This window comes from Aedes albopictus, chromosome 1 (genome assembly GCF_035046485.1).
Source record: "Aedes albopictus strain Foshan chromosome 1, AalbF5, whole genome shotgun sequence".
Taxonomy (NCBI): domain Eukaryota; kingdom Metazoa; phylum Arthropoda; class Insecta; order Diptera; family Culicidae; genus Aedes; species Aedes albopictus.
In genome coordinates, this window is record NC_085136.1 from 259,513,340 (window position 1) to 259,657,518 (window position 144,179).

The following is a 144,179-nucleotide window of genomic DNA, read 5'->3' on the forward strand; positions in this document are numbered from 1 at the left end:
GGAATTTTGAATTGTCGGCTATTTAATGCATTTGATTAGAGTCTAGCGCATTATGATTCGTTCAAACCAGTCTGAACCTAAATATGCTGCAGATTGCTTTATGCTGACGAAGAACATAACATAAAAGGAAGCAAGTCGAAAACAAAACTATAGCTGCGCCACCTGTCCGTCGTGGCAGAAAACATAAGATGGCACACAATGTGCTACGCAAGTTTCGATTATTTCACACCAACCGTTGGCGAACGGCTCAGTTTAGGGGTTATATAGAGGAACTTACGTATTTTCGGCAGTTTTGGTTTTTTCGTAATGGGGGGTTTTTTGAAACCTGTTGAACTCAGAGTTCGCATCAAAACCTTCCTAACCAAGCTGAGTTATATGATCAAATTTCAGGCAATTTAGCCCACAAAAACCCACCATGACGAAGAGAACAAACCTGCTGATAATACCCTTTGTCACCCTATGTTGAGGTCGTTTATTTTTTAATTAGCCCAGCCCAATCCCCATCTGAGAATCCTTCTAGAGTTTGCTCTCTTCCTCCAAGGCACAACATCAAATCGCTGGTTCCTATCAAATATCGAAGAACACGATTCACCTCCGTCCAGTCCGCAGATGTAGGTTTGCTGACTCGACGTCCGAGAATTGATGTGCTTACCGCAGTATCCGGTCTAGTTGTCACGGCTAAATACAGTAAACCGCCGATGAGGCCCTCAAATATCTCGTTGTTCGGTTGCCTGTCTCCCACCTTCTTTTGTTGGATATAGCCGGGATCCATTGGAATTCTTGAAGATTTTGCATCTTGCATTCCGAACCGTTGTGCCAGTTGCCGGATATATGTAGTTTGGTTTAGGTAGTTCTTGTTTCCACGCTTCTCGATCTCTACTTCTTGGTAACTGTTATTGGCTTATACGAGCGAAGTGAACCGTACCGGAGTAGTAAAAACACGTCTATCTTGATTTGTGGTTGGTTGTTATTGAGCTGCGTTGCAACTCCAATATTCCTCCTCAACGCTGCTATTCTAATCCGCATTTCTTACGTAGGGTCTCAACGCGAACTCAGGTAAGTGGTTTGGTCATCAAATCAGCAAGCATCAGTTCAGTGGGTCAATAAACGTTGTAATTATCGGGAAGTCGGTCGGAAGCAGTACTGAGACTTCCCGACTCAATAACCTCAGGGTCGGCACGCTCACGTCACGGAACTCGCGGGTAGGGAACTCTCGCACTTAAAATAGGGAACCACAACAGCAGTTCACGGACAATAACGCTTTATTCGGTCTAAATGGTCTGTATTTCTGGCACTTCCTTACACTTCCTCTATTTCCTACTTCCTTAATCTAGCCTGACCTTATAAATAGTTGGGCGCCCCTCTCTTGCAGCACTCCACCACTCCGTGTCTCCTTCCTACACTGCGTCCTAGGAATTGCGCACGATGGCGGCGCGCTGACACTTCGTTCTAATCATTCTGCTCCTTGGTGCTAGCGTACGTAATGGCGACGCACGGTATTTTTCCAAGTTACCAGCGATGGCGACGTCCTGCGGCTTAGGGTGGCTTGAGGATGCGACGCCCGGGTTGCTGGACCTACTACGTGTTCTGTCCTGCCGATGTGTTGAAGGATCGTCCGTCGGCGGGTTCTGTCCCGGAATTCGTCTAGACACGGGCACATGGACGACGTAAGGATCAGGTCGGCACTTTTTCACACAAAAACGGCGGGGTACTGTTATACAGAGAGGGCATTACAAACAGGTTTTGAAATCTGGAATTACTGGTATTACCTGTAGTCCACTTCACTTCCTCTCTATCCACTTCTCTAACTTCTTCTACTTTTCAAACTTCTCCAAAACTTTCAAATCTTTCTCTCGCTTCACTATTTAGCTTTCAGCTGTCTTGGTCGACGAACTCTGGGCAAGTGAACCGAGTCGTCGACCGCCTTGAGGTTCATGACCTCATTTCTCGGTCAACAGTCCCGTTTCTTAATTGGCAGCCGGATAACGTAGCTAACCTGCCGAGCTAAAGACCGTTTAATCAGGACGCTAGCACCCATCCACAACCGGGCCATTAGAACCATTTCCGGCCTGCTCCCCTCAACCCCCGCAGACGCAGCATGCGCCGAAGCTGGCGTCCTGCCCTTTCGGCACAAAGTCGCGCTGACCACCTGCGACCGAGCCATCGGTTTTTTGAAAAAAAAAACCGGGAGAACGGGCAAGGCTGCTTCCACGCCGAGCAAGCAAACCTGGCCCTCCAAACCACGGCCAACACCACGCTTCCCCCGGTGGCTGGTCTCCACCGGCTTGGGCCGAGAAGCTGGTCGGCCAGGGCACCCGAAGTTGACAACACGATCAAGAAACGTTTCAGACGGCAGGCTCAACCTCAGCAAGTTCAGGCACATTTCCACGAAAGGATTAGGAAACGGTACCACAATTGGGCGATCCGGTACAGCGACGGCTCCAAGGTGGGCGAACGAGTGGGAGTGGGAGTTCACGGTACCGAACCTGAACAACACCACCGACTCCCGGCGGAATGTTCGGTCTTCTCGGCTGAAGCTGCAGGGATTTTCCAAGCAATAACAGCCCCAAGAGACCGACCCGTACTTGTTGTGACTGACTCACAGAGCGCTATCTCAGCAATCGAGAGCCCAAAAGCGAAACACCCCTTCATTCAGGGCGTCCAGGCAGAATTAGATTCCGCCGAACACCTGACAGCTCTAATGTGGATCCCCGGGCACTGCGGAATTCGCGGAAACGAGCGAGCCGACGAGCTGGCTGGCATCGGCAGGAACAGCCCCCTCCTTACACGGAAAACCCCAGCAGACGACGTGAAAAAGTGGGTCAGGGACACCATATGGCGGTCCTGGTCCGACGAATGGAGGCGGGACAGGATTCTGTTCCTACGAAAATCTAAACCATCCACGGGGCCCGGCGAAGACCTGCCAAACCGGCGGAAACAAACTGTCCTCTCTCGGCTCAGAACGGGACACACTCGGGTGTCACATAGTATGACTACCAACAGCTCCGGCTTCCACCGACAATGCGAAATCTGTGTCACACCAAACACGGTCGAGCACTTCTTGTGCACCTGCCCAGTTTACGAGGCCCTCCGTCAGACGCACCAGGTGACAGACGTCCCCAGGTCACTGGCCAACGACAAAGTCAACGAGCGCCAAGTAATCAACTACCTCAAGGAAGCTGGCCGCTTTGACAACATTTGAGCGATCGGCGTAAGGACCCTGGTCGTGGGCAAATCGGACCTCTCGGACTCTCCGGGATCCGAGTGGTAAGTCCCACCCCAAACAACCCACCCCTCCACCACGACATCACGATGAATCCGGTCGTCAAGGAGGAAAGAATGCCCCCGTCACGGACACTCACACAACATACAACCGAAGGAGAACATCAATGGATAACCTCCTGCAAGAGTCGGGGCGCCGTCCGACCGGAAGCCGGAAGGGGACCGGCATGGACGGGCCGACCTCGGCGTTGTAGGGAAGAAACCGGCGAAACGGAGCATACCCTCCGGCAGTCGGGGGCGCCGTCCAACCGGAAGCCGGCAGGGGACCGGCATGGACGGGTCGACCTCGGCGCCGGTAGGACAATGGAAGCAGCAGAAACCGAAACCCGAAAACTACCGGAGGGCACCTCGGACCCCTCGGGCCGCCGAGATCCGAGCGGAAAGCCCCCCCCCCATCAAGCAACCACCAAAAACCACGACCAAGCCCGGTCGAACCCCCAAAGAAACCAGCTCTGGACTTTGGATCCCCACATTCAACCCGGTCGTGGGCACCTCGGGCCTCTCGGATTTCCGGGACCCGAGCAGGAAGACCTACCCCAAGCGACCACCCACCAACACCCCTCACAACCTCGACCAGCCCGGTCGAAAGAAGCTCAGCTTCGCACCCCCTGACACTGGACCTCTACATTCAACCCGGTCGTGGGCACCTCGGCCCTCTCGGATTCCCCGGGACCCGAGTGGTAAGCCCCACCCCAAGCGACCCCCACCAACACGCCCACAACCACGAACAGCCTGGTCGGAAGAGCCCGCACCTCGGACCCCCGAGCGGTAAGCCGCACCCCCCTCCAAACAAGCGAAGGAACAGACCCCCTGCGACCAACCCGACCGACAAGACGAGGCACGAAAGAAGCCGCAGGCCCCTGGACCCCGGACCCGAAAATTTAAAACGAATTTCAAAAAAAAAAATGAAATGTAAAAATTGACAGCTATTTATTGAAAGATATTGTAGCGTATATTGTATTTTCCCGGGTGAGCCCTGACGTAGTCTCGCTTTGAATGTGATAGGGTTAATTAAAACACTCTATGATTGTTGAATTGAAACTGACTGTATTCTCCGGACAAGCCGGTATTTATACCCCCCAAATATGTTGCACATCAATTATTACATACCGGGTCTTATGGAAGACTCCTGGAGTGACTTATGCTAGGTCAGCACGTGACAAAATCAATCGGTCCGAACTTTGCATGTCGCAAACGATCGAACTGTAAACAGAGCAAGCATGGAACCTTGATGAAGTTCAATCGTTTTGCGTCAGCATATAATTCTGTGACCGCCGTATTTTAATTTATTAACCATGGGCACGTCTTTTCATTTGTGCACCACAGCCCTTCTGGCTCACCTCTTGTTTAGGATAGAGACGAACCAGCCAAGGGCTGAAAGTCTCTTTAATAAAGACAAATCAATCAATCAATTAATCAACCCGTTTCTTAATGGCCTCTTAAGCCACCCGTCATGGCCGCCCAGTGGATGGTAACCAGTCCCTCTGGTGGTGGGTTTTTGCACTACGGAATGTAGCGTAATGATGAGTTCTTTTAGGGTGGTGGAGCCTGATCTTGTCCTATCTAACCTATCGGGAGCTTTTAGCTAGGTGGAACCTACACTAATTACGAGTATTACCTGCCATTTAACATTTCACGCAACACAAATCACGAAATTCTCGGTAACACTCACGACACACAAAAAACAACACTTACAACGTAATTGACTGTTCCAGTCTGCTTCACATCCTTAACAAACTGGACTCTTGTTGCTATGTGTTTGGTTCGATTGCTTAACTTATCGGAATCCAGCATTTTGAGACAGCTTTGGTTATCCTCAAGTATAGTAACGGTTCGTTGGTCTTCTCATAAGTCCTTCAGTAACCGCGGCAGCCAGATTGCTTCTTGTGAGGCTTCCGAAAGTGACACAAATTCCGCTTCAGCTATCGACAGTGACACACATATCTGCTTCTAGAGATGGTCGGGTTTCAGAATTTACAGACCCGAACCCGACCCGTACCCGAACAATTTTCAATTTCAAAACCCGGACCCGACCCGTACCCGAGAATTTTTTGTTCCGTCAAACCCGGACCCGACCCGAACCCGAAAAATTTTCGTCGATCAAACCCGAACCCGACCCGAACCCGAAAAAAAAATTGTCAATAAACCCAACCGAAACCCGAGTTAAATTATAATCATTAAATGTATCGGATACAACAAATAAAACATTTTTCTGAATACTGATTTATCTACATTGGTACCAAACCCGACTTGAACCCGACATTATTCAAACCCGACCCGACCCGTACCCGAGAATTTTGAAATTGTTTAAAACCGGACCCGACCCGTACCCGAGCTTTTTTCAAATTTCCAAGCCCGAACCCGACCCGTACCCGTCGGGTTCGGGTTCGGGTCGGGTTTCGGGTTTAAAAACCCGAAACCCGACCATCTCTACTGCTTACGGCATGCCCAAGATACAGTTCCTCCGTTAAACTTAAAGATGAATCCGCTATTCGATTTTCGGTCCTCGCGATTTTCCGCCCAGTCTGTATCCGCGTATCCTATCAGTCCTGAATGATCGTCCTTTTTGCTCAGTCTGAGCTTCAAGTTAATAGTTCCCTTAAGATACCGGACCATACGCTTCAACTCCGTTATCTTTCGGCTCATTATGGCGATTGCTGCAACTATATCAGGTCGAGTATTCACTGCGATGTACAAAAGTTGTCCTTCTAGCTTCTGGTACTGCCTGTTTTCTAGGAGAGGCATCTGCTTGTCATCATTCTTACAATAACCGGAATCTAACGGAATGTTGGACGATTTCGCATCATCTAGCCCGGCGGATTTCACAACTTCACTGATGTATTTTCGTTGACAAAGGTAGAAGTCTCCTGCTACATCTCGCTCCACTTCAAATCCCAGATACCACTGGATGTCACCGAGACTGCTGATTTCAAAATTCTTCCTCAAGGCCAGTTCCAGGGGTTTGATAATATGCTCATCTTCGCTTGCTACAACTAGATCATCGACGTAGACCAGTATGTAACACCATTTTCCTTTAACTTCTTTCTTGTATAAGCACGGATCCGAATCTACGAAATCCAGCTTCCACTAGCACTTCATGCAGTCTTTGGTTCCACGAACGTGCAGCCTGCTTCAAACCATATATGCTTTTCTTCAGTGGGCAAACTGTTCCCCATACCTGCTACAGCATATCCAGGCGGCAGCCTCATAAATATCTCCTCCTCAAGGTTGCCGTATAGAAACGCCGTCTTCACATCGTACTGCTTGACCACCATTCGTTTATTGGCCGCTATAGATATCAGGGTACGGAAGGTTGTTTGGCGGACTACGGGAACAAACACTTCGTCATAGTCGGCTCCATATCGCTGGCTAAAGCCTTGAGCTACTAACCTTGCCTTGTGCCGGATTACCTCGCCGTTCTTGTCACACTTCACCTTGAACACCCATTTGCAGCCGATAGCACGCCTTCCTCTGGGCAGGTCAACCAGGTCCCATGTTTCATTGCAGTCCATCGAATTGAGTTCATCTTCCATTGCCTTTCTCCACTGGATGCTTTCCGGACAGGATATTGCCTCTTCGAAAGTCTTCGGCTTCTCCTGAATCAATGGATCAGCTATGCACACGTATCTTTCCGGTAGTTTTCCTTGATTTATTCTTTCGGATCGTCGGGTTACAGGCTCGTCTTTTTCTACGTCATCCGGTGTCCCTTCGTTATTTTCAGGATCACCCCTTTCGTCATCATCATCGGATCGATAACTTAGTCATCCTGTCGAACGTCCTCAACACGCACGCTCGGTAATGGAATCACGAACTCTTCCAAGTCCACACCATCCGTTGGTAGGCAACTGTCCAGGAATTTGACATCGTGACTCATCGAGATTTTTCCGCTTCTTGGATCCACTAGCCGGAACGCCTTGGAGACTTCACTGTATTCAACAAACTTGAGCTTGATTGCTTTATTGTCCAGCTTTCCTCGTTTCTCGTTTGGAACATTGCAGAACGCATCCACTCCAAATCGTTGAATGTGTCCCAAATTCGGTATCTTGCCAAACTATTGCTCATATGGTGTATCAGAGATCGAGCGAGAAGGTAGACGATTCTGCAGGTTATTTGCTGTTAGGCAGCGTCCACGTCCACGTAACGCTGAATTCGACATTATTCGACCCCCCCTTCCCCCTCTATAACACTTTTTTGGATGAAAACCCGTTTTTTTTTATATGGGCCGTAACGCTTGGCCATCAACCCCCCCTCCTCCTAGAGCGTTACGTAATTTGTGGACGGCGCCTTACGGTGGCTTCCCCCCGAAACGATGATCCATCTTGGCATCTAACAGCATACATCGGGCCATTTCCACTAAGTGCCTATTTTTTCTTTCCGCAACTCCATTTTGTTGAGGGGTGTATGGCAGTAAACTGGCCAAGAATCTCGTTCCGCTTCAGAAATGACCTCACACGCTAGCCAGGGTACTCACCTCCATTATCAGATCGAATTACCTTCGGTTTCTTGCCGAACTGTGTTTTCGTCACTATCGTGTATCTGCTGCACTGCCGTTCTACGCCCAATTGACCCATGTTATATGGGAATCTCATATAATATGGGACAATTTTGCGTAGAACGGCAGTGCAGTTTCGCAAACGACTTCGCCAAAAGATTGTCCGACGGTTGAAAAAAAATCTTCAAACTTCACCGGTCCCGATTCGTGCGGTTGGACCCACAGCCTATTGGCTTATACGAGCGAAGTGAACCGGAATAGTAAAAACACGGCTATCTTGATTTGTGGTTGAACATAGAATGAGCTTTATTTCTAATGACACTTACTGACTCACAAAACTTTCAATGATTACTTTGACGATCATAGAGCTGCAACTCCAATAACTATGACCTTCGCCCAGTTCCGTCAGGTTGAATTCACCTTTTAACAACGTCAAAATTTGTCCGTACTCTTCCTGGTTCGAGCACACCACCAGCATATCATCCACGTACAGAATAATGAAAGCAGTCTTACCTTTTCTTGTACGAACATATAAACAGGTATCTGCATCTGACGGCTTGAATCCCATCTTCTTCAAAGTGCTGTCTATTCGCTGATTTCACATCCTCGCCGATTGTTTCAATCCGTAGATATTTCTCTTCAGCAGACATGCAGTTTTATTCCCAGTAGCTTTGGCTCCAGGCGGTAGTCGCATGAAAATCTGCTCGTCCAGCGTACCGTACAAATAGGCAGTCTTGATATCGATGTGGTTCATAGAGAGATTCTTTCTTGCAGCATACGTCAAAAGAACACGGAGCGATTGCTTGGCCACAGGCGCAAAAACTTCATCAAAATCCTGTTCGTATACATGAGTGTAGCCCTGTGCTACAGGACGGGCCTTCTATCGCGTAATGTTCCTGTTGCGTCTCGTTTCTTCTTGAAAATCCACCGGCAATCAACTGGCAGGTCAACTAACTCCCAGGTTCCATTTTCATTGTGAGAGCCCAGTTCGTCTTTGATAGCAGCCTTCCACTGCTCACGCTCCCGACCGCTGACAGCACCTCTTGATCCTCATTATCGTCAACTGGATTTTCAAACTGTTGTTCTATCCCATCCTGCACATCGCTGTTTCGGAACTCATACTCTACTGTATCTTCCTCCGACGAAACAAACATTCCCGGCTCATCTTCCGAAAGGAACCTCACATCTCGGCTTATCTTTATCTTGTTGGTCTTCGAATCAATCCTTCGGTATCCTTTGTGCTGAAGAGAGTACCCGACAAATGTCATCTTCTTCGCTTCAGGCTTCAGCTTTATACGTTGTTCCTTTGGAATGTGCACGTAAGCCTTGACACCGAACACATGCATCGCGGACAAGTCCGGTTTGAGTCCGTATACGGTTTCGTGTGGTGTGATCGCCTTGGCCCTTTTTTTACTCATTCGTTTATTTGGAAGGCTCTCCTTGGCCCTTGTCGGTAAAACGTTTCTGTAGAAAATTTGCTTTACTCACCGCTTCTGCCCAATACTGATATCTCAACTTGGCGTCCAATACCATACAACGTGCCATCTCTACCAGGTATCTGTTCCTTCGCTAGGCCACACCGTTTTGTTGGGGGGTGTTGGCTGTAGTAAACAGCTGCAGTATATCCAAACTCTTGCACGTATTCTCGATACTCTTGTTGCAGTATTCGTAACCTTGATCCGATCGCAGTATCTTCGGGGTTTTTCCATGCTGTGACCTAATCATCCGAACGAACTGGTCAAAACAATCAACAGCTTTTGATTTGTTCAGCAGGAAATAAATCCACGAATAACGGCTGAAGTAGCTTCTCCTTCCACCGAGCGTGTTCGGCCATCAGCAACCACCACTTCTTTTGGTGTTCCTGCCTTCCGCTCTCCCAGCTCCGCGAAGAAATTCCGGTTAGCGCAGATATGCCACGATACACCAGAGTCCACGATCAATTTTTCAACGGAATTCGTAACGATGAACGCGAATCCTTCGGCTTCTGGAGTTGTCACCTTGGCTTGTGCTGATCGGTGTTGCCTTCCTTCGTCTCGGGTTTCCCTTTTAGCCTTCATATTGCAATCCTTCTTCTTGTATCCAGGTCTTTTGCAGTTGTGGCACACAATAGAACTAACCTTCTTCTGCATCCGGTCTTCCACCTTTAAAACTTGATCGGATGAACCTTCGCGTCCACGCTTCAGAACTTGATCGATAACTTTTTTGCTTCACAGGCTCTAGCGTAACTTCTCTGCGACAGTCTAGCACCGACGAACCGACGTGACAGTGGTGTTTCAAAAGTGTCCCCCCTTAATTTAACGGTCCACCAGCGAAGCGAGCGAACGCTTCTGTCAAATCAGCGCAGACGCGAACCTTTTTCTATATGAACGCACGGGGGTTCGGGGTCAAGCTATCAAATCAACGCGAACCATTATAGAGGTGGCGGTAGTGTTCGGCTATTCTCCATCTAGCTGTCACGTCGGTTCGTCGATGAGTCTAGTGCGATGGTCATCGTGCTCAATGACTTCGATAAACTTCGTAGAACGATTAGCACCTCCAGTTCACGGCCGAGATTCATGCCAGCCTTGGAAAGTTCCTCGAACTAGCGCTCCATTTCATAAATATGCTGCTCGATATCTCTGCCGTCCCCGTAACGCATCTCGCACAGTTGATAGAACAGTCCAACCTTCGCAGAAAAAGTAATCCGTTAGTGGTGACGCTGCAGATTCTCCCAGGCATCTCTTGCAAAAATAGTATTCCGGATCGAAACGTATTGCTTCTGTTCCACTAGCAGTCTCATGGTCGCCACGCTTTTTGTTCTCCAGCCTTCCAAGCAGCAACTGCAGCAGTATTTCCTGGATTTCCTTTCGTTGGCACAATTTCTACTGGCGGTTGTCCTGGGTCCTGAGTCCTCCCTCACCAGCAACAGCTGGTTGCAACAGCTTTAAGCGCTCGACGTACCGCAACTTTTTGAAATCCACGCAGTGCCGCAGACGGTGGTCCGTAGATTGGCACATCTTGCACGGTGCTTTATCTTTATCTCTTCATTTGCGTTGTCGGCCGAACTGCTGACCTCGTAATGACAGTATAGTCCAGCCTCCTTCGGGCACTTTCTCCGGACTGGGAAACTGCTTCGGATGATGGCGGTGGATTGAACTCCCATGAACTCCCCGTCCACGTTGGCTTCGCAGGCGTCTGCCACGATATCCATAAAAAAATCCATCAGCGTCCTCAACGTTGTTTCCCCTCGACTTCGCCGGTAATTGACCCACTCATGCTTTTCCTGATCCGGCAGCTTGACGACCAGCAACTGCAGCGGGTTGACGGGATGTTACCGTAGATGGCCGCAGAGTTGTTCCACCGTGTTTACGAATGGAACAAAACTACTCAGATTGTCCGGTTGCGGGGGTACCAGCCGGTTCACCTTGTCCAGCAGGCTTTGGAGCAGTTGTTCCGGACGGCCGTAGTGCCGGCGCAGCTTTACGATGACATGCGAGATGGTTTCAGGAAGTAGTAACTGCCCAGACACCAGTTCGAGGGCATCGCCTTCCAGCGCTTCCTGAAATCGCATCCAGTTCTCGTAGTCCATGTAGTCGCAGACATCATTGGACGCTTTGTAGGCCGCGTAGAACAATGGCCACTGCGCTGGTTTACCGAAGCATTTTGGTGGTTAGTGTTCACTTCCTCGCGGCCAGCTGGGCCTATAACGGTACGGTCTGCCGTCTTGGCTGGTACTCACCACTTTCTTGGACGCTTTCCTTGGAACACTTTTCCTCGCCCTCGCTACAATAGATGAATCCGAACTCTGGCTTGACAGATCGGAATCGTCGGAGCTTCCGTCGGCATCGTCTTCTTCGTCGGTGCCTTCGTAGCCTCGCGTTAGCCTCCTCACGTTCTCCTTGCTCATCTTCAACACGTTCAGGTTGATTTTGCCGGACCCGCTCGCAAAACGTCCGTGACTACTTTCGACGCCGGCTTCGACTTTCGACCCGAAAGTTCCGCTAGCTCCTCAGCCATGGTCGTCATTTGCATCTCGAAGTACAACTCCCTGTTCGCCTTCAGCCACTGAATCTGCTCCTTCTTCTTTGGAGCATCTCTGCTTGCCATGCCCTTGGGTTTATTTCTTCTTAAGCGCACATCTACAGCTTCAACTCCATCTTTCGCTATCCGGATGCACGCTGCATCGCCCTTTCCTTCTTCCGCAGTTGAATTTCAGCCTCTAGGCCCTGCTTCTTTTCTAACGCTCACGCTTTTGCTTCCACGCTAGACGCAGCTAGTCTTAGCGTTTTCTTCCTTGGGCTTGATTTCCCCGCCCCTTGTGCGTTTTACAACCGACTTGGGAGCCTGGTTGCTCGCGCTGGCCGTCCCTTTCTTCCTCTTCGGCTTTCCGCCCGCCTCTGCCGAACGCTTCTTGGGTCGCGTCCCCTTGTCAGGTTTCGAGCCGTATGGCGCTTTGACCTCTCCGCTACGGCTTCGGCGAGCTGCATGGTTTCGTGCTGCATCGTCGCGTTGCCAGCAAAGAGGAAGCTGTCCGTTTCGGTGGACCGCCCCTCCCTGCTTGCATCAGCAGTACTTCGCTCTTCGAAAAGAAGTTCATCTCACTTCTTGGCCAGAGCCAGCGATTTGCGAGCTTCAGTTAGCCCTGTTTCAGGTCCTTGCTGATGATATTCCGCCTTTGGTAGTTCGCTCCTGTTGCGGTTCAGCGCCCTTGTGAGTATCGCGCCGGTTATCTGCGCTTCCTCGGCTGGTGCTGCGCCAACTCCTGTTGAAACTACTGCCGCTCAAGAATCTGGAGAGAATTCTCTTAGGATTCTGGAGAAGCTGATCAGATTCTGGAAAAAATCCTTTCAGGACTCCGGAGAGATTCTTGTCATGATTCCGAAGATTCTTGTTAGGATTCTGGAGAGTATCCACTCAGGATTCTGGAGAAACCCCACTCGGAATTCTGAGGAGAAACCTCTAGGATTCTAGAGAGAATTCTCTCAGGATTCTGGAGACTCTTGGGTTTTTGGAGAGAATCCTCTTAGGATTAGGATTCTGGAGAGAATAATCTCGGGTCTTTGGAGAGAATCCTCTCAGAATTCTGGAGATAATCTGTTCACGATTCTAGAGAGAATCCTTTCAGAATTCTGGAGGTAATCCTCTAAGGATTCTGGAGATAATTTACTCAAGATTCTGAAGAGAATCCTCTCAGGATTCTGGAGAGAACCCACTCATGTTTTTGGAGAGAATTCGCTCAGGATTCTGGAGATAATCCTCTCAGGATTCTGGAGAGAATCCGCTCAGGATTTTTTTTTCTTACCCATTCGTCAAATTTGGTGATTATATCATGTAATTCCGAAAGATTTATCGGATATATAATTACTTGATAATTACCCATAAGGGAATTATTGCCAATGGTTTTTTTTTTTCAAGTTTTTAAGTTGTTTCAAGTCGAACCTCCATGAGTCGATGTTCCTTGACTCGATATCAACTCATGGAGGTAATTTTTTCCACACTGAAAAATAATTTCTAGGTTATCATGATGGTCCCTTCAAACAACTTTCCAAAGGATTTCAGTTCCACTACTCGATATTTCCATTAGTCGATGATCCCTTCAATATCGACTAATGGAGGTTTGTATATGATACCTGCCTACGAAAAAAATGTCGTTGGATTTTGAAAACCTTGGTACCAATTTGTACGATAATTAAAAAAAAAATCCCCAGATGTGGAGTTTTGCATTCCATAATCATTATATATTATCATTATCATAATTTAATAAAAGACCAGAGGCTCGGTAGTCAGTTGTTTGTAGTCAATCGGTTGTAGTAGTACGTTATTAGTTGTTCGAACATCATCAAATTTTATTTATTATCGAATTTGAATGTAGGATTTTTTTAGAGTTCCCCGGAAATTTCAAAACGAATTCATCGGCAATTCCGGCAGGAGTTCCTCGGAAATTCCTTCCGGAGTTTCTCGGGAACTGCTCCAAGACTTCTCGGGAATTCTCCCAGCAGTTTCTCCCGGATTTTCTCGGGAATTCCTCCAGAAGTTGGTCGGAAATTCCTTCAGAAGTTTCTCGGAAATTTCTCCGAAAATATCCCCAGGAGTTCCTCATGCATTCCTACAAAATTAACTACGGAATTCCTCCAGGAGTTCCTCGAGAATTTCTCCAAGATCCTCGAGAATTATTCCAGAAGTTCTCAGGGAATTCATTTTGGAGTTCATCGGGAATTACTCCTTGGGAATTATTCCAGCAGTTTTTTCTCGGAGTTCCTAGGGAATTCCTCTACAAGTTCCCCGAGAATTCTGCCCGGAGTTCTTCGGGAATTCCTCCCGGAGTTCTTCGGGAATTCTCCTAGCAGTTCCTAAAGAATTCTCCCAGAAGTTCTTCGGTAATTTCTCCAGGAGTTCCTCAGGAATTCTTCCAGGAGTTTCTCGGAAATTTATCCCGGAATTACTCCAAGAGTTCTTCAGGAATTCTCCCAGCAGTTTTTTCCGGAGTCCCTCGGGAATTTCATCCGAAGTTTCTTTGGAACTACTCCAAGACTTCAGCGGGAACTCGTCCCAGTAGTTTTTTTTTTCGGATTTCCTCCGGTTTTTTTTTGCTTACGAAAAATGTGCAGGCCGAACACACTTATGAGCGTAGCCGTTTTTTGCGTGATGTGTACCACTCACCTTTGCCCAAGGATCGTTCGCGTCCAGCACCGCCGCCGCCGCCACCAGCACCCACCCGTCCACTCTTGGGAGTGTCCAGCGAGGTATCCTTCAGGTTCAGCGCAATCTCCGACATGGGAGATAGACCGAGCCCGGTCGAGCACCGTTGCAGCCGAAAAATCGACTGATTCACTGCTGCCGCACTACTAGCATCATCACTCGCGACGACCACGACCGGCGATTCTACGGTGCCCATCTCGCCCCCACCACCATCCAACAACAACGCGGGCAAACTTTCGACCGAACTGCACGCCGAAAGGGTCGCGTCCGATTCCGACGACGACAACGACGACGATGGGTCACTCTCCCCCCGAGAGGCGATTTTCTTCACCGAAACAACCGAAGAGGACATTGTTGATCGAATCTTCCGCCGCGTCGATTTTCGAGGTTAGGTTTAGAATTTTCGTTATTGAACTGCTGCGAGTGATCCGACAGCGACAACAAACAAACGCACTTTTTTATTGTTTCTTCACTGCAAAGCCATCGTCGCACTTATTTTCTTTTTTGCATGCACTCGCGTTGCAACACCACAAACTTCTCGCACTGGCTTCAAAACAGGTTGCAGAAAAATAGAAAAGGTAAAAACCTAAATAATCAAATAAAAAATTCAACACGAAGCAAATCCTTGCCTTTCTTTTTTTTTTTCTTTGGATTTGTCTTTCAGACAGGCTAAGACCATATGCCTTTCTCTGACCGACCACGCACGTGTTGGTCCTCTTCGACGAAAACAAACGATCTGCTGTGAACAAAAAAAAAATGTCAAAACAAGTTTTTTCGAAAGGCCTTTTCATTTGACAGGCATACCCGGATAAAAATGAATGTTTTTCCAGGATTTCCTCCAGGAGTTCCTCCAGGATTTCCTCCAGGAGTTCCTCCGGGAATTCCTCCAGGAGTTCCTCCGGGAATTCCTCCAGCACTGAGAAAAAAAGTATAGTACTGTAAACCACGGCAGTGTGTTTAATTCTACCATTCCCAAATATTGTGAATTCAACCAAAAATTGTTTCACATCAATCACAAATCAATGGAAAATACCATGTAACATGGTAATTGTTACATGGTGAGATTAATAATATACACATTCAGCATTACCATTCGATGTTCACCGTTCGTCGAGCAAACATAGTAATATTGACTCCAAACGTGTTTGCCAAAACTTCGAACCTTTTCAAGCTAATACCCCAGACAGACATGTGATACGAGTGTGATTCCTGTACAACGGTACGCAGTGTCATGAAAATTCTAACAAGACTGACTTGAACTGAGAGAATTTTCAGTATGGCACTCATTTCAAGCGCATTTGTACAGTGATTCTTGTATCACATGTGTGTCATAAGTATAACTATGCATCATAGTTGTTGTAAATATTTAGATATTATTTTCATTTTATTTAGCTTGCTGCGTCAGTTGCGTCGTTGTTCGCCATCTTAAAATCGAGTTCGGAATCATTTGTATTGGAAGCTTGAAAAACAGCGGATAATTTAGTTTTTGAGTAAGTTGCGCAAATGTTGATTCAGGGGATAATAGTCGACAAATGAATCCAGAATACTCAAAAGCCGGCCTGGCCTGGTGGAAGTGCCAAAAAAACTTCAGAGGCCAGTTGTGCGAGGAATATATTGAATCGGCTCGCTCGATCATGAGTTGGACAAGGATGTACCGGTCTGTTGGTCCTTACCCAGGTCTTTACTTTGGAATCCGTATTTAACAAGAGGTAAGTTGGATGATTTATTGATCACACCGCACAGCCAAAGTTTGAACCACCTGAACCATCCTTTCAGGTTTCCTTTGCTGCAATTTCAACACTTTGCGGGACGCAGCGCTAACACAAACGACGGCGTTCAATCGTTGGAGGAATCTGGTTCCACAGACGCTGCACGGATGTCCATCCGAGTTGATCATTTCGTGATTTCGACCGGCGGAAAAAGAGAGCAACCATAACATTTCTGTGATGGATCAAATTTATGCAGTAATGACGATTCACGCAGGGAGCAGGAGCTGCTGTTTGAAAGTAGTGTTTAACATGTTCAATAAATTGTAAATGAATAAAATAGGTATGGCATAAAATTTATGTGGTGTTTTGATTTTTGAATTGCATTTTGAAACCGAAACTACCGCTACCAGCATCTAACCACGTGAATAGTAAAAAACACTATTTGGATGTTTACACGTACTATGCTGCGTACCATGTTGTCTACCACGGCACATAGTAAAATTGACACAAAACATGGTTCGAAACACCAAAATATGTAAGTAATAAGTGACATGGTAAATTTTACCCCGTCCATGGTAGTTTCAAGCAGAAATTATGGTCTACCAAAATCAAGTGGTAAAAGTGTTTTAGCTTAACCCTCGGTACGGTCAAAATTACTATGTCCCTTTTTTCAGTGAGGAGTTCCTCCGGGAATTTCTCCAGGAGTTCCTCCGGGAATTCCTCCGGGAGTTCCTCCGGGAATTCCTCCAGGAGTTCCTCCGGGAATTTCTCCAGGAGTTCCTCCGGGAATTCCTCCAGGAGTTCCTCCGGTAATTCCTTTTTGGAGTTCCTCCCAGGAGTTCCTCCGGGAATTCCTCCAGGAGTTCCTCCGAAAATTCCTCCAGGAGTTCCTCCGGGAATTCCTCCAGGAGTTCCTCCGGGAATTCCTCCAGGAGTTCCTCCGGAAATTCCTCCAGGAGTTCCTTCGGAAATTCCTCCAGGAGTTCCTCCGGAAATTCCTCCAGGAGTTTCTCCGGGAATTCCTCCAGGAGTTTCTCCGGGAATTCCTCCAGGAGTTCCTCCGGGAATTCCTGCAGGAGTTCCTCCGGGAATTCCTCCAGGAGTTCCTCCGGGAATTCCTCCAGGAGTTCCCCCGGGAGTTCCTCCGGAAATTGCTCCAGGAGATCCTCCGGAAATTCCTCCAGAAGTTCCCCCGGGAATTCCACCAGGAGTTCCCACGGGAAGTCCACCAGGAGTTCCCCGGGAATTCCTCCAGAAATTCGTCCAGAGGTTTCTCCAAAAACTCTTCCACGATTTCCTCAAGCCATTCTTCCAGGAGTTCTTTGAATAGATCGTCTTCAAGGAATTCCTCCGAGAATTTTTTCAAAAGTTCATCCGAGAATTATTTCACGAATTCTTTGGAGAAATTTGGCCTTCTCGGTCTTGAAAATTAAACGATTTATTTTTTTCTGCCCAACGTTTCGGCCATGGGAAGTGGCATTTTTCAAGGAAAAAATGCTCTATAATATTTCCGTTCTAAATTGGCTGTTTTTGTAGTTGTCGGTTGGACAGAACTCCTGGGAACTCCTGGGATTAACTTTCCGAAAGGAACTGCTGGGGGAAATTCCTGGAAGAATTCCATAAAGAACGGAGGAACTCCTGAAAGCGATTCTAGAGGAACTCCCAGAGGAACTCCTTGGGGAACTCCTGAAATAACCCTCACAGGAACTCTTGGAATTATCACCAGAAGGATAATCTGGAAGAATTTCCCAAGTAACTCTTGGGAGAACTTAAGAATTTCCGAAGGAAATACTGAAAACATTTTCCTAGGAACTCCTGGACTCGCTGCTGGATAAACACGAGGGGGAATTCCCAGAAGAGCTATCTGGAAACATCATCATGATTATCATCATCATCATCGTTGTTTCATCCTTTGATCCCTTTGTAATCAAACAGGGTGAATCTGTAGGCATTATCATTTCCAGAGGGAATCACGTTGGTATATGTTTTGACTGAAATCGCATAGTAAACGTTACTATTTACTGGCGAAGTAAATAAACAACTACCTATATGTAAATACAGCATCGATTCTTGACTGATAATCGTAGCTCAAATGCACTCATCTAGATATTTACCAGGGGGATGACGAAGGGCCAGAATCATCTACCCAGCATTCAATTCAACATGGCGTCCAATGTTTTTGTTTTGATTGCTTAATTCATGGAAAAAATGCGCTGGAAACATCGACACTGCTTCGCTGCTACATATAATATCGTGCAAAGTGATAAGGAAAGAGAAACAATCATCAAAAACAACGATTTCGTTTGGAATGTGTAATTTCTGAAATAAGCACTAGCAACACACGAGCCACACACCCGAAAATCAGGAGCAAGTTAGGGTAAACCGACCAGAAAGTGGGTACCAAAACGCGCCGTACCAAAAATGATGTTGGGTGGAGCGGCGATGTACCGAGTTTGACAGCCGCGTCACCCCACTGATATTTACATAATTTCACTTTAATCAGTTGAATCTGCATCTGATAACCCAATCGCCGCCCTTGAGGAAATACCTAGCTGCTGATAACGCATAGAGGTACCGTAAAACGATTTAATTTGGATTCCTGAAGGCATTTTCTGACAAAATGTAATTGTGTCCTATGATTGACTATAGTGAACCTAGGGGCAAGACAGATACAGCGAGAGTTACTCTGTTATCGAAGTGTTGCTCAGAATTCCTCTGGGTCACTCTGGTTTTCCCGAAGTGTTCCCTGATACCAGTGAAAAATCGAGCAGTCTTGCCTGATTTTCCACTTTGTTGAGACGTTTCTGAATGGATTCGAACAAAAAAAGTTACTCAGGATTGCTCAGAGTTGCTCCGGATTTCACAGTGTCTTGCCCCTAGTAATGAACATACCTAATTGTTTTAATCAAGAGACTAGGTAGGGCTTTAGAACCCTTTTGCAATGGAGTTCATTAGATATGGACAAATATTTGTCATTGTAGTCCGACATTCATCCGAGCATTCATCCTAGGTTGCCACGACTCACGTTATGTTGGCCATTTGTTGGGCTTGATCGGCCAAATATTTGTAAACAAAGCAAACACACCTGACCTGACGGTACTTCATTACCGGACATCCAAAGATCCAAAGTATTCTCATGTGAGTATTTATGACCTGGTCAAGTAGTGGAATACGATGCATTCTACAGGCAACCTCGCAAGTGGCATCATCATTCGGATGAGCCGATCCCATTGGAATAAAATCAATCGAATGTTAGTTCGTGTTCACGTTCACGGTAACGTCTCTTATCGCGTTCGGAGTTCCCACGTTGAAAGTTTAAATGTCAAATAAATATTTACGACGGCATATCCCATGAGAAATTTGTGATTCGGTGCTGGATGATTTTAGAAAATGAAGTTCGATTTTTGGAACTTTGTCATAATCTCAACCAGTCTAGTGTTAGCAGGATTGGATGTCCAGGGAAACGAGCTGAAATGTGGCATGCGGCAACAAATATCCCAGTCGGAAACAGTCCCAACGATCATCAATGGAACGGAAACTACGGAAGGCCAATGGCCCTGGCACGTTGCAATATTTCACTCGTTCCAATATGTCTGCGGTGGATCCATTATTTCCAAAACTTACGTTCTGACCGCAGCACATTGTACGCTTCACCGTAAGAATCGACAAAAGCAGAACGTGAAAAACATTTTCGTTGATGCCGGAACACATGATTTGTTCACATTCTACAACAGACAGCGACATTCCGTCAAATCCGTTTCCATTTTTGACAACTATACGTGGCCAAGTCATCAATACGATATCGCTATTCTGGAGCTCGATACAGAATTAAAGTTCGATCAATATGTCCAACCAGTGTGTGTGTCCCTCGAGCAAAACCTAGTTGATAAGGTTGGAACGGTTGTTGGATGGGGATTGACTGAGTTCGATACAGCATCTACTGTTTTGAGAGAAGCGCGGTTACCAGTGGTAGATACCATTACCTGTCTGAATAGTGATCCTGAGGCTTTCGGGCCATCTTTGAAGAGAGAAATGTTCTGTGCTGGCTACACAAATGGCACAGGCGTGTGCAATGGTGACAGCGGTGGAGGGCTATTCTTTGAAATCGACGGTGTCTGGTATTTAGGAGGGATCGTATCGTTCACGAGAGCGCGAGATGAAAACAAAGCAATGTGCTACACGAAAGGTTATGGTGTTTTTGCCAAGATACATGACTTCCTTTCGTGGATAAGAGAACACACCCATCTTAAGCACCTCATCGGTGAAGGAGAACCCCGAAGCAAGAGGACCTGCGTTGCGATCAACGCAACTGCAACGAATACGGACGTACGTAAGCTTCCAAGGCAATGCGGAGTATACTATCCGAATCGAATGTTTAGGGGCCAGCGAACAAGAGTATTCGAGTTCCCCTGGATGGCGTTGTTGATCCATGCTAGTGGATATTGGCAAAAGGTTGGAACTCTTATCAACAATCGATATATCCTAACTGGAGCGTTACCTTTTCTACCTAGACACGTGTAAGTAATTGTTATGATATAGAGTTGAATGAGTAGTACGAACAGTACGAACCTGTAAAGCATCGTGAGGATATCGACGTACGCCATAACACTATCATTAACAATGAGCTTGCTTTAAACATTATTGACCAATGGGCATAGGGTGATCAATTGGAAAATCCTAGAGCGATCACCAGAGGAGAATTTCAAAGGAATATCCTGAAAGAAATCCTCAAAGGCTATTCATGTAGAGATCCCCAGTAGGGAATTCCTGAAGGAATCTCTACACGGAATTTTAGAAGGAATCCCCAGGAGGATTCGTGGATAATTTCTCAGATAGAACTTATGAAGGAAACCTTAAAGGGAGTTGCTGGAGGAATCTACACAGGGAATTATTCCAGGAGGAATCCCAAGAAGGAGAGAGAGGGCTTTGTAATTTTACTATACATAATCATTGACAAAATGTCTAAATTTCTGCTTCATACATGGATTTAGTTCACCAGATGGAAAGCTTCAGGATGTGATGTCGGATTGTCGACCAGCACCTAAATTTAAGTTATTCTGTATTCCAGGGTAGAGCATTTTTTCTCTGTTCGTACTTCCTATTCATCGATGAAAGAGATGATTTCTTAAATAGTCAGGCAAGGTTTTTTTTCAGCGTAAAGGCCAGATTGGGTGAGCACATGATCGGTCAAACAATTGACTGCAATGAGGACGAAGACTGTGCCCCTCCTGTACAAGACATTGACATCCAATGCATAATTTATCATCCACGAACTAGCCGATCTCGTTGGGCAAATGATATTGCACTCCTTAGATTGGCAGAACATGTTGAATTTAAAGGTATTGCGATTTGTAAATATACGAGAATTTTGGTCAAATATCTAACAGTTTAATCATTTCAGATCATATTCAGCCTATTTGTCTCCCAACAAAGCCTATATTGAGGAAAATGGAGCCACCTCGGTACATTCTCACCGGTTGGGGTGCAACAGAGGAGGAGGACGAATCTCCAGTTTTGCTGAAAGGCTTCATTTCAACAATAGGCTCCTAAAATCCTATCGGGATTCTTGTTTTAAACCACAATATATGGTTCAAGAGTACATATTTACTCAATTTTTGACGTTTTTATTAACCGTAGTTGAAAATATAAAATTTTTATTTTGTTGGCCTTTTGTCTCGTCCCTAGCTTATAACACATACTTTGAGTGATTTTTTTTTCACCGTGTATGTCAGATAGGAACATTTTTGAAATCCCAGTGCGAAAAATGTCGAGCTCAGTCACACAAGGTTGACCTCAAATGTCAAAGTAGAACTATTTACCATTTTACTTATTTCGAATTTTCTCAATATTCCTTTGTTTTTCAAGTTCGAGTAAAGTACAATTCTGATTAGAATGCCATGCTTGATCGTATTATTCAATATAAGCGAGATTTCGTCTTTAATTTTAGGACCCTATTACCATCTGGGCATAATTCGCATATGTAAACACATGTTTTTCGAAAATACCTTACATATGGTCTTAACTGTAAGGTCAACTGTTAGCTGTAAGCATAAATAAGCCGAATATAAATAAAGCGGATTGCATGAACCTATTGTGTCTCGAGTGCGCGAATTGGCGAATCCTTGTCGTTTTGACAGGTCTCCTGCTCGATTGGAACCAAGGGGAATTAAGTATGTGAGATTCTAACTGACGCCCCAACAACTGTTCCGGATATCCCGTATCCGGCCACTAATGGCTTCTGCCGTTACCGTGAACAATCCGCCAAATCTGTCTCCTTCTGTTCCTCACTCTTTGACTGGTCGTCACGGTCGTCACAACAACACTCTAATCTTGAATCATTCAATATATATAACTCACTACTCAACATCAAGATGTATACAACTAGGCTACTAGGTATGAACACCTACAAGGTACCACATCTCCCTTTTTCTATTGATTTGATTTTTTTAAGAATCTGTAGTTTATGCACCCCTGAATCTTGATTTCAAGTTCACAGCATCTTCAACCATCTCTTTCCAAAGCAATCCCTGAGCGAAATGTAATAAGTACTTTGTTCATTGTTGAAACCTGACATCCCATGTGCAGTATTATCCTGCTCTACCGTTTTCAGCCTCATAGTTCCTATCTAACCTCTATAGGTTAGAGCCATAAACGCACTCGTTTCATGCTCACTCCAATGCTACACAAAACTACTCTATTCCAATAATTCCTCCTCCAATTGGAATAGAGTGTGCTTATCAGACCAGCGTTATATGAACACCCTCAAAGTCATTTACTGTCAACTTTCCGTATGGTATGGCTGGCATAATGAGTCTCCATGCCCAAGGAAATCAAGAATTCTTCCACGAAAAGAGCTTGGGCCGACCAGAAGCTGAACACTTCATCCTCAGCATGATCATGATAATTACTCACGCTTTTACTGGTTCGCCAATGTCGGTAATATCGGACATTGTCCTTCTCGAAATGATCCCCTTTTCAACTCTTGCGAAATTCAACACATATCAACGTCAACACTTTACTCGACTCAACTCCACATCCCTATTTGACCGGTTTGCCCTTATTACTCTCCATCTTGAACCAACACATCTGTGTCTACTCATCTTCAACACCTTCACATTTGGGCTCATTTCCGAAGCTGTTCTTCATTTCTCCTGTTATATTTCATTCGTTAATCATATTGGAATCTCTATTGATGGGTACTTCTCTAGTCACAACTCCTTTTTCTTTTTCCACTACTTTTCTTTATCAGAAAAAAATTAATACTTCAATCAACCCTCGTTCACAGAATAGTAATTGTCTTAAGTCAAATGTTCGGCTCCAACCGAGTGCACATTATCTCTCGCAGTGCATTTCATATTCTAATTTCATCATCTCGAGCAGTTAATCTACAATTAAACACTACCTCCTCCGAGGAACATTCTCTGTTTTTACAAACTCTGCATACGCCATCTTGCAGCCACCCTTGATCGCCTTAATGAAGTGCGCTCTTTCCAGGAATCACCCTCTTCAATTTGACCAATCCAAATTCCTATGTGGTAGTGGTTTGTGTTCAGATTTCCCGTGTTTATCTATCTGTAAGAACTTTGTAAACATCTTTTGTTCTCACGTATATGGATAGGCTTGCATTAGGTTTCGTGAGACATTTTTTTGGACAACTCAATGGCAAAAACCATTCTGCACTCTTTTGTATGCGCAGCGAACACTTGATTTTTTCATTCATACATGCCACCAGCACAGAACCGAATCGGTTATGCGAGCAGCCAGCCTGGGGTAATGAAAGTATAATAGATTTCACAATTACAAGCAAAGCTAGTTTCCACAAGAACCCATGTCAAAATAGTGACATCACTACGTAGTGACAATGTTTACTTTTTCTCCTTATTAACACACAGCCATCCCTTCTTCCTCACCACCTGCAGTGTACCTCATTGCCTCACGGGCCCTTAATGCATGTCTACCACGAATAGCTGTACCGTAATCCTCGGTAGCCCCTTTAAATGTTTACGAGTTATAGTGCATCGCATTAATTATTTTTGTAAGATGACGTTACAAACGAACGTTTGGTTCATTCTCGTTTCTCGCGTCCTCTTCTCTTCCACACAAATTTCGAGTTTCCGTTGGTTTCGTTTAATGCCTTTTCGTTGCCGTTCTCTTCTCTCACAGGAAGAAAATTTAAGTTAACTTTCCATAAAAAAATATTTCTGTTTCTTCCTCCCATACCCGTTCAATCTGGTCTTTGAAAATCACCAATCATCCTCTTTTTATAACGCTCTCCGGGAGCAAACATGGCCTTCCAGCCGTATCAGTTCGGTCTCCGGGACCAAGATCCTTTTTCAATACGCTCTCCAGGAGCATTGCTGTGCTTTGCACCAGTGTCCTCAACACGGTCTCCAGGACCAACACTTCGCTCTCCGAGAGCAGTGCACCATATATTTCGGTCTCCGGGACCACTATACATTTCTGCAAAAATGCACAAATCACATCAGCTATCAAAAACATCGTTGTTCAATGTTGCAACCTTGCTTTCATTTACCATCCTCAAGAATTTCGGAAACCAGTCGTGTATTAATCCAGAGCCTCACACTTAATGCATCTTCTGCTTTTACCAGAAAGCACTAGTTTAAAAACCAAGCCTTTTTGCGAAACAGGATCCAACCTGTCCTTTCGATCTTCCGGCCGATCCATAATGTTAATTTCGATATCGTTGAAGCTGCCCATCCTAAACACTTGTTCCTTACCAATTTCAATCGCCCATCCTCGTTGCCACTGTGAGATTCTAACTGACGCCCCAACAACTGTTCCGGATATCCCGTATCCGGCCACTAATGGCTTCTGCCGTTACCGTGAACAATCCGCCAAATCTGTCTCCTTCTGTTCCTCACTCTTTGACTGGTCGTCACGGTCGTCACAACAACACTCTAATCTCGAATCATTCAATATATATAACTCACTACTCAACATCAAGATGTATACAACTAGGCTACTAGGTATGAACACCTACAAGGTACCACAAAGTATATCTAGGGCAAGACACTGTGCAACCGAGAGCAACTCTGAGAAATTGGGAGTTACTCTTTTTACTAATGTTCGAAGAAATGTGTCGAAAGACACCCCTGAAACTGCTCGAACAGCGGACTATAGGGCAACATTGTTTTGGTTTTGCGATAGTATCAGGTAACACTTGGGGAAAACCAGAGTGCTCCAGAGCTATCCAGAGGAATTCTGAGCAACACTTCGATAACAGAGTTACTCTCGTTGTATCTGTCTTGCCCCTAGAATTATATATCCTTTTCTAACCGGAAAATCCTTATTTACAGTAGACGTTCGCTCGGTGCAAACGCTTTAACTGCAATGCTTTTTAACTGCAAGTCCGCTAAGTGCAACAATTTTGCAGTTATCGCACCGCTATCCGTCAAAATGAAACGTCAACAGTGCAGCAACTGACAGTTATGTGACGTCTGTCAGTTGTTTCAGTTATCGAATTTCATTCGGTAAGTGAAACGTAAACATGTTGCACTTATCGAACGTCTACTGTATCTGTTATTAACCGTCGCTAACCATTGCTAACTGAGCAGCAGTTAGACGCGGTTAACAACTGTTAGCAACGGATAAATTCGGATTTTTTCGGTTAGCAAAGGAAGTGTCATTCCCCCTGATTGGAACTGTGGGGATCAGTGAAGAGAATTGTCAGACAAAGGAGGCACAAAACAAGCAACAAAGAAGGTGCGACGATTACTCTTTATCCCTACTGGTAACAGATAATGACATGATCTCGATTTTTTTTGTTACAGACAAAACGGAAGCTGAATTTGTTACGTACTTTTCAGCTCGTGAATAATCAATTATTACTAACCCAAAGTCGAAACTATTTGATGATAGAGCTTCTCCAGAGTTGCAGTGCTTACCGACTCGAAGTTACCGTTCGAAAATCGCAAGGCAAGGCTAAAAAATCTCTAAACTCGTGGTGTACGATGTTAATCCCATTATTTTCAAGTTGGGACAAACTTATGTCGTATGGGTTAGTTTGTCGCAACAAATACAGGTTGCAACATTGTCATTATTGTTTTCATGGATTCATGGTGAACCGGATGGGATTCACCAGTAGTCCGAACGATCCTTGCCTCTAAATTCGAAGGATCAGGACCGAGACTGTCATTGTCGTGTTGTACGTGGATGACGTCATTGTGGCTGGAGCATCCCTGAAGGCGGTACAGATTGTGAAGCGTTGCCTGTCCTCCGAATTCCAGATGACGGATCTGGGCGAGATCCACATTTTTCTGGGGATTCCGATTGATCGAGACTTCGAAGCAGGAGTATTGCGGATGAGTCAGCGACAGTACCTGGAAGATTTGCTTCGACGATTCAGAATGGATGAATGTAAACTGGTATCCACGCCTATGGAGTGTCGGTTGAAACTACCATGAGTTGAAGAGATGAAGCGTACAGAACAACCGTACCGCGAGCTCATCGGTTGCCTAACGTCCAGATCTATCGGCAGCCGTGAATTTCTTTAGCCAGTTTTAAAGCTGCCCGACTGATGAGCACTGATCGTACCTGAAACGTGTTCTGAGATACCAGGCCAAACATGTCTAAAGGTCCTATCTGCAAAAGAAAGGCTCTCTTTAATTTCCCTCTCTTTTGTTAATATCTCAGCTGTTTATTTGTATTATTATTGTCTCCTTGCATTGAACGATGGCCAAACCAATCGTCTTTTGATTTGTACTGCAAAAATAGTTGAAAAGTGTATCATTACATTGCAATAATTGAAAGAGAAAGTGAACAAAGAGAGCCTCTCAAATGCAGATAGGACCTATTGAAATGTTTGGCCTGATACGTCAAAGGAACACTGAACATCGGACTGGAGTATCGTGCTGATTCGGAGGAACTGTTAGTTCAGGTGTTCGCTGACGCGGACTGGGCCAACGATCCGGTGGACCGCCGGTCGGTTAGAAGATGCTTGTTCAAGGTAGCTGGCTGTTGTGTCAGCTGGATAACGCGAAAACAACAAGTACAGTAGACGTTCGCTCGGTGCAAACGCTTTAACTGCAATGCTTTTTAACTGCAAGTCCGCTAAGTGCAACAATTTTGCAGTTATCGCACCGCTATCAGTCAAACTGAAATGTCAACAGTGATGCGATGTTTTTCGCATGCACTTTTGATGCAATGCGATGTTTTCCGAATGCATATTGGCTGCATTCTGCAGCAACTGACAGTTCTTTGACGTCTGTCAGTTGTTGCAGTTATCGAATTTCATTCGTTAGGTGAAACGTAAACATGTTGCAGTTATCGAACGTCTACTGTAGTATCACTCTCATCGACTGAAGCCGAGCTCAACGCTCTATGTGCGGCGGCGTGTTTCGAGATTTGGCTGGTTCGACTGCTTAAGGATTTAGGGAAGGATGTCGAGTTGCCGGTGTGCTTCTATGAAGACAACCAGTCAACAATAAGGATCGTGGAGGACAGCAAGAATCATGGTCGACACAAGCACGTCGATGTAAAATATCACTTCCTACGTGACTTGGTGAAGGATGGCCGAATTCGATCCAGTACATTTCGACAACGGACCAAATGGCGGATATGATGACGAAGGGTCTCCCAGTGGCTGCACTTTGTCGTCATCGGACCAATGCGGGGTTGGTAAGTTGCTGCGATTGAGGAGGGCTGTTTGAATAGCAATCCTGGCAACCCTACCACTACTACCTAACTTGTGCTGATATGCACACCTTTGTGTTTATATTGTCTATCCGGTTGTAATCAAGACCGACATTCAATCAAAAATTGCAATTTTCTTGGTCCACAAGTGTCGCAACTGTTTCGCATCTAGTGCGCTGTGTTGCTGACAACAACGGGAAGGATGCGCACTACATTAGACATGATTAAAAAATGTCGCGAGTTGGGTCGCGTCGCGACTTGATTGTGCGAAGTCCGGTTTGGTGGCGGCCCGACAATATACACACTAAGATCAGCTCGGTATTTTCCCCATCTTTTTACTGAGTTCTTAACAGCAGATTTAACTCGGTACGCTCGGTTATTTATTTTGCGGATATTTTGTAAATGAGTTACCGAGCTCAGCTCACAAACTGTCAAAAGTTACTGAAGCACGGTGAATATCATTACTGGTGAACGGTAAATACGATTACCGAGTGTACCGAAATAAATCTGCTGTTGAAAACTCAGTAAAAAGATGGAAAAAATACTGAACTCAGTGAAAAAATTACTGAGCTGGAACATCTGAATCTTAGTGTGTACATTTTGATCCTTTTTATAACCCACTTTGTAAAGCATAATCAAACAAGACGCCATTGAATTAAAACATGTTTAAAAGTTATTCCGAGTTTTACCGTATTACTTTGTCTTCTGCCCATTCGAAACCACACTAGGAAATGCGCAATACCTGGGCCTCATAATCGTATCTCCTGCTTGGGGAAACCCCGAATCGCAAACCGTTCAACCGATCGCCACATTCACAACTTGACGGTGGTGGAAAAGCTTTTATTCTAGAGGCAACCTTGCAAGTGGCAGCATCAGCCGATCCCATTTCAATAAAACCAATCGAATGTGAGTTCGTGTTCACGGTGACGTCCCTTATCGCGTTCGGAGTTCCCGCATCGCTTGATTACTTTGTAGTGCTTAGTTTAATGCTCAGCGATTATTGAAAATGAAGGCTATTTTTTTGGACTGTGCCCTAATGTCGATCAGTATAGTGTTGGTAGGATCAAACGTGCAGGGAAACGAACTGAATTGTGGTAAGCGGCAACACATATCGAAGCCAGGAACGGTTCAAACGATCATCAATGGAGCGGAAACTACGCCAGGCCAATGGCCCTGGCACGTTGCAATATTGCACTACTCCTGGCCCAACTACCAATATGTCTGCGGTGGAACCATTATTTCCAAAACTTACGTTCTGACTGCAGCACATTGTACTATAAATCGTAAGACTAAATATAAGCAGAACGTGAACAACCTTCACGTTGAAGCCGGCGCACATGTTTTATTTCCTGTATACGACATACCGTCTAGACAGCGACATTCCGTCAAATCCGTTTCCAGCTTTGACAACTATACGTGGTCAAGTCATCAATACGATATCGCTATTCTGGAGCTTGATTCAGAAGTAAACTTCAATCAATATGTCCAACCAGCGTGTGTGCTCCTGGAGAAAAATCTAATTGATAAGGTTGGAACGGTTGTCGGATGGGGATTGACTGAGTTCAATGCAGAATCTAGTGTTTTGAGAGAAGCCCAATTACCAGTGGTAGATACCATCACCTGTCTGAATAGTGATCATGTAGCTTTCGGGCCAACTTTGAAAAGAGGAATGTTCTGTGCTGGTTACACAAATGGCACTGGCGTGTGTAATGGTGACAGTGGTGGAGGACTATTATTTGAAGTCAACGGAGTGTGGCATTTAGGAGGGATCATATCGTTTACAAGGGCACGAGATGAAGACAAAGCAAAGTGTCAAACGATAGGCTATGCTGTTTTTTCCAAGGTACATGACTATCTATCATGGATAAGAGAAAAAACTAATCTGAAACACCTCATCGGCGAAGGAGAGCCCATCAACTCGAAGATCTGCGCTGCGAACAATGCAAACGTAACGAATACGGACGTACGTAAGCTTCCAATAAGGCATTGTGGAGTCTACTATCCGAATCGAGTGTATATGGGTCAGCGCACAAGAGTTTTCGAGTTCCCCTGGATGGCATTGTTGATCCATGCCAGTGCATATTGGCAAAGGGTTGGAAGTCTTATCAACAATCGATATATTCTTACTGGAGCGTTGCCTTTTCTACCTAAAGACGTGTAAGTGAGAGTCTTGGGGCAAGACACTGTGCTGGAGAGTACATTTTCCTTCACAGAGTTGCTCAGATTATCTCCGGTTTACTTCCGTTTTGACTTATGTGTTGCCTGATTTATCGCAAAATCAAAACAATATTGCCCGATATCTCGCTTTTCTTGCAGTTTTAGGGGTGCTTTTCAACAAATTTCGTCGATCATTGGTGAAAAAGTTACTCAGAATTTCTCAGAGTTACTCTCGTTTGCACAGTGTCTTGCCCCTAGGTGAGAGTATTATGGATAGTACGGACATGGAAAGTACCGTGAAAACGTCATACGCCATAAAACTATCACGTTTTCATAGAGTCTGTCAAAAGGCGAAAGAGGGTTTACAAGGTTTTGTTAATATTGTATTTTTTCTATGATTTCTGGTAATGTGACACTTGTCCACAAAAACTTCTATTTTCCTGAATGGCTAACATTATCACTACACTTTCTTTTCCATAGTACTTTCCAGATCCGTCAGGTATTTATCTTTGTCCGCACTAGCCATTACTCGGTGATTAAATGAAAGAGATATTCTCTTATTGAGCCAAATCATCGTTTCAGAATAAGGGCACGCCTAGGCGAGCACACGATCCATCAAACAATTGACTGCAATGAAGACGAGGACTGCGCACCTCCTGTACGAGACGTTGACATCGAATGCATAATTTACCATCCGCAAGCTAGCCGAACACGCTATTCGAATGATATTGCACTCGTTAGATTGGCAAAACGTGTTGATTTCGACGGTATTGCAAGTTGGCAATATATGGCAATCCGGTTCATGGATCTAATGGTTTCATCGTTTCAGATCATATTCAGCCTATTTGTCTCCCAGTTAAGCCCATATTAAGGAATATGGAACTACCTCGATACATTCTTGCCGGTTGGGGTGCGACGGAGGAGGAAGAGGAATCTTCAGCTTTGCGGAAGGCAATCATTTCGACATTTGACCGGGCAGAATGTCAAATGATTGCTAGCAACATATCGTCTGCCAATAGAGAATTTATAACCGGTAATCAGTTTTGTAGTAAAAGCACAGATGAACCGACTGCAGCACTTGGCGACAACGGAGCACCCGTAGGATATACGATTAAACACAACGGAATACGTTTCATTCAGTTCGGTATCGTTTCATATCATCTTCAATATTACAATGGCAGTGAGTATCGTGTGTATACGAAGGTTAGCTCGTATATGGACTGGATTTTGGCGAACATCGTACCGTAAGTGTTTCGGAAACCATGTCTGGAGACATTTTCAGCATACAAGGCGCGATTAGTTTTAGTTATAAAATATATCAAGTTCAGATAGATCAGTGGGGACGTAAAGAAGAGGGGAATAGATCAGAACAGTAAGTCAGGCTGTCACTCTAAGAAAAACAGTATAATATATTGTTACATAAAGATCGGATGTAAATGTATAGTAGCTACCAATGTGCACAGCTTTTAGCGAACCATTCCATTACAATACACTATATTGTAGCTGGTACACTGTATGGTACAGGAATGGTTTTCACCAAATACCCTACGGTTAGTTTTTATCCGGGTGTACACGTTGGGTTGTTATGTGTCCACTGAAATAAATTTTGTTGTGGAAACTACCGATTCCATAGTAAAATTACTAACCGTACCTATGATTCTCAACCGACAGCAAAATCTGTTAAGGTAACTGAAATATGCTTGAAATTACAATGCATTGTAGTAAATTCAACTAAAAGCGTAGTCGTCTCAACAACAAAACATTGTTAATTTTTCCCGGACACGCATTTTACAACACAGTATGGTTAAAAATACAATGCTCATTTGTTAAATTAAGATTATTTTTAGTAATGTTAACTGCACTGCTAGTTAAGTTGACAGTGTTTTAGTAGAATTAACTGGAAATTGTTGTCGGTTGAGAATCATAGGTACGGTTAGTAATTTTACTATGGAATCGGTAGATTCCACAACAAAATTTATTTCAGTGTCTGGAACGAAAGTTCCACAAAAATTGGATGACCCGATCAAAAACTACCAATAAGGATATAATCTTTATAATAAATCGTGTTGGTCCTTAAAGAACACTCCACTCTCACTATCGAAGGCTGGTCCGGTTCCACAACAGACGGTTTCCATGCATGAACATATGCTGTTTACAAATAACCGACTGCAACATAATTCAAAGTCACTAAATATGTACCAATATTGGCTTATTTTCAGTTCACTATCTCAGGAATAGTTGGTCAACAATTTTGCAGTTATCGCACCGCTATCTGTCAAAAACAAAACGTCAACACGGTTGCGATGTTTTTCGGATGCACTACAGCTGCATTGCGATGTTTTGGAGTGCATTCTGGCTGCGTCCAACAGCATTTGACAACTGTTTGACGGCTGTCAGTCGTTGCAGTTAGCGAATTTCATTCGGTAACTGAAACGTAAACATGTTGCACTTATCGAACGTCTACTGTATTTCTATTTTTTTCAATTTCATCAGGAATCATGTGAGCAGTGCCTTAAGGTGAATATATAACGAAGCCACACCTCAAATTTTCAAAGGCACAAATCTGAAGAATCGAGGATTGCTTTGCGCTGAAAAGTTGATCGATTGGTCATCACCAGCGGGTCACCAATCGATCAAATTTTCAACGCAATCCGTCTTTTGGTTCCTCAGATTTGTGCTCTTGAAGGATAACTGGTGAAATCCCAAAAGGAATTCCTGGAGGAATCCGAGAAGAAATCGGCTGATGCTGTCACTTGCAAGGTTGCCCCTAGAATAAAAGCTTTTCCACCACCATCAAGTTCACAGACACTCTTGAGAATGTGGCAATCTTTAACGATTTGCGATGTGGGGTTTCCCCAAGCATGAGATACGATTATGAGGCTCAGGTTCGAGGATTAGTTTTCGCTCGTTGAATTATATGCTTAAAAATATTAAAAAAAATGGAGATGTGATACTGAGATGTTTACTCGGATGTGTATTATATTGGCTATTTGTATGTCTATTGTCTGTGACGCATTGGTCGTCTATTTCTCTATGGAAATACCATAACGGAGAAGCTCACAAATAAACAATAATGCCTGGTGTAGACAGTGAAAGTGACTTGATTCAAGTCAATGGAAAATGCCCAATTGAATGCGAATTGAACGTGTAAACACCACCATTCATTTCACATGAGCAACTCACTTGACTTGAACGAAAGTTGAACATGTTGAACTTTTTCATTCAAGTCAAACGAAATCGTCTCACTGGCCCCGTCTAAACCCGCGATTCATGTGAGCTGAATTGCCCATTGCACGGTGACGTCATCAAGAAATCGCTCTCTTTCTCTCCTACGGGAAATTAGAAAACAACAGGACCAACACCTGTCAAATTTGACAGGTACTGGTCCTGTTGTTTTTAAACTCTCTGAAGGAGCAAAAGAGATAGAATTTCGCCGTGAGGTGGTCTATTCAAGACATCTGTCAGTGAGATGAATTCAGTTCAGTTTGCTTACGCTCCGCACGAGTTGAACAATATAAACACTTGCTTCAACTGAGATGCATTCAAGAGCATTCAAGTGAACACTCAAGTCCGAGCTCAAGTCATTTGCTCAGTCTAAACACATCATATCATTGGATTGAACCTCTTTGAGAAGTTATGCCTGGTTTAGACGGTGCAAGTAACTTGATTCCAGTCAGTTGAAAATGCCTAATTGAATGCGAAATGAACGTGTAAACACCACATATCATGTCACTTGAGCAACTGACTTGACTTGAACTAAAGTTGAACATGTTGAACTTTTTCATTCAAGACAAACGAAATCATCTCACTTGCCTCGTCTAAACCGGTGATTCATGTGAGTTGAATTCAAGTCATCTGTCGAACGAGATGCATTCAATTCAGTTTGCTTACGCACCGCACGAGTTGAACAATGTACACACTTGCTTCAACTAAGATGCATTCATGATCATGAGAAATAAAGTGGACACTCAAGTAATTTTCTCAATCTAAACACATAATTCCATTGGATTGAACAAGTTTGAAAAGCTAGCAAGTGGAATGCTCGTTCCAATTGAACAGTCTAAACCAGGCATTAGCAGGTGGAATGTTCGTTTCAGTTGAACAATGTAAACCAGGCATAAGGCTATCTGACGTTTATCACCCCTAAACCAGGCATTAGCAGGTGGAATGTTCATTTCAGTTGAACAATGTAAACCAGGCATAATGCTATCTGACGTTTATCACCCCTCTCTCTCAAGCAGCAGCAGAAGATAGCAATTTTTTGTTTTTTGTTTTCATAGGGGAACGTTTTCCTATGAAAACAAACCTATCCCATCCGGGAGCCAAAAAGAGAAAGGTGATTAAACGTCAGAGAGCCTTATAATAAGGAGACCCGTTTGTTGAGTTAAAACTTTACTCCGAGGTTCTTTATACTTATGACACACATGTGATACAAGAATCACTGTACAATTGGCTTTCAAGGGCAAAACAAAACATACTGTTACCCATCTTTGTTTCGGTAGCGCAACTGCCGAACTGATGATGTTTACCTTTTTTACCTACCTATCAACATAATCTGTTGGGGGAATTATTTTATTTTTCCTACTTACAACCCACATCCGACAATGTTTTTAAGTGGGAATGGTAGAACTTTCAATTCCCTCGGTCGCACGTACATTAGTTTTGCATTTTGTTCCACCATTTCCGTGAAAAATGAGATCCGGCTTGTGCAAGTGAGGAGTTGAGGTTAGAATTGTAGGATATTCTAGGTTAGATTTGCTATCCACTTCGCCCGAACGATTTTCAGACCCAGAAATATCGTACTTCTAATTAGTTTTCACTGCCGTAAAAAATACTGTTATGCTCAGAATAAACAGTTATACCTTCGGATCACACTCATTTACTCGTAAATCTCAATCTGACTGTAAAAATAATGAATTTCTTTCCAATGTTTTGAAACCCCGAACGAATTTGACATTGCTTTCGGGAAGCATAATCACGACGACGACAACACTCCCAAGCGGTCGAATCGTCGTTTTGGGGGCGAATTGCGCTTGAAATGAGTGCCATACTGAAAATTCTCTCAGTTCAAGTCAGTCTTGTTAAAATTTTCTTGACACTGCGTACCGTTGTACAGGAATCACACTCGTATCACATGTCTGTCCGGGGTATTAGGGGTATACGGATTGTTTCATAATCGGAATCACCGCCCAAAAAATAGTCGGAATCCAAAATTTCATCATTTTTGGGGTCCAGGAACTATTTTGAAAATGCTTTTTAAGTTTGTATGGGGATTTTTTATTTGTTCGGGTTGAACTGTCATTTTATCGATTGAACTGTCATTCTATCCATAAAAATAAAACTGTTTTGTTACACGCAGAAAAAAACATTGTAAAATCAAAAATATTTCAGGTAAACTCAAATAAATTGTCAATTTGTTCTGGCAACAAAAATAAAACTGTTTGGAGCAAATCGAACGTCACATTTGAAGCAAATTCAATCCATTTTTGAAACAAACATGCATCTTCTGACAGGTTGACCCTACGGAAACATTTGTTTTCCAGTTAAATTTACAAAGTCATTTCCTTCTCTAGGAAAACCCACTTCCCGCGTGGCACTTTCAATGCTAACATCATGTAGATAACACACGCTCCCGAAATCAATCGGATTTCGTGGAAACTATTGGTGAAACTTGACTTTTTTTGTAAGAGGAAATCTTGTTTGGTGCTGCAGCTGGAACTTGAGAGTTTTGTTTATGTTCTCGACGGCGGAATGGGGGGCTCTTCAATGGGTATTGTAGAAATCAATATGTAATTGAGTTAGTTTTAAAAATTAATATTCTAGTTTTAAATATTTTATCAGTTTACCGAATAAACATGAATATTTTTGTTTCAAACGAACGAAATTTGTCTCCGTGTAATTTTACCATCAAAACGCAGGTATTGGAATGCAATCAAATTACGTTATATTCAAAAAATGAGCTCCTTCGATTGTGCTATAGAAAATAGCAATATTTTATTCACTACACAACCCAATTCGACAGCTATAATTGTCGAATTAGCGGGGTGATACGGTACACTGAAATAAATTTTGTTGTGGAAACTACACGGAGACAAATTTCGTTCGTTTGAAACAGAAATATTCATGTTTATTCGGTAAACTGATAAAATATTTAAAATTAAAATATTAATTTTTAAAACTAACTCAATTACATATTGATTTCTACAATACCTTTTGAAGAGCCCCCCGTTCCGCCGTCGAGATCATAAACAAAACAATCAAGTTCCAGCTGTGCAGCACCAAACAAGGTTTCCTCTTGCAAAAAAAGTCAAGTTTCACCAAAAGTTTCCCCGAATTCCCATTGATTTCGGGAGCGTGTTATCTGCATGATGTTAGCATTGAAAAGGCCACGCGGGAAGTGGGTTTTCCTAGAGAAGGAAATGACTTTGTAAATTTAATTGGAAAACAAATGTTTCCGTAGGGCCGACCTACCACAAAAAAAAAATTTACATTTGTTTCTAACATAAACTGTCAGAAGATGCATGTTTGTTTCAAAAATGGATTGAATTTGCTTAAAATGTCACGTTCGATGTGCTCCAAACAGTTTTTTTTGTTGCCAGAACAAATTGACAATTTATTTGAGTTTACCTGAAATATTTTTGATTTTACCATGCTTTTTTCTGCGTGTACCGATTCCATAGTAATATTACTAACCATACACTGAAATAAATTTTGTTGTCGTTTCCACCGAATCCATGGTAGAATTAAGAACTGTACCAACAATTTTCAACCGAATGCAAAATTCTGTTAATTGTACTGAAACATTGTCAATATTACCATGCGTGTATTACTGTTGACTAAAAACATTATTGGTTCTACTATTTGGGCATTGTAATTTCGACCATGTAGACTTGAATGTTGCGCGTCTTAGATAAACATGGTCAAAAATACAATGTCAAAATAGTAACATCAAGAATGTTTTTACTCAATGGTACTTCACGCATGGTAATATTGACAATGTTTCAGTACAATTAACAGAATTTTGCATTCGGTTGAAAATTGTTGGTACAGTTCTTAATTTCACCATGGATTCGGTGGAAACAACAACAAAATTTATTTCAGTGTTATTGAAACATAACTGCGCCAAACACCGTATGCAACCAAATTCATTTAAAATTCGGAGAAAATGGATGTTGAACGGAGGAGTAAACAAAGATGGTGCATCCAATTTAAAAAATGTATACGTTTTTCTGTTTCATTTTTGCATGATGTTCAATGAAATCATACTATTATTTCTCCATGTTTGAATAGTATTCATAACATATTCATATTCTTACATATTCCTCGCACAAAAATATGTACAGTGTACATTACTAAGAGTGATTAGTTAAATGACTCATCGTTGTCAGTATGAACATTTTTTTACAAACCGTAGCAACAAAAGTTGTTTTAGCTCGTAATGCGTGAAACCCATAATGTTATACATCCACCATAACCATACATACCTTGTTGAATGTTATGAGAATGATTTTTAAAATTAGGAGAAATTAATTAATATTTATAATTTTGTATTCGGTGTTCTTTGGTTTTAAGCAGTATGATTTGGATGCATGGTCAATATTCGTGTTTATTTACTCTTTTCGTTAAGGGATCTAGTTTTGCCCGACAAAGAAAAAAGCAGAACCTTTTAATCAGAATCCTTTTAGAAATTAAGTTGAATGTCATAAAACCTTAAACTTTCTAACTTGCACATGAATAACATGCACTGAACAAACGACCATATCAAACATTGATCACTTGATTTAAATCCCAAACCGAGAAAATACTATGTTTTCTTATACCTACACATATAATAATAAAATTATGCTGTAAAAAAACTTCGATTTGATGGAATACTATTTTATATGCAATGAAGCATGTTATTTTACATGGCGATCGATAGACAGTATGATATTTTTTTATTACGACTGGATCGTCAAAATGCAAGTCATTTGAGAAAGATTTGAGTTATGTTTAAAAACAACAACATATTAAAGCATTTTATATTACCTACTAGCGTTCCCAACACATTAAATCCGCATTGCTTTACATACACAACGAGCGCAATCATAAAATCCATACCCGACAAGCGTTCTCTTGCGTTCACATGCGTCGAAGCAGCTCCATCGCATCTCCGCACTCATCGCAACTCATCTACTATGTGTGGTTCATGCGTTCTGCATATAGTTTCCACAGAGTGTGCTTCGACGCTTATCCGATCTCTTATCTCTTTGCATCGCACCTTACCCACTATGCGCTCAACGTCAGGCATGAGCGAGGCAACAATTTTGCTCTGGTCTAGAACGCTAGCGTAGCTTGTTTTTTGTTGTGCTGATTTCAATCTGGCGTTGAGATCAGCCTTTTGTCCCTGTAGCTTTTTGTTTTGGACGCATGTGAGTCCCGGATGAGCCGGATTGGTACAATGTCTACAGTATTGCGGTTGATTTCGGTACGAAATTAGACTCTCTTCGCCGAGAATCGTTACGAATGACTTGATGTGCCGACGAAGGATCATCTTTGCCACTCGCACTCCTGACGAAACTCCCCTGAACGCAAAGTTGTCCCCCCAGATCACTTCCTTAATCGAAATAACTTCGCCGTACTGCCTGAGAAACTCGGCAATGTCTTCGTTCCGAATATTTTCGGAAAGGTCGTGGATCTTAACTTCGACGCCTCCGTCGTCCATCATCAAGCGTACCTTGATCTTCGTTTTGTTCACCTCCAACTCATGGCGGCCGTTGTGTTGGTCGACAGCATCCTGGGCGGTCTTCAAGTCGCAGCATTTCACATGCGCGCAATTTTGTGAGTGATTCATCTGCAGACGCAGCACTTGATTGACACTCAAACCAATGTTCTCGTGTATGAAGGAGTGGATTTCCTCGAAGGATGGTCGCTTCGGGAAGTTGGACAAGTCCACCTTGAACGTGTTTTCACGGGCGCGTACTGTAGCCATGGTTAGTGTATCCTAACAGCATGAGTAGTCGCCAGCGAAAGAACCGACGCGAATGATATTCTGCACAACGAGGTGCGAGAACAAGCGATAAACAAAAAGCGATACGGAGCGATTCGAATGTACGTCTGGTCACAGCGATAGCTTGAACCTAACTATCATTAAAACAAGTAGTTGACGGTTTGGTTTACCTCATGTGATTACAATCATGTTCTTAAAAACTATTGTATCATGTTCAACTACAGGTATTCTTCGATATAACGTAGGTACCCTTTATATAGCGTACCCTCGCAGGGTGTCTACTCAATTATGAAAATGAAATTCCCTGATATTTCCAGGATTTTTCCAGGGTTTTGAAAATAATTCCAGGTTTAAGAAACTTTAACAAATCAACTAAACTAAACATGATATCAGATTTCTAGAAATTTGTGGAGACGCAACTTTTTAGGAAATTTTCTAGTTTCAACTATAATTACATTTAAGGACAATATTCCACCAGCATTTAGGACGGAAGCACGATATGGTTTTCTGATGGAATTCTAAGAATTCAATTTTTAAAACAATCCTGGCTTTGAGAGAATATTCTGCATAATTTGATGAACATTTTGCCTATGAATTTCTGAAGAAATTTAGTAAGGAAAACAACAAGAAATTACACTATATTTTTATAAAAGTTAAGCTTGGCTGTTCCAGGTGAAAATCTTCCGAGTAGTTCCTGAGCAAACTTTCTTGAAAATTGTCGGAAATTCAAAAAAATGCAGCTAACGCTTTCAAAGAAATCCTCCAAGAAACCCGTCATGCATGTGTTCGATTTCTCGGGATTCCTTTCAAAATCCTGTTTAGAGATTTCTTTAGGAATTCCCTCTGGGAATCTCTCCATGGATTGCCTTTGAGGATTTCATCCAGGAATCTGGAGATCCCTTCAGAATTCTCCTCTGGTGATTCCTCCAGAATTTCACAATTAATCACCTCTTGCTCATTGATCAAGAAATGCTTATAGCAAGCTCATTAATTATGATAGCGTTATGGCGTACGTCGATTTCCAAAATGATGCTTTACAGATTCACACTGTTTGTACTACTTATTCAACTCTATTTCATATCAACCACTTACACGTCTCTAGGTAGAAAAGGTAACGCTGCAGTTAGGATATATCGATTGTTGATAAGAGTTCCAACCCTTTGCCAATATCCACTGGCATGGATCAACAACGCCATCCAGGGGAACTCGAAAACTCTTGTTCGCTGGCCCCTAAACATTCGATTCGGATAGTAGACTCCGCATTGCCTTGGAAGCTTACGTGCGTCCGTATTCGTTGCAGTTGCGTTGATCGCAACGCAGATCTTCTTGTTTAGGGGTTCCCCTTCACCGATGAGGTGCTTAAGATGGGTGTGTTCTCTTATCCACGAAAGGAAGTCATGTATCTTGGTAAAAACACCATAACCTTCCGTGTAGCACATTGCTTTGTTTTCATCTCGCGCTCTCGTGAACGATACGATCCCTCCTAAGTACCAGACTCCGTTGACTTCAAAGAATAGCCCTCCACCGCTGTCACCATTGCACACGCCTGTGCCATTTGTGTAGCCAGCACAGAACATTTGTCTCTTCAAAGTTGGCCCAAAAGCCTCATGATCACTATTCAGACAAGTCATAGTATCTACCACTGGTAACCGAGCTTCTCTCAAAATAGTAGATGCTGTATCGAACTCAGTCAATCCCCATCCGACAACCGTGCCAACCTTGTTAACTAGATTTTGTTCGAGGGACACACACACTGGTTGGACATATTGATCGAACTTTAATTCTGTATCGAGCTCCAGAATAGCGATATCGTACTGATGACTTGGCCACGTATAGTTGTCAAAAATGGAAACGGATTTGACGGAATGTCGCTGTCTGTTGTAGAATGTGAACAAATCATGTGTTCCGGCATCAACGAAAATGTTTTTCACGTTCTGCTTTTGTCGATTCTTACGGTGAAGCGTACAATGTGCTGCGGTCAGAACGTAAGTTTTGGAAATAATGGATCCACCGCAGACATATTGGAACGAGTGAAATATTGCAACGTGCCAGGGCCATTGGCCTTCCGTAGTTTCCGTTCCATTGATGATCGTTGGGACTGTTTCCGACTGGGATATTTGTTGCCGCCTGCCACATTTCAGCTCGTTTCCCTGGACATCCAATCCTGCTAACACTAGACTGGTTGAAAGTATGACAAAGTTCCAAAAATCTAACTTCATTTTCTAAAATCATCCAGCACCGAATCACAAATTTCTCATGGGATATGCCGTCGTTAATATTTATTTGAAATTTAAATTTTCAATGTGGGAACTCCGAACGCGATAAGAGACGTTACCGTGAACGTGAACACGAACTAACATTCGATTTATTTTATTCCAATGGGATCGGCTCATCCGAATGATGATGCCACTTGCGAGGTTGCCTGTAGAATGCATCGTATTCCTCTACTTGACCAGGTCATAAATACTCGCATGAGAATACTTTGAATCTTTGGATGGCCGGTAATGAAGTACCGTCAGGTCTGGTGGGTTTTCTTTGTTTACAAGTATTTGGCCTATCAAAACGTGAATCGTAGCAACCTTTGGTGGATGTCGGACTACAATGGCCAAGGCAATGGCAACTATTTGTCCATGTCTAATGAACTCCATTGTAAAAGGCTTCTAAAGCCCTACCCTTGGCCCTACCTAGTTTTTTGGTTAAAACAATTAGGTATGTTCACAGTATAGTCAATCATAGGACACATAATTACATTTTGTTAGAAAGTGCCTGCAAGAATCCAAATTAAATCGTTTTACGGTACCTCTATGCGTTATCAGCGGCTAGGTATTTCCTAAAGGGGGGCGATTGGGTTATCAGATGCAGATTCAACTGATTAAAGTGAAATTATGTAAATATCTAGATGAGTGCATTTGAGCTACACGCAGAAAAAAATATTTTAAACTCAAAAATAAAGTGCTTTGAATCAAAGAAAATAAACCATTGAACCACGGCTTAATACCATTTTTCTTTGAATCAAATACATTTGGTCTTTGTTTCAAAGCATTATTTTCATTGATTTAACAATCACGCCTCCGCGGCACTGATTGTAGTTTCAAATACTTGTTGACTTTGAATCTATCACATCATTGCTTTGAAAGTAAGTAATTTTGCAATTTCAAAGACTTTATTGTTTTGAAACAAATATTCACTGACTTAGATTCAAAAACAAAATATTTTTGTTTGAAAGTGGAAGCGAAATAAAAAAGGCGAGCGAGAATCGAACACGAATACTGCTATAATATGCTATATTGATAGCGAGTTATCGTTCACAACCAGATCTGCTCTTGAAAATCTGAAGGTAAAACTGAATCACCTTGCTCATATTGGCATTATCCATTCTCCAATATTGAAAACAAAGAAATATTTTTTGATTCGATAAACCTCGCGACTTAGGAACAAAGTCTCTTTATATTTGGTTCTAATATGTGTTATTTTTCTGCGTGTACGATTATCAATCAAGAATCGATAGAAAGTGGTGTTATATTTACATATAGGTATTTGTTTATTTACTTCGCCAGTAAATAGTAACGTATACTATACGTTTTCACTCAAAACATATACCAACGAGATTCCCTCTGGAAATGATAATGCCTACAGATTCACCCTGTTTGATTACAAGTGGATCAAAGGATGAAACAACGATGATGATGATGCTAGTTATGATGATGTTTCCAGAGAGCTCTGCTGGGAATTCCTCTATGAAATCATCCAGGAGCGAGTCCAGGAGTTCCTAGGAAAATATCTTCAGTATTTCCTTCGGGAATTCTTAAATTCCCCCATGAGTTACTTGGGAAATTCTTCCAGATTATTCTTCTGGTGATAATTTCAAGAGTTCCTGTGAGGGTTATTTCAGGAGTTTCTCAAGGAGTTCCTCTGGAAACGCTTCCAGGAGTTCCTCCGTTCTTTATGGAATTCTTCCAGGAATTTCCCCCAGCAGTTCCTTCGGAAGTTTTTCCAGGAGATTCTCCCAGGGGTTAATCCCAGGAGTTCCCAGGAGCTCTGTCCAACCAACAACAACAACAACAAAAACAGCCAAATTAGAACGAAAATAATAAATATAGAGCATCTTTTCCTTGAAAAAGGCCTCTTCCCGTGGCCGAAACGTTGGGCAGAATAAAATAAATCGTTTAATTTTCAAGACCGAGAAGGCCAAATTTCTCCGAAGAACTCGTGAAATAATTCTCAGAGGAACTTTTGGAAGAATTCTTGGAGGAATCCCTTGAAGACGATCTATTTGAAGAATACACGAAGAACTCCTGAAAGAATTGCTCGAGAAAATCCTGGAAGAGTTTTTGGAGGAACCTCTGGACGAATTTCTGGAGGAATTCCCGGGGGAACTCCTGGAGGAATTCCCGGGGGAACTCCTGGAGGAATTCCCGGGGGAACTCCTGGAGGAATTCCCGGGGGAACTCCTGGAGGAATTCCCGGAGGAACTCCTGGAGGAATTCCCGGGGGAACTCCTAGAGCAATTCCCGAAGGAACTCCTGGAGAAATTTCCGAAGAAACTCCTGGAGGAATTTCCAAAGGAACTCCTGGAGGAATTTCCGGAGGATTTCCTGTAGGAATTTCCGGTGGAACTCCTGGAGGAATTTTCGAAAGAACTCCTGGAGAAATTTCCGGTGGAACTCCTGGAGAAATTTCCGGAGGAACTCCTGGAGGAATTTTCGGAGGAACACCTGGAGGAAGTCCTTGAGAAATTTCCGGAGGTACTGCTGCAGGAATTCCCGGGGGAACTCCTGGAGGAATTCCCGGGGCAACTCCTGGAGGAATTTCCGAAGGAACTCCTGGAGGAATTCCCGGAGGAACTCCTTTAGGAATTCCCGGAGGAACTCCTGGAGGAATTCCCGGAGGAACTCCTGGAGGAATTCCCGGAGGAACTCCTGGAGGAATTCCCGGAGGAACTCCTGGAGGAATTCCCGGAGGAACTCCTGGAGGAATTCCCGGAGGAACTCCTGGAGGAATTCCCGGAGAAACTCCTGGAGGAATTCCCGGAGGAACTCCTGGAGGAATTCCCGGAGGAACTCCTGGAGGAATTCCCGGAGGAACTCCTGGAGGAATTCCCGGAGGAACTCCTGGAGGAATTCCCGGAGGAACTCCTGGAGGAATTCCCGGAGGAACTCCTGGAGGAATTCCCGGAGGAACTCCTGGAGGAATTCCCGGAGGAACTCCTGGAGGAATTCCCGGAGGAACTCCTGGAGGAATTCCCGGAGGAACTCCTGGAGGAATTCCCGGAGGAACTCCTGGAGGAATTCCCGGAGGAACTCCTGGAGGAATTCCCGGAGGAACTCCTGGAGGAATTCCCGGAGGAACTCCTGGAGGAATTCCCGGAGGAACTCCTGGAGGAATTCCCGGAGGAACTCCTGGAGGAATTCCCGGAGGAACTCCTGGAGGAATTCCCGGAGGAACTCCTGGAGGAATTCCCGGAGGAACTCCTGGAGGAATTCCCGGAGGAACTCCTGGAGGAATTCCCGGAGGAACTCCTGGAGGAATTCCCGGAGGAACTCCTGGAGGAATTCCCGGAGGAACTCCTGGAGGAATTCCCGGAGGAACTCCTGGAGGAATTCCCGGAGGAACTCCTGGAGGAATTCCCGGAGGAACTCCTGGAGGAATTCCCGGAGGAACTCCTGGAGGAATTCCCGGAGGAACTCCTGGAGGAATTCCCGGAGGAACTCCTGGAGGAATTCCCGGAGGAACTCCTGGAGGAATTCCCGGAGGAACTCCTGGAGGAATTCCCGGAGGAACTCCTGGAGGAATTCCCGGAGGAACTCCTGGAGGAATTCCCGGAGGAACTCCTGGAAGAATTCCCGGAGGAACTCCTGGAAGAATTCCCGGAGGAACTCCTGGAGGAATTCCCGGAGGAACTCCTGGAGGAATTCCCGGAGGAACTCCTGGAGGAATTCCCGGAGGAACTCCTGGAGAAACTCCTGGAGGAACTCCTGGAGAAACTCCTGGAGGAACTCCTGGAGAAACTCCTGGAGGAACTCCTGGAGGAATTCCCGGAGGAACTCCTGAAGGAATTCCCGGAGGAACTCCTGGAGGAATTCCCGGAGGAATTCCCGGAGGAACTCCTGAAGGAATTCACGGAGGAAAAAAACTTTTTTTGACATGTTATTGTTCACAGCAGATCGTTAACGATCCGTTTATCCGATATAATATATCGGATAAACGGATTATTGTATTGTATTGAACAAATAAATCAGTATCCTGTCTTTTTACTTGTTCATTTGTTTCTATAATGAATTATAATATAAAATTTCATCCAAATAAAAATAAAAAAAGTGAGTAACACCTACTCTCTTTTGCTATTTTTGAAATTAATCAACAGAGTTGAAAACTACACTCAGAAAAAAATCAAAACTAAATAGTATAAATCCCACGCTAAAAGCATATTCGCCTGGTTGACCCCAAGCATAGTTTAAATGCAGATCAGAATGCAGACACAGCAAACTCTCGACCCGAATCTTCCATGTGGCCCAATTCGTTCCATTGAGCTTTGGAATTGAAAACTTCGCGTCGGTCATGATCGCAATCAATTTTCACTTGCACGCGGTAGAAAACAAAATGGTTTCCACTCGAGTCTTTCGCGAATGTTCTTCCCCACACTTCGCACGCGGCGGGAGCCGACACACAGCAATGGCGTCGCACTGGGTCAAACACTTTTCACCAGATTTCGGTCCGATCTCGCTGGGCACATAACCTGACGGAATCGACGGTGGAGTCAGCGGAATATCAGCGTACGGATTCGGACCAGTTGCGGAAATCAGACACAAACGCGAGAAATAACTTTAAACTACTTTATTTAGAGAATGATACAACAATCAACCGAACGCGGTAGCAGTCGCTTTACTTATGATGATGGTGTTCGTTTTCTGCTCTCTCGCACTTCGTCGTCGTCGTCGAACACGTCGATGAGTGTATGCGCGCAGGTACGCACAACACCGAGGGGTGGCTGTAGTGGTAAACGTTGCACCGTTCCACAAATACTCAGGAAAACAATTAAAAATCCCACTTTAATAAGAATTCACAGAGTTCTGCAACACATTCATAGAAGACCAACTATTCTTGAGATAGTGAACTGAAAATAAGCCAATATTGGTACATATTTAGTGACTATGAATTATGTTGCAGTCGGTTATTTGTAAACAGCATATGTTCATGCATGGAAACCGTCTGTTGTGGAACCGGACCAGCCTTCGATAGTGAGAGTGGAGTGTTCTTTAAGGACCAACACGATTTATTATAAAGATTATATCCTTATTGGTAGTTTTTGATCGGGTCATCCAATTTTTGTGGAACTTTCGTTCCAGACACATAACAACCCAACGTGTACACCCGGATAAAAACTAACCGTAGGGTATTTGGTGAAAACCATTCCTGTACCATACAGTGTACCAGCTACAATATAGTGTATTGTAATGGAATGGTTCGCTAAAAGCTGTGCACATTGGTAGCTACTATACATTTACATCCGATCTTTATGTAACAATATATTATACTGTTTTTCTTAGAGTGACAGCCTGACTTACTGTTCTGATCTATTCCCCTCTTCTTTACGTCCCCACTGATCTATCTGAACTTGATATATTTTATAACTAAAACTAATCGCGCCTTGTATGCTGAAAATGTCTCCAGACATGGTTTCCGAAACACTTACGGTACGATGTTCGTCAAAATCCAGTCCATATACGAGCTAACCTTCGCAATACCGTCGAAATCAACACGTTTTGCCAATCTGACGAGTGCAATATCATTTGAATAGCGTATTCGGCTGGCTTGTGGATGGTAAATTATGCATTCGATGTCAACGTCTCGTACAGGAGGTGCGCAGTCTTCATCCTCATTACAGTCAATTGTTTGATGAATCGTGTGCTCACCTAGGCGTGCCTTTATTCTGAAACGAAAATTTGGCTGAATAAATTCGTCTAATCATCGAGTAATGGCTAGTGGGGACAAAGATAAATACCCGACGGATCTGGAAAGTAATATGAAAAAGAAAGTGTAGTGATAATGTTAGCCATTCAGGAAAATATAATAAAAGTTTTTGTGGACAAGTGTCACTTTACCAGAAATCATAGAAAAAATACAATATTAACAAATCTTTGTAAACCCTCTTTCGCCTTTTGACAAACTCTATGAAGACGTGATAGTTATATCGAGAGTTTTATGGCGTATGACATTTTTCACGGTACTTTCCATGTCCGCACTATCCATTATACTCTCACTTACACGTCTTTAGGTAGAAAAGGCAACGCTCCAGTAAGAATATATCGATTGTTGATAAGACTTCCAACCCTTTGCCAATATCCACTGGCATGGATCAACAATGCCATCCAGGGGAACTCGAAAACTCTTGTGCGCTGACCCATATACACTCGATTCGGATAGTAGACTCCACAATGCCTTATTGGAAGCTTACGTACGTCCGTATTCGTTACGTTTGCATTGTTCGCAGCGCAGATCTTCGAGTTGATGGGCTCTCCTTCGCCGATGAGGTGTTTCAGATTAGTTTTTTCTCTTATCCATGATAGATAGTCATGTACCTTGGAAAAAACAGCATAGCCTTTCGTTTGACACTTTGCTTTGTCTTCATCTCGTGCTCTTGTAAACGATATGATCCCTCCTAAATGCCACACTCCGTTGACTTCAAATAATAGTCCTCCACCACTGTCACCATTACACACGCCAGTGCCATTTGTGTAACCAGCACAGAACATTCCTCTTTTCAAAGTTGGCCCGAAAGCCACATGATCACTATTCAGACAGGTAATGGTATCTACCACTGGTAATTGGGCTTCTCTCAAAACACTAGATTCTGCATTGAACTCAGTCAATCCCCATCCGACAACCGTTCCAACCTTATCAATTAGATTTTTCTCCAGGAGCACACACGCTGGTTGGACATATTGATTGAAGTTTACTTCTGAATCGAGCTCCAGAATAGCGATATCGTATTGATGACTTGTCCACGTATAGTTGTCAAAACTGGAAACGGATTTGACGGAATGTCGCTGTCTAGACGGAATGTCGTATACAGGAAACAAAACATGTGCGCCGGCTTCAACGCGAAGGTTGTTCACGTTCTGCTTATATTGCTTTTTTCACTGAAAATTTTCCTTGCTTCGCTGAGCAACATGACGTTTCCTTCCAGCGAAGGCTTACGCGATACAGGAAATCACTGAATTTCACACTAACACAGCAGAAAATCTGTCAACAAGACCTCAATACACATGCATTTTCAGCGAAAAGCTCTATTTGCGTGACAACAATCCACTCCCATGACTAACGGGCGACCGCCGTCAAATATCAGGATTGCCAACTGCCCGGCGATTGCTGTCAGTTTTCTTTGTCGCCGAATCTGGCGCTGGGTCTTCGGCGCGGAAACCCAAAGGTGGGAATAAAATTTTGGGGTTTGCGCGCAATATCATCTAACCATTCTAGATTAGTATAAGTTTTTAGGCCTATACAGTATATATGTTAAACTAGGCTAAGTGTAAACTTCAAGTAATGTAAAATTGTATTGTTTTTAAACAATCAATGATTTATATTATTTCAGAGTGTACTCTAATTTTGCAAGATATTGCAGTTACTCAAAAGTGAGTAACTTGATTTTACTCTAAATAAATTGATCTGTTCCACTTTGTACCAAAGTGAGTCGAAAACTACTCATTTTAGAGTACATAGTTTCGAACGCGCGTGTATACAAAATATTTGAACTGACTGTTAAAAAGGGTAACGATGAGAAGTGAGTAGAGTCTCGAGTAGAGTGAGACGTCTATTTGTCTGTGGATTTAAATATCTTAACACCGCTAAAGACAAGGCTAAAGAATCCAATTGGGTTGTTTAGTGAATAAAATATTGCTATTTTCTAGCCTAATCCATAAATTACGTCACACAAAAACGGCCCATTTTTAACCCCCCTCCCCAGCCCTATATCACACTTTTTGTATGAGACCTCTGACGTCACACTTTGCTACACTGACAAAATTCCAATAATTTTTCATATGTGCCTAAACACATCATATTTTAAAAGCACACCACAAATAGGGTCCTAAAATTAAAGACGAAATCTCGCTTATATTGAATAATACGATCAAGCATGGTATTCTAATCGGAATTGTACTTTACTCGAACTTGAAAAACAAAGGAATAATGAGAAAATTCTAAATAAGTAAAATGGTAAATAGTTCTACTTTGACATTTGAGGTCAACCTTGTGTGACTGAGCTCGACATTTTTCGCACTGGGATTTCAAAAATGTTCCTATCTGACATACACGGTGAAAAAAGTTCACTCAAAGTATGTGTTATAAGCTAGGGACGAGACAAAAGGCTAAAAAAATAAAAATTATATATTTTCAACTATGGTTAATAAAAACGTCAAAAATTGAGTAAATATGTACTCTTGAACCATATATTGTGGTTTAAAACAAGAATCCCGATAGGACTTTAGGAGCCTATTAGGCCGGAACAAATCTCATTTTCTTCTTTTGCCCCCTATTTAGTCTAACGCATTCCCAGTCGTCCTAAAGCTATCCTTACATACATACATTTATTTGTTCTACATCATTAAGACAAGACATAATCAACAATAGTACGCCACAATACTCGGTTTGTGGCTGCCGCTCTCCATCCTCGGTCACGCCCAATGCTCGCCAAGTCACGCTCCACCTGGTCCGCCTATCGTGCTCTCTGCGCTCCACGCCTTCTTGTGCCAACCGGATCCGTTGCAAACACCAGCTTTGCAGGGTTGTTGTCCGGCATTCTTGCAACATGCCCTGCCCACCGTATCCTTCCGGCTTTGGCCACCTTCTGGATGCTGGGTTCGCCGTAAAGTGCAGCGAGCTCGTGGTTCATCCTTCTCCGCCACCACCGTTCTCCTGCACACCGCCGAAGATCGTTCTTAGCACGCGTCGCTCGAAAACTCCGAGTGCTTGTAGGTCCTCCTCGAGCATGGTCCATGTCTCGTGCCCGTAGAGGATTACCGGTCTTATTAACGTTTTGTACATGGTGCATTTGGTGCGTGGGTGAATCTTTTTCGACCGCAGTTTCTTCTGGAGCCCGTAGTAGGCCCGACTTCCGCTGATGATGCGCCTCCGAATTTCACGGCTCACGTTGTTGTCAGCCGTCAGTAAGGATCCGAGGTAGACGAATTCCTCCACCACCTCGAAAGTATCCCCGTCTATCGTAACATTACTACCCAGACGGATCCGGTCGTGTTCGGTTCCGCCTACCAGCATGTACTTTGTTTTTGAGGCATTCACCACCAGTCCGACCTTTGCTGCTTCGCGTTTCATGCGGGTGTACAGTTCTGCCACCGTTCCAAATGTTCTAGCGATAATGTCCATGTCGTCCGCAAAGCACACAAATTGACCGGATTTTGTGAAAATCGTTCCCCGGCTGTTGAGCCCGGCTCGTCGCATCACACCTTCCAGCGCGATGTTGAAGAGTAGACATGAGAGTCCGTCACCTTGTCGCAGTCCCCGGCGAGATACGAATGAACTGGATAGTTCACCCGAAACCCTTACGCAGTTTTGCACATCGTCCATCGTTGCTTTAATCAGTCTAGTCAGCTTCCCAGGAAAGCCGTTTTCGTCCATGATTCTCCATAGCTCTGCGCGGTCGATACTATCGTATGCCGCTTTGAAGTCGATGAACAGGTGGTGCGTTGGGACCTGGTATTCACGGCATTTCTGGAGGATTTGCCGTACGGTAAAGATCTGGTCCGTTGTCGACCGGCCGTCGATGAAGCCGGCTTGATAACTTCCCACGAACTCATTTGTTTTAGGTGACAGACGACGGAAGATGATCTGGGATAGCACTTTGTAGGCAGCATTCAAAATAGTGATCGCCCTGAAGTTCTCACATTCCAAATGGTCGCCTTTCTTGTGAATGGGGCAGATTACCCCTTCCTTCCACTCCTCCGGTAGCTGTTCGGTTTCCCAGATCCTGACTATCAGCCGATGCAGACAGGTGGCCAACTTTTCTGGGCCCATCTTGATGAGTTCAGCTGCGATACCATCCTTACCAGCTGCTTTGTTGGTTTTGAGCTGGTGAATGGCATCCTTAACTTCCCTCAGCGTGGGAGTTGGTTCATTTCCGTGCTCCGCTGCACTGGCGTCGTCGTTCCTTCCGTTGCCGTAGGCTCCCGTGCCTACGTTCTCCACGCCGTTCAGGTGCTGATCGAAGTGCTGCTTCCACCTTTCGATCACCTCACGTCCGTCCGTCAAGAGGCCTCCGTCTTTATCCCTGCATATTTCGGCTCGCGGCACGAAGCCGTTGCGGGATGCGTTGAGTTTCTGATAGAACTTCCGTGTTTCTTGGGAACGGCACAGCAGTTCCATTTCTTCACACTCCGCTTCTTCCAGGCGGCGCTTTTTCTCCCGAAAGAGGCGGGTCTGCTGTTTCCGCTTCTGTTTGTAACGTTCCACGTTCTGTCGAGTCCCTTGCTGCAGCATTACCGCCCTCGCTGCGTTCTTCTCCTCCAAAACCGTTCTGCACTCTTCGTCAAACCATTCGTTTCGTCGATTTCGTTCCACGTACCCGATGGTGCTCTCGGCTGCGTCGTTGATGGCTGCTTTCACTGTACTCCAGCAGTCCTCTAGAGGGGCCTCATCGAGCTCGCCCTCGTCTGGCAACGCGGCTTCGAGATTCTGCGCGTATGCTGAGGCGACATCCGGTTGCTTCAGTCGCTCTAGGTTGTACCGTGGCGGTCGCCGGTACCGTACATTGTTGATGACGGAGAGTTTTGGGCGCAGTTTGACCATCACCAGATAGTGGTCGGAGTCGATGTTGGCGCCACGATAGGTCCTGACGTCGATAATGTCGGAGAAGTGCCGTCCGTCAATCAGAACGTGGTCGATTTGAGATTCCGTCTGCTGTGGTGATCTCCAGGTGTAACGATAAGGGAGGCTGTGTTGGAAAAAGGTGCTACGTATGGCCATATTTTTGGAGGCGGCGAAATCAATGAGTCGTAGGCCGTTTTCGTTCGTTTGCTGGTGGGCGCTAAACTTACCAATCGTAGGTCTGAATTCCTCCTCCTGGCCTACCTGAGCGTTCAAATCTCCTATGATGATCTTGACGTCGTGGCTTGGGCAGCGGTCGTACTCGCGTTCGAGCTGCGCGTAAAATGTGTCCTTGTCATCATCAGTACTTCCGGAGTGTGGGCTGTGCACGTTTATTATGCTGAAGTTGAAGAATCGGCCCTTGATCCTCAACCTGCACATTCTTTCGTCGATCGGCCACCAAACGATCACGCGCCTCTGCATATCACCCATCACGATGAAAGCTGTTCCCAGCTCGCGTGTGTTGCCGCAGCTCTGGTAGATGGTATGATTACCTCTAAACGTTCGCACCATGGATCCTGTCCAACACACCTCCTGCAGCGCTACGATGCCGAACCCGCGGTCCTTCAGTAGATCGGCGAGTATGCGGGTGCTCCCAATGAAGTTGAGAGATCGGCAGTTCCACGTACCGAGTTTCCAATCGCAAGTCCTTTTTGTTCGCTGGGGTCGTTGCCGTTGGTCTCGGTTCGTATTATTCTGTTGCTGATTTTCCGTTACAATGGGTTTTTACGGCTGGCTCGTAGGGTCTGACACCAACCCCCTACTTTCCGGAGGACCATAGTGCACAGTTGAGCTTAGAGTCCTTCCCTGGCACTCGGACGTAGATCAGCCGCCCCTAACATGGGGATCAGACGCTGTTGTGAGCCGCTCCTCCTGGAGAACAGACGCTCAGGTTTGCCGAAGCAAACCCCCCCTTCCCTGTCAGCCTACGACCAAAGGTCCCACCGGGGTAGGTTACCCGATCTTCCCTAAGGTTGCTCATAGTTTCCGGCCGGTACCGCGTGGAGGTAGGGATAGGAGTTGCTGGGCAGAGGCTAGTGGATCACAATGGGATCTGAATTGCGCAGCATACCCAGCCTTTACCGTGCCCTAAAGCTATCCTGTCATGAGTTAATAAATATTGAAAAATAAGTACAATTGATTTATCTCCTCTCGCTCAAGAGATTACAATTGGGTTCTTTAGGGGTATCCGGTTTTTTTCATAATCGGATTCTCCGCCCAAAAATTAGTCGAAATCCAAAATTTCATAATTTTTGGAGTCCGGGAACTATTTTTAAAATGCATTTGAAGTTTGTATGAAGAAAATTTTTTGTTCGGGTCGAAATGTCACTTTATCGATTGAACTGTCATTCTATCCACGAAAATAAAAACTGTTTTGTTGATTTAACCATTAAAACAAAGGTGTTGGAATCCAATAAAATCACGTTATACTCAGAAAAGTGTGCTCTTTCGATTAGGCTATAGAAAATAGCAATATTTTATTCACTAAACAACCCAATTTGTATCAAGATTAATTAAATGCTTGATATTTGTTGTAATTGCTTGGGTGTTTATATTAATATTCAATATTTAATTTTGAATGCCCTGTAAACTCCACCGCCGTTTCCATTAAAAATGATAAAATTATCAATTACATATTATATTTAAAAGCATATAATGTGTATCTGATTCAGAATATGAATCAGAAACCCTGTGCTTCCAGTTTCTATATGCTCTTCCTGCAGTGAGATAGGTATAGTATCTACCCGTGTACAACATTTCAAGTCAATTGGTTCAAAATTGACTGAGTTATAGTGGAAAACAGACGAATATAGAAGCCACCGCCCAAGTGGCGCGATACCCTATAGTCCATTTTACGAGCCGATTTTATGAATGAATTTTGACAGGAGGTAGTGTCCAATAACCCGTAAAAACCAATATCATCATCAACATTGTTGTCACTTCGTAAAATGGCTCATTAAAGTTATCTGAGATTTGCAGTATGAACTGTTTTTTCCGTGTTCACGAACAACAAAAGGCCTTTTCGCTGCGGCAGCAGAAAAATCTCTGACGTCCTTCCCCTCAGTGTGGAAGTGGAACGCAAGGAAAAACGTCAAAATTGACAGAGAGCGGAAGCAACGAAAGTGGTACAAAAGGCAAACGAAATAAAAACAATCACACTCCGCACTGCACCACTCGAGGGTGCTTGTAGGGGGGGGGCGTAGAGTAGTTGTCTACACGTCTGACTGATAATCAGATGGTCATGGGTTTGATTCCCACCCCTTCCACCCTTTAGCTATTAAGGGAAGCCGTCTACGGACGTAAAAAGAATAGGAGTCCACGGACATAAAAACTGTAAAATTGAAAAATAAAGATAAAGCAGAACTGAAAAATTGTAAACCCCACCCGAGGTCGGTAAAACAGAACACAAAGTTTGGCATTGTAAACTCCACTGGAGTAGAAACAGAAATAGGTTGGACATATAGCCTCAGCTGCTGGTCCATTAGTAGGTGGTACACAAAAGAACAGTACCACCGACCAGATAGAAGAAGAAGAAGAAGAGGGTGCTTGCTAGCTTACAAAATCGCGTTCACTTGGCGGACTCCACGCTATTTTCCTCCAGCTGTAGGTAGGAGCGAGTCGGTTTAGATTCTGTGTCTAGAGGTTGAAGACTTTATAGATTTAAAACTTTCCACAAGTTGGTGACATTCAATTTCATTCTGTTCGTCATAAAACAGGAAAATCCTAACGTTGTGCCCAAATTGTTTACCTTTGAAAAAGGAAACAAGTGCAGTGCAAGTGCAAGCTGGACTCGATCTCAGTGCAGATTAGTCCGTGACGCGCGCGTGTGCGATAAACATACGGAAGAGAAAAGCAACTCGCGAAGGAACAAAGTGCTGCTGCGGTGGTGTGTCGCCCGAAAATCTCTTTGTTTTGATTCCCACCCACATTCCTAGCAGGCGAGGCGAGCCAGTAGAGTGACGTCTTCTCAGCAAAAGAGGACAAAGTTTTGTATTTTCTACGCGGTTTTTTTCTGGGGTGAATTCGTTTTTTTTTTCGGACAACAGGAAGAAAATTTACATTTTGCATAATCATCCTCTGCTGTTGTGTGCCTCGTTTGTTTGTTACGGCGTTGTAAAAAAAGAAAGGAAGCAGCTGGTGTGTGCGTTTTGTCGGCAAAACTGTAAGTAGCGTTAAAATTTAATAGTGTGTTAAGTTACCTATCTAAGAATTCTGTCCTTGTACAAGACGGTTGACCCTGTTCGATAAGAATCTTATACGGAAACTGTTCCTATAAATACAGACGGCCTTGTCTATCTATCCAGCTAGGTATATCCTGAAAAAAGGACAAACGAAACAGGTTGTGGCCTCTGCTACATCATTGAGTAACTCAAACTGTTTTCCGTAGCTCACTCCAGATTCACCCATTCGATCTCACGTCTTTCGAACCTATGTCAGTAGTTGCGATTTTTTTCTTTCTATTGACGACCACCAGTGTTGTTCTGGAGACACACTAACGCTAGAATAGCGCAAACACCCCTCTCAAGGCCATTCGATTTGTCCGTCCGGTGTAGAGGAAAAAAAAGAACCGGTTTGTGCTGTTATTCATCTTGCGTATCTCGTGATAGCTAGCCAAACGCGGGTTTGTTTACACCGGAACTGAGGAGACTGCTTCAGCAAAACAAAAACCATGATTGGTTTCGTTAAGCAGTATCAATCACGTCTGTGGTAATGGGTAATCTTTTCTTTGCAGCTATTACCTAAATAATTTACCATACCAAGCTGGTATTCTTTCACCAGATGAGAATAATTCTAGGGCCCATAAAACCACAGCTGTAAAGGCATGGGTATTTAGCTTGATTCCCGGTTGGTTCAAGAACTTTTCGCAAAAGAAGGAGTTTTCCTTGACTTCCTTGGGCATAGACTATCTTCGTACCTGTCACTAGAATTTCTAACTAAACAAACGCTGGATTACTGATATTAGACACATTGCAGCGTAACGGGACACCGCGAGGAACTAACTTTAGTGAACAAATGATGTCTGCAATCAAATATAATGTTCAAGACCATATGGTTTAACAGGTTTTATAACAAGCTTATTAGTTGTACTTCTTGATGCAATACTTGTTCTATGGGGTTTTGGTTCCAATTTACTTTATATAACATGTTACATTTCGTAACGGGACACCATCGCAGAAATCTACTTTTTAAAATTTTCAAACTGAAATGCGTATATCAGCTCTGTTATGAGCTTTTGAATAATAGAGTCTTCTAGACATTTCTTCTTTGGATTGATGTGAACAAGATTGCCGAAGTGTGTTTCACTGAGAAATGCATAGTTTAGAAAATATTCTTGATTTAGTTTTGGGAGCGCAGCGTTACGCTCGCGTGAAAACAGTGTTAAGGTACACCGGGGCAAGTTGAAACGGGTGGGGTAAGATGAAACAGCGGATTAACATGATGATTTCTAATAATGATAAACAATTTGATTGTCATAACACATAGTTTTTGATTCAAACAATCTTTTAGCGAAGGATAAATTTCCAAATTTCATTGAAATCTATTTCAAAACTTCGCGTTTCATCTTGCCCCACCCGTTTCAACTTGCCCCGGTGTACCTTATGCAAATGGTGTCCCGTTACGGCTAAAGACATCTAGTTGTAGATCAAATGCTATGCTAGTTAGAATGTTGGTGTCTTCGGCAATGTTTTTCAGGCAGATACGAATTGCCGCTTATGTCCATCGGTTTGCCAAGAACATCCGAGCCAAATTGCAGAAACGTCGACCAACAATCGGTGTTCTCAACCAGCCTGAACTAATCGAAGCGGAACGCTTTATCAGGGTGTCGCCTACCTGGAAAAACCTGGAAAGTCAGGGAAAGTCAGAGAATTTTGTTGATGGCCAGGGAAAATTTTTCATATTTGAGTTATACAAGTTTCTACAGTTATGGAATTCGAAAAACTAGATAAACCGTTAAATTCATGATTCTGATTTACGATCATATCAATGTATGATATTAATCCTGAGTTTTCTGGTATTCAGTTAAAGTCATGCCATTCTGAATTTTATCATCAAGTCATGTCCAGACAGTCCAGAGTCCAGAGCAGAGTCCAGAGCAAATAAGTTAAAAATTGAAAGTGCATTACACTGTAGAGCGATTCCAAGCAACAGCATCAAAATTTAGGACTTTTTTTAATTCATGATTTTCTATTGAGCTGAAACTTTGCACAGTTTTTCAGTTCCATCTAAATCACCATTTTTCGATATCATATCTTCATGTTGAGTCACGACTAACTTTTCAAAAGGGTGTATATGAAAATGGTTGAAAAATATTCAAAAAGCTGCACAGCAAAAACGGTTCGTTCGATTGTTATGATTTTTTCAGCAAAGTTAGATAACTAAATGGTGATTACTAAAAAAATATACACTGTAAAAAAAAATATTTTTTTTGCATTAAAAAATATATTTTTTGTCACAAAAACTTAAATATCTCAAAACCCTATCTTTTTACCAACGTCATTTTTTTAGGGAAAATGGTCCGTTATATTAGCTATCTACCATAAAAATTTGGTGATGGTAAACTAATAAACAAAAAAGTTATGACATTTCAAACATTTCACAATTTTTTACATTTAGTAGAAAAAAAATTTTTTACCGTGTAAATTATTTCGAGAATCACAGTTTGGTGCTGTTTTTTTTGTTAAGGGTCTTGCGGGAGTTAAACAAGTTGTTTTTACGATATTCAATATTTGTGTATTCATTTGTATTATGTATATTATATGTATAAATATTATATGTATTTATATTATATGTATATACATGTAATATATATACATATAATATATATACATATAATATTTATACATATAAATGAATTCTCAAATTACACAACAATAATCATAGATTTGACACAATAGGGGTAAGAGAGGGCTAAGAGTTTTGGGTTTGGATTTTATTATGGGTTATGAGATCATGAAAACAGTTTTACTTATTTTTTATTTGATTTTATTTATTTTTTTACAATATCGAACACTTTGGCATTATTGTCAGAACAGTTTGAGCACAGACAAACAGACGTAACACTCTTATAATTGACATCGTACACCGATTTAACGGTCTTTTTTCAAAATTTTATAGTTGGTCAACTGCCCAACCGTGGCGCTCGCATCGTTTTTGTTCGAGTTTGACGTTTGCTCGCTACCGCCACCTAGTTGGTGGTCGGCCAAACATAGGCCTTTTAGCATTGGGCGAATATGTTTTCGTGACTATGATTTGAATCGAAAAATGTTCGAAGTGTTACGTCTGTTTGTCTGTGGTTTGAGTATAGTTTTGCTTTAATTTTATTTTCTGACAATGGAATGAAACAATGGAATTTTTGGGTTCCTTCGATCGTTTTCGCGTTATTATATTGCTCGCTGAGCTCTGAAGCCTTTATTTCGTACTCTTCCGTAGTAGTAAAACAAAATGATAATTTGGTTAAATCTTCTTCTTTTCTACGATTCGCCCATTCAAAAAGTTCTTTCGCAGTTTTAATTGGATGCTCACGTTCTTTGGCTAAACTTGCTCTTGTGGCCATGCGCTTTATTGTTCCTCCAATAGCATCACAAGGACCTTTGCCATGTGACGTAGCAAAAAAATGCCATTCTGCATCAATTCCGTACATTGATTTAAATTGACATAGGCTCGACAAATTATTACGGTTTTTGTACTGCGACGCTGCTCCATCAGACATAAAATATATCTTTTTGACTTCTTTATGTTTATCAACGCGTAAAAAGTTAATCATTTTGGCAATGAACAAGTTTACGGATATTGAATCGTGCCTTAAATCTTCGGAAATTACAATGAAACTAAAGTGTTCAATTTGCGAACTTCCATTAAAATAAATAACGAATGGATGAATTGTAGCTTGTTGTACGTTCCAGTGATGGGACTGAACTTCATCTTGCAATACAAAACTGTAATTTTCAGAAAAATCACAAATGACTAAAAATTCACCATTTTGTAACGTATTTTTCGTATTTTTTAAAAAGCTGGATTGCTCTGTTTTAATGAAATCGTGAGGGATTAAACTTTCTAATTTCAAGCAAAAATATGACACAAACTCATCTACAGGTTTTACAATTGTTTCTAGGTCACACCTATCCGTGGTTACCCATTGCTCAAATGATAACTGATCAATATATTTTTCTTCAAACTCACCGAATAAAGTATTTTCCAATAATGAAGAATCTGGACAATCCGAACAAGATCGTAGATAGCAATTTGATGTTGTATTTTCACACAAAAGACTACCAGTTAACATTTTAATATCCTTTGTTAAATTTATTCTTTTCAAACTATGTAAAATAAGGTTAATATTCTCAAGGGGTTGTGCACACACAAACATTATGTGTTCCTGAATTGGAAAGAAGCTTGCATTGCCTTGGCCGAAGGCTTGCAAATGAGGAAAAACCTACTTTAATATTATTGTGAATTTCCTTGGAGCGTGTGTAAGCTTCTTTCAATGTCGTCATCATTAATCGTTTTTGGTTGCTTGACGCTTTCCACCTTGTTTTACTGATACATAATCTTTCTGGCCAGGCATAGCTCGACTTACTTCATCATCTTCAAAATATTGAACTACTATTTCTTTTGCCTCGTCTGTTAACGCATTACTAGACCTAGTATTTTTGGTTGAAAGACAGTTATTCTTAAATAGTTTTGCCTCTTTTACTGTATATCTATTGGTTTCGAACTCATCAATGGCATCTTGAATAGACCACGAACTTGGCAGCATCGACAAAATCAATAATTTTTCTTTCCTTGTCGTGGCTGGATTCGAGAACCTTTCCTTCATATTCATAATTACCTCATCGTAGTCTGTATTTTCCACATCCTCAGGTCCTAATTTGAAGAGGTTTCTACGTACAGCTTCGTTTATTTCACGGTATTTTTTCTCTGGATAATAAACGTAGTCCATCTTCGTCCATTTAATCGGAGTCACTTTTATCCCAGCTATGCCCTCGTTAAAGCGTTCGATGTTTACCTTTTGAATACACTCATCTTCCGATTGATTTGTTGAAACAGATGTCGCTGATGGTACGGTGGCAAGGCTCTCTGCACTTGGAACTTCTAGTAATTCCTCAGTTGTTGTCGTTTTCGAACTTCCTGCGCCCTGCTCTTCCGATGATATACAGATTGCTCGTTTGTCAACGTTTAGACGGCAGGACGTGCAAATGCGTAAATTTGTATTCAATGTGGACATTGGAGCATAACCTGTCGCTTTCAGTTTATCTATGGTGCTTTCGGTGAGATTTCGTAACTCTTTTGAGCACTTTTTTTCTGCAAACGGCCTACAACAGTTGAGAAAGCGACTACTCATGTTGTTCGTTAGATTTTAATAAACAAAATCACTTTCAAATTTTTACTGACTAGTTTGGTGTCGTTTACTTGACTGAAGAAAACTTTTACTTTACAATCCTTAATAACCATAGCGGTAGTAATTTTTTGCTTTTTCGTGAGCATTGTCATGGTACCTATCATGCATTTGTTGTTGTTGAAGTTACTCGCTTCCTCCCGATATTTATGATTCTATTCTCTGATAGGTAAATTTTTGCAGGTAAACTAGACGTCTAGAGCATTGTCGTGGTATGCACCTATTATGTATTTGTTGGTGTTGCAGTTACTCGCTTTCTCTCCATCATAAAATCTATTATCTAAGAGGTAAGTTTTTTGCAGGTAAACTAGACGCATTCGTCTATATAAAACTTTTGTTTTGCAGCTTTTATCTTAAAAATAATATTACTTATGTTTCTTATTATCAACAGGTTTTAACCCTATTAACAGAATTTTTCGCCAGTCACGTACAATAAAAATAATGACACTATCAATACTTTTGATCACTACACTGGATCGCGTCTAAGTTTCTAATAGATGCTATAATAGTTATGAATAATTAAATAAAAATATCATGAAAATAACTTGTTTAATTCATGCGGTAGCCTTAACAATAAAATCAGCATCATAATGCGATTCTCTGAATAATGTACACGGTAAAAAAAAACATATTTTTTTTACTAAATGTAAAAATTGTGAAATGTTTGAAATATCATAACTTTTTTGTTTATTAGTTTACCATCACCAAATTTTTATGGTAGATAGCTAATATAATGGACCGTTTTCCCTGAAAAAATCACGTTGGTAAAAAGATAGGGTTTTGAGATATTTGAGTTTGTGTGACAAAAATGATATTTTTTTAATGCAAAAAAAAATTTTTTACAGTGTATATTTTCTTAGCAATCCCCATTAAGTTATCTAACTTTGCTGAAAAAATCATAACAATCGAACGAACCGTTTTTGCTGTGCAGCTTTTTGAATATTTTTCAACCATTTTCACATACACCCTTTTGAAAAGTTAGACGTGACTCTATATGAAGATTTGATATCGAAAAATGACGTTTTAGATGAAATTGAAAAACTGTGCAAAGTTTCAGATATTTTTGAAATGGTCGCTCAGGATCGACTTGCGTGCCTCCGTGGAATCCCTCTGTACTCAATATAATGTTTTATGAATTTTCAGTCCACTCTTTGGTAATATCGTTTTGAGATGCCTCACTCCTGCATCTTGATGGGTTTATTGTAAATGTATTGGTGGATTCAGTCTTGGGATGCCCAGAAATTTGTTGTACAGACCAGTGTTGGTAAACTCACACTCAAAGCACACTCATGAGCCGCTCCTGCGTGAGCAAACTCGCACACGATTCTGAATCGTTTTCTCACGCGCGAGTTTTTCATGCAAAATCTCGCTCTCACGAGTCAAGCGCCAAAATCTCATTTGCTTGTAAAACGAATTCAAATCTATTTTAACCCTCTACTTCCCATGGTTGCTCTAGAGCACCATCAATTTTCGACGAACTCCGGACAAACGGAATTAGATGAATATGACGCAATAATTTTTAGAATATGGTTATAACCTCATAAAGTTAACCCAACTACTACCTACTTGTTTCAATAGTTGAACTATTGATAAACAATGAAAAATCTATTGATTTACAACCAAAATTTTTTTCATTGATTTCGAAAAATTTAGCCAATTTGCAATAACTTTTGTTCTACCACTTTTTTCGGAAACGCTTTTTTGGCATAGATATAGTCGTTCAAAGTCGTGGGAAGGAAAGGGTTAACGACATTCGATGTTGTTGTACGCTATATATGCTTTTGTTCTATCATGCAATCCTAAAAACTTCGATGTAAATAATAACAACACCAAGAAATAAAGCAATGAGTGAAATCACGAGTTAACTCATGCATGATTTTTTCGGCGGTGAGATTGGCGAGTCAAGAATCGCGCGTGAAACAACTCAACCATGAGATTTGAGAATTTGAGTTTTACCAACACTGGTACAGACCAATGTCATTGGTACACCGATGATTTTTTTTTTAATTCTAGAAAAATCTTAGTTGAATCTCTTGTAATAATCTTGGTAAATCTTCCTGAGATGATTATGCCTAGTTCTTCAACTGATTCATTCTAAATCTACACAAGGCTTCATGCAGTAGAGAATGTGATACGCAAGTTATGTCAAACGTTTTTAGTACAGTTTTGCAATTTTTAGCTTAGGGTTATATCTGAACCCAAAAAAAAAATACGAGTCTATTATATTTGACACATATCCTTGCAATATTCTTCCTTGACATAAAAAATGCTAGTTCTTTGAAACTTGGTGTATTAATGGCCTTGTCAGAAACTATAACTAAAAGGAACATTTTGCAAGATATGTACAAGATTCCTGGCGAGATTCTTAATTAATTTCCTAAAATAATTTAGTAAAATTTCCTTGCCAAATCCTCAGCAGACTTTTCGCATGTTTTTTTTTCTATCCAAGCGCCATCTTTAGTGATTTCCTGGCATAGTTCTTACAGAATTCAAGTGACATTCTTCTCCTATCGTAAAACCACGTTCTTTACAGTTTTTTCTTTTCAAGATTCATAACAGTTACAGTCTACAGTAAAAACAAAAACATCAAAAATTCCAATGAGGATATTGAAAGAATCTAATGATGAGCTTACCAATGATTTCAATACAATTGTTAATTGTTTGAGACTTAAGAAGATAAAAGCACAATAAAACAGAAAAGCCATTTTAGGATTCTACAGATTTTTAATCAATGCTAGAGGTATCAGGTAGAGTTTGACAGAAAATCCGAATTTTCAGAAGTGCTTGATGGAGCTTTTAAAAGTATTGTTGAATTATAATTTCTAGAAAAAATGTGGTGACATTTCGAGAAAAAAAAAATCTAAAGGAGTGTTCTAAGTCAGTTTGTCGGCATTTTGGCAGACCTTTTAGAGAATTTTCTATACAAAGTAATAGGATTCATGAAGGAATTTTGACAAACGAAGAAAGTTTATAAACTACATTCAGTTGTTTCCAATACATTCACTTTACTTATTTATATCAATATCAGAAATAATATTGCAGAACTTTTGGATGATTTTTTTGCTGAAGGATTTTTATAGAGCGGTCGGCGGGAATAAAAATTTTATTTTTGTGATTTTTTTTCATTAAATTTTATTATACATACAGTCATCTGAACATCATGAGTAGCTCATCAAGATGCCGTTCTAACGATGTTCTAGCAATGGCTATCGAATATCCTATTTGTAATTTTGGCATTTTTTTTAAGTATTGTTACCTAGTTGGTTTTCTGAATGGATTTTTATCAAAATTAAGGAGTTTTTGGTGGACATGTCAAGTTATTTTCAGCACAGCACAGAATAATTCTGAAGAAAAAATGTCAATATGCCTTAATCCTTCGCTACTCCTACAGAAAATTCTGAGAATTTAATTTTATCTCATGAGCAGACACCCTTAAGCTTATATTTACATGACCTGGAATTTTCAGTGAAATAGACTGGAAAGTCAGGGAAAGTCAGGGAATTTGATTTTCAATATTGAGTCGACACCCTGTTTATATATCGGACAAGTTCAGCTGGAGGTCTTTGGGGAGGAGATTTCGCTACTAAAACAACCTACGAATAAGGACGAGTAATTTTCGTCTGCAATTCCCAAGAGCAGTTCTCTCTATAAGCTATCATCTTTCCTGGACGATCATGGAGTCCTTCGCACGAGTGGGAGAATTGCCAGATGCCAATTCATCGACGACGACGCCGTCCATACCATTCTACTGCCGGTAGCAAAGCAAAGTACCACCACAGAGCAGGAGCACTGCCTCTCTGTGGTGCGCAATAAAACGTGAAGCAGTAGAAAGTAGTTCGTCGTTATTCTATCCTCCGGGATTACAAGACACAACGTGAGGCCTGATTCACCGCTGGACGAAACATTGGTTTTTTCTTCAATACCAATTGATTTTTTTTTCTTTAAGTCGTATTTTTTATCATTGTTCTGTAAGTAAAACTTGAAAAGAATATTGAAAAGAAGTTCTAGAAAAAAAACTGCAGTGTGCTTACTTTAATTTCAACCAAAAAAATGAGAGAAATTCAAAAAATGATGGGGTGGGCACTTTATTTTGCTTATCATAGCTAGAACAATTCATCCACGAGCGCTATCACCATCTGAACCATGAAACAATCGTCAACGAACAGCAACAAATGTATTGGATCCCACAGTTACGCAGAGTTTGCTATAAAGCTCGCCAACAGTGTCAATTCTACAAGAATGCCAGTGCACAACCGCAACCACCCATTATGGCCGACCTTCCATCATCACCATCATCACGTTTGGCAGCCTATTCTCGGCCGTTCTCATACACGGTCAGAAAATTCACTCATTTTGGAGCTAAAGTGGGACAACTCAAAAATGAGTAAATTTTATTTCCAGCGATAGCGCTGGCCCAAGTGCGAAAATCTCATCATTTTAAGTTGTATAATATTATTTGCTGATGTGAAGAACATTATACGGCTTAAACGGTTAGGATTTTTGCACTTGGGCCAGCGCTATCGCTGGAAATGCAATTTACTCATTTTTTGAGCTGTTCCAGTTTAGCTCAGTTTTGTGTGAATCTTACTCATTTTAGAGTAACTTTTTCTTAGCGTGTATGCTGGCATCGATTACTCTGGTCCAATGCAAGTTGTCGTGGGCAGGCGAACCGAGAAAAGATGGGGCGTGCTAATCGGGTCTGGTACGTTTGGCATAAAGGACGTTTGGCATAAAGAACGTTTAGTATAATGAACATTTGGCATAAAGGACGTTTGGCATAAAATGATTTCAGTTAAAAATGAACTACATACTTCACGTAGAAAAAGGAAAAGTATTCTAAAGAAAGATAACACATTATAATGCATTATTTTTTCTGGATATAATATGTACCGGAATCTAAATTGCTTGTATCGATAAAGAACAGTCTATATACAAAAGAAAGAACATTCCCCTTCCGAAAAAAAAAATAAATTCATGGAAGCAGAAGGTTATTTCGAAAATAAGAGATCCAATATAACGCACCAACAACAAGTTTGCCTTCTTTCCCTTGAAGGCTGTTCTTTATTTTTTCTCAAGAGGGAAAATATATTTCACATATTATTTATGCCAAATGTCCTTATGCCAAACGTACCAGACCCGCGCTAATCACATGTCTAGTGATACGGGCAATCCATATCGAAATAGCCCACTCCCTCAATACTAATTCGTGTATGGCATTACGGAACTTTATGGCCAGACGAGGAACCCCTCTAGAACTGTTTAGCGATCGTGGAACAAATTTTGTTGGGGCTAGTCGTGAACTGGCCGAAGCTTTCCATTGATCAGAATAAGTTGATGCGAGAGTTTGTGACACCCAACACCAAATGGAACTTTATTCCTCCAAGTAGTCCGCACATGGGTGGAAGATGGGAGAGATTGGTGCAGTCAACATGCATCTCCCTAGACTACCTACAGACGAAGTCCTTCGTAATAGTCTTCTGGAGTTGGAGAATATTATCAACTCGCGCCTCCTCATCTATATACCAATCGATCATGCATAAAATGAGGCGCTGGCACCCAACCATTTTTTGCTGGGTACTTCCAGCGGTACGAAGCCTTTAGTACCCTATGATAATGGCCCCGCTACGCTCGTTAATACCTGGAAAGCATCGCAAACATTCGGTAATTTGTTTTGGAAGCGATGGTTACATGAGTATCTGCCGACGATAAGCCGTCCGTCGGACAAAGTGGCACTATCCAGCGAAGCCGATACAGCTTGGCGACGTAGTAGTGATCAATGACCCAGACCTCCCAAGGAACTCATGGCAAAAAAAGCCTTTTTATTCATTTATTTTTTAATTTTTTTTTGTGTATAGTGTATTACACAACTTATGCTAATTCTACACTTCGAAAAAGCCTGTCTTGTCTATAGATAGAGGACGATGAAGAAAGGGAAAAACAAACCACTAGATAGGGTAGCGAACCACTTGGGCAGCGACCGGTATTTTGGGCACTCTTCGCTATAACTCATTCAATTTCTAATCAATTGACTTGAAATTTTGTACACTGCTAGATACTATACGTATCTCATCGCGTTCAAAAAATTGTGTCAATTGGGTCAGAATTGACTGAGCTATAGCAGAAAAGTGCCCAAAATAGGACCCCTGCCGAGATGGTTCCACTTCCCTATCTACTATTTATTCAATGATCATGAAGCGAATTACCGTCGTGCGGGGTTACTTTTGAAATGCGGGGCAACTTTGGACACTTTCGAAAATGATTTTTTTAAATTCAAAATATGGTTCAAATCTGTTTGATGTCCTTGAGACTATTATGACGCAATATTTTCCCCTTCATTTGGTTGAAATTGTTTTTCAAACAAACCCTTTATTGCTTGTCAGGAGGCGAAAAAAACATTGATTAAATCATAAAAATATACATAACCTATCAGAACCTTTGCTCTGTAAGCATTGTTTCCACAGTTCATAAATTTAAAAGGGTTGATCAATTCGTTCAAAAAGTATCAACGTAGCATATCCAATCGAATATTTTTATCGTTATACATTATTTATTTATTTATTTATTCATTTATTATTACACACTGTCTTCAGTTAAACTGTACAGTCTGTTTGAACTTAATTATATGTTTAGCCTAACACAAAACAGCAGAACTACAAAGAATACAAAACTCTCGTTACAACTGAAACATTCCCATTTAAACGTATAACAATATGGCATTAATAATCAAAGAAGAATAAATTGAAACGAACCAAATATTCAAATAAAAACATATGAATCATTATTGCAAATTACTCGATGTTATTTAACGAATGTGGGAGCCTTAAATAGTTGAGCGATTCCACGAACAAGTGGGAAATTTTTCCAGTTTTTATTTTTTGTATTTTTTGATTTGCATGGAACCTTGCATACAAGTTTTTGGGGAACAAAAACGCCGTTTTGCATACTTGGTTCGCCATTTTTAATCTAGCCTTACTTATGAGAAGGGCCTATGAAAAATGCACATGATATCTTCAAAAAATTGTATCTCGAAAACGGTTTGTCCGATCGGTTTGGTGTCTTCGGCGAAGTTTTAGACAATTGTTGGTGCTATATGGAGAAAATATGCACGGTAAAAAAATATGTTTGGTTTTTGTGATTTGAACTAAAATATAGTTTTTCCCTCAAAAGTGACATGTCAATATTTTTTTATTATCCTTATGTTATAGCTGACTGAAAATGCTACCTAGTGCACAGTGGGTTGTTCTGGAGAAAAATAGGTTACAATGAAAAAAAAATGTTTTAAAAAATTACGGTTTTCAAAAAAAGCTATTAAGTAAAGTCAAAAAAGTTTGTCGCCCTAATTTTATGAAAGTACATCAAATTTGCAAGAAAAAAGTACTTCGGTAACATTTTTCTAAGATGCACCGTTTAGAAGATATTACTAATTTAATATTGATTTTTTTGATAACTTAATAAGTTTTAGCCCTTTTCGAATGTACTCCGTGTTTCTCCAGTTTCAAAAGTATTTTTTTCGGAAAGATTGGAAAATTTTGAGTTAAAATGACACTGACAGCTTAAAGATTTGAGTGAAATTCTCTGCCTTAAAAGTATTTTGAAAAACAAGTTACAAAATCCCACTATCAGGAACAATGATTTCTTCCAGTGGTTTTTGGTGTATTGTGTTGAAAATGTGCATTCAACTCTTGCATATCGCAAGCTCCTCAATTAGCAAGATTCAAAAGGCTTATTTTTCAGGGGTGGTATTTGTGCGCAATAAAAAATAACATTATACTTTGTACATCAGTTTATTTTTATTCCTGTATTTTTATCAAATTATTGTTTACACAACTTTCTTAACAATATCGAATATTTTGGCATCATTGTCAGGGCAGTTTGAATAAAGCTTTGCCTTTATTGTATTTTCTGATAGAGGAAGAAATGAGTGGAATTTTTGAGTTCCTTGAATTGTTTTTGCATTATTATATTGATTATTTAGCTGCAAAGACATATTTTCGTATTCTTCTGTAGTAGAATAACAAAATGACAACTTTGTAAGTTCTTCTTCTTTTCGTTTGTTTGCCCAATTAAACAACTCTCTTGCAGTCTTTATCGGGTGTTCGCGTTCTTTGGCTAAACTTGCTCTGGTAGCCATGCGTTTTATCGTACCTCCAATAGCATCGCATGGACCTTTTCCGTGCGATGTTGCGAAGAAATGCCATTCAGCGTCAATACCATACTTTGACTTAAACTTACAAAGGCTAGAAAAGTTTTTTCGGTTTTTATACTGTGAAGCAGCACCATCTGACATAAAATAATTTTTTTTTCATGTTTTTATTTTGATCAATTTGTAAAAACTTCATCATTTTATCAATAAACAAATTAACAGCGACTGAATCATGTCTTAGTTCTTCTGAAATTATAATGAAGCTAAAATGTTTAATTTGCCTATTTTAAGTATAATATATTACGAAAGGATGGATTGTGGCCTGTTGCACGTTCCAATGGTGTGATTGAACTTCATCCTGCAAAACGAAGCTGTAATTTTCAGAAAAGTCACAAATAGCCAAAAATTCATTATCTTGCAAGTTTTGTTTTGTAGTTTTCAAAAAATTGGATTGTTCGGTTTTTACAAAATCATGCGGAATCAAACTTTCTAATTTTGAGCTGAAAAATGTAACAAAGTCATCGGTTTGCTTTACAATAGTTTCTAAATCACATCTGTCAGTGGTAACCCATTGTTCGAATGAAAGGTTTTCAACAAAGTTGTTTCAATAAACTGTCTTCTAAAACTGAGGTATCTGGGCAGTTTTTACATCTTCGTAGATGGCAATGAGTTGTCTTATTTTCGCAAAGTAATCTATTCGTTAATGTTTTTAGATCATTCAAGACATTGTATTTTTTTAAGCTATGTAGAATTAAATTGACATTTTCATGCGTAGTGCAAACGCAAACATTATGTGTTCCTGTGATAGTCAATAGTTTACATTGCCTTGGCCGGAGGCTTGCAAATGATGAAAACCCTATTTTTACATTGACGTACACTTAAAGCGATTAAAAGCTTCTCTTAATGTCATCATTAACAATCTTTTCTGAACAGCTAATCTCTTATTTCCTGTCTTTACGCTAACAAAATCTCTTTGGCCTGGCATTGCACGGCTTATATCATCGTCCTCAAAAAAATTCAAAACCAGTTCTTTTGTTTCATTACTCAAAGCTTTTCCAGAGCTTGAACCTTGAGATGAATCTAATGCATTATTTTTTTCCTTTCTTGCATCTGATGCCATATTTCTACTAGTTTTAAATTCGTCTACAATTTTTTGTACTGACCATGATTTTGGTAACAATGATAAAATTGATAGTTTTTCTTGCCTTGTGGCTGAATTTAAAAATTTAATTTTCATATTTTCTATGACTTCATTAAACTCGTTTGCTTTTTCTGTTTTAGCGTCTAATTTAAAAAGATTTCTTCGTACACCTTCGACGATTTCAGCGCACTTTTTTTCAGGATAGTGAACATTTTTAACCTTACCTAAATCTATAGGCGAAACACGAATAGCTGTTATTCCTCGGTTGAATATTTCGACGTCTACAGGCATCGTGAAGTCTTCATTTGATTGAATTGTGCTTAGCGTTGACGCTGATGGTATCGTGACCAAACTTCCATAGCTTTGCGAATCAGGTACAACAGGTATGGTCTGAACAGTTGGCATCCTTGAGCCACCGGCTACGCTTTGTTCTTCGTTTTGGGTGAGGTGAGCTCTTGAATCAATATGTAGACGGCAAGACGAACAAATACGAAAATCCTTGGTGTTCAGTGTGGATACCTTGGAAAATCCAATTGACTTTAGTTTTTGGATGATACCATCCGTGAGATATCGCAGCTCTTTCGAACACTGAATGTCTTTGAATGGACGAATACATCTGATTTTACTCATTTTGTAATCTGTAACATAGAAAATATTTTCCAATTGTTAGTTTTGAACGAAAATATCATAACACATATAATTAGAATGTGTATTTAAAACTTACCTTTGCACCAAAACGTGTTACACTTTCCTTTACAATTATTATGTTATCAAACAACACTGGATCTAGTTCAAAAACACTGGATTATTAGCTGAAATCACTATGCTTCTAGCAACCTTTCTGCATTTACTGTTTGGTTTTCCCTAGTAGATACTGGATGAATTCAGAACCGAGTCAGACATTATTATACAGCTCACGGGTATAAATCATAGAATGCTGGGTAAAGACTGCTGGAAGATAGGTAGAGTTGAACGCTCAGGCATCGTCAGGTACGAGTTTGGAGAGTTGGAGCGAGGTAGATTTGCTGGCGTAGGTATATTGTTATTGAAGAAGATTGTAAATTGTATATACCTGGAATTGTAGGATCTAACACTACGCATAGAAATGGAGATTGTAAAGATCATAGTAGGCATTGACACGATGGGGCAGTTAGGCTCGGTGGATGACAGTAAGTGGAACAATAATAAACACGGTGTGCGAGTTCATGAATATTATTTAAACTTTAGTTATTCTTAATTCATACGAACTCCGAATATCTCGTACTCTACAAATGGCGACGAGGATAAACAGTGAAAGACGTATAAATCAAAGTGATAATTTCATTCCCCTGCGCTGTCTGCGTCTTAGTGTTGTTCAAAGATGAGTGGCGATGCCGGACAGCGTGTTGACTTTTGAATCTGGTTCATAAGCAATTATGAATGCAAGTGCTCTTTATATTTTCAATGTTTAGACTGAATAATGATTGATTCCAAAGTGAAAGCAATGTATTAATGGAGGTAGGTGTATAGTTAGTATTTGAGAACAAATGTTAACGTGACAACGGGATTAGCAATAAATTCAAATCTGTAGTGTGCAGGCGTAACTGGAAAAGTGTGCTGATAGTGGTTCTTTTACATACTTGATATTGTTATATTTAAAGTAATTGAAAATAGTTGGGTTTTATTCAAACATTTTAAAAACGATAGTACTGCACTGGATACACACGGGTAAGCTTTACAAATGTTATTCTTTGCAATTAATTCTATTTGATAATTGGTGATTGAGGTAATGAGCAAATCTTGGAGCAAATTAATATGTTAGCTAGAGGGGTTTATATCGTTCAACTCCGAAGAACATTATTTCTTTACATTTTGGTAAATTATTTAGATTCTATTTACCCATGAGTGATTAGTGATAAGTCTCAATATCGGTATGAAAATAAGAAGAAGTTGTTTTAGTCTATGCTTAATGAAGGGGTCATTGCACTGATTATCTCTTATTTTCTATTGCAACCTGAAAAAGGCTGTAAATGAGCTTGGGATAATGGCAAGTTATATATAAGTTTTGACATGTTTTATGTAGGAATGAAGTTTATGGCAGCTGTAAATAAAAAAATGCCATAAACATGTCTACTGAAGAGCCTAAAAGTATCTTGGAAATTAATTAGGATTGTTCTTTTAATAATAGTTTTGTTACAAGACTAACAAATAAAATATGAGTATGATTTTGTTTTGCAGGAAGTGTTGAGCTCATGTTACTTTATTAACAATAATTTAAAATTATGAAAATAACTCGTGATGAAAATTATGTGACGGCCAATGACGGGTTCGATTCCTGATTGATCCAGAAACTTTTTATAAAGGAAATTTCCAAGATTTCCTGGGGCATACAGTATTTTAGTTTCTGCCACTCGATATACACATGGATATACACATGGAAAATGGTCATTAGCAGAGGAAGCTGTCAGTTAATAACTGTGGAAGTGCTCCTTTCTATTGAAAAAATAAATTAAAAAAAAACCTGTACAGGAGGCTTGCTTTAGTTGAATAAATCAGTAATCTTGGGTTACAATAAACTGATTTGCATGCATGAATTGGAATGAACCATGGTTTTGTAGTAACGTTTAAACGTTATTCAAGGATTGAAACTAGCCAGTACGATTAATAAGGATGAATGAGTAGTGTTCAAAGTTTTAGAAGAATGCATTATCGTTTACGGAAATAAAATAAATCATTTGAGAATTTGAGATGAAGTACGTGTACTGATTAGAATGAATCATTGCATTCGTGTATTAGAATGCATTAGTTGTGTTTACGGATTTATATGAATGAATGAGTGGCGAGCGTTCATAGATTGGAAAGAGTGAATATTTTTAATATCGTAACTTTCAGCCACTGGCTGGTTAGAAAGAGTGAATTGCGTTTATGATTTGATGTGTAATTTTTTTTTGTCTACAGATATGAATCCGCTATTTGAGTTTATTGATTTAAACTTATCCAGGTACGATCAAGTATGGGAATTGATTAGTGGTGTTTGTGGATTAATTTGGACGAGTAGTTTTCATGATCAGAAAGAATTATTGGAGTTCTTAATTGTTGAAATCGAACCAGTTGCGTTCGAAGGATTGGTGAAATCGAACCAGTAGCGTTCGAAGGATTGGTGAAATCGAACCAGTAGCGTTCGAAGGATTGGTGAAATCGAACCAGTAGCGTTCGAAGGATTGTTGAAATCGAACCAGTTGCGTTCAAAGGAATATTGAAATCGAACCAGTAGCGTTCGAAGGATTGCTGAAATCGAACCAGTTGCGTTCAAAGGAATATTGAAATCGAACCAGTTGCGTTCGAAGGATTGCTGAAATCGAACCAGTTGCGTTCGAAGGAATATTGAAATCGAACCAGTAGCGTTCGAAGGATTGTTTAAATCGAACCAGTTGCGTTCGAAGAAATATTGAAATCGAACCAGTTGCGTTCGACGGATTGCTGAAATCGAACCAGTTGCGTTCGAAGGAATATTGAAATCGAACCAGTAGCGTTCGAAGGATTGTTGAAATCGAACCAGTTGCGTTCGAAGGATTGCTGAAATCGAACCAGTTGCGTTCGAAGGAATATTGAAATCAAACCAATAACGTTCGAAGGATTGCTGAAATCGAACCAGTTGCGTTCGAAGGAATATTGAAATCGAACCAGTAGCGTTCGAAGGATTGTAGAAATCGAACCAGTTGCGTTCGAAAGAATATTGAAATCGAACCTGTAGCGTTCGAAGGATTGTTGAAATCGAACCAGTTGCGTTCGAAGGATTGTTGAAATCGAACCAGTTGCGTTCGAAGGATTGCTGAAATCGAACCAGTTGCGTTCGTAGGAATATTGAAATCGAACCAGTAGCGTTCGAAGGATTGTTGAAATCGAACCAGTTGCGTTCGAAGGAATATTAAAATCGAACCAGTTGCGTTCGACGGATTGCTGAAATCGAACCAGTTGCGTTCGAAGGAATATTGAAATCGAACCAGTTGCGTTCGAAGGATTGCTGAAATCGAACCAGTTGCGTTCGAAGGAATATTGAAATCGAACCAGTAGCGTTCGAAGGATTGTTGAAATCGAACCAGTTGCGTTCGAAGAAATATTGAAATCGAACCAGTAGCGTTCGAAGGATTGCTGAAATCGAACCAGTTGCGTTCGAAGGAATATTGAAATCGAACCTGTAGCGTTCGAAGAATTGTTGAAATCGAACCAGTTGCGTTCGAAGAAATATTGAAATCGAACCAGTAGCGTTCGAAGGATTGCTGAAATCGAACCAGTTGCGTTCGAAGGAATATTGAAATCGAACCAGTAGCGTTCGAAGGATTGTTGAAATCGAACCAGTTGCGTTCGAAGGATTGCTGAAATCGAACCAGTTGCGTTCGAAGGAATATTGAAATCAAACCAATAGCGTTCGAAGGATTGCTGAAATCGAACCAGTTGCGTTCGAAGGAATATTGAAATCGAACCAGTAGCGTTCGAAGGATTGTAGAAATCGAACCAGTTGCGTTCGAAAGAATATTGAAATCGAACCAGTAGCGTTCGAAGGATTGCTGAAATCGAACCAGTTGCGTTCGAAGGAATATTGAAATCGAACCAGTTGCGTTCGAAGGACTGTTGACATCAAACCAGTAGCGTTCGAAGGATTGTTGAAATCGAACCAGTAGCGTTGAAGGATCGTTGACATCGAACCAATTGCGTTCGAAGGATTATTGACATCGAACCAGTAGCGTTTGAAGGATCGTTGGAATCGAACCAGTTGCGTTCGAAGGATTTTTGAAATTGAACCAGTAGCGTTCGAAAGATTGTTGACATCGAACCAGTTGCGTTCAAAAAAATTGTTGAAACCGAACTAGCAGCAGTCTAAGGAATGTTGTAATCGAACCTCTAGCGTTCACAGCAGTTGTTGAAATCGAACCAGTATCGCTCAAAGGATTGTTGCGATTGAACTAGTAGCGTTTGAAGGAGTTGTGAAATTAAACCAGTAAGGTTAGAAGAAGTGTTGAAAACCAACTAGCGTTGTTCGCAAGATGTTTGAAATCAAATCAGCAGCAGTAGAAAAAATGCTGGTGTCAAACCAGTAGCGGTCGAAAGATTATTGTATTCAAATCAGTAGCTTTTAAGGATTGTAACTGAGACTATAGCATTAGGAGAATAGATGTTGAACCTGTAGCGTTAAAAGAACTACTGTTGAACAAATAGTGTTCATTGAATTGTGGAAATTGAACCAATAGTGTTACAAAAAGAAATGAGTTTATTTAAATTAGTATCATTTCAAACGAAAGTATTCCCTTGAGTATTTCATATTTTGAATCAATAGTTTGACCAAAGGCTTGTTGATGTATTGTTCAAGAGATTATTGTGATTAAACCAATTGTAGTTCGTTTATTGAATAAAGTGTTTTAGTGATTCTCCTAGCGACGTTCGAAGAAACATTTGGTGATTGTGACGATACAATTGTTTAGTATTCATCAGAAATGTTCAAGAAATTGTTCTTCAATTGGCAGAGATTATAATAAATAACTGAGTGGAAACAACTAACTCGTGTGTATAAGATTTTATGAACCAGTAAGAGTTGATAAAACCCATTGGAAATGGTTGTCATTGAATCGACAATTAGCAAGGTGCAAGTGTCATAATTTTAAGAAACTTAAATATGATAGATAACGTCTATGAATGGTTCATGGATGTGAAGATATGGAACTATTGACCTTAAAAAAAAAAGAAGTACAAACACAAGGATGCAAGTATTGAAACTCATTGGTGAGTTTCTATAAGCATCATTGTTTATAATTATAAACGCAACAGATCTAAAGTTGTAATGCAATATAAGAAATAAATTTTATTGATTTGTTAATGACAAATTGTTCTTTTGAATACAATGCTTGTTCATAGAATTTAGATTATTTTAATTATATAACATATATAAAATCGTTTCATTTGTCAGCGAAACTCAGACTGATAATAATTCCATGTTTTCAAATTAAAATTTTATTGATATACATTTTTAGTTTAAAGTAAATTAACATTGGTAAACGTTAAAGTTACATTTAAAGTCACGTAAAAAAGGAATAATACTGAGGAACATTTAAGGGAACTTATTGGTAATGTATCAACGAGAAATTCGTATATGCTCTAATCAAAACAGATTCTTCCATTTATTCCCATCGATTTGGGGTCCACTAAAAAAAAATAAAAAAGGTACATTTTTTCAGCTATAAATAAAGAAACTAGAAAAAAATTAAGAGCAATAGAAATGCAATAATTTAATAACGTTTTTTTAGCAACAACTTTTACAGATTCGATGGCAGAAGGAATTGGAGCATCTAAACCTCGAGAAAAGAAGAAACAGAAACATACGTGGATATTGTGAAAGAATGGATCTTCATTATACACATGAAGTGAAGAGTTTAAATATGTGTTTATTAACTTGGAATTTTTATTATAGCGGAAGATCATGAAGTCTTTTGTGAATGGGAAGAGAGCGGAGCATACGATTCGGCGCGGAAGTGATGATACGCAAACATTGATGATGCAATTACTAACAACGCCGTAACATGGTCATGACGCCCAACGAGGAATCCGTAGGTGAAACGTATACGTAACATGAATCCAGAGTTTTATGCAACATGCTAACTAGACGATACAGGGCAGGTCGATTGAAGCATTGTTTTAAACAATTCAAAGAATAATGTCAGAAACTAGAATAATGATTTAGGAAGTTAAGTGATAACACTATTAATGGGTGATAGTAGGACATTAACTAGAGTACTAATTATGATAGTGACACTTTAATAGAAATTGGTTTGCATAAAGGTAGAGAATATTAAGAAGTTATTACATAAAAAAAAAAATAAACAAGAGAGCCTAGGTTTGATGACGAGGACAACTGAGTGAAACGAAGGAAGAACCACAAATTATTAAACACAATACACCACACCACATTATCATAATAAAAGTAAGGGGGGGTTGTAGGATCTAACACTACGCATAGAAATGGAGATTGTAAAGATCATAGTAGGCATTGACACGATGGGGCAGTTAGGCTCGGTGGATGACAGTAAGTGGAACAATAATAAACACGGTGTGCGAGTTCATGAATATTATTTAAACTTTAGTTATTCTTAATTCATACGAACTCCGAATATCTCGTACTCTACAGGAATGAATAAAGAGTGCGGCGGTTGTTGATTGAGGTATCAGTCGGCAGCCGTCTAGCTTGATGGAAGGTGACTAATATTATACCAATTTTAATCAAAATTGGCTGCGAAAAGCTGGAATTATACTAATGTCATCGTGTCAGACTACGTTGATTTGATCCACTTTTTTCTTTATTGATCTTTGTTCTGCCGCTTGTGTTGTGTGTAAAAGGTAGCGGTCGCGTTCGAATGAAATAAAGCAAGCTGACACCCGACCGCGACAACGAAACGAAGGCAGTGAAAAGTGTCGAATGTTTACAAGCCTGGGCCAGCGTGGCCATGGTGGACTAGTTCCAACAAAGACCATGTTTACAATCACCAACTGTACGTAGTACAGCTAACTGGTATCTAATTACCTGTATCTAATACTTATTAGCACGTTTTCAGCAGAAGGCAATAAAAACCACTGGAAAAAATCATTGTTCTTGATAGTGGGATTTTGTAACTTGTTTCAAAATACTTTTAAGGCAGAGAACTTCACTCAAATCTTTAAGCTGTCAGTGTCATTTTAACTCAAAATTTTCCAATCTTTCCGAAAAAAATACTTTTGAAACTGGAGAAACACGGAGTACATCCGAAAAGGGCTAATTTTGAGAGGCTTCGCCCCCCCCCCCAACTACGTCCAAAGTTGGCGCGTATTAGCCTGTGCATGCCGGCAGGATCGACATACGAATGACACTAATGAGTGGAGCTTTTTTGTCGACCATTTAAAGCTTTCAACAGCGTTCGACATTCGATAAGAAAATCTTATTGGAATCTAATTGGAATCGTAAACAACAGCTTTTCCCATTGAACCCTCATTGACTGAAAAATCAATTCAACCGTTATTTTAATTTTCAGGTTATAATATCTCACAAAGCGCAAAAATCGCAACCTGAAATTTTTAGCAAATATTATGCTTTTAGTCGAAATACGAAGTGACCGAACGTGCGAAAATTGATTTTTAACCTACTTAGAAATGTCGCAACTCAATTTGGATTAGTGCATATTGTTGCTCTTAATTAGCTTAATGATGCGCAACAGAAAAAATAGATTCAAATTTACTTCGCAGCTGCAACTTCGCATGTGCTTCTAGCGACGACTTCGATTTGGTGGTGCGACGATAATACACATTAAGAGGTATATTTTGGTGTTTTTTGAAATATTTGATCTTTTGTAATAGTATTAGCAAAGGTGGTGCCTGTCCAAATTTTCGACGGTATGTTTGCCTAGTATTGATGTGTATTTGATAAAAAAATCAGGTTGCGATTTTTTTGCGTTTTGTGAGATATATAATCTGAAAATTACACCATTTTTTCGATTTTTTTTATTTTTGTCTTCATTTTTTAATTTCTTCTTCATTTCTCGTAAAAACACCAAAATATGCTCAAAAACTGATTTTTGACTACTGAATTTTTCTTTTTAAAACAAAACAGTAGGCTGTGGAATTTTGACGTCTAAGGAAATGTTGTTTATTTTGTTAAAATGAACAACTGTCCGAAAATGTGAAGTCTCAAGGACGTAAAACTAAAAAGTTAGATGGTGGCGCACCCTATGCGGATTAGTTACGAACTAATAATTTCTTTACAATTGGCTCCTTTAGCGGTGTTGAGATAATTCCATATTCTGAATCTGCACGCCAAACTGGGCCGAGATTCAAATTTTCATGAATTTTGGTACCCGGGAACCTATTTAAAAATCAATTTGAAGTTTGTATGGGAGCGATTTGATGAATCACCTCTCGTCGGATTTTATACTGGGCGGAGCTGTCAAGCAGTTGCCGAGCTGTCAAAAGGTGATTTTGAAAAATCGCTTTGAAATATATTTTAAATAAAGTTCTAAAAATCTGAAAAAAAACATACTGGTTTAGAAAAAAGTGGTCTTTCATATGAATATGAAATATCAATATTTTTTTCTTAATTAGTGCTCTTAATTATTACAAAAAAAACGTTGTCGAATACACTATGTGCCGGAAATGTCAGTCGAGTTATGCCAAACACACAAGGCTACGGTGGTGCTATTTGTTTACTTCATAGCGACCGTTTTAGTTATTTTAAGGATCCATTAAAAAGTTCAAAATGGAATACACTCATTCGAAAAGGATATTCTGCTTAGAGGGGATGCTGAGGAAGATTACAAGTGGTAGCCGAAATACGCGTATCAGTCAAAGGATAAGCATTAGAGGGCGGAATCAAAATAAACAGTACAAAACTAATTCATTATTTTATTATTTTAAGACATTTTGTTAGATGGAGGTCATTACAATGAATAAATAATTAAATTAAACTTCCAACCGTTGAAAAAATCACCTCTCTAGTTTGTAGTGTTGCATCAATTTAACGAAAAAATGTATTAAGAAGGATTGAACTTCCACCTGTTGTTATACTTGCAGTAATTGTTTCTAATTGATTTTGTTAGTTTTAAGCTAATTTGATCTTCCATTTTTTTTTTTTTCATTTAACGAATAATAATCTTTGAAGCATTACTCACCTTCACGTAAGTCTATTATCGTCGCGGTTGAAACATTTTTTTTTTCAAATAAATATGTGAAACATATTGCGCTGGACATCTGGACAGCGCAATATTTCCGAAGTGCGTCCAACACATGGTTTACGAAAAAAAAAAACGATTTTCGCGTAACAAAAAATCAAATTTTCAACTTCAAAATAACGGTTGAATTGAATTTCAGTTAATGAGGGTTCAATGAGAAAATCTTATTGGAATCTTATTCGAATCGTAAACATACGATTCCAATAAGATTTTCTCATCGAATTTCGAACACTGTTGAAAGCTTTAATGGTCGACAAAAAAGCTCCACTCATTAGTGTCATTCGTATGTCGATCCTGCCGGCATGCACAGGCTAATGATATCTATCATTTCATTATCCACTTTGATCTCTACTCCCTTATACTTATGAGTAGAAAGAGACCGATATAGCCACACAATCATCAAGTTAATTATAGAATACGATCGATAAATCAGTACATGATATAAATAGTTATATTTCTCAATGTTGGAGGTTTCCATGGGTCGATGTTCTTCCTGCAAGTAAACTTTCAAACTTTAACTTCTCGTGGCCAGGTAGTAGAGTTCAGTGCAAGTTGTTTCCAGCGTCCAGGTAGCACTACTTTAAAGGAGATAAAATCCAGATTTGCGCAGCTTTTCCAACGAGGTACCAGTTTGGTCACATCCATACATTCGGGCTCTGGAACACAAAGAGACTGGGACACCAAGCTCGTGATTTCATTTTCTGTTGCTCGTCTGTCAATATTCATTAGGAGCAGCGAGAACGAATCGTCTCGATTGTGCGTAGACGAACGCGAATATTCGGACCTACAGGCGCTCACACTATTCAAAGGTTTCGGTGAATTAATTGGTGTTGAATGTCGTTGGGTTGACACAGATGACGTAGGGCAAGCAATATAAGTAGACAGCTCAGCAATAGAGTTGACTATAATTTCGATTTGTCGATGATGCTGTAGTTGAAGAAACGGCCCTTAACTCTCAACATGCACATCTTTGCGTTGATCGGCTGCCACCCGATCACACGTCGTCGCATCTTGCCCAACACTATAAATCCTGTTCCCAGTTCATTGGTGGTGCCACAGCTTTGGTAGAAGGTAGCCGCTCGATGCCCGCTTTTCCACACTTTCTGTCCAGTCCAACAAAGTTCCTGCAACGCCACGATGTCGAAGTTGCGAGGATGTAGTTCGTCGTAGATTATCCTGTCACATCCTGCGAAACCTAGTGACTTGCAATTCCATGTTCCAAGTTTCCAATCGTAGTCCTTATTTCGTCGCGTGGGTCTTTGCCGATTGTATCGAGTCGTATTTTCTCCTATGTTATTCGCAATGGGGATTTTTACGGGTGGCTTATTGGGCCTACGCTAACACTCCTGTCCAACATTGGGACGACCACGCTGATGGGGCTACCACCTTGGATCTAGCTGGGCGTGGTGCAGCGTTTCTTACTCAGCCGCTGGATACCAGAACAGACGCTGTTTGAGCCGCACCTCCGTGGTGAACAGACACTCGGATCGTACCTCCTCAATCTAGCTGAAGTCAGAAGGACAACAGTGCCCAGGCTGCACTACCAGCTAAGCACACAACTCTTAGCTGGCGGTCTTTGTCATCGCTTGACCCGTGGAAGCATGAGGTAGGAACTTGTGAGGACCAGAGCTATATTGGACGCTCTCCTTATCGACTCACCGTTTTGCAGCCCAAAATAGGTGCTCCTGCCCAAATGGTCCCAGACCCTAGGCCAATGCAGCCTGGATTGGATCCTGATCATATTATGCAACATAATAACTACTCGTTGTCGTATGTAGCTTGTTCAAGTCAACTCAAGTTGGTTCGCAAAGCAAGGGATTCTTTGAATTGCCAACAAAAAAAGATGCAAATTATACTAGGTATTTGTACGCTATGCTGGCCGAATTGTATAGCTATCCGACCATCGTTAGGTGGAAGCATCAACCATTTCGAATCATGTGTCTCAGAGGCTAAGCTGTGTCTATCATGATATTATAATCCCATTATTGTATCATAGAGCTTAACCTATAAAGAGCAGACTACTGCCACGGTGTACTCTGTTGTCGTACAATTGATTCGTCTGTGTGGTTAACAACAGTTTATACAAAATGTTAACTCATTTCCAGAGCATCGACCTTTTCAAATTTCGTGTAGCAGATAGGCAAACATTCTATGCACTCGAAAGTCACTAGTCAATGTAATCTGCATTAAGAAAAGATTCTCGATCTTAGAAGAAGAAAGATCTTATGAAGACAAAATGGTTACCTATTGATCCAAAATCCACGTGATGGTAAAGCAAGGTAATTCTCATATACAGAGCAAAAAGCTTTGGTACTAGTAGTTATCTATTCTGTAGAACCAGTTTCCATGCATGGCACAAACAACCTATCACGCCACACAAGCGTGTTCGATTCACCCTAAACCATGTGTAAGGATGACTCAAACAATCTAGTAGCCTAGCAGCGCTAGCCTAGTGAATGGTTTTAGTGGTTTTGCGCACGGTACAACGCAAAACCATCCATTTATTGCACTCGGTCCTAAGTACCTACCGTCAACCATCCATCGCAGCACAGCGCAGCGCAACCATGTTTTCAATCTGGGCGTCGTCGTCATCGTCCGCAGTGGCAGCCGCAGTCGCATTATCAGCTGATGGGTGAATAAACACACTTGAACGAACAACGGCCGTCGTCGTCGGCTCGACCATTTCTGCCTTCTCATTGTATAGAGTACTAGCCGTAGCGAGTCTATGACTAGCGGGTGGAACAAAGAACCATCGTGCTTCTCTACGGTTGAAAACCATGTGGTTTGTTTGGATTAGATAGTGCTGCGCGCAATCGGTCGGAGAGATTCACATTTTCATGGAAGTTCATGTACCTACCTAGGTATGTGTGGGTGGTTTGAGAGAAAGACAGAGAGGAAGAGAGAGAGAAATGTGACGTAGGATATGCGCAGCGCAGATGGTTTTGCGACCATCGATCAACGAACGACCTGCTCTACATATATAGATAGAGACGTATAAAGAGGGTTTCGTTCGATTGCATGAGTAATATTTACGACTTAGTTTGACTATTGCCACCGACCGGGTTTTTTGAGGGAATTTAAACAATAATTTAGTGGATTCACAGATTAATCCACATAGTGGTGATATGTAGTGCCTTTCTCGTCGAATATGTACTCATGATCTTTCCGTCGACGCTATCAATATTGCTTTAGTCAGTAATCAGTCCCAAATTTCTATGCTTTGGTAACGGACGAAAAGGAGGAAATTCTCATAACAGCGATCTGGGACTATACCACCAACGAATTTCTGAATCCTGAGAATACTTTATTTAGAAAAGCAAGAATTTTATCAAAGTCATCATCGGATTGAGGCACTTACTCCGACGTTATGTTCAACACAGTCTTCTCAGTTGACTGCCTGACCATTTTCACTGGAGGCCGATCCATACCAAGATGGCATTTACAAGCTATAATTTACCTTTTTCCGCAGATCACTTTGAGCTCTTCTACAAAGTTTTTTCTGCACACTTTAGGCTATATTTTATTATCATTGGTTACAAGATTCAGTAGTGTTTTGAATTGCCAATACTAAATCCCATTCAAATTTCAACCACATTACAGAGCTCGCCCTTCAGTCGCATCTAAATTTTGCGCAGTAATATTAGATTTTTTAGGTTTTTGGTTCTTTTACACATATCTATCGCTTGCATTGATTTTGTTTACTTTAGTAATTCCGCTGATGCATCTAACGCTGCTTCTGCAACGCCACCGGTAGCCTCTAATGTAGCCTGAGCCTATTTCCTTGCTAACCGTTTATTAGCTTATCGAAATGTCATGATATACTTTATATTTGGCCTCTTTCGACGGGACACTCGGAAATGGTTCCGAAACACTACCGGTATATTTAAATGTGGTCTGAGCTTATGTAAAACTGGTCATCAGGTTACCCGGAACTAGTAACACTACCGGTAACTTATGTGGACTGTGCCTATTTTCTTATTATCCATGCATCAGGTTACATTTTCTCGATCATCAGGATACCTAAAAAACCATTTGATGCGTCACGAATGTTGGTTTGGTTCTCTTTTACATTCGGCCACTTTCGGCGAGACACCTGGAACCGATTTCGGAACACTCTCAGTAGTTTCTAATGTGGGCTTAGCCTATTTTCTTGCTAACCGTACAATTAGGTTTTCGAAAAAGTCACGATTTGTATGAGCTTGGTTCTCTTTTATTTTTGGCCACTTCCGGCGGGACACCCGGAACCGGTTCTGGAATGCTGCCAATTCAGATATGGTCTGAGACTATTTTCCTGCTTACCGTTTATTAGATCATAGAAAAGCGCCGTTTTGATGTGTCGCATGAATCTGTTTGGCTCATTTTTATATTTGGCCACCTCCGGCGGGACACCCGGAACCGGTTCCGGAATGCTACCGCTTCATATACGGTCTGAGACTATTTTCCTGCTTACCGTTCTTCAGGTTATAGAAAAAAGCCTGTTGGTACATAGATGTTGAGAACTACTGGATTAGTCTCTCATGCTCTCGCCGATCTGCGTGCTCGCCGATAGCATTTCGTTATGCCTCGGCCGATGCACAATCGCAGAGATTAATTTAGAAATAATGTAGCCTCCATGTAGTAACATGTCGTGTTTGTCATGTAATTTGATTAGTGTAAATAAAATTATGTTTTAATCTGTTATTCGCTACACCTGGGAGTTTTCATAGACTGTCATGTCTCCCGGCCACCCCGAACTGCAGGTCGTAACAGTAGACGCGTAAGAAGATAAATTGTTCATTTATGTTACGACACAAACTCGAAGGTTGCCAATTTGTAGGACTTGACACATTGTTCATTCGGTGCTGTGTTGTTAAAAAAAGAGAACGACAAATTTTTCAGAAGTATTATACAAGAAACGTAACATTTAAGGAAGGTTTCTACTACAGACAAACCGACGTATCACTTGGAACAAAATGGGAATAAAATCATCGTCTCAAAAGTATAATCGCCCAATGCTCATAACGCTGTGTTTCGCAAACCTATTGAGTAGATGGCGGTAGTGAGGAAACGTCAAACAGAAGCACAAACGATGCGAGCGCCATGAGCGAGAGATTTGCGAACTACAAAATATTTGTATAGTTCGTTAAAAAGGAAAACGATGGGAAGTGGGTAGAGTGAGACGTCTGTTTGTCTGTGTTTCTACTATGGGCTTCATTGTGAGACGTACTTATTAGACTTTTCCTTGATAGGCCCCATCTTCACGATGTATAAGAGGAAACAAACCATCATGCAAATTTGAAAATTCAAAGGCAGGTTTTTCACTCAAATTTCAACAAATGGTAATAAAAAATTATCACTGCACTTTATTTACCATCTAGATAACAGTAATAGTAGTACACGCAACAAGTTGCAGAATGAAGATTTTTACAGCACGTGTCGTAGATTTATCCAACGAAGCTTGCCGAGTTGGATAATTACGACGAGTACTGTAAAAATCGAATTCTGCACCAAGTTGCGTACAACGTTTTTTGCAATTTTATAATTTACCGCTGGAGGATACTTTTTAACAAAACATTTTCATCAAACTGCTCACTGAACCATTACCGCACTGCTAATTTGGTGTGGGAAAGTAGACCTTTTCCTGTCAGATTTACATAAAGTAAAACAACCTATTACGATGAGAAATTGCAAAAAAATGCTTTTCAATAGCGGCTTTGTGAATTTGAGCGAAAAAAATGCTTTTTAAAATTTGATGATTGGTGATGATTGAATGATGGTTAACTGAGCCTTAAGAACATCCATCCCTAATTATGCTCAAGAATACTACTGGGGGCATTATATGACCTACTTAATCCTATCTTTTCTGCCCGAAAACGGTCAGAAAGTTGATTCGATACAATTTAGATTACAATCTTTATATTATGTTTGCCCAAACCAAAACCATAATTTTACTACACCTCCAGCGCTTCGCCTACACTATACCAACCACATAATGCTCGCACTTAGGTTTGGTCATCGTCAAACAGCTGATAAGAGTGCAAGGACCGTGCATCGTTTGTCGTCGTCGTCGCCGTTGGTTGCTTCTCAAGGGGGTACCCTATCCTCTTCCATTGAGTGAACATAGACTGGTCCAACACGTGAAGTGTATGTCTTCTCGTGACATTGAAAATTACAATTTTTTAAGTTTTGTAAGAGTTAACAATTAGTTTCAACGATGTTCCAATTCATTTATAGAATAGATTTATAGAGTAGTACTCTTATATGAATTTATAGGTTCGACATCTTTGCTTACACCTGCAAACCTAAAATCCACCAGACTTTCCTCCAGATAATGTTCATGATTTTACCATATCTCGGTGGCAGATATCCAAGTAAAACGAACTTGGTGGTTTCATTGCTACTGTTGATCGGTGCTGATGCATGGTTTGCAGTGAGTGAGTAAGTGTTCCATAATACCACGTAGTAATACCACGATAGTTACTAACCTCGCGTCTGTGGCTTTTTTTGTAGACAGGGAACATATGTGTGAGTTTCCAGGATGGAAAAGTGCCGGAAGAAACGGAAAGGCGAATAACGTGGAGCAGCGGTACCACGAGGCTATTGTTCTGTGCCTTTAAAATTGCCGACGGGGTTCCATTGGATTCTGGATTGTGCGATGTTTTGAGCTTCAAAAGAGCTTTTGTGATCATATTCTCGTTAATTTCGACACTACTCGAAGTTTCGCCAAGGGGAGGAACATTACTTGCTGTAAGTCAAGTGCGATGTGGTCATCACTCAACATCACTCATCGGTGTAAACGCTGGAAAACTTCTTGGAGAAATGCTCCCAGATATCTTGTGGAATACAAGCTACTTTTCCGTTGAGCATCATTGACGACGGCAATCCAGCTTCGCGGCGCTGCTCATTCTCAAATTTACAAAACTATTTCGGGCGATGCTAGAGTTTTATTTGCATACTCCGCTGATACTGTAGGAAGCATCTAGGGAAGCATCGTCTAGCAACTCGTTTGTATGCGTGATTGATCCTGACGTAATGGTTATCAAAAAGCAGTGAGCGGTGCTTCGAGAATCTTTTCAGTGTCGCTCTCTTTTCATATTTTAGCTGACGGAGCTCGCTGGTTTGATATGGAACACAAGCCGTGTGGTTAACCTTCTTTGGGGCGAATCTATCTATTACATACGCCAACACGTTTGAAAGAGTTTGAGCAACGACTTCGGCATCCTCGGCGTCTAAAATACCGCTCCAGTCAATGCTAGACATTAACTAACCTATACAACGGTGATCAGCCTTACGGAACTCATAGCGGACAATTGTCGGATATGGCCACGCGGAAGTCGTCGATACTTGTGTTCATGCCACCGACGTTTTGCTAGTAGATAGCAACTTCATGATGATCTCTGGACACGTCTCTGGATGTGCAGAAGCTTGAATGCGACGTGGGTGGCATAGCGTAAGAAGCGTTTAAATAGAATCTGGAAGCGACATTAATTTCAATGCATGAATGGTTCACGGGAGTAATGTACATGCCTGCGTTAGAATTTTGGAAGTCTTCATCACCGACACCACACACAGTACCGGGACGGCTGTAGGCAGAGTTTAAAATTTTCATTTTCAGTGAGTGAAATTCACCGTGAATTTTGAAGATTCTCAACTGAGGGATCAAAATAAAATTCATTTTGGTGAATGAATTTTCTCACTTATTCATTCATTTTTCTGTCACTGACAATTTTCACTGAGAAATATAACTAGACCGTAACTCCCGATTATACTTCCAATCACCTCAAAACTTGTGTATAGTAGTTAATTACAATACTAAATTAACTGCTCTATTTGTCCATTAAGTCAAATTGTGCGTCTGTTAACAGAAATGGGGCATTTTACGACGTGTGAAAAAATATTCGTGACAGAGAATTGAATGAAAAAAGAGAGGCATTCAGTTGACTATGAATGTGGCCAAACACGAATGAAAAAATGAGAATGTCAATATTCACTTTCAACCTTCGAATTTTTTACACACTGGCTGTAGGTCGCTGGCGGGAGGGACTCGACTGTGGTGGGCGGGTCCGAGGCTTCCAAAAGGCGGAGGGCAGGCGTGCGTCCCGGTGACAGGATCGAGGAAGTATTACTTTAACATTAACAGTGGTCGTTCAGCTTCCCAGCAGGCAACATTGCTACACATGGCGCCAAAGATATCACACAAAAATCAAGGCTACTATGTTTCTCTGCAAATCGCAGTGATGCCCATCAAATAGTGTAACCATCATGATCACAGATTTTAATTCTGGATAACAATCGATAACTAATGAATGAGGCGTCGGGTTTGAATGTGATCTTCAGCAAACTTGTAGCTAATAGAATAGCCTAGGAGTACCAACTAACACTAAAAATGCTACGGCCAATTTAAAGAAAAACGACGTTTTCCTATAGAAATTTCCATACAAACTTTGAAGGGCTTGTGCAGTGCAGTGCAGGATGGGACTCGCTTATATGGAAAAAATAAATCCTCGCTCCAGTCGACTTTTTAGATCCCATTCAGGTCCCATATGATCTGTGCAAAATTTCAGCGCAATCGGTGGAACTATAATTTAGCGCAAGCGGTTCAAAGTTTTCATAGGATTTACTATGGGAAAAGTGTCACTTTCAAACAAATAATCCCAGAGGTCGTCTCTTGTCTCCTTAATTCAAATCGATCAATGCTTCTTGTAGAAAAATCCTTTATGAAACTTTCCTTCGAAGACCGCAAAACGATTGGATGCTTGTGGAAAAAGTTATTGATTTATTTCCGATTAGTGATCCAACGAACGGCTTTTTGTTTTGTTTTATCAGCAGCACTGCTGCTGCCGTTGTTGCATGGGGTGGCGGGAGGCATCACCACCCCCAGAAACAGCAACAGCCAAGGCAGCAGCTACAGTGCTGCTAATAAAACAAAACAAAAAGCCGTTCGTGGAATCACTAAACGGTAATAAATCAATAACTTTTTCCACAAGCATCCAATCGTTTTGCGGTCTTCGAAGGAAAGTTTCATAAAGGATTTTTCTACAAGAAGCATTGATCGATTTGAATTAAGGAGACAAGAGATGACCTCTGGGATTTTTTATCTGAAAGTGTTACTTTTCCCATAGTAAATCCTATGAAAACTTTGAACCGCTTGCGCTAAATTATAGTTTCACCGATTGCGCTGAAATTTTGCACAGATCATATGGGACCTAAATGGAATCAAAAAAGTCGACTGGAGCGAGGATTTGATGTTTGTCCCATACTATTGTGCACTCTCAAGTTTCAACCACATCAGCTCAATTGTTGGGAAAAGGCATAGAATCTGGTAAGGAATCGAATAAGCGATGTGGAGCAAAAACGATTGCCACACTAATGCTGAGACTTGGCCAGTTTCCCGAGAGATACCGCGTACACAGGCTCCTCGCAAGTAAGGCCCTATCAGCCAGTACACAGAGGGACGTGTCGACAAGGGGCCTACCTGCCCCGACCTTGCCGAGGACCGTTTTTTCCACCGCGGACTCGGATCCAATCCAGTAGACCGACGCCACGACAGCAACACTATCAGAATGTTCTCTCCGCTGCCGGTTGATAGCTCTATGAGTCGATTTCAACCACAGGGCAACGGTATGATCTACGTAGCCGATTCCGAATCCTTGAACCACCTCTTGTATAGCGTCTGAACTAGCCATTCTTCGATGTGCCGTTGAAGCGGCATTCCATCCAAACTCATCCTTTCACATCCTCTGGACAAGATTGTCCGGAGTTGGGTCCTTCGCGCATGTGGCATGCACGCGGTCAAGCATTGTGCAAAAACGCGGGTACAGGAACAAAACGTGTTCCGCCGTTTCCTTTAAACAACAACAAACAGAGCACTCGGGAGAACCCGCATACCCGAAACGGCTTAGATACCGTCGGAAGCAACCATGGCCTGTTACTTTCCCATAGCGCCTGTTCATCCAACTAACTACCCTCGAAATCAACTTGTGGATCCACCTTCCCTCGACCATGGTGGCCAATCTGGCAGTTCTGCATATGCCTCTTTTCGCGCATTTCGAAGCACTACATGTCCAATTCGATAAGGATACCGATAAGCACCATACCAGTGCAGTGATGACGCAGAGCGCATCGTATGCGCTCAGCTCAGATTTGACACATGACTGTGTCCCTGTCGGATCCTTCCGTAGCCGAACGGCTGCGGTGGTCACCTGCACCACGCACTGTTACCGCAGTGCCGTGACCAGCTCTTCCGCGTCAGTGATCTCGTCTAGGTTCTTCAACTTCAGAGTTGTCTCCATTGTAAGACTCTCACCTCGACACCCTCGTTAAGGACCTGTTCCGCCAGATTTTTGTAGGCGGCGCCCTTGCGCTCCTTATCGCGTTTGAGTTCGTATAATCATTTCACCCGTACCCCGCGTTGTTTCAAGACGTCCGAGTATTTAGGCATCTAGCAATTACTTTTTCTTCCTCTTCCGCTCAACTATGATCCAAGAGGGGTCCTCCCCCTGATCAGACCTATTTCGTGGTTGCTGAAGACCTAACAACGGTCGCAGTCCCCAGTTCCCTTCACGGAATCTACCGCTGTTGCAGGGGTGGAAATCGGATTACCAACGCTGGCTGCTCAACTCGCTTATAGCCAGCGAACACGATGGCTCACTTCTGGAATAAACGATGAGCTGGAGATCGCTTGACAACGCTTTTCTACTTGGCCCGTTATGTACCACTCGAAAATCATAGGAAACCAAAATTATGTTCATGCACCGGAACGGTCACTTCTGTCATAACCGGCAGTGGCGCGAGGAGTGGGTAGGACAGGTAGGTAGGATATGTCCTACCCTCAAAAAATGGTGAGTAGGACAGTCCATGTATTGTTCTACCCATGATTTTTAGAGAAACATAAAAAAAACGCATCGATGACTTGCAACAAAACTTTGGTGGCGAACTATCATCATAGGAGGTGGCTGAACGGGCTCGTTTAGAAGTTAACCATCAATGTTAACTTCTTTCCCGATCAGCCTAGATAGCTGCGTAGTGTCGGTAGCGGTTGTCTCAATTGGCTAAGAATAACACTACGAACCACCTGTTCCGGGGGTAAGTCCACCAAACAGGGAACCCCAATCCAAGGTGTCAGGCGACCCGTGCTGATGGATGAATGGTTGAGGGGGTTTGAAATATACTCGATCTTTAACGGAGCCCGTAACGTGGGTAGATCGCCTTTATGTGTTGCGTTACGGTTCAAGATCTACCAAACCGAACCCTAGTGACATCCAGATTGTCAAGTTGGGGTATTAATGTGTTTTGGTAATAAGGATTCATGGTACAAAGTCCTTGTTACTGGTGACAGTTTCTAAAATTGCATTTATTCTGCTTTACTGATAGTTAAAGAATCGGATTTGCCCACCCGAGACTACACTTGACGTTAGGAAAACAAACATGCTTTACGTATCTTACTGCGTACTAACCTATCAAGGACTGTCAAGTTCTGGTAATTCAAGGACTCTCGTGCGTTCTTATTGTAGAACACATTCTCTAATTTGACAGAGTTTTGCAACTAGCCTAAAGTCCCGGGTTTTTCTTTGTCGTCCTGGGACTAAACTAGAAGCAAGACATGGATGGGGCTAGAGTTCCGATGCATGGATAAATATCAGTACCACCGTTTTGTTTGTCTCAGAATTCAAATAGATTGTGTTTGATTAGGGGCGCTCTTTCACTGGGATTTAAATCTCTATGATAACGGTACCTTTTCATCGCAATCGATTTCTTGCACCTCTGGGATAACAAAACAGGAACTGTACAGAAATCGATGCTTCATTGCCTCTCAATGACAATGCAGTAGTACGACATGCACTAAATACTAAGGATACGGGTAATGCCTCAAAAGATCTAAATACTGGTCGCAGTGGCTCACCCGAACAGAAAAAAAATCATCATAGGAAAAATTTCGGCTGCGCCTCTATTTGAACTTGGATAACTTTTTCATATTGAATCCTTCATAGAGTTCAATGCTTGTAGAAAGCATTACTCGAATTATTCAATAAAGAATTATTTAATCAAAAAAACTGAATTGCGAAACTTTTTAGATGAATTTTATGAAATATTTATCCAGGATTAGCGCAGTGAATTCTATTGAGATATAGTATTCATGTAGAAGTCCCTCCGCGGCTTTCATCATTTTTTTTTGAATAACATGTTTGCTGGGATTTTCTAATGATTTCTTCTGGATACTCCAAAAAGTCAAAAAAAAACTATCAAGAAACCAAGAAGAAGACAGGAAATTCAGTTTGGATTAAAAAAAAAACTGTCAAAAGTTTCATCAAAAGATTTTTAAAAAAAACTTCAAGGGCTTCTGAGAACTGAGGATTAATCATTTTTAAATGAATTCTCCAATGATTACTGTAGACATTTATCAAGTTAATGCTGTTGGAAATAAGCTGTCCCATAGATATCAGCAAAGATGTTTTTTAAGGATTTTGTCTAGCAAATAGCTTATAGGGTATTTGACCAATAGTGGACCCCTTAGTTGCTGAAATTTGCTATGATCGTAAAAGCATTATGATATCCTAATTGAGTTGTCTTTACCAATGTTTGCGCATTGTTACCACATGGAACTGCTGTCTAGGAACATGAGCCATGATCTACCGGTGGAAGTTTACCTGTAGAAGCAGATTTGAGTGAGAAATTTGAGAATTATTGCTAGGGGTCCACTACAGGTTAAGGGTCCACTATTGGCTAAAGTATACTAAATTGAAAATGTGAATAGGGTATTTCAATGATCATTGCTCCAAGAATTTCATCTTTTTCTTTTTTTCCTTTTCTTTTGCCTCCTAGAAATACAAGCTTCTCGGAGCATTCATCAGATATCTTTTCTGGACATTTTAGTCGAACTCCCAAATGGAATAAAATATCTCCAGAGATGTCATGAGATTCTCAATAAAGTTTAACATGTTACTTATTTGTTCTAGGATCAATCCTAGAACATATAACGAGAAAGGTTATTATTAAATTTGGAACACTTGAAGGTAGCTCACAAATTGCTACAAGAAAGTTTCAATGACTCCATACATTTGTCCCCGAGAATTTGTCCTACCCACGTAATTAGACGTGGTCGTGCCTCTGAACCGGCATTTGTAACTGTAAGAGTTGAGACCAACTGATGCTTACAAACTGCTCAAAATGCCCAGCGTCTGAACGGATGAACCATGACTCCAGGATACCTATTAGCTCAGCAGCATGGGACCGTTCACATAGTCACAGTGCCTAAATAAGATGGTTCAAGCGGAAGTCAACAATTAGAGCCGCTGTCTTCGCTTTAGCTGCATGCCATCACGTTTCCGTTTTGACATTTGCATTGCCAAATTTACCGCGCGCAGTATTCCCATAAAGCAAAGAGAAACATCATTTCAAAAGTTTTATAGTCACATTTTATTGAATAACATTTTTTTGGTTGGTTTTACGTTTTATCCGCCATCTTAGATATTTTGGTCGCCATATTTGGACCTCGGACATCTTCTCTACGCCAAATATACTCATACTGCATGGTTTTAGAGCCTTAAACTCTTTTAAACAGCTGCCATCTCGAATTGTGGGCTGCTATTTAGGATTTTGAGGCGCCACCTTGAATATTCTAGTTAAGATTTTTGGACTACAGACATCTTCTTTATATCAAATACATATACCCAAACTGCATAGTTTCCGAGCATAAAATACCTTGACACAGCTGCCATCTTGAATGTTGTGCCGCCATCTTGGATAGTCTGGTCGTCATTTTTAGACTCCAGACTTATTCTCCACATTACTTGGTTTTAGAGCCTTACACTTCTTAAACAGTCATTTGCCGAGGTGAATACAGATCGTGTAACTTTATATCCCTTTCCAAATTTCTTCCTGCGACAACTGTGGAGGCTCAGAAGTATACTTAGCCCCTATTAGCAACGTACTATCTTTATTTCCCTTACTAATCGTAAGGATGTGGCCGATACCATTATAGACTTTTTAAATATTGGGCCTTAGAGATGCATATTGAGGATGATAAGCCAACATCAGGCTTCATTTTATTATTTTTTATTATCTTTATTAACGAGATTTTCAGCCCAGGGCTGGTTCATCTCGGGTCAGGCTTCATTTGTTGACTCTATGTGGAATTTTGATAGTTCTATTCAAGCAAGGAGAAGTTTACAACATGCTCAATGCTTTCAATAGCTGCAACCACACTAAGGCGCTGTCCACAAACTACGTAGACTTATTTCTGGCCATCTCAGAAACCCCCCTCTCCCCTTGTAGACTTTTGTCCATACAAAATTTTCAAAATTTGTATGAACCGTAGACTTTGGCCAAACCCCCCCCCCCCCCCCCTAAAAGTCTACGTAGTTTATAGACAGGCCCTAATGATAAAATAAAGACCGACAAAATCTTACACCGAATGCGCAGCATATGTTCTGGTTCACACTGAGCGTAACGTATAAAATGTTCACAATTATTGGTACCACTACCCTATTTGATTCATTACACAAGTTTACAAAATAAAATGAAAGTCGTGAACTTCTGTCAACGACCAAAATTTTTGAAGCACAATTTAGTGCTGATTTCGAAACCGACCTTCAAAAAATTTAAAGTAGAACAGTTTTTGAGTTTTAGCTCAGTATCGAGTTTTACAACTTTTTAAAATATGTAATTTACTAATATTCAAGTATAATGCGTTTTGTTCAACCAATTTTAAATCTTTTTCCATAAATTGAAAGCTGAATACAATACCATTCGATCATCTGAATACAGGTTTTGCGTCAGATTGATGAAATTCAAGATATTGACGATTTTTAGGGACGATCTTCTTAAATTTTAGCAAAATTCCCAAAATTTTTTGAAGAAATGTATTTTTTTAATAAGAAAGAACCAACTTAAAAATACTTTCTCGACGTTTATTTGACATATCATATGCAGGCGAGTTACAGTAAAAATTTCAGCTCAATCGGATCATTGGTTACGGAGAATGAGATGTTTGAAGTGAGCGACTTTGCTTAAAAATAGAACAAAAATCGATTTCAAATCATCAACCTTGTATGGAAAGTCGAAAAAATTTCCGCTCTACTGTAATTTTTTTCTTTCGCGTTTTCAAACTCAGGGCATGATTCTACACCAAAAATGATCATCAGCTTACCGAGTTCAAAAATGCTGTAAACTAGTGTTATAGATATCTCGTACTTCCTTCGATTGAAAACAAAATGATTACATACCAACACGAGGAAACACTTTCCAACCCAACTCAAGCAGGAATCGATTGTAGCGTTCTCTCTGCTATTCGTACATTACCCATCAGCTGTTATGACTAAAACAGCCCTATCTACTCTACATGTATTACCTCTCTGCAACGCTGTTACAGATAAAACATTCCGCTCCGAGAGTGTTCCGCTTATACTATAGCTTAATCAAACCCAAGTCGCAGCTGAGCTGAGCTGCGCACATTTTGAAAACATTTCTGGCTCAGTTTAGTCTCACTTTCCGGTTGCGACGGTCGTCTTTCGTCTTCGAAGTTCTTTTGAAAATTCATTTATTTTTCTCTAAACAGTCCTTTCGATCTCGATTCGTTCCAGAAAACACCCACGTGGCGACAAAGCGCGAAAAACGACGACGACGACGTGTTGCTGCTACTCGAACCAACAATACAACTCGCGCAAAAATATGTGTGTCGCTAAATCATCCGTCGTGTGAATTGCCAGACTCTAGAAAGCGCTAATCAACGCGCATTGTGTAAGAATTTGTGGTGGGTGCATTGAGACGATCGCATCGCAACCCAGACGGACACCGCGTAGTTCCGAGAAGATCTCCAAGCGGTCCCAGAAGAACGCGATAATAATCGAAAGGAATGAACCTCTCGACGGCCTTCATGGACGAAACGTTCGTCTACATATACCGGGAGGTGATGGAGAACTATGTGCCGGCGTACTTCAAATCGATGGAGTACACCCCGTGGGTTTTCTCGCTGCTCGGGTCGGCCCTGATTGGGCTGAGTGGGATCCTACCGCTGGCGGTGATCCCCGTGGGCACCGAAGGAGCCGATAAGGAGTTTAAGGACCGTAAGTAAAAATTGCTTTGATTGCATTTTCTGGGAACGAATTTGGGTTTTCGATCGAGTGCGATAGATATATTGGTGGAGGGAGGCGAACTGCGTGCCAACTGAGTGGGCGATCGTTACTGCCGACGATACTAACTACAAGTGCGAACATGTGTTGTGTGTGGGGTGTCGACATGGGGTGTTGTATTTGCAGACGGATACAAAACGCGTCCGATGTTTTGCGTTTCCGATAAGACTGACTGACATTCTTTGTGATGGTCAAGTTCGAGAAAGCCTTTCATGGTGATATCATTTTGTTCGTGCTTTAACCCCCTTTCATCGAATCCAATTTTGTCTGCTGTTTTATTATTACACAAAAGGATGCTTAAAATGTAGTTTCCTTATTTTTTTGAACCTGTCAGATAACTTTAACAATTAAACTACTAAATAGATCGTACACTATCCCACTTATTTCAAACCTTACTTTACCAAACACCGTATCAAACAAAACCCACGAACGGACAAAATCGAAGAGAAAGCTGGCTATTCTCATAGCAACTCATACATTGAGCATTTCAGAAACGTGAGAAATTCGGGATTTTTTTTTCACAAATAGTGTTTGATGAAGTTAGGCTTGATTTCCTTTCTAAGATAATCGCGGGGATAGAAAGGGCTTCAGTCTCCTTAACAACGTTTATCCACTGCGAGCCAATTGTAAGGGAAATTGCAACGGAAAATCAGCAACAGAATACATAATACGAACCGAGACCAACGGCAACGACTCCAGCGAACAAACATTACTTGCGATTGGAAACTCAGTACGTGGAACTGTCGATTCTTCAACTTCATAGAGAGCACGCGCATACTCGCCGATCTACTGAAGGACCACGGGTTCGGCATCGATACCATCTATCAGGCAGGAGTTTGCATTTAACGTGGTGTGCAGGCTGCTTTAAGCTCGATTAACCACGGGGCCGCCATCAGATGGTTAGCCCTACAGGATTTTTAAGGCCCCGGTTGACCACCTAGACCCCTTTTGGTGATGTTTTGTTTGTTAGGCGTGTGCCTCGATAGTCCGAAGTTCAGCATTTATGTTTTGGTGTGACTTTTTGGCACAGCTTCCACTATGGTTCATTGGTTTAGCTAAAGAGTACTATGATCAACCTGTAGGTGGGGCCCCCCGCAATTGGGTTTTTAAATTTCGAAAAATGTAATGATTTTTTGTATTTATACGAAAGAGCACCTTTTTCTGAGCTACTATGATTTTTTTCAGATTTTTAGAACTTTATTTTGGTACCTAAAATCAATTTCAAAGAGATTTTTTGAAATCACCTTTTGACAGCTGAGCAACTGCTTGACAGCTCTGCCCAGTACAAAATGCGACGAGGGGTGATTCAACCAATCGCTCCCATACAAAATTCAAATTGATTTTTAAATAGGTTCCCGGGCACCAAAATTTATGAAAATTTAGATTTCGGCTCAGTTTGGCATGCAGATTCAGAATATATGATTATCTCAACACTGCTAAAGAAGCCAATTGTTTCAGTCAAGGGCGTAGCCAGAGAAGGGCAGGGGGCCATGCCCCCCCCCCCCTGGCCGACAGATTTTTTTAAATTCAAGCCGACTCAAAGATTGTCAATAACCCTGGGCTTTGGATCAATATTGTCTACGGAAGAGTGTCTTCTGAGGGCCCTCTTGTTTCAATTGTTGCTAGTGTTTTGGTAAAACATATTTATTTATTACTTTATTGTATTTTTTCTGATATAACAACATTAGATTAATGGGTGCGACAGGAGTGACCATCAAAGCCACTTATGTCCCTGGATAATTCGATCTAATAGCCAACGGCTTCCTCAATGGCCTACTGGGTGCGTGCTTTGGGTGGCGGATTTAAGCAAAGGAAGGGGAATCATACTTCGATTGACTTCATCGGATAAAGTGCCATCCGATAAGCGTTCTTGTGTGAATCACCTTCCATCGTCTCGCAGTCAAAATTGAATTTAATAAAGCGAATGAATGTTAAAAAAAAATAATTATTAAATCAATTGTATTACAGATTTGTCCTCATTTCAACTCTAAACATTATTTTCATTACTGTATTAGTTTCAATATTTAGCTATAAAGTTTAAGAAAAAGTATAGCTACACATGACTGCGAGACGACGTGGACCACATTGAGGAAATAATTAGTCGATATGTATAGGGTAGTTGGACCATTAGGGAGGGGCCTCTATTTTGGGCATTTTTCTGCTGTTGCTCGGCCGGTTGGACTGGTTGACCGTATTTTTTTTGCGCGGTGAGATATTTGCATTATCTACCCAAGCACGGGAATTTGAGTCAGTTGGTTCGATGTTGATTGGATTGTGACAGGGGGATGTCCGAGATGGTTGCCACTGCCCATATGGTTCGGCATCATGATCAAATGATATTCGTGACGATTTTTTTTCCTGTTTGATCACATACACACTAATACTAAAACAATTACTGCTATTATTCGTAACACAAACACTATACACATAAAAATCACTAATCAATTTTTTCTTCTTTGTTGCATGGTTCGGATCCTTGCGGAACATGAACGGTGCACGAGCACATGCTTTTTCAGATTAACATATGGATGATCTTCGAAAGACAACCAGAAGCTAACAAACACAATCTATGGAAGAAGTATCATCGACATATGTAAGTAAACATATGTAAAATACTCTCCATGGAACCTGAATTCTAAGCGTGCAAAGGTAAATAACTAACATACGGCGGGAAACAAGAATTTATCAGAAAACTAAGTGGATGGGAAATTGTACTTCGGTTTTTCGCATTGTAAATGAAAATTTAACTAACGTTACGCGAATAACTAACGTTACGAACGAATAACTAGTTTTCAAGTAGTTTTCTTCTTTTCAAAAGCTCTAATTCTCTTTTTTTGCAAATTTGTGGAACTTTTTTATCTCGTCGAATTTTGCAGCCGAATAGCATTGATATTTTCAAGTCCATACTAACTCCCGGCGCGAGTTGCAACACTTAATTTTGCTTTAGTTCCGAAGCTAACGCGTGATCAATAACTTAAAATGCTTTGTTGACGTCAATGCGTCTCGACTCGACGAAAACTAATTACCTACTTCTTTGACTAAGCTGGACAACATTACTTATATATGACAAGGAAGATAATTTAACGTTTTTAAATGTGTATTATATGAAAAGTTTTCTACAATAAAAACTAGTAGGACTGACAGAACAATTCGAAGATTTAGCCGTATATTGCCAGGATCTAGGAGTGAATCCTGTTAGGTGTAAATGATTAATGCGTTATCAATGAGACCAATTAGTCTGGACATTTTGGACGAAAATTACTACTTATCTTAAATAATATTCTGCAATAAATGACGCAAAAACATTATGTCCAGCAATTACTAACATAATGAACATAACAACTTAATATAACACTTCAATAGAGTAGAGACTACATATTTGATATGGAGCAGAACAGTAACGCTACTTAAGTTTGGGAATCTAAGGCAACTAACTGACAAACTGACAAGGACCTAACATACAACATGAACCTTACTACAGAAACCAATTTCACACTTTCTATCGTATTTGCATTATTGCGTCTCAAGTCTAGTCCAATACCTTTCCCCAACCTATACCATTACCCTTCCGATGGTGTTCATGTGGTCCGCACGGACTATTACGGCCATTACCCCTCCTTGATCTTCGGCATTGGATTGACTTGCGCTCTTCAGGGATGGGAACACTCACTTGCGAAGAGTTACACTCACTTGCTGTTTTCTCAGCTCAGAAGCGTGCTATCAAGAAACGATGTATGGACGACTTTTGGCTTGTGGTTTTGTCTAAAAGTTTGCCGAACAAAGTATGGGTCGCACACGCTTATCGAAGGCGTGAGGGAGCTGCGAAGGCAACTCTCCACGAGGTGAATGTAAATTACACTCACCTCGTGGAGAGTCGCATTCGCAGCTCTGTCACGACTTAGGTATAGGTTTGCGACCCGTACTCTATTCGACAAACTTTTAGACAAAACCACAAGCCAGAAGTCGTCCATACATCGTTTCTAGATAGCACGCTTCTGAGCTGACAAAACAGCAAGTGAGTGTAACTCTTCGCAAGTGAGTGTTCCCATCCCTGGCGCTCTTATTGCCCCACCAACTGCTGCAAAATGAAAATGAAATGAAATTGTTGCACGGCTAAAAATTCGCCAATTGTTGTACACCTCATAAGAATAACATGGAGTGTGCAACAATAGGCGAGTTTTTACCCGTGCAACAATTGGAAAATTACCCTATTTGTTGATCGGACATAAAAATTAACCCTATTTGTTGATCGGACATATTTTATTTGTAACTTCCCATTACTTAATAAAAAAAATCTTTCATATTCCATTTTTTATTCACTTTCCTCTCCATTCGAAATTTCACTGTCTTTCTCTTGATAAATTTCTTCTGCTTCCTTTTTCAGTTTCTCTTTATGCTTTGCCAGTTCTTTCCAGTAATGGTTTGTTATTCCTCCGTATCTTGCAAAATCTTGCTGCAGTGAATCCTTCCATGTGAAACTCGGTCTTCCTTCCTTTTTGAAATTAAATTTGTATTTTAATGCATATTTCAATGGATGCATTCTTGGTCTTCTAATGATATGCCCATAGTAGCTGATTCTAGCAACTCTAACTCTTCTGTTTAGTGTCTTTCCTTCCAACTATTTTCTGACATTAAATTTCCTATTCACTGCTCTACAGTTATTCCATATGTCTTTCAGTATAAGTTTTTCGTATTTCGCCAATTGCTGTCTGCTACGTTTTGTAAGCGTGGATACCTTAGTTCCATATAGCATTGCAGGAGATATAACCGTTTTATAAACAAGTTTTTCAATATCCCATGAAGGTTTGAAGGATTTTTAGTTCTTACTACTGGTGTTTTGGAGACTTCCAGTTTTTGAATAAAACTGAGTTTACCAACTTTACTTTGCATATAGTTAAAAACCTCACCATCTGCGGCTAAACTCAATGCAAAGGAAATAAAATTGGGTTAGGGATCCATGTATGTACTAACTCTTCGAAAACTGGAAAGTGCTAGTACGCAAGGAACATACTAGAATCCTTATTACTGAACACATGTTCCATTATAGGAATGATATTGCTGCTAATGTTAAAACCCGGGTCCGAAACTTCCTACTGGGGAGAATTTAGCAGTAAAACAAGGGTGATGCTAGGTTTCCGATGCATGGCCAATATCAGTACTCTTGTTTTGTTTTCTAAGAAAACAAAACAAAAACTGTATCAAAATCGATACTTTATTGCCCATCAATGGCAATTGAGTAATGCGACATGCACTACACTAAGGATACGGGTAATGTCACAATAGATCTAAAAACTGGTCGCAGTGACAAACCCGAACAGGAATAAAAAAAACACCGCGAGTCAAAATTAATCCTAAGTACTTCAACGAGCTACATGTCTCATACTGCTTACCATTCAGCAGAGTTTTGTCTGGCGGTAGTTTGGTAGCATTCGGTATTCTTTTAATAATCTGACTTTTCTTACAGTTTATCTCTAAACCATACTCTTTTAAACATTCTTCTAATGCTGCCATGATTTTCTCCAACTCGTCTTGATCCTCCGCCATTGTAAGAATATCATCTGCGAAAGCGAAAATTAGTGGTATCAGGAACACTCCTATTTCCATAAGTTTAGATTCGGGACCCTTTCTGCTATTTTTTTTTCGCTTTGTATGACCAAGTTGAAGAGGAACGACGATAGAGGACACCCTTACTTTATGCCTCTTCCCCGCTTTACTGTCTCCGAAAATTGTCCTTCCCACTTGACCTTGGCTCTATCCTCTTTTATACAAAGGATGAACCTATCTATTAAATGAGTCGGTACTTCAAGATCCAATAAAATGTCCTTCAATTTAACCAAACATACATTATCAAAAGCACTCTTACACATTGGTGCCACAAATAAAGTCTTACCGGCATCCCAGTACTCGTCCATTACTCTTCTCGCAATAAATACTTGATCATATGTTGATCTCCCTTCTGTGTATGCAGCCTGATGTAACTCCGGATTCCCTGTAAACTCTTTCAGCCTATTTATAATCCATTTTGCGTACGGTTTGTACACTAGGTTACAAAGACTTATCCTCCTGAAATCTTCCGCTGATTTAGGTTTGCTCACTTTCGGAATTGGTACTTGTATTGAATTTGTCATTTCTTTCGGCATTCTGTTTTCCATCCAAATTCGTCTCCATATATGTACCAGATTTATAAACGTTTCATCATCTGCATATTTCAAATGTTCTATTCTGATTCCGTCTGCTCCTGATGACTTCTCATTGCAAGACCCTTGAACTATACGTTTCATTTCATCTTCTGTCGGCGGTTCTGTAATTGGGCAAAAGTCCTGATTTTCTATCAGTTAGATTTCCGGTTCAGTACTTCTTTTTAATGTCATTCCATATTTTCGTTGTCACTTGCACCTTCCTGTTTGACTTCGTCTTAACATATTTCCTCAAAAAAGCATACGATTTCCTATTTCTTACTACAATATCGAAGTCATTGAGATTTTGATAAAACCTTTTTATAACTTTTTCTTCATGTTGTTTCACAGCTTTTGGATAATCCTCTTTTCTGTTCGCCACTTTCCATTTATATGTCAACATGAGCGGTCTTTTCCTATGTGATGTCAATGCTTTATTAAGTCGGTTTAATGCAAGGGGACGGCAACCTATTTTTCCACTATGGAGTTTGACAGGTTGGATTGTGCCTCCTTACGTGGAGCATAAATTTATGCTCCAGCCACCACCAGCACACCAACACCAACACAGTCGTGAAATTGGAATGTTTACCTTTTTATGAGGGATATCGGTGCAAAACGCTTACATCACATTAGATCTCATAAAAGTGTTGATCATGAAAAAGCGGCATAAATTGTTGCTTTTCAATTTCAGAGTGACGATGTTTAGGTAAAGTTCCTATAGAGAGTGGGAATTGCTTGTGAAAAGACACACAACACCTCTTTTCGCAAACTTTGTTCGCCAAAGTGCGTTTTTCCTTATTTTCTCCCGCTGCTGTATTGAGTGAATGTTGGTATTAGTGAGCTCTGGTTGCGCATTCTAAGCGGCAACAAAATCAGATCACCGTAGCAGCCCCGTGGTTTAATGCGTTCTTCCTATTCGGCGTCAATGGTTCTTTTGAAGTTCTCAATGCTTGGGCCGCTGCTGCTTTCATTTTATTCGTCAAGGAATCATAACAGTGGTCCAAATCCAATTTCATGCAGTGTTCAAACTTTCCAAGTTTGATACTTTTTTCGTACTACTTCATATTTAAGAGCTTTTGCGTCTAAAAGCTTGTAATCTATTCCTTTCTTTATTTCTTTCTTTCTTTCTTATTTCCTTAAATTTCACGTCCGTCAATATGAGTAGATGGCCAGTGCTTATCGCCTTATCCAGAAACGTTTAATGAATCTAATTCTTACATTGCTACATAAAGATTTAACAACATGATCAATTTGACTTTTCCTGTCGCCACTTTTCCAAGTTACTTCCGTATTGTTTCCTATTTTGGAAGAAAAGTTTTTGATAATCTAAACTCTTCGCCATTCTCATTACAGTTCACAAAACCTAGCCTGTTACCAACATACTTATAATCTCTCTCTTCTAGCACTTTTAAACCGATTTGCGCATTCCAATCTCTTAAGCTTAGCAACTTGTTCTTTATATGATCTTTGTCGATAACTTTTCCTAATGTAGTAAAAAAACTACTTGCATTCCTATAAGCGGCTAGGGTTTTATTAGACCCCCTTAACCATTCATTCCTAGTCACGGTACGCATTAAGCCGCTTGACACCATGAATTAGGGGTTGCCTGTTTGGTGAACTTTTACCACCGGATCAGGCAATCTTAGCTAGTTGTCGCATGTGATTATCGATGGTCGGTCAACATACGGCCTTGAACTTACGAGTCCTGCCAAGGACCGCCTAATAACAACCCTCGCACCCGTGTACCATGCATACATCCGCATCATATCTGGACTCCTCCCTTCCACTCCAGCCGACCCGATTATCCTATGCTGAGTCGTCAGCAAGCGTGCCCGCTTAGCAGTCGGAAAAGCCTACGCATTCTTGGATTCAAGGTATGTTCATCGGCACTCCGTCCGATACCACCTTAACATGGATCCCTGGGCACTGCGGTATTCCCGGCAACACAACCGCTGATCGCCTTGCTGGTTCACTACAACGTAAGCGTTTCGTTCGGTGATGTAAAAAATATGGCTTTTCTATACGGGATGTAGTTACAAGTGCCATCCCAAGCAACCAAGAACGAACTCAGAAGTTCAAATTTGGTTCAATTTCGGTTTCGTTGAACTTGATTCTCCAAAAAGTTATAAGTGTATTGTTTGTGAACTTGGAAGTACAGTTGACTCTCTACATCTCGATATTGAAGGGACCATCGAGATAGGGAGAGATCGAGCTCAAGAACCAACTAGTAACGCACACTAGATTGAAAAATCAACCGTAACTAGGAAAAACCGTCAACAAACAGATGTCACTTCGCCTTCTCAGCATGTTTTGCACCTAAGAATCGAGATCTAGCAACCTGTAAAAACGAGCATATCGACATATGGAGAGAAAATCCACAACAAAAACGAACGAGATCCCATCGAGATAAAGAGATATCGAGATAAGGAGATATCGACATGTGGAAAGGTAGAATGTATGCAGATTGAAGGGACCGACCAAACCATCGAGATAGGGAGAGATATCGAGATGTAGAACATCGACATGTGGAGAGTCGACTGTACATATACAAGCTTTTGACTTCTCTTTAAAACAACATTGAAGTCTAAAAAGGTTCAGAAAAAAACTTACTTTGAACTTTAGGGCAGAGTTCAATCAAATTTTAACCGAACTCATGATGAACGTTTGCGTGCCACTAAAGTTTAAATACAGTTCAAATGGACATATACCAACAACTTGAAATGTTCCGCTCCGAACTTGTTTTGAACTTTTTTTGAACTTACTACTCAAAGTTCTGATAAATATTACCCGTACCAAAAGTGAACTTCACATGAACTTCGGAGACAGCGTAGCTCGGGAGAAGTTCACATTCAATTAAATCACTCGGCAATCGAGCTCAGCAGCCACAGCTTGTGGTAATTTCACAAGTACACTTTGTTTCACTATTATATTTCAACGTACTTACTTGAAATCCACGCAAAGAATCCGTATTGTGTGGCTCAAAGGCTGTCCTCTCAGCGAGCAACTGCTCCACCCAGTGTTCCGCCGGAGTTTTGTTCGGCTACGGCGAAAGTCTTCCAGTTTTGCCTGATGTTTTCCATCCCGTCTCACTTGTTGCGCCAGCGCACCGGTGTTCGTAGTCACTGGAAACCTATAATCTTTTCAGAATTACCGACACTGGCACTAATTTATTGCTTTGCACTTGCCTAAACTGTGGACCAAAACAAACTGAAAATGTCAAACTGTGTAAGTTCACAAAAAGTTCCACGTAAACTTCTTCCGAACTTTCGGCTTGAAAAAGTTTGTCTCGCAGAGTATTTCAAGTTCAGAGAAAGTTCACACGCGAACCTGATTGAGCACTAATAAATGATATCAGCACATTGAGTAAAATCCCTTAGTGCTTAACAATCCAAATATGGAGTAGCGGTAAGGCGTCGGCTTTCAACGAGGAGAACCCGAGTTCAAGTCTCAGTAAGTAAAAAACATCAACAATGTATTTCAAGATACTAGTCAATAAGGATTCCACACATGCTAATGTCTCTCAATCAAAAATTACTTTTGAGGACTAAGCGCCTTTTTTCATTTTACGGAAGCTTATTTTTAAGCTGAATAGCGTTCCTTTAAGCGGCACAAGTGTACTTTTTATGAACTGAAGTTCGGTTAACTACTTAAAAAGTGAGCTGTATAGAACGCTATTCATCTTCCTTCGAATTGCTGATTAAGCCCAAACATGCTGTTTTATCCAAACTTTTGGTTGCTTGGGATATCATGACCGTCACTGTATATAGAATAACAAATTGGAAAATGTCCTAGTGCTTTCCCTCCAAATGTTATCGGCGACACCTCTTTGTTGGGCTAGGAAGGTATTCCTTAAAGATCACCCTTTACTTGTTGGCGCACTCTTCTGGAGACCCATAACTTGACAATGAACTAGTGTAAGTTAAAAAACACTATAATAAAGAAAAAAAATAGCTAGTTGACGGAAATGATACCGACACTACACGGCTATCTGGGCTGATCGGGAATAGAAATTAATATTGATGATCAACTTCTTTCGAGCCCGAACAGAATCGTTTGTAGACAGCTTGCAGAATAATACATTCTGCTAGGTACACTTTTTTTTTAATTTAATCTGTTCAGGATATTTGAGTGTTGTCTGCAATACAAATAATGCAATAAAACAATCAGAATGATGAGATATAAAAGTGGGTGCGAAATCATCGAAATGTGTGGTCTATCTTGGGTCTATATGGATCCAAGATACTGATCAGACAATTTATGACAATAAAATTTTCCACGAACAGTCAGTGTTTAAAACCGGCTTCGTACGATGTTTTCAAGAACGAGCCATATTTAGCAGACAACACTGTCAGTGGGGTATTTGTTATTATACCCTTCCAATCTACTACGGCAATAAATTGTCTTTACTAGTATCTACATATAATCCATACATTTCTTTCAAGTGCACTTGGCCAGCAACGCAAACCAGCTGTGTTGTGTCACTAACCTTTCGCTACTAGCGCAACCGAAGTTCCGTTAAGTAGGTATCGTCAAAAGGAATCATCCTCACCCGCCCTCGAATCACGATTGATCGTTATCGCATCATACGTGAGCACAAGAACGGTCTGCAGTTCGACTCTAATTGCCGGTGGTGCCATGAAATTGTCTCTTGGTGCCAAATTTATTACCGTTATTACCAACCAGTAGCTGGCCACCTAATTCATCCGATCGGAGTGTCATCATCTGCATCATCATCAACACCACCAATCATAGAAAATATATTGCTTCGCCTCGCTACCGACTTTAATCTGATTTCTGATCTGATTGCCTTTCATTTCAGCCGCCGAATCGAAGACACTCAAAGTTCTGCTAAGCTTCGCCGTCGGTGGTCTGCTGGGGGATGTGTTTCTGCATTTGCTGCCCGAGGCCTGGAGCAGTGATGTGTCGTCTGGTGGAACTGGTAAGTGTACCTACGAAAAATCCGGATTTACATTTCACTTTTGGGAAATGTCACAAGCTGGGGTTTTAGGTGACCGAGACACATGGAAGTGTTTTTAAACTCCAGGTTAAAACCCAGTATTTAAAAAAAAAACTACTACGACCCAATACTAATTACTACACACTTTGCTGAAGTTGACGACATCGTATAGTCCATCGTTAGTATTGGTCCTAGCCTAGTAAGGGGAAATTTGGGAAAGGGTCCAGGCTTTGCTATTAGCTGTCCTGCAGCTCCACCTAGTCACTCTACCTACAAAACCCCAATTTAACCCACCTATGGTGAACAGAATCCTTCTTACAACTGTAAGTGTGACAAAAGTTAGTAAACGAATGCTGTTTTTCCATACAATATGCTCTAGTTTGGAACCTTGTATCTCAGCTTACAGTGATCCAATTTAGCTGAATTTTTGACCACGATCTACACATACGTGAGTTTTAGTTTGACGGGATTTCATTCCATTCCGACGGGGAGCAAAAAAATTTCAGAAGGTTATATGAAGACAAAAGTAAGTATAGTATGTTGCTTTCATAACGATACGTGCTGCCAACTTCCAGTCGGCATTTCTGAATCATTGCAATGAACCATGCACCACCTCTGCTGCTGTTAGTGTTAGTGAGATCGGAGAAACGTCAGACTCCCGCCTGATGATTGCTGCGACGACTCTGGCGACGGTTTCATCCGCGACGGATTCAAATCGTCGCGTTCGATAAGGGGGGAAACCGTCAATAACCTTAGAAATTTTCGATTTTGTTAGGTTACTTATTTTTGTCTTTGAACCACCCTCTGAAACTTTTTGACCACAATCCAGAACACAATGAAATTCTGTCATACTAAAATTCACGTAATTTGTAGATCGTGGTCAATAATTCAGCTGAATTGGATCACTGTTCCAAACTAGAGCATTTTGTATGAAAAAAACAGCATTCGATTACTAACTATTGTCACCGACTGTATTAACCTTCACGTACCCGCCCCCGACAACCCATTTTCAAAATGCTAGCATTTCGTCAATTTTCATCCGATTTCTTCGAAGTCGCCCTCAATCGATCATAAATTGGAGCTAGTTTATAATACTGAAGTGGCCATGCAATATCTACAACCATTCTGAGGATATTCCGGATTGTGCTGGGGTCTGGGGGTTGCCAAAATAGCTAAAAGAGATTATTTCGTGTGTTATTGTGTTTGAGTCATCGATTTTCAGCAAAATTTTTATTGCAAACAGTGAAACGCAACTGCGATAACCAGATTTGAATAAGTAGACTCATCCGGATCCCCGTGACAGGTTCCGCGGGGTCTCATTGGGGACACTTCTGGTTTTCAACCTAAATATGCCGTGCGACATATCAAACTTCATAATTTCGAAAGATTGAGTCAGAAACGATAGACTTAGGTCTGTATCAACTAATATGGCCACCCCGGACCATCTAGCACAGGTTCCACGGGGGTGTCATCGGAGACATTTCTGGTTTGCAAGCAAAACATGCCGTGCCGTATCTATCGTCATGATTTCGAGAGAATGGGGCAGGAAAAATTGACCGAAGTATGTATCAACTGATGTGGCCGCTTCAGAACACCTGTAACAGGTTCCGCGGGGGCCTCTTAAACACAATATGCAAAGGGCCTGACAGAAGCAAACTATGCAGAAGGTGTGGTGAGGAAGGCCACAAAGCTCAGGATTGCAGGAAGCCCCCGAAGTGCCTCATCTGCGCAAACACAGAGAACAGTTATCATCCTACTGGTGGCCGAAGATACCCGACCTTCAAGCAAGTGAGTGCAACTAAGTCCCAAAGGAGGTAATCCAAATCAACCTCAACCAGTTGACAGTCTGCACTCGTAGCCTCCAGACGCTTTCACCATCCCCCGTGCTTTGATTCGGTAAAATGAGTAGTTTTCGCAAAAACACATTAATCGTTGATTTAAGTGTAGTTCCCGGGCGATCCGACGTGCGAAAAGTTGAGCAGTTTTTTTCAAAATGATCTCAAGTTAAATCTTCCGGATGTTCAAAGTATCCAGTTACACAACACGCGTAACTGTGTATACATCGAAATGGTAGACCATGATACGGCGCTGCGCTATGAAAAAGTGCACAATATCAAACGGACTTTTCTTTGGAAGGACAAGCAGTTCAAAATCCTGGTGTATGTGGACAGCGAAGCGGTGTCTGTACGAGTACATGACCTGCCCCCTTCTGTCCCCCACACCACCGTCGCTAACTTCATGATGAAGTACGGGGATGTGTTTTTCATACAAACAAAACAAACAAAACAAACGGTATACCGAACGGGGTTCGAGTGCTATTGATGAGGATCAAAAAACCGATCCATTCATATCTCACAATAGCCGACGAGATTTGCTATGTGGAGCACTTGAACCAAATTCGAACTTGTAGGCGGTGCTCCAGGCCGGTTCATCCCAAGCAGAGGTGCTTGGAAGAAACCGTACCCGAAACAAGAACAACAACAGCAGCAGCAACAGTGGCGGCTCCCCCTCAATCAAACGAAAAAAAAAATCTCCGATGGCGATTTCCCACCGATGTGCAGCAGTCAATCGTCCCCATCCCCTCCCTGAAACATTCATCGAAATAGTGGCGAGAAGTAAGCGTGCGCTCATCGAACGCGAAAACAATAGCGTACCTACAAATCAAGCCGACCAAGTAGACCAACAGAGCACGAATGAAGGTGACGACAACGATGACGGTGAGACCGATAGCTCATCTTCACTATAGGGCTCTGCACGAAGTTCTCTCCCTCTCTTTCGCTCTCATTGAGATTTTGTAAACAACAAGGCCAGGAAATGTCAAAATCCCATACAAAATCAAAACAGTGCAGTGCCCTATAGGGCACTGCATGAAATTATCTCCTTCTCTTTCGCTCTCATTGAGATTTTGTAAACAACAAGGCCAAGAAACGTCAAAATCCCATACAAAATCAAAACAGTGCGGTGCCCTATACTGTCCTGAATCGCATATCTGTCCCATTTGCATAGGAAATCCAGCAAAGATGGGACTGATATGCGATTCACGGCAGCAGGGTCGTGCAATTTCGAAAGGAAAACATGACGTACGACGACTGTAGCAAATCGTTTCCCATGCGAATGGACTGCTGTGATGCTTCATCTCTCACCCAGCAACACACTCGTTCGTTGCTGCTACAGAAACAAGTGTGTATGAAACATGGGATGATACACTTGGATTTTCGTTTCATTTATGAGTCATTAAGGGCGGACGGGACGGTCGGGGAAATATCCGCCATTGCTCTGTTGCTACTAAGATGATAATCTCAGATTCTACTTCATATTTTGCAACAAAAATCTATCACTGTGTATGCTCACTTGCAGTGCATATGCTGATTGTTTTTCAGCATCTTCAGTGCGATAGAACTCGAGATTACCATCTTCAAAATCGCGAGGCAAATTGTTAGAAAGAGAGGCAAGATAGGAAAAATAACACGGCGTCCCGTTTCACCTTAAAATACTTCAACATGCTAAAAACACTATTTAAACCACATTTTTAAATAGTGGTGCACGCCAATAGAATGATAATTATGTTTTATGAAAGAGGATAACAAATTCGACCACTTAAATCCAATTAACCGGCGCCCGTAACCATTGAGAGACTAGCGCGCACCAGTGAGACACTAATGCTCTGACGGGTGAAGCACAAGCAATGCGACCGGGTGGGAGACTACCGAGTGCTACGATGAGTGGAAAAGTTTTTTTTTAACGACCGAGTCATTAGAAAAATGTATGAAACACTTGAAGTGACTCATTCAAATGTTGCATGAAAGTGTATCATTGAAACGAAATTGTACGCCCCTGCACGGCAGTATATGAGATCAATTCTGGAGCAACATTTGAAAAGGGCCCAAGAGGTCTTGTGTTTTTTTTTCGAAAACGCTTCGCATGGCCTAACAGCAGCCCACCCACGCAAATGAACACCGTTATCCTAAAGATCGATGTTTGCTCTATCTGATAACGGTCTTAGTTTGTGTGAATAAGCTGATGGGGGATCAGGAGCGACGTGTAAAGTTATTGTTTACCAATGCTTGTATGCCCTTTTCAAATGTTGCTCCAAAATTTCGAAAAAAGACAAGACCTCTTGGCCCGTTTGCATGGAAAGCAGCGGTGTTGATCATTTCTGTTACGTTTTCTCTTTCTGGCAGCAAAATAGCAAGACATTTCTGTCTAGTGGAGACGTGGGGTAAACGGCGGCTGTCAACTAAGCGCGGAAAGGAGAAGAAAAAAATGTGTGGTATTCAAGAGTCACAGAGTGGCTGTGATTCTGTTAGTCTGTCTAATTCAAAATGAAAAATGGTTCTATTGGCCCCGTAAAGCCTTCGAAAAAATCACGTATGCTCAACAAGTTTTTGTCTTGATTGTGTTATGGAATTATGGTGACATCATTAATTGATTTTTGTTTTTTGTTATTCTATCCCTCCATATAGAAATTAACTAGCAAAGATTGAAAAAAAGCTAGCTCTTTTGACAAGCTTCGTAAAGCCTATTGATTTTTAAGGATATTCTCCACAAAATGTTGAGCTATATTTTTGCGTTTATCTTACTTTCTTGTCGATATTCTCAATTATTTTTCTACACGAAGACGTATGAGTCCTTGACCAGTGAAACATCCCAGGAAACAGTGGCAAAGTGAATAACGATGAATACGTTGATCCATACCAAATTGAAATCGCGATTACGAACATCTCACGTAAGAATACCAATATTTATTCCAATTCCAGACATTCTAAAAAACAGAGCATGTCTTTTTTGACATTTACTGACTTGAACTATCTTATCAACACCGAAAATAAGATACACCGAGGCAAATTGAAGCGGGTGGGATGAGATGAACCAGTGAGTTGACGTAATGTTATACAAGGTTAGAACAATTTGATTTCCATAACACATACACGGCATACAATAAGACAAGGTAGGCTATTATTGGTAAACAACAGTTTTGGATATAAACAAATGACGTCATTTTTATAGTCCTATATGTTGATCAAAATTATAAGAACTACTAGAACGTTTTATTCATGTTTTTGAACGATTGAAAAATAAAATCGGCATGTTTGGCGGAATGTACCACCTTAGGCATCTTAAAATGGTACCTAATGATAAAGTTTCTCGCTAGTAGGTACCTTTATCAAAGAAAATGGATTTGTCAACGGAAACAAAAATTCAATAAATGATGCCACCATAATTCCTAAACACAATCAAAACAAAAACTTGATGAGCATACGTGATTTTTTACTTTGTATGCCAAAACTTTTTGGGCAGTTCTATTGTGATTTTTTTTAAATACCTAAAAATCCCAATTTCACCAAATAGTAAATCGTGAATAACGCTCAAATAACGATCAAATCTGACTATACATGTCAATGGTTGCTACTCCGTTATTGATCTGAGCTGGTACCAATTGCACTGAGATCCAAATGAATAAGGACTGTTCATTAAAGAAAGTGGACACCTGCTTTTCAATAGAAAATATGTATTTTCGAACAAATTCAAAAGTTTATTTTTTATAAATGACAATTAACATACATGTGGCCGAATTCACGTGAGTTTGAACATTTACTTCGCTTTTCGGAAGAACGCTCGGACTTTCCTCTTGATACCTCCCATAAGATTCTGCACAACTTTCTCCGTAACTTTTCGTTGTGCCGCAGACAAAATCAACAGAGCTTGCTTCTCTTCCATCTTTCTTGAGATGCCGCTTAATTATTGTCCGGTATTTTTCCACATGACGCTGTTCAGAGAAGTTTTGTGGATTTTGCCATTTTTCGTCAAAATCGACTTTTTCCGTCATGAGCATCTCTAGTGTAGAAGAAGCGTAATATGTGGATGCCAGATCCGCCTAAAACAAAAGAGGATCCGTATGTTTTCGGTAGATGGGTAGAAGTCGTTTTTTGATGCATTCCTTTCTGCACCAAAAACTTTTTCCAAAATTTTTCAGTTCTGATGTACCCTACATCATCCGGCAAATCTGTCCCCTGCTTAGCGTTAAAACATTGCGGTCCCGGAAGTGTATTAGTAAGCCAATTCTCGAAACGACAACTTTTTGGAACACCATTTGTGCAGAATTAATCTGCTAGTCTCAAAGCTAATACGACCTATCGCTCGAAATTTCTTACTTTTTTTTCCGTTTTTTTTGAGTGTGTTGCCGAAGTGAACAATGATTTTACACACTGAGCAAAAATTCACATTTTTTTTGTTTAGTTTTAACTCTAAACTATTGGTAAACAGATGTCCACTTTCTTTAATGAACAGTCCTTAAGGGCTGGGACACTCCATTTATTCTCAAAGTGCAATTCTAGCAGCTCATACATTTTGTATCAATACCGGCGCCGGCCACGTTCCTATAGTCAGTTGGGAAGGGAAAGGAATGTTAGAGTGTGCTGGTTGTTGCTACTAAAGACCGAGATCACCTCTGCATCCCCACAACCAGCACGGACTGGGGTATTTGTTAGACGGAAAGGATGGGAGATCTGGGAGTCACCGTTGGGTCGGTGATGCGATCCATGGATAGGGGATCATTTATAGTGTTCGTAAGGTGATAGATTGTGTGGTGAATGAGGTGAATAAGGTCAAGCGGCACAGCACGCTTTGGTTGCATAACTTGTAGGCGTTATATATACACTGTGCTGTGAGTGGAAATTGGAAGGGAGGGAAACGACTTTTTTCCAATTCGTTTCTGGTTCTAGCGATGGCTATGAACATATGAATATACATGAGTTGTATATGTAGAGAAGAGAGAGAGAGAGAGAGAGAGAGTGAGAGGAAGTGGATAGAAAGATACAAAGTAGGATGAAAAGGGACGGGCCAGGGATTGAACCCATGACCTTCTGCATACGAATCAGAAGCGGTAGCCACTAGACCACCAAGCCCGTCTTTCACCAAATAGTAAATCGTGAATAACTCTAAAACGGATGGAAAAAACGCAATGCTGTCTTCGGCAAAGTTTTTCCTCATAAAATTTCCTATGTTTTTATGGAATTTTTTTTTAAATTAGCATTAGGTTCAGATACTTTTTATGATGGGTAAAAGGCACAGTATATCAAAAATTGACAAATTTTAGTAAATTCAAAAATTCAGTATCAAAAAGTTACCTGCGAAACATGTCGTTAATTATTTTTTGCAACTTCTCATCGTAATAGGCCATTTTACCTCACGCAAATCTGACGGGAAAATGCCTACTTTCCCACACCAAATTAACAGTGCTGTAATGGTTCATTACAGCACTGATTTGCGTTGCGTAATGAACCATTACAGCACTGTTCTCAGTTTTGATCAACTTATTGATGCTTTCTGGACGCAGGTTGTGACAACTGCACAGTATAGGGTATGTGTGCCATCAGTAATCTCATGCTCCCATATTCATCCTATTCGAAAACAAGCGATCACGGCACCGATTGATTCCGTTCTTTTTGTTTTCATGGGTGCTCACTTCTATCAAAAAATACAAAAATAAGAAACAAAACAAACAGCGCTTCAATCCTTTATTTTTCGTAGGATGAAAATGGGAGCCACATGTTTTATAAGGGAACCAATACCCTACCCTGCTATGATCAGACTTCATTAACCCTAAAAGGGATACCTTCATGGCCTCAGTTTCGCCACCTCGCTGAGTGTGTTCCATCAAAGACGAGCTCTGAAAGCGCCTGGGGTCCAAATGGACCCCAGGTATCCCTTTTAGGGTTAATCATGGCTATGAACATCAGTGAGCAGTCTGATGAAAAAGTTTAGTTAAAAACTATCCTCAAGTGGTAATTTATGAAGGTGCAAAAAACGTTGTACACAACTCGGTGCAGAACTCGATTTTTACAGCACTCGTCGTAATTATCCAACTCGGCAAGCCTCGTTGGATAAATGTACGACTCGTGCTGTAAAAATCTTCATTCTGCACCTTGTTGCGTAAACTACTATTTCCCAAGTAGTTTGGATCCATATCAAGCTGTAAAAAATATAAAAATAGCCTGTTTTGCCAATTTTTGTACGGTAAAAAATATTTGTATAAAATTTATTACGAAAAATGGCCATTTTTCAAAAATCTCGCCTGGGCGACCTCTAAACGTCATTTCTGAAAGTTGCCGTCATACAAAAGTTTGTTTCTAACACCCTTGGCCATCATTTGCAGGGTGAGCCTCCAAGCTTTTCGACCATGTGCAATTTTGGGACAACCTAATCATCATCCATCGTCAGATCGCAGCCCCAGTGTGGTCGGCGACATGAAAGACTGCACAATGGTCCGAATCCACGTTTTAGCAGGAAAAAAATCCGTATCTCTGTTTTCGTTAATTTTAGGCGTTTGGTGTTTTCAGAGAAGTTGTTTGAATTTGTTTGCTGCATCTTTTACAAAATTTTTTGATTAGGATGGTCCTCGTATTAACTCAAATCTGGAATAGAACTTTTTAATTTTAAGTCATACGCGATCGAGTTCTTCAGCAAAGTTGTAGGCAATGCTATTCCGAGCAATTTTGCCGAATATGCCGTTTATCTAGCTCTTAATTTGAACATAGTAGGTCAATTTTAAGTTTTGACTTAGGGTGAGCCCCTTAAAAACGGGTTTTTTGCAATAACTTTTTTATATGATTTTTTTCGAAGATGTGAGCTTCGGAGCATTTAAATAACAAGTAATGACGCATATTTGTTCTGAACATTGCATGTTGCTAGGTCTTGTCATTCAAATGTTATGGGCAATTTTGACTTAAAAACAACGATGTCTTAAAATGTTTATATCTCATGGAGCTGGTAAAATAAAAAAAGTTCTTTAAGCGGCATTTGGAAGGTAACATATAAAGCCAAATTTGGAGCAAAAATTACGAGAACGTTATTTTTTAACTTGGAATAAATCGACTCCAAAAATCCCACTCAAAAATTGAAAAAACTACTTATAACTCATACAATTTTAAAGATAGAGTCAAACTGTCTTCGGAAAAAATGTAGGTTTTTACCATTCCTACAAGTTTTCCGTGCACGAGTTTTTTGTAAAACGCGAAACAAAAGCTTGAAATTGATAATTAGATTCTTAGGGGTACATGCTATGTTTTTCTAGGAAATCAGAACGGAACGGAAGTTATATGTAGTTTTTCGATTTTTTTAAGGGGATTTTTGGAGTCGATTTATTCCAATTTAAAAAATAACGTTCTTGTAATTTGCTTTTGCTTGTAATTTGGCTTTATGTATGACCTTCCAAATGCCGCTTAAAGAACTTTTTTTATTTTACTAGCTCCATGAGATATAAGCATTTTAAGACATCGTTGTTTTTAAGTCAAAATTGCCCATAACATTTGAATGACAAGACCTAGCAACATGCAATGTTCAGAACAAATATGCGTTATTACTTGCTCTTCAAATGCTCCGAAGCTCACATCTTCGAAAAAAATCAAATAAAAAAGTTATTGCGAAAAAACCATTTTTGGGGGGCTCACCCTAAGTCAAAACTTAAAATTGACCTACTATGTTCAAATTAAGAGCTAGATAAACGGCATATTCGGCAAAATTGCTCGGAATAGCATTGCCTACAACTTTGCTGAAGAACTCGATCGCGTATGACTTAAAATTAAAAAGTTCTATTCCAGATTTGAGTTAATACGAGGACCACCCTAATCAAAAATTTTTGTAAAAGATGCAGCAAACAAATCCAAACAACTTCTCTGAAGACACCGAACGCCTAAAATTAACGAAAACAGAGATACGGATTTTTTTCCTGCTAAAACGTGGATTCGGACCACTGTGGACTGGAAGAAACCGCGCCCAAGTGAACCGTACGTCCAGGCTGATGGCGATGCGCGTGTCGAGTGCGTATCGAACCATCTCGTCAGACGCCTATCTGCCTTCTACTCGAAGAAGATAGCGAATGCTACAGGGATCGAGGCACAAGAGAAGTTCGGAAGAGAGCGCGAACCAGCACACTACACAAGTGGCAGCAGCAGTGGGATAACGCTGCGAATGGCAGGTGGACCCATCGTCTAATTCCCAACCTGTCGATGTGGATCATCAGAGCACACGGGGAAGTTAACTTCCACATGACATAATTTCTGTCTGGTCATGGATGCTTTAAGCAGCACTTGAACAGATTCGGTCATGCCAGTTCACCGATATATCCTGAGTGTCGGGATACAGAAAAAACACCGGAGCACGTCATCTTCAGTTGTTCAAGGTTCGCGCATCCGCGAGGAGAAATGGCAGCAATAGTCGACGTCGACGTAAATGTGGAAAATATCGTCGCAGCGACGAAGAAAAGTGGAACATGGTTAACAGGACTGTTGTAGTTCAGATCATGGTTGTACTACAGCTAAGCTGGCGGGAGGAACAACGATCGGTTTCGGGAGACATTCCTTTGTCGGGGAACTCTCTGACGGAGTAGACTAGACCCACCGCCGGGGGCTAGTAGAGTAGAACGCGTCGTAGCACCGGTCTAGTACGCGACCATATACTAATTACTAGACACTTTGCCCAAGTTGACGACATCGTTTAGTCCATCGTTAGTATTGGTCCTAGTAGGGGAAAAGTAAGGAAATGGTCCAGGCTTTGCTATTAGCTGTCCTGCAGCTCCTGCTGGTCACTCTAAAAAAAAAAACTACAAACTGACAAATACCTAATCCTAATCATCCCATTTTCCCATTCCAGACGATCATCCATCGATGCGGAGTGGCCTCTGGGTGCTTGGCGGCGTACTTATCTTTACCATTGTGGAGAAGATCTTTTCCGGATACACGAATGCCGACGAAAACAATCCCCAGCCAAAGTGCGTTGAAATTGCCACCTGTTTGCTGCGAAAGAGCGGAGGTAAACTACCAGAGGGGTTCGTTGGGACCTGTGGTCAGACTGGCGGTGCCTGTGATATCGAGGACGTGCCGAATGGGTGCTTCCTGGCGGGGAAAGCGACAGAGGAGAAGAAGGAACCCGCGAAGAAGGTGGCTGGCTATCTGAACCTGCTGGCCAATTCGATCGACAATTTTACCCACGGGTTGGCGGTGGCGGGGTCGTTTCTGGTGTCCTTCCGGCACGGAGTGCTGGCCACGTTTGCCATTCTGCGTAAGTAGTTCGGTGCAACTAGAAAAATCCTATCGGATCCTTCGACTCCATATATTCATGACTTTTGTTTTACAGTGCATGAAATCCCGCACGAAGTGGGTGACTTTGCCATCCTGCTGCGATCCGGATTCAGCCGGTGGGATGCCGCCAAGGCACAGCTACTGACGGCCGGAGCTGGTCTCATCGGAGCGTTGGTGGCCATTGGAGGCAGTGGGGCAACCACGGCTATGGAAGCGCGTACCTCGTGGATCATGCCCTTCACGGCGGGAGGCTTTCTGCACATTGCCCTGGTTACGGTGCTGCCGGATCTGCTGAGCGAAGATGAACCTCGCGAGTCGATCAAGCAGTTTGCCGCACTTCTGTTGGGAATCGGACTGATGGGGGTCATGACCGTGTACCTGGAACACTAGACAGAGAGTGCAAGGGGCAATCTCCCGAAATCTTCGACTCAAGTTAGTCTCCCACCTGTTAAATTTCTTTGTTTTTGTTGAGAGTACAGTTTTGTCTAGCTGTTCGGGAATCTTGCGAGAGCCTAGGCCTCTCGCTAGCGATCGTCTCCTTCACCCAAGGGCGCCACATGTACGTGAATGTGGGAACAATGCTCGGTGCTTCAATAATTGCCGATGACAGCACAGTACTGCGGTAATGCCATATAGATAACGATATACGACTCCTCACGTGAAATGCACGAATGCATGTAAATCATCAAAAAATCCTAGGTTTAACAAATTATGAATAGAAACACAAATTAGACGTAACTAAACAAATAAAAAATCCCCTCTGTATATTATTGTAATTATTTTAAATTCTCTAAATTGTTGCAATCCATAGGATGAGACAGAGCTAAGCATTGCAAAAAAATGGTCGTTTTTCTCTTAGAGTAGAACATATTTTGTACATATGTAGCAAGTTCGCAATCGATTGCTGCTGAAAACGAAATCGAACTGATGAATTTGAGCGACGGTAATCGGTAAAAAAATGGTTTACAATCCGACCATAGATAGGGATTCGACGTTTAATTTCGATTAGGAAAAAAAATGTGATTTATTGTATGATATCCTGATGAAAAAATTGAAGAAAAATAAACTATGATATTCTGTTTCAGCAAGTAACAAGCGTTTTATCTATTTTTGTGAAAAACTATGGACTAACTTTGAACGTTTTAGAATACAGCAAGTTGCTGACAAATTGACCGGGATTAGTGTCAATCGCACCCCGGGTGTTGAACCCTACTCGTTACTTCACAACTGTAGTAGAAAAGCAAACATAAGAGTCCATCACCATGTCCCGGCAAGATTTATGAACACTGTTGTGTTGTATGAAAGATTGCAAATTGAAACGAGGACCGAAAACTGCTTACGTCGGCTGGAATCTTCGCTGCTTTGGCCATGTAGATGAATTCAGACGACTTCTCGGCCACGAGTGTGATCGACACATATGGCGTCCTGCTCCAGAATCCAGAATTCAGCTCTACGTCTGTTGCACCGGCTTGCAGTGCAATGCTTGCTATGCAGTGCCAGTAACGCCGCCTGCTTGTGACGACCAGTGCCTCCTTCTGTGGGCAATCGGATGCGGAATTAGACCTGTGCGCCGCCGCGCCACGCCGCCGCCGCCGACACTTTTTGCCCCACGCTGACGCCGACCGTGATATCAGCGGCGTGCCATACGCCGATGTTTGTCACGCCGCCGATTTTAATTTTTCACGCCAATGATTAGTGCACGAACAAAATGTTGTTTACATTAAGTTGAGATAAAATACTAAAACTCTTTCGAAGATTTCTCTAATATTCCAATCAAAGAATTCTTCAGAAGTTCCTTTAGAGATCTCTTCAGGAGTTTCTTCAAAGATGTCTCCAGTGGTTCCTTCAGAGATTCAGGGATGCCTCTAGGAGTTTTTACATACTTTTTTTTTAGAAGATCAAAAAGATCTCGACAGGAGTACGATCAGATTTTTTTTCGGGAGGTTTCAGGGATTCCTCCTAGAAATACATCCGAGATTCATCCAGAAGATTCATCAGGGGATCCAATAGGAGGTCTTTCAGAGATTAGCCAGAGAGTTTCATCAGGGATATCTTCGGAAATTCCTTCAGGAATACATACAGGAGTTTCTTCAGTAATTAGTCCAATAGTTTCTTCAGAGTTTCCTCCAGGAGATCTCTCAAGAATTCCTCTAGAATTCCAACAACGGGTTTCTCCTGGCGTTCTGTGTTCTTCAGAAATCACTCCAGGAGTTCCATCAAGGGTTCCTTCAGGAAATCTTTCCTGGAAATTTTTCAACAATCCCTCCTGAAATTCCTTCAGGGATTCCTCTCGGTATGCCTCATGGAAATTTTTCAAAAATTCTTTCAGGAGTTCTTTTGGGGATTTATCTAGGAGTTCCTTCAGATATTCCTACAGAAGTTCCTCCATAGGTTAATTCATGGGCATTTTCAAGGATCCATGCAGTACAGTAGTTCTTTCAAGGAATGCTCCAGAAGTTCATTCGGTGACCTCTTCAGGAGTTCCTTCAGGGATCTCCTCAACAATTGCAGGAGGATTCAGGAATGCCTCCAGGTGTTCATTAGGAATTCCTTCAGAGGTTCTTTAAGCTATTTCAACAGAAGTTCGCTCGGGTATTCTTTCAGAAGTCTCTTCAGAGATTCTTTCAGGAGATTCATAGATCAAGAGTTCCGTTAGAAATTCATTCAGGAAGAAGGTCCTAGACATAGTCTAGGAGTTCCTGCAGGGATTCCTTTTGAAGATCCTTTAGAAATTTTACGTTGTAATGCCTTTTCCAGTCTTGATAAATTTCAAATACAGCTATTATTAAATCTTGTCCGACGTTTCGGTTACATTTGGTACCTTCCTCAGAGACTCAAATATTGCTGATTTTTCGTCCAGTGTTGGTCTGTCGAACAGCAATTCACGATTTTTGGATTCGACTGCGATAGAATTTAACTTTGAAATAGCTTATCTAGTCTTGACATTCGAAATCTAGTCTTGACAAAATTCGAATACAGCTATTTTATTAAGCTTTTTTAGACATTCATACAGGAGTTCTTACAGAAATAAGTCCAATAGTTCCTTCATAGATTCCTCCAGGAGTTTCCGGGATTCATGAAGATGTTTCTTGAGAGATTCCTCCTGAATTTCTTCAGGGATTCCTTCAGAAGTTCATTCAGAATCCTTCAGGATAACCTTAGGGGATTCCTCGAGAAGTTCATTTAGGAATTCATCCATGAGTTCTTCAAGGGATCGCTCTTGGGATTCTTTCTGAGATTTTTCCAGGAGGACTTACGAATGCACCAGGAGTTATATCAGAGATTTCTTACAGGAGTTCTTTCAGGGAATCTTGTTAAAGTTCCTTCGAGAATTTCCTTAGGAATATAATCAGGCATATCTCCAGGATATTATTTAGGGATCTCTCATGGAGTTTCTACAAGAATCCTTCAAGCATTTCCTTCTGGAATTGCTACCGGAATTCTTTCAGGGATTCCCCCTGGCATTCCTGCAGCAATTTTCCCTGTAATTTCTTCGGGGATTCCTCTTGTACTTACTTCAGGGGTTCCACATGGACTACCTCCGAGCATTCCTCCTGAAATTCCTACGGGAATTCCTCCTGGAATTTATTTGGAGATTCTTCGAAGAAATCATTCGGAAATTCCTCCTGGAATTATTTCGAAGATTCCTCTTGGAATTCCTACGGGGATTCTTCTTAGATTTCCTTCAGGGTTTCTTCCTTGACTTCCTTCAAGGATTCCTTCTCCTAGAGTTCCTTCAGGAAATCTTCCTGAAATTCCTTTGGAGATTTCTTCTGGAAATCCTTCGAGGATTCGTCCTAGACTTACATCATGGATTCCACCAGATTTTCTTTCAGAGTTTTCATTTGATACTCCGTCTTGGAGTTCCCCTGGAATTTCTCCAGGGTTTCCTCCTGGAATTTCTTTGATAATTTCTCTTAGAACTCCTTCGGAAATTCCTCCTGGATTTCCTCATGGAATTCCTCCAGCAGTCCTCCTGGAATTCCTTCGATCATTTCTTCTAAAATTCATTCGGGATTCCTCCTGGAATTAATTTGGAGATTCCTTCTAAAGTTCCTTCGGGATTCCTTCAGAAATTTCATCAGAAATTACTCCTGGAGTTCCTATGGGGATTCCTCTTGGAAATCCAACGAGGATTTCGGTTTGAAAACCTTCGGGGATTCCTCCTAGAATTCCTACAGAGATTCTTCCTAGAGTTGCTTCTGGGATTTCTCCTGTAATTTCTTCAAAGTTTCCTCTTGGAAATCCTTTGGAGCTTTCACTTCCAAATTCTTCGGAGATTCCTCATGGAATTCCTCCTAGAATTTCTTCGGGGTTTCTTTCGGTGAGTCCTCCTATCCTTCGGGATTCCTTCTTTCTGAGTTCCCCTGGATTTTTTACGGGGATTCATCTTGGAATTCCTTCGGTCCTTTAAGATTTTTTTTAGGAATTTCTCCCGGAATTTATTCAGAGATTCCTCTTGGGTATATTTCGTTGGTTCGTCCTCATAATTCTTTGTGGATTATTTCTTGAATCCTCCTTGAAATTCCCACTGAAATTATTTTAAGGATTTTTGCTGGAATTTCTTTGATGTACTGCTTGGACTCCTTTGACATACGCGCAGGTATTCTTTCTGGATTTTCTCTTGGAATTCCTGCGGGAATTCTTCACAGAGTTCTTTCTTCAGGGATTCCTCCTGTACTTCCTTCGGGATTTCCTCTTGAAACTCCTTCGAGGATTCCGCTTGGAGTTCCTTCGGAGATTCCTCTAGAAATTCCTTAAATGGGTTCCCCCTGGGATTCCTGTAGGAATTTCTTCTGGAATTCTGTCGGGTATACCTCCTGGACTTCGTTTGGAGATTTCTCCTGCCATTCCTTCTGGAATTTCTTCGAGGATTTCTCCTGAATTTTCTTCGAGGATTCCTCCTAAAATTTCTCCGGGGATTCCTCCTGCACTTTTTTCAGGGATTCCTCCTGGACTTTAACGAGGATTCTTCCTGATTTTTTCCAGAGATTTCTCCTGGAATTGCTTTGAGGTTTCCTCCTAGAATTCCTTTTGGGGTTTCACTTCAAATTTCTTCGGAGATTTCTCCTAGAATTCCTTCGAGGTTTCCTCTTGGAATTCTTTCGGCAATTCCTCCTAGAAATCCCTCAGGGATTTCCTTTGGAATTACTTCAGAGATTCCTCTTGGATATTTTTCGTTGACTCCTCTTAGAAATCCTTTAGGGATTCTTTTTCGAATTCACTTTGAAATTCCCACTGGAATACTTCCGAGGATTCTTTCTGGAAACCCTTTGGGAATTCCTGTTGGGATTTCTTTGGGGATTACTGCTGGAATTTGCTTGGAATTCGTTCTGGAAATCTTTCGGGATTTCCTTATGCAAATTTTGCGGGAATTTCTTCTGGAATTCTTTCAGGGCTCCCTCATGGAATTGCTACGAGCATTCCTCCTGGAACTCCTTCCAGGTATACTCCCAAAATTCCATTGGTGATTCCTTCTCAAATTCCTCCGGGGATTCCTGCTTTAATTCTTTTGGGGAATTCTCCATAAGTTTTTTTCCAGTTATCTCTCTAAGAGAGATTGTTGAACTACATATCAGTGATTTCAGCAGAAGTTCCTTAAGGGTTTCATACAGCAGTTCTTGCAAGGATTGTTCCAGCAGTTTCTTCATGGATTCTTCCAGGAGATTCTTTAAGGTTCCTCCTGGATTACTTTTGGAAATCATTCGAGGATTCCTTGAAAATAGTGCGACCTTATTATCAAATGTAATAGCTTCTGAAGGTTCTAAGAAAACAAAACGAAGACTGTAGCAAAATCTATATTTTTGCCCTTAATTTGCAATGGAGTAATGCAACATACACTAATACGGATACGGGCAATTTCACAATAGTACTGGCCACAGTGATGGACCCGAACAGGAATGAAAAAGGTGTTCATTCAAACGTAAGGTTTTAATTACACAGGATCAGATATTTGACAAATGAACTCAAGAAAAAAACATCTGTTTGACACTAATGAAACAAACAAGATGTTAGAGCATTGGTTTCTTTTTGGTCAAATGCTTCATCCTGTGTACTGGCCTAATAATTATTCATGTCATAAATGGTCATGAAAAAGCAAAGACTGAACTACAAATTCTACAGCGTAGAGACAACTTCTTTGTTTCGCCAATGTTGACATTACGGTCAAATTTTGGTCAAACGGATCAGATCATCACTGTGCGACAAATCGTCCAGAAATGTCGCGAATACCAGGTCCCAACGCCCCACCTGTTCAACGACGCGACGTCAAGTCGGTGGTATGCGATGGTAACGACCGCAGAGAACTATGGAAAATCATGGACGAGAACGGATTCTCCAGAAAGATCATTAAACTGATCAAAGCGACGATGGACGAGCGACTGTGAACGAGTTCCAGCACATCTGCTGCCCTGGCCACTTTGAATCTGAATGGTTGACGTTGATGTTTCCCTTCCAAGTACGGAATGCACGTCGGCATATCGGATTCGTCTTCGCCGGTGCTTGTTGTCCACCTCTCCGGTATCCTTGCGGTTCCATTTTACCTTCTCGCTGGTACTCTAAGGCGTAATGACCCGGCGGGTTACCCCGGAAACACTGCACGTGGCTCATATCAAAACGTACGTACTATCGAATCAAAAATATTTTTTTTTCAAATTTCATTGTCAAATCAAAGAATGTTATTTCTTGAACGTCAGGATTGCCAAAAAATGACATGTGGTCTAAGGGTCCGTTTATTAATTACGTAATTTTGCATGTTTGGGATCCTATCTTTATTGGAAAAATCTTCTTGTTCTCTGGGGATGCTTCGTAGAGGCATCTCGTCTCTGGGATTTTATATTGATTTTATTTGAGTTATCTTTTAGAACCATCCAAACTGGTCTAGATATAACTAAATCGATCTAGATCAGTTACATCTTGTTATAGAAACATGCTAGATGTATTTTCTCCTACATTATCCATTGCCGTGATATTTTCAAAATCTTCTGAACATTGCTCCTTCTAGGACTCCTCCAAGAGTTTAAGTTTTTTACTAGAAGGCATTCCTAGAGGTATCGCGGAGATCTTGGAGGAATCCCGGGACTCTTGGAGGAATTCAAGGAAAAATTACTTGATGAATCTTAGAAAGAATTCCTGTAGGAATCTCGGAATGAATTTCTGGAGGAATCTTGGAATGAATTCGTGGAGAAATACCGGAATGAAATTCCTGCAGGTATTCTGGAAGAAATTCCCGAAGAAATCCTGGAAGTCCTGAAAGTATTACAGAAGCAATTCTTGGTGAAGTTTCGGAAGAAATCTCTGAAAGAGACCCTGGAATCTTATTAGGAATCGCAGAAAAACTCCTGGAAGAATCCCTAAGGAATCCCAGAAAGAATTCCTGGAGAAATCTCGGAACCAACACCTAGAGGAACTGAAAGAAACTTGAAACTTGAAGAAATGCCTAAATCAAGCGAGAAAGCGAAATGTCTATCCCCGAATCACACGATTTGGGTTCCCCCAGAAACAACTGAATTGGTACAGCCTATAGGGCAATGCAAGCCGCGGTTGCTAAAGAATTGTTTTCTAAATTTTTGACGTTTTGTGACCTTCTTGTTTACGTTTCGGACTTCAAGGGATTTCTTCCAGAATTTCTCAAGGAGGCCCCGGAATCCTCCAGGAATTTCATCCGAGATTCTCTGAATAGTTTCTTTTAGGATGTCTGTGGATTTATTTTTTGGGCTTCCTGATGGTAATCCTGGAAATTCTAGCAACTTCATCCAGAATTTCTTTAGGAGTTCTTTCGGAAATTGTATCAGAAATTCTTACCGAGATTCCTTCAAAAACTCCTTGCAACAATCCGTAAGGATTTATTCCTGGAATTTCATACGAGATTCTTCCTGGAGTATGTTCTGGGAATTATTCAGGAATTCCTTCTGAAACCCTTCCAGAAACCCTACAAGATCCCTGACAAGAACTTCATTCAGTATTCCTCTTAAAGCTTCTCCGAGATCCCTCCAGGAACTTCTTCCGTTTTTTTTTTTCGGTAGCTACTTCTGATTCAAGTATTTTTTCTGGGATTGCTGCAATAATTTCACCAGGTAATCTTTCTGGGATTTTTCCAGGATTCTTTCGGAAATTCCTTGCGGGATTCCTCCAGGAATTTCTTCTGGGTGACTGTCAGTAATTACTTTTCAGGAACTTCTTCTGGGATTCCCCTTAGAGCTTCTTCTAGGAATTCTTTCAGAACTGATTCCGGGATTTCTTCGAGAACTCTTTCCAGGAATCATCTAGGGACTCTTTTTTGGTTTCTACCAAGAGCTCCGTCAGGAATTCCGACAGACCCTTCTGGAATTCTTTCAGATGTTTGTAATGGTAATCCTCCTGGGGTTTATTATGAATTTTGTTTATGGAAGTCTTCATATAGTTCTTGTAGGATTTCCTTGAATAAGCACAGGAAAGGGCAATTAGTTATAGCTTCCTGAATTATTACATAAATCCTAGAGGGATTCTGGAATAAGTTTGTCGAGAAACAATGGAAGGAATACCTGGAAGAGTTTCAGGAAAACAATACTAAGGTAATCCTAGAAGGAGTAATGCTGAAGGAATCTTGGAATTAATTTCTACAGAAATCCAACAATCTCTGGAAGAACCTCGAGGAACTTTCTGGAACAATCCTGTCAGGAGCTTTTGATGGAACCCCAGACGAAACCTCTAAACCTCAGAAAAAAAAAACTCCTGGAAAACCCTAGAGGGAACTTCTGAAGGAATCCTAAATAAACTTCCGGAAGAATCTCCTTAAGAACTTACGGAATCCCAGAAGAAATTTCTGGAACAAACTTGTAGAGAAACCACAAGGGTAGTCCCGGGAAGAATTCTTGTGGAATCCCAGAAGGAACTCCATGAGGTGAGCCATCATGCCACCATCAAGTTATAAAACAGCACACGCACGCATACCCTACATTTTTTATTAAATCCAACCACTCATGACAACTGCGAAAAGGCTGAATAGGCGCCTTCTCAAGAAGTTATTCAGTTAGTGGTTACATAGGTATGAGCCGAGAAAAGAGCTATGACTTCGTGGCACAGAAACTGCTCGCACAGCGTATAGGGTAAAAGGGTATAATGCGCCCCACCGGGGCAAAACGCCCCACTTCATTTTCTAGCGATTCAAGCCCTTTTCGCATGCGTGATCGATTAGAAATCCTAAATATTGAAGAATATTTGCCATCAAGCTGGTCCGTTAGTTGATTGGTGCAGAAAAGCAATAAAAATATCAAAAAGTCTGAAATCGAGGCTTTTGGCGTAATATTTTACCTCTTGTAAGCTGACTTCATTTTAAACAAAGCCGGTTCTGTCCGCTTGTGTTATTTCGCCACTTTTATGCAGTTAAACACTTGTTAAAAGACCCTCCTAGGATAAGCATGTGGTGGAATTATCCCCTGGGACAATTTTATCACGGGGCTGGACGTTTTTCTGTTGATGGGGCGTATTGCCCCGTTTGTTTTGAAACGTTTTCGGAAAACGTTTCAAGGCTTCCACAGCCGCCCCTCCAAAGGCAAAGTTCGCATGCAACACTTCACTGACTTTAGGAACAACTATTTGCAGTGGACAATAGGGTAGGACGGGGCAAGATGGCCACCCGGGGCAAGATGAGCACCCCTCTGTTTTACTACTTTTATGGTGATTTTTGTCCAAACAGCTTCATAATCCATTAGAATAAAGTTCATCTTGTTTGTGAACCTGATATAAGGTACTTCATAACGAACTAATTGAAAAATATCGAAAATTAGTCAATAGCATGGATTTTGAGCATTTTCTTAAAAGAAATCATCAGAATGAAATAAGGTTTTTATGTCACAATATATTTTTTTACCGTAATTCTGGTTATCAGCCAACATTACTAACTTACTGCAAAGCATTTTAACTAACATTAGGAAATATTTTCTAAAAACAAACATGAAAATTTATTCTATTTTTAAGTTATTACCCTACAGTGGGGCAAGTTGAGCACCCCTGATATTTTGAAATTATTGTAATCCAGTCAATAGGGCCGAACTTTGTCGAACACAAGTTTCCGTGTCCTCTACAACTATTTGGTTGCGTAAATTTTAAAAAATAAGCCACTTAATAATCGTTTATTGTTTTTCGGGTCATTTTGTATAAATTATTATAACTACATTTTTTTTTCAATATTAGAAAAAGAAACTGATCATTTTAGAACGTGATACCATAGCTATGAATAAGATTTACTATATCAATCACTGTGTGGCCAATTTATTGTTAAAATATTAAGATTTTTGCCCCATAGGGGTGCTCGTATTACCCCGCAGCATGTTCGGACTGACCATAAAACATCTTTTTTGTTTAGTCAAAAAAATAATCCTTGTTGTGCATTTTGAACCCTGCCATGTTTATGGATGGTAGAAAACATGATATAGAAAAGAACTACTGAGAGGTACTTTGAAAAATTGTGATCACTTCCAATAAATTCAACGTGATCCTTAGGGTGCTCATCTTGCCCCGCCCTACCCTAGATGGAATAAGGCGCCAGATTTAGATATATTATCATTTCTGCTTAAGGGGGGCATATTATACCTGTTTACCCTACATGTGGATTAAGTTCGCCAGATTCATTGGTATAGGGCTTGCATAGAAGCTTCCGTCCATACGTACAACACAGTAACTCAGCATCAAGCCGTATTGAGGACGCTTCGTTGACGTTTACATTCGATTGGAAAACGCCAAAGGCGAGGATGCACAGAATACACTGTGTAAATCGCATAATGCGAAACCATATAAGTGAAAATTTAAACTAATAAACAACATTTTCATAATCCCGCCCTAATTTAGCCTTAAGTATGAGACTAAAGAAGGACAGCTGATTGTCTCGGAGAAACACAAGGTCCACGCGCTATTGCTCCGGTTAGCGCAGTAAGGACAAAATACTGTGGAGGGCGCCCTATTACTCCACAGGCTCCGTTAAGCGGTAAGGATTTTATTAGACCCGCCTACCCATTCATTCCTAGGCACGGTAAGCACAAAGCCGCATAACACCTTGAATTAGGGGTCACCTGTTTAGTGGACTCTTACCACTGGATCAGGCGGTCCGTAGTGTTATTCTTAGCCAATTGAGACAATCGCTACCGACACTACACAGCTATCTAGGCTGATCGAGAAAAGAAGTTAATATTGGTGATCAACTTCATACGGGCCCGAAAAGCCGGCAAACTATGGCTATCAACTGAAAAGTGGAGGAAGGAGTACATGAATAACCCACACCTTCTTTATGGACGACCTGAAGCTGTTTGCGGAATCAGTACAGATGCTGCATCAACTGTTGCAGCTTGTGACGGTGTTCAGCAACGACATCCGGATGGAATTTGGAATTGACAAATGTCGGTTAGTTCATCTTCGCCGGGGTCAAGTAGTGGACGCCAGCTGTTTCCGCGTCAACGAACAGGAGGAGATTCGGAATATGGTTGAAGGCGAAGCGTACAAATACCTCGGCTTCCTGTAACTGAGAGGTATTCGCCACACAGCGATCAAGAAGGAACTGCAGGACAAGTTCTTGCATCGTGTCAACTGTGTTCTGAGGAGCTTTCTGTCAGCTGGCAACAAAGTGAAGGCGATCAACACGTTTACTGTGCCCCTGTTGACCTACAGCTTTGAGATGGTAAAGTGGACCAAGACTGACCTCGAGGCGTTAGAACGAGCAGTACGAGTGGCGTTCACCAAGCACCGCATGCGCCATCCAAAGTCGTCTATCGAGAGAGTCACCCTACCACGCGCAGTAGGAGGAAGAGGCGTCACCAATATCCAGGCACTATGTGTCTCCCAGATCCAGCAGTTGCGGGCATATTTCATAGAAAGCCAGAACCGTCATGAAATGTATCGCACTGTATGTGAAGCTGACCACGGTTACAGTGCCCTGTATCTGGCGCAGGAGGATTACCAGCTGAACTGCGACATCAAGAGTTGAAGCAGATGTGGCACTTGGAAGACGTCCGTATAGTTCCGGTTGTCCTCTCGGCAACCGGAATTGTCCCTAAATCTCTCCCAAGGTCCCTACCCAAGCAACCAAAAGTTCGGATAAAACAGCATGATTGGGCTTAATCAGCTATTTGAAGGAAGATGAATAGCGATCTATTCAGCTCACTTTTTAAGTAGTTAACCGAACTTGAGTTCACAAAAAGTACACTTGTGCCGCTGAAAGGAGCGCTATTCAGCTTAAAAATAAGCTTCAATGAAATTAAAAAAAAAAGCGCTTAGTCCTCAAAAGTATTTATTTTTATTGAAAGACATTAGCATATGTGGAATCCAAATTGACTAATACCTTGAAATACATTTTTGATGTTTTTTACTTACTGAGACTTGAACTTGAGTTCTCCTCGTTGAAAGCCGGCGTCTAACCATTACACCATGTTTGGGTTGTTAAGCACTGAGGGATTTCACTCAATGTGCTGATATCATTTATTAGTGCTCAATCAGGTTCGCGTGTGAACCTTCTCTGAACTTGGAATACTCTGCGAGACAAACTTTTTGAAGCCGAAAGTTCGGAAGAAGATTACGTGGAACTTCTTGTGAACTTACACAGTTTGACATTTTCAGTTTACTGCGAACTAAAAAGTTTAGGCAAGTGCAAAGCAACAAATTAGTGCCAGTGTCGGTAATTCGGAAAAGATTATAAGTTCTCAGTGACTACGATCGCGTCGACCACCAGTGCGCTGGTGCGACAAGTGAGACAGGATAGAAAACATCCAGCAAAACTGGAAGACTTTTACCATAGCCGAAAAAAAAACTCCGCCGGAACACTGGATGGAACAGCTGCTCGCTGCAAGGGCAGCCTTTGAGCCACACAATACGGATTCTTTGCGTGGATTTCAAGTAAGTCCGTTGAAAAATAATAGGGAAACAAAGTGTACTTGTGAAATTAAAACAAGATGTGGCTGCTGAGCTCGATTGTCAAGTGATTTTATTGAATGTGAACTTCTTCCGAGATCCGCTGTCTCCGAAGTTCACTTTTGGTACGTTTAATACTTATCCGAATGTCATGTCTCCGAAGTTCATGTGAAGTTCACTTTTGGTACGAATAATATTTAACTTTGAGTAGTAAGTTCAAAACAAGATCGGAACGGAACATTTCAAGTTGTTGTTATATTATGCCTCTCAAGAAAAAATCAGAATATGGCGATTATCTGCCTCTGGCTTCGGATACAAGCGCGACAGTCACTAATCATAACAGCGTCACCAGATTTAAAAGTATATGATTCCATTATATGGGGTTTGACAGCAAGAACACTCATTCCACTGAGCCACTCTTGCCGTTCGTCACAAATACATTCAAAAACATCTGTCACTTCGCGAAACCCACGTGCTTTTGTTTTTGACGGGAACACTTTTTCTTTTGTTTTGCCTTGCGACTGTCATGCGGCGGTATGCCTTGCGAGCGTACGACCGTCGTAGAACTCTAATAAAAGATAAGCGCGACAATATGTCCATTTGAACTAAATTTGAGCTTTAGAGGCACGCAAAAGTTCAACTTGAGTTCTGTTAAAATTTGATCGAACTCTGCCCTAAAGTTCAAAGTCAATTTTTTTTCTGAAACTTTTTTCGACTTCAATGTCGTTTTAAAGAGAAGTCAAAAGCTTGTATATGTACTTCCAAGTTCATAAACAATACATGAGTAACTTTTTGGAGAATCAATGTCAACGAAACCGGAATTGAACCAAAGCTGATCTTCTGAGTTTGTTCTTCAAGTGGAATCCGAACTTTTGGTTGCTTGGGTAGACGAGCTGGAATTGAAGAAGGACCTGAACAGCATCCTGAAAGCGGTGATTCTTGGAAACTGTAGTACAGTTAGGCGGTTCCTGAAGCATCACAACTGACATCCGCATCCGAAGCGGAGCCTTTAGGATAAGCATAACAAACCGGCTAATGAAATCCACAGAGCCAAACCCCCTTTGGCATTCCGTTTGCCCGGGGTAGGTGAAATTTTCCAGAAATTTTTGCTGAGAAGTGCCAAAACTCTATTATAATAATATTAATTTGCCACAAACCCAGAGAGACCCACCAACCCTAATTACGAGGGTCATTGATCTTAAACTTATGACGCCAATGACACAAGAAAGCTTAACAACGTTAGTATTTCAATGAATCATAAGAAAAGCTATTCCAGTTTTCTCTCCCAAAGTAGAAATTTATATAACTCTCACAGCTGTGCCATACGAAACCTAAGCCACAGCCAAATCGATTCATCGCTGTAGTACCGTTTAGCCGTTCAAAAGAATGCGCTGCTGTTCTGCATTATTCGCGTGCATAATCCCCTGCCCAGCCCACCAAATCAGCATAAAAACTTGTGCGTTCGCTTTTTCTTTCGCCTCCGCTTTCAGCTGCTTCTTCCCTTTCAGCAGACCACCGTATATTTAAATTAGAATTCAATTTCTCATGCTTCTGTTTGCCTTTTCACCGTTTGAATACCTCTACTTCTAGAGCCATTCAGCTACCTGTCTTTATTGAACAATGCGCCGCGCCGGGGCGGTGGGATTCACGCTCGATTTGATATTCAAACGCGTTGTCACCGCGTCGCTACCTTTCGCGCGCTCCTCGCGTGGTTGTTGACAACAATCTGCCTGTATCTGGATCTGATCTGTATCGCCGTCGACGTCGTCGCCGTCTACAGCGAGCGTCGATCTCTCCCGGAACTCAGCATCATCGTCAGTGCGAACAAGTGAGTGCCGACGCCGTCGCCGGGTCGCGCCTCGCGAGTCGGCATGCATACGCGTGATGAGAATCACACACGCGTCGCGCCCGCTTGCTGTAGTAAACTGGTCGGACAACCCACCGCCACCGACCAGACCCAGACCCAGAACAGCAGCCACCGCGGCGCTTGATGCGTTTCAGTCCGTACTCTGATTCCGTCGCGAGAGCATCGCCGCCGTCTGTAGTCGCAACTCGCAAGTCGTTCTGTAGTGACCCGCCGCGAAGGAAGTGGAGGTGCGTGTGAGTGAATATCATCAAACAACATCACTAGGCGCTAGAGACATTATTTTAAGATGGCGCCACGGTTTCCGTGGCAACGACGTCGACCGCCGCTGTTACTTACGTTGCAGTTGCTGGTGGTCCTAGTGGGCGGCATCCGCGGCATGTCAGTCGATCAGGATGCCACCTGTAGTCATCTGGACCGGTGGCAGTACAGCACAGAGCAGGACCCATCGGAGCCGATGATCGAGGAAGAGTTCCGTGGGCAGATTACTGTGCTATATAGCGTTGCTCCGCCGAAGCCCTTCCTGACGAGGCGTATCTTCATGGAACGGGATCCCGTTTATTACAACAAAATCAACTACGACGAACAGATTCAGCTGTGAGTGAAAAATGTGTTTCCTACCCCTGAATAATAATTAAAACTGACCGGGGTTCCCAAACAAGGGGTCGCGTTCCATAATATATCCCAGACAGGCATGTTATACAAGACTATACCTACATATCTCGCGCTCAGTATCATACGGGCGTATCTACAATGATCGATTTCTCTTCATCGATTTTCTTTTTGGTCAATAACTTGACCGGCAAATCATGTTCGATTGTTTTTGTTGTTTTGGATGCTGGTCCTAGTCCTCCTTCAGCGAAACACACCAAGAGATCAGAATATCAGAATAGGGTATGTGTGCCATCAGTAATCTCACGATCCCATATTAATCCTATTCGAAAACAAGCGATTACGGCACCGATTGATTCCGTTTTTTATGTTTTCATACGTGCTCACTTCTAACAAAAAATAGAAAAATATGAAACAAAACAAATAACGCTTCAATCTTTTGTTTATCGTAGGATGAAAATGGGAGCCACATGTTTAATAAGGGAACCAATACCCTATCAGAATATTGGTCGTATTTCCCGGAATAATCCGAAGAGAAAATCGATGAAGAGAAATCGATCATTGTAGATACGCCTGTATGATATTAAACGCGAGATATTAATAAAATAAATCAATCAGTATTGAACTCATTTCAAGGAAAATGGGACAGTGATAGCAGTATCATATACATGTGTTATAAGTATTACTGGCTCTTATGAATAATGAATAGGGTAATTCGCCAATTGTTGAACGGTTAGTACTGGCATATTTGTTTTCCTTTGTTTTTCCGTGCATAATTCCACTTTAGGTGAAAAATATCCAGTGATCGTCTAGATCTACTTATTCCTTATACTGCCCATTGGATTTGTATTCCATTAAATTCCATTTTCTAAGAGAAAATAGAACATTTGTATGGGAAGTCTGTAACCCAAATGTTGAACGCTTCCTTAAGCTTGCTCATCCTAATGTTGGACGGTTCTCGCTAATTGTTGAACGGTTGAAGCTTAGTTCGTAATTGATGACGTATATAACCCGACATAAACCTATCATTCACCTGTTTTTATTTTGGACACCAAACCCAACATAGACTCAACAGTTATCCGATGTGGGTCCAACAGTGGTCCAACATTTGATAAAATTTGATCCGACATTGACCCGACATCCAATATGTTTTCACTCTGGCGGAATTTTTTCCGGGTTTTTCGTGTTTTGCGCCCAGTTAGTCATTTGATTGACAATTCATTTAAATGAGGGAGCGTTCATAAAATACGTCACGCAATAATTGTCCATTTAAACCCCCCCCCCTCCTCCTATGTCACACTTTTTGTATGGGACTTCTAAATTTTTTGGAAGGGTCGTCACACTTTGCTGAACTCCTCTCACCTCCACCCCCCCCCCCCCCCCCCCCCCAAACTTAAAGCGTGACGTAATTTATGGACGTTCCCAAGGAATTGCTTCCCATTTTAAGAGAGCTCTATTGGACTGAAAATCGTGTTAAACAGAACCAAATGCAAAAAATGGCTGAAAAGATTTGACTAGAAGCGAAAATGACAGAAGAAAAGAACGCATTCGAAAGCCCCTGAAATAACCCTGGAGACCCATGGGACCCAGTCAACTCCGTAGAATACCCCTGGAACGACCTTGAAATACTTTGAAAACCCGTGGATCGCTCCAGGAAAAGGTGGAGTGAAAAAAAAATCTGGGAGTCATGCTAACATCGTAGGTTATGCTAGTGTTCAACAATTGGATCTTAGCTGCATAATGATAGTGTGATAAGAAAAACATTTTTTTCAAATGAAATTACAATGAAAATGTGATTTTAAACAATGTTAAACTGTTAAGGACATCCTTCCAGTTATTGTAACTATGGTGTGACTTAGATATTTGTGGTCGATTTGCCAGCAAAGCTTATTTTGTAACAGCAATTTCTTAAAATTAATCTTAAGAATTGTGCAGTTTTCGTGTCATCAGCGGTACAAAATTTTCAATCAATATTTTTGACGTAAAATATGTATAATTTTGTAACTTTATTGGAGCAATATCATGACACACATGTATACGCATCTAGTTCATACGTTTACGTTGATGGAAAACTACTTAAATTAAATTTATAATAACATTTTCAAAAACTGTTCAACATTTGGGTAGTGTTCAACAATTGGCGAATTACCCTATACCGTCAAATGATTTTTTTGGTAACATATTTTTGCCTTTCTCGTTCACCTAAGTGAACTGAAAGGGTATATGTTCACTCAAAAAACGAATTTTCGATAGAAGGCTCCGAGGGTCAAGTCACATGTACCAGTCAACTCAGTTCGACGAATTGAGATGATGTCTGTGTGTATGGATGTGTGTGTATGTATAACTGTGTACAAAAAAGTTCACTCACTTTTAAGGCACTTCCCATTCCCTATCCCGATTTTTCGAATTATAGCTCGAATCGAACCAGAATTTTATCGCATTGTTTGCTATTAAAAATGGTCCGGATCGGTCAAAGCGTTCCGGAGTTATGGCCAATTCAGTGATCGGTAGAACTGGCCGTATATCAAACAGAACCAAGTCCCATCACGCGACACATCAAACTGCGTCGATTTGTGTAACCTTTAGCAAGGTTGACGAATTCTGTGCGGAAATCAACACTGGAGACCGTAAATTCCACGATGTCGGCTCAAAATTCAAGATGGCGGTCTAAAATCCAAGATACTTACTTTACCGATCAGGCTAAGGCCGGGGTGGCCACTGCTGTACATAGTAGCCGCCTCCATTCCACTCGGTCCATGGCTGTTTGTCTCCAGTTCCGCACTCTGCGTAGGGTCCGCAGATTGTCCTCCACTTGGTCGACCCACCTAGCTCGCTGCGCTCCACGTCCTCTTGTACCGGTCGGATGACTCTCGAGAACCATTTTAGTCGGGTTGCTATCCAACATCCTGATGACGTGACCCGCCCACCGTAGCCTCCCGATTTTCGCGGTATGGACGATGGTTGGTTCTCTCAGCAGCTGATGCAGCTCGTGGCTCATTAGCCTTCTCGAAGTCCCGTATTTCATCTGCACTCCGCCGTAGATGGTACGCAACACCTTCCGTTCGAAAACTCCAAGGACGCGTTGGTCCTCTGCACGTAGAGTCCATGTTTCGTGCCCATACACACCAAATTTCGATTTTTTCGTCCAGCAAAATGAATTGCTGGAACGGTATCAGCAAACGATAGTTTGCCGAAAATTCAGTAACAATAACTGAAAAGCCAGCTAAATTAGAAATTGCTGAAACATCAGCAAAAATGTTTTCAAACACTTAATGTTTTCATGGGTACATTTCGTGCGCATCTGTCTCCAACACAAAGCAAGCAGGAGGAGATGAAAATTTCTTCGAGAAAACTGAAATTTTCCTAGGATTTTTTCTCTGAATCATAATTTAAATGGAATGCGCCACATACACAGAAGGCCCTCCTAGCATCTACTCACCGTTGGCTACCGAAAATCAACATTTCTGATCAATTATTTTGATTGAAAAGAAAAAAAAATCGGCCAGACTTCAGCTCGGACAAAAATGCTGAACGACCAGCAAAGCAAGCTGTCATAACGCATTACTGAAAAATCAGCAAGAAATATTTTGCTGGATGGATTGCTGATTTTACAGCATGTCAAAAACCAGCAAAACTTTGCTGGTTTCCAGCGAAATAAAAATAGTGTGTAGAGAACCACTGGTCTAATCAGCGTTTTGTAGATAGTTAACTTCGTGTTACGGCTAACTTTATTCGATCGTAGAGTTCTGCGGAGTCCAAAGTAAACACGATTTCCTGCCACAATGCGCCTCTGAATTTCTCTGCTGGTGTCGTTGTCGGCGGTCACAAGTGAGCCCAAGTACACGAATTCTTCAACCACCTCGATTTCATCACCGTCGATATAAATTCGGGGTGGCGAGCGCGGTGATTCTTCCCTGGAGCCCTTTGCCATCATGCACTTTGTCTTTGACACATTAATGACTAATCCGAGTCGCCTAGCTTCACTCTTTAGTCGGATGTACGTTTCCTCCATCGTCTCAAATTTACGAACTATAATATATATATCATCAGCGAAACCAAGCAGCTGAATGGACTTTGTGAAAATCGTCCCACTCATGTTTAGCCCCGCTCTCCTTAATACATCTTCTAACGCAATGTTGAACAGCAAGCACGATAGACCATCACCTTGCTGTAACCCTCTGCGAGATTCGAAGGGACTCGAGTGTGTCCCTGATACTCGAAATACGCACATCACTCGATCCATCGTCGCCTTGATTAATCGGTTCAGTTTATCCGGGAATCCGTATTCGTGCATAATCTGCCATAGCTGTTCTCGATCGATTGTATCATACGCCGATTTGAAATCGATGAACAAGTGATGTGTGGGCACGTTGTATTCGCGACATTTCTGCAACACCTGGCGGATGGCGAACATCTGGTCCGTTGTAGCGCGTTCAGCCATAAATCGAGCCTGATATTGCCCCACGAACTCTCTTGCAATCGGTGATAGTCGACGGCATAAAATTTGAGAGAGTATCTTGCAGAGCGTTCATGATTAACAAAATTTTTAATCATGATTAATCATTGATGATTAAAATTCTAATTTCGGTGATTATTGATTATGATTAATGATTAATTTGATTTTTAGGATGATTAAAGATTATGATTAATGATTAAAATTGTTTTTATCTGTGATTATTGATTATGATTATTGATTAAAAACGGCTCATTGATTAAAAATCATGATTAATCATGATTAATCAATCACAAAAACTTTAAATGATTTAAAGGTATTTGATGCTAAAAATATTTTTGAAGTTTCAAAAGTAAAAGTTACTTTGTCTGGGAGATTTTTGAAAAAAGAATCACACTTAGAACAGCATTTGGACCAATTCTAGTTGGATCAAATATTTTATATGATGAATCATTTTTTGGTGATGAATGATTAATGATTGATTAATTATTTTTTCTTATGATTATGATTACTGATTAATGATTAAATTGCGAAATCAGTGTGATTAAGATTAATGATTAATGATTAAATAAGAAATTTTAGTGATTATGATTAATGATTTTTGATTAATCTTAATCATTAATCATTAATCATGATTAAATTTATGATTAATCATTAACGCTCTGGTATCTTGTAGGCAGCGCTCAGTAGTGTGATCGCGCAGTAGTTCCCACAATCCAACTTGTCGCCCTTTTTGTAGATGGGACACACGATACCTTCCATCCATTCCTTCGGTAATACTTCCTCCTCCCAAATCTTGGTAATGACCCAGTATAGTGCTCTCACCAGTGCTTCTCCACCGTATTTTAGAAGCTCGCTTGGTAGTTGATCTGCTCCAGCGGCTTTGTTGTTTTTCAACCGGAAACCTCCTCCTCAATCTCTTGGAGGTCAGGGGCCGGAAGTCTTTCGTCCTGTGCACATACACCAAGATCCGTTACCACGCCACCTTCGGTACTTGCAACGTCGCCATTGAGGTGCTCATCGTAATGCTGCCGCCACCTCTCGACCACCTCACGCTCGCTCGTGAGAATATTCCCGTGATTATCTCGGCACATGTCGGCTTGTGGCACAAAGCCTCTCCGCGAGCGGTTCAGCTTCTCGTAGAACTTTCGTGTGTCCTTAGCGCGGTACAGCTCTACCATCGCTTCGCGATCTCGTTCTACCTGCTGGCGCTTCTTCATCCGGAAGACTGAGTTCTGCCTGTACGGTGTTGCAGCATTCTCGCCCATGCTGCATTCTTCTCGTTTTCCAACTGTTCACATTCGCCGTCGTACCAGTCGTTTCTGTGATTCGGAGTCGCGAAGCCTAGTGCTGTAGCCGAGGTACTACCTATGGCGGATCGGATGTCCCTCCAGCCATCTTCAAGTGCAGCTGTGCCAAGCTGCTCTTCCGTTGGTAGGGCCACTGCTAACTGCTGCGCGTAGTCTTGAGCCACTTCTACGTTACGAAGTTGCTCGATGTTGAGCCGCGGCGTTCGGCTTCGACGCGTGGTGATAACTGTCGAAAGTTTTGAGCGCATGCATACAACGACTAAGAAGTGATCCGAATCTATATTCGCACTGCGGTATGTGCGGACATTGGTTATATCCGAGAAGAATTTACCGTCGATTAGAACGTGGTCGATTTGGTTTTCTGTTTGTTGGTCAGGTGATCTCCAGGTAGCTTTGTGGATATTTTTGCGGGGGAAGAAGGTGCTTCGGACTACCATATCACGGGAGGCTGCGAAATTTACGCATCGCTGGCCGTTATCATTCGATATGGCGTGCAGGCTGTTTCGCCCGATTATCGGTCTGTACATTTCCTCGCTTGATAAAGTCATAGGGTCAAAGTCAAATTGAATTCTTCGGATCTCAATGATGAATGTTGCCGAAGACCGCAACTCATTTTGACTCACGAAAAAGAAGTTATTAATCAATATTCATCCATGCATGCTTGAACAGAAGACCACAGCTCGACCGACACGCTTGACACGCAATCATAGTATGCGTGTTAGCTTCTTGCACACCTTGCAGGACATCGTATATGAAGATGCGCATTCGAGTGAGAATTTGTTAAATATCTTTTTTGCCGATTGTCGAAATAAGTTCCGGTCTTCGGCAACTTTCATCATTGATATCTGAAGAATTCAATTTGGCTTTGACCCTATAACTTTATCCATGTGAGAATGCTCTACAACGCGGTGAACTTTTTTTTTAAACTTCTTCATAGTAATTCCCATACAAACCTATTTTGCTCTTGGGCCACCATTAAATCATCACCGAAATGGCTGAAAATTTGACAGGACTCTAGTTTTGCACTAAGGATAGTAATGAACATATGGGAGCTTTGAATTTTCAACATGTTTGAAATCTGAACTGCCCTTTCATATCATAAACAAATATGTATATGAGCTGATTCTATGAAAATAGAGGAAAATCTTCAAACAGTAAAAATTTTGGTTTCCCTCGTTGAAACTTTTTCAAATTTTCGGAGGATATATTAGAATAGTATATCTTCCGAATACCGGGATTAATAACGGTTTTTGGCACACCGTGACAATGTTTCCGGAACCAGAAGCATTTGTGGGCCATAAAGACCCCAATACATTATTCGAAACTTTTTCTTAATGCCCGACACCATTTACAGACACAAAATCCTCAAGCGTTTTTTACGACTTTTCTGCTCATTTCATAAAAAAAATCTTATAAAATTTTCATAAGGTATTCTATTCTAATGAAAAGAATGCATTCCTTCTCTGAGTGTTCATGTATTGGATTCATTTTGGAAATGGAATCGAAACGCTTGGGAACCTCCGCTCTATGAGGTTAATTGAACCGTACACACAGCCTTCACATCGCGACGTCATACACCCAGCCACCAGTGAAAGACCGTCCGTCATTTCCCCATACTTCCGTTCGCAACGAAAGAGGCGGTGGTTGGTGGTGCATTGATGAATAGTAATCAATGACAATTAATGTAGAGCACTCTCCGGTTCAATTGCAACTAGGTATATGTACCAGCAGCGAGCGATTGACCGACCGATAGACGACTGCTCGAACCGCGCACTTGTCGTCGCGGCCGATTGCTATTAAAAATTTACTACATTAAAAAACTGTAACAACTAACAACGCAAACCGATTGAAACTTGTGTTTTGAAAAACTGCAGTTATTTCTTGCTCCCGTTCGGGTACGCCTCTCGTAGGCTCTCTCATCTCGCGACGCCATCACGACGCATGGCGCGGATCGCAGATCTTTCTCCATCGGTCGCGAAAGAAAGAGAATGAGACCCTTGCGGCGTCGTCTAGAGGTAACTTCAAAACAATAATATTTATTGCTTGAGTCTCACGCTTGGTTCCAACACGCGGTGTATGTTGTGTGCTTGCGTAATGTTCTTTAATCATAGCAAGCGCATAGCATAGTTTTTGCCGCGTGGTGACAAATAAGAGCGTAACAGCTGATCCGCGCGCGCATTGACCACCCTCCAAGCAGTAGGCGGCGATAGCAGCAAAAAAAAATAATCACACATCCTTCGAGCCGGATTTGAACCAGCGACCTATGGATTACTATTTGTACACTGAACGTGATCATCTACAGTCCACCGCTCTACCAACTGAGCTATCGAAGGTTGCTTGGGAGCTGCGAAGTACGCGCGCTTTGTGTTCGGCTTTGCTTGACATGGAATGTTATCACTAGCAGAAATAGTGAATACCTAGCGGAATGCGGGCAGAAAAGAGGATCGAGAAAACAATTCAATCTGTTTACTTGATTTGTGATGGTGAACGGTATTCGCATGGAACGTTTTCATCTCGCTGATTGAATACATTCCATAGTAGATATAAGACAAGCACCAGCTTGGCGATAGGAGATGTGGATGCATAGCTGATGGATTGGCACAGTACATATTGATTATTTCGGCAATGATTTTTCTTCAGCGCCTATTGACTTGATGTGTTTCTCCTCGTCGGTTCCCTGTTTTGCTAGTACACGTGGGAGCTTATAGAAATTGAAATTCATATTTTCAATTGAATTTTCGTCATGTTACAACCTTTAATTACTTACTAACTTTCAGTCCTGAGCACCCATATTGTGGTGCAGAGGGCCGAATTGAAAGATCTCCATCTTGAGCAATAGGACACGATCGGTGAAGTACTAGATTTTAAGTAATGAGCTGAATTTTTGTATGGTGGGAAGGTAAATTATCCGTTTCTGCAAGGAAATCATGCAAAAAGCATGTGTATTACTTCAAATCTAGTACTTCAGTGATCGTGCCCTATGCCAGCCATCGCCTTGAACTGTGGCCAGGTCTAATTTCTGTCGACTTCCTTTATTTCCTTGTTGAGGCTGCGCCGCCATGAGCCTCTGGGTCTGCCTTTGCTGCGATGTCCAACTGGATTCCAATCTAACGCTTGCTTGCAGATTTCGCTCCCACATTTGCGTAGAGTGTGGCCGACCGACCTCCATTTTCGCTCCAGAATTTGCTGTCGCTCTCGGTTATTGATGACACCGACGATGGAGATCCAATTGTGAGGCCACCATGCACGAATTATATACCGCTGGCATCTACATTGATGATGTTGAGTGTTCTCCACTGATACACACCAAGTTTCAATAGCGTACAGCAGCACAGTTGAAAATTCGAATTTTGATGCGCCGACTAATCTGGTTGTTTTTCCATACATTTCATAAACTCGTAAAGGCAGCCCTCGCCTTCTTGATCGGTGCACCTATGTCGATCTTGGTGCCACCATCGGTCGCCATTTGGCTACCAAGATATTGGAATCTTTCAACATTTTCCACTGCTTGCCCAGCTACCATGCAGCTGGAATGGGTGACCGTGTAACGATTTGGTCTTGTTAACGTTGATGGTGATACCTGCCGTCGAGGAGTGATCGGCAAGATCATCAAGCTTACTCTGCATTATCAGAGCGCCGTTGAGCTAGGAGAGCAATGTCATTAGCCTTCAAACTGGCCCAATTTGGGGCTCCATGGTAATGGGCTGTCACAGCAATCCACGATTTGGTTCACGGTCAATCGCACCTACAAGGATCTCGTCGATTACGATGAGGAACAGTAGCGGTGATTGTAGTATACATCCTTGCCTCACTCCAGCAACGACCCTGATGGGATCGTACAAAAGACCGTTGAGCACGAAAATGCCCTGTACTGTTCTTCAATGAGGCCGATGATTTTTTCAGGTAGACCTTTGCGTCTGAGGGCTTCCCACATGTTTTCGTGATTGAGACGGTCGAAAGCTTTTTCGTAATCAATGAACACCAGGTGGAGAGATTCATGGAATTGATTGCTTTGCTCCAGAGGGTGACAATATCGTCCACACAGGATCGTCCGGCACGGAATCCTGCTTGCTGCCGTCGGAGAGTTGCGTCAATCTTCTCCGGTATCCGGTTAAGGATAACTTTGCAAAGGACTCTGTGAACGATACACAGTAACATGATGCCCCGCCAATTATCGCATACAGTCAGGTTACCCTTTTTGGGTACCTTTACTAAGACGCCTTGCATCCAGTCGGCCGGAAATGTCGCGGTTTCCCGTATGTTGCAGATTAATTGCTGCAGTAGTTGTGCGGATACTACGGGGTAAACTTTGAGCATCTCAGCTGATATGCGATCGACCCCTGGGGCTCTGTTCGATTTCATGCTACGAATGGCTGTTTCTATCTCCTGCACTGATGGAGCTTCGGTGTTGACACGGGTAATGCGTCGAACCCTTGGCGGATCATGCTGAGGTGTTGATGGCGTGACCGACACTTGAAAAAGGTTTCCAAAGTGATCGAACCAGCGTTTCAACTGGTCAACTGGATCGGTCAATAACTGTCCATACGTGTCTTTCACGGGCATCGTAGCATTCATCTTAGTCCCACTGAGGCGACGTGAAACATCGATTCGTAGAGGAGACGGATGTCGCCGGTGTTTGCGGCTGTCTCGCCTTCGTCGGCTAGGGAGTCCGCCCACGCTCTTTTATCCCGTCTACATGAGCGCGTTTCACTTTCTTCTCAAAAGCCGAATAGCGCTGATGGGCTTCGGCTTTGGTTCCTCGTGTTTTCGCTCGATCAATCGCAGCTTTGGCGTTTCTTCTGATGCAGAGGTGTCAAATAATAATTTTTAGACAGAAGTTGGTGGATGAAAATATGTAAAAAAAATTGAAGAAAAAATTTAAAAAAAATTGTATAATTTTCAAATAATAACATCTCACAAAGCGCAAAAAATCAACCTGAAAATTTCAGCAAAGATACATCTACAGACGAACAGACGTAACACTTGTGAAATTTCCATCGACCACGCTTTTAACGATCATTTTCAATTTTCATAGTTGTGGCGTTCACAACCAGAGGCGCGCGCATCGTTTTCCTATGCGTTTGACGTTTCACACTAGCGCCTTCTGTTGACGATATTGTACAACACAGTAATTCGTGCAACTTTCCCACCAGGTGATGGTAGTGTGAACTGGGCGATGGATTTCCATGAAAATCGTTCAAGGTGTTACGTCTGTTTGTCTGTGATACATCTATACTAGGCAAACACACTGCAAAAAATTTGGAGAGGTATATTTTGGTGTTTTTGAGATATTTGATCTTTTGTAATAGTATTAGCTAAGACTGCACTCTACCCACTTCCGATCGTTTCTCTTTTTAACGAACTATTCAAATACTCTGTAGTTCGCAAATCTCTCGCTTATGACGCTCGCATCGTGTTTGCCCCTGTTTGACGTTTGCTCACTACCGCCATCTACTCAGTGGGCTTGCGAAGCACAGCGTAATTAGCATTGGGCGTATATAG

At 41.4% G+C, this 144,179-nt stretch overlaps 8 protein-coding genes and 1 non-coding gene across 10 annotated transcripts; 4 read left to right on the top strand and 5 right to left on the bottom strand.

The window, feature by feature from the left end:
- Nucleotides 1-3,553: 3,553 nt before the first annotated feature.
- On the top strand, nucleotides 3,554-4,054 carry LOC134291628 (uncharacterized). Its single transcript, XM_062859614.1, has one exon. The coding sequence runs from the start codon at nucleotides 3,554-3,556 to the stop codon at nucleotides 4,052-4,054; it is 501 nt and encodes a 166-aa protein (XP_062715598.1).
- Nucleotides 4,055-8,724: 4,670 nt separating this feature from the next.
- On the bottom strand, nucleotides 8,725-9,192 carry LOC134291634 (uncharacterized). The gene has a single exon (XM_062859623.1). It carries the CDS (start codon nucleotides 9,190-9,192, stop codon nucleotides 8,725-8,727), a length of 468 nt encoding a protein of 155 aa, XP_062715607.1.
- A 9,462-nt stretch (nucleotides 9,193-18,654) lies between these two features.
- Nucleotides 18,655-22,324, top strand: LOC109402369 (prostasin). The gene is made up of 3 exons (XM_019675037.3): nucleotides 18,655-20,678; nucleotides 21,316-21,500; nucleotides 21,563-22,324. Exons 1-3 carry the CDS (start codon nucleotides 19,552-19,554, stop codon nucleotides 21,709-21,711), a joined length of 1,461 nt encoding a protein of 486 aa, XP_019530582.3. The 5' UTR covers nucleotides 18,655-19,551; the 3' UTR covers nucleotides 21,712-22,324.
- Nucleotides 22,325-28,501: 6,177 nt separating this feature from the next.
- LOC115254035 (serine protease grass) lies at nucleotides 28,502-32,196 on the top strand. The gene is made up of 3 exons (XM_062849055.1): nucleotides 28,502-29,970; nucleotides 30,553-30,737; nucleotides 30,800-32,196. The coding sequence occupies exons 1-3, from the start codon at nucleotides 28,820-28,822 to the stop codon at nucleotides 31,216-31,218; spliced, it is 1,755 nt and encodes a 584-aa protein (XP_062705039.1). The 5' UTR covers nucleotides 28,502-28,819; the 3' UTR covers nucleotides 31,219-32,196.
- A 7,566-nt stretch (nucleotides 32,197-39,762) lies between these two features.
- Nucleotides 39,763-41,871, bottom strand: LOC115259578 (coagulation factor IX-like). Its single transcript, XM_062846677.1, has one exon. The coding sequence runs from the start codon at nucleotides 41,176-41,178 to the stop codon at nucleotides 40,048-40,050; it is 1,131 nt and encodes a 376-aa protein (XP_062702661.1). The 5' UTR covers nucleotides 41,179-41,871; the 3' UTR covers nucleotides 39,763-40,047.
- Nucleotides 41,872-45,778: 3,907 nt separating this feature from the next.
- On the bottom strand, nucleotides 45,779-63,387 carry LOC109402371 (clotting factor B). The gene is made up of 3 exons (XM_062859629.1): nucleotides 63,382-63,387; nucleotides 47,225-48,090; nucleotides 45,779-46,889 (listed from the first exon to the last, which is right to left on the bottom strand). The coding sequence occupies exons 1-3, from the start codon at nucleotides 63,385-63,387 to the stop codon at nucleotides 46,649-46,651; spliced, it is 1,113 nt and encodes a 370-aa protein (XP_062715613.1). The 3' UTR covers nucleotides 45,779-46,648.
- Nucleotides 54,043-118,657, top strand: LOC115259484 (zinc transporter ZIP13 homolog). Of its 2 annotated transcripts, XM_029860083.2 has the most exons (5): nucleotides 54,043-55,001; nucleotides 94,803-95,285; nucleotides 106,347-106,466; nucleotides 117,135-117,542; nucleotides 117,618-118,657. In XM_029860083.2, the coding sequence occupies exons 2-5, from the start codon at nucleotides 95,075-95,077 to the stop codon at nucleotides 117,950-117,952; spliced, it is 1,074 nt and encodes a 357-aa protein (XP_029715943.1). In that variant the 5' UTR covers nucleotides 54,043-55,001; nucleotides 94,803-95,074; the 3' UTR covers nucleotides 117,953-118,657. The 2 variants fall into 2 exon arrangements, with proteins under 2 accessions (XP_029715943.1, XP_029715944.1); XM_029860084.2 differs by lacking the exon at nucleotides 54,043-55,001 and having other exon boundaries at nucleotides 94,689-95,285.
- Nucleotides 68,783-70,545, bottom strand: LOC134285597 (uncharacterized). The gene is made up of 3 exons (XM_062846678.1): nucleotides 70,358-70,545; nucleotides 70,245-70,306; nucleotides 68,783-70,158 (listed from the first exon to the last, which is right to left on the bottom strand). The coding sequence occupies exon 3, from the start codon at nucleotides 70,148-70,150 to the stop codon at nucleotides 69,242-69,244; it is 909 nt and encodes a 302-aa protein (XP_062702662.1). The 5' UTR covers nucleotides 70,151-70,158; nucleotides 70,245-70,306; nucleotides 70,358-70,545; the 3' UTR covers nucleotides 68,783-69,241.
- A 22,253-nt stretch (nucleotides 118,658-140,910) lies between the features above and the next one.
- Trnay-gua (transfer RNA tyrosine (anticodon GUA)) lies at nucleotides 140,911-141,010 on the bottom strand. The gene is made up of 2 exons: nucleotides 140,974-141,010; nucleotides 140,911-140,946 (listed from the first exon to the last, which is right to left on the bottom strand). It is a non-coding gene; the product is annotated as a tRNA-Tyr (tRNA).
- Between the last annotated feature and the right edge of the window lie 3,169 nt (nucleotides 141,011-144,179).

Bases quoted from the DNA above. Each gene is read 5' to 3' on its own strand.
- LOC134291628 (XM_062859614.1), top strand. From the start codon at position 3,554: ATGGACGGGTCGACCTCGGCGCCGGTAGGACAATGGAAGCAGCAGAAA.
- LOC134291634 (XM_062859623.1), bottom strand. From the start codon at position 9,192: ATGAGTAAAAAAAGGGCCAAGGCGATCACACCACACGAAACCGTATAC.
- LOC109402369 (XM_019675037.3), top strand. From the start codon at position 19,552: ATGAAGTTCGATTTTTGGAACTTTGTCATAATCTCAACCAGTCTAGTG. The intron at 20,679-21,315 runs GTAAGTAATTGT...GTTTTTTTTCAG, and splicing joins CCTTTTCTACCTAGACACGT to CGTAAAGGCCAGATTGGGTG. The intron at 21,501-21,562 runs GTATTGCGATTT...TAATCATTTCAG, and splicing joins AGAACATGTTGAATTTAAAG to ATCATATTCAGCCTATTTGT.
- LOC115254035 (XM_062849055.1), top strand. From the start codon at position 28,820: ATGAAGGCTATTTTTTTGGACTGTGCCCTAATGTCGATCAGTATAGTG. The intron at 29,971-30,552 runs GTAAGTGAGAGT...TCATCGTTTCAG, and splicing joins CCTTTTCTACCTAAAGACGT to AATAAGGGCACGCCTAGGCG. The intron at 30,738-30,799 runs GTATTGCAAGTT...TCATCGTTTCAG, and splicing joins AAAACGTGTTGATTTCGACG to ATCATATTCAGCCTATTTGT.
- LOC115259578 (XM_062846677.1), bottom strand. From the start codon at position 41,178: ATGAAGTTAGATTTTTGGAACTTTGTCATACTTTCAACCAGTCTAGTG.
- LOC109402371 (XM_062859629.1), bottom strand. The intron at 46,890-47,224 runs GTAAGTGAGAGT...TTTTCGTTTCAG, and splicing joins CCTTTTCTACCTAAAGACGT to AATAAAGGCACGCCTAGGTG.
- LOC134285597 (XM_062846678.1), bottom strand. From the start codon at position 70,150: ATGAGTAAAATCAGATGTATTCGTCCATTCAAAGACATTCAGTGTTCG.
- LOC115259484 (XM_029860083.2), top strand. From the start codon at position 95,075: ATGAACCTCTCGACGGCCTTCATGGACGAAACGTTCGTCTACATATAC. The intron at 95,286-106,346 runs GTAAGTAAAAAT...CTTTCATTTCAG, and splicing joins CGATAAGGAGTTTAAGGACC to CCGCCGAATCGAAGACACTC. The intron at 106,467-117,134 runs GTAAGTGTACCT...TTCCCATTCCAG, and splicing joins TGTGTCGTCTGGTGGAACTG to ACGATCATCCATCGATGCGG.